The sequence below is a fragment of the Urtica dioica genome, chromosome 9 (assembly GCF_054948205.1).
Source record: "Urtica dioica subsp. dioica isolate 48M chromosome 9, U.dioica_male_clone48M_v1_H2, whole genome shotgun sequence".
Lineage (NCBI taxonomy): Eukaryota > Viridiplantae > Streptophyta > Magnoliopsida > Rosales > Urticaceae > Urtica > Urtica dioica.
In genome coordinates this window covers 12,246,076-12,387,883 of record NC_142764.1, presented here as the reverse complement: position 1 = coordinate 12,387,883, position 141,808 = coordinate 12,246,076, and the positions used below count along the sequence as shown (strand labels likewise).

General features: G+C 37.8%; 12 protein-coding genes and 2 pseudogenes across 19 annotated transcripts; 4 read left to right on the top strand and 10 right to left on the bottom strand.

Moving 5' to 3' along the window:
- Positions 1–41,770: 41,770 nt before the first annotated feature.
- LOC149385003 (polygalacturonase-like) lies at positions 41,771–44,408 on the bottom strand. The gene is made up of 9 exons (XM_089625552.1): positions 44,059–44,408; positions 43,616–43,747; positions 43,359–43,520; positions 43,246–43,266; positions 42,911–43,118; positions 42,711–42,792; positions 42,496–42,601; positions 42,261–42,377; positions 41,771–42,173 (listed from the first exon to the last, which is right to left on the bottom strand). The coding sequence occupies exons 1-9, from the start codon at positions 44,371–44,373 to the stop codon at positions 41,952–41,954; spliced, it is 1,365 nt and encodes a 454-aa protein (XP_089481678.1). The 5' UTR covers positions 44,374–44,408; the 3' UTR covers positions 41,771–41,951.
- Positions 44,409–46,128: 1,720 nt separating this feature from the next.
- Positions 46,129–47,421, bottom strand: LOC149385002 (uncharacterized). The gene is made up of 4 exons (XM_089626218.1): positions 47,152–47,421; positions 46,989–47,081; positions 46,815–46,916; positions 46,129–46,740 (listed from the first exon to the last, which is right to left on the bottom strand). The coding sequence occupies exons 1-4, from the start codon at positions 47,419–47,421 to the stop codon at positions 46,129–46,131; spliced, it is 1,077 nt and encodes a 358-aa protein (XP_089482344.1).
- Positions 47,422–57,411: 9,990 nt separating this feature from the next.
- On the top strand, positions 57,412–62,352 carry LOC149385001 (RNA-binding (RRM/RBD/RNP motifs) family protein). Of its 2 annotated transcripts, XR_016301498.1 has the most exons (9): positions 57,412–57,606; positions 57,693–57,790; positions 58,194–58,245; positions 58,977–59,047; positions 59,781–59,871; positions 59,953–60,028; positions 60,726–60,804; positions 61,384–61,995; positions 62,121–62,349. XR_016301498.1 is itself a non-coding variant. In XM_089627445.1 (8 exons), exons 1-8 carry the CDS (start codon positions 57,474–57,476, stop codon positions 61,849–61,851), a joined length of 1,068 nt encoding a protein of 355 aa, XP_089483571.1. In that variant the 5' UTR covers positions 57,412–57,473; the 3' UTR covers positions 61,852–62,352. The 2 variants fall into 2 exon arrangements, 1 of the variants encoding a protein (XP_089483571.1); XM_089627445.1 differs by having other exon boundaries at positions 61,384–62,352.
- A 9,050-nt stretch (positions 62,353–71,402) lies between these two features.
- LOC149385000 (cytochrome P450 81Q32-like) lies at positions 71,403–73,258 on the bottom strand (annotated as a pseudogene). The gene is made up of 2 exons (XR_016301274.1): positions 72,393–73,258; positions 71,403–72,149 (listed from the first exon to the last, which is right to left on the bottom strand). The product of XR_016301274.1 is annotated as a cytochrome P450 81Q32-like (transcript).
- Positions 73,259–76,436: 3,178 nt separating this feature from the next.
- G1 (transmembrane protein G1P-related 1) lies at positions 76,437–77,546 on the bottom strand. The gene has a single exon (XM_089626688.1). The coding sequence runs from the start codon at positions 77,493–77,495 to the stop codon at positions 76,764–76,766; it is 732 nt and encodes a 243-aa protein (XP_089482814.1). The 5' UTR covers positions 77,496–77,546; the 3' UTR covers positions 76,437–76,763.
- Positions 77,547–80,795: 3,249 nt separating this feature from the next.
- On the top strand, positions 80,796–85,384 carry LOC149384998 (uncharacterized). Its single transcript, XM_089626217.1, has 3 exons — positions 80,796–81,136; positions 81,744–81,858; positions 85,325–85,384. Exons 1-3 carry the CDS (start codon positions 80,796–80,798, stop codon positions 85,382–85,384), a joined length of 516 nt encoding a protein of 171 aa, XP_089482343.1.
- Positions 85,385–87,874: 2,490 nt separating this feature from the next.
- LOC149384997 (uncharacterized) lies at positions 87,875–88,974 on the bottom strand (annotated as a pseudogene).
- A 3,208-nt stretch (positions 88,975–92,182) lies between these two features.
- On the top strand, positions 92,183–94,423 carry LOC149384996 (uncharacterized). The gene is made up of 2 exons (XM_089625621.1): positions 92,183–93,192; positions 94,218–94,423. The coding sequence occupies exon 1, from the start codon at positions 92,346–92,348 to the stop codon at positions 93,174–93,176; it is 831 nt and encodes a 276-aa protein (XP_089481747.1). The 5' UTR covers positions 92,183–92,345; the 3' UTR covers positions 93,177–93,192; positions 94,218–94,423.
- Positions 94,424–94,541: 118 nt separating this feature from the next.
- Positions 94,542–96,713, bottom strand: LOC149384995 (beta-amyrin 28-monooxygenase CYP716A378-like). The gene is made up of 4 exons (XM_089625620.1): positions 96,147–96,713; positions 95,382–95,788; positions 95,129–95,313; positions 94,542–95,027 (listed from the first exon to the last, which is right to left on the bottom strand). The coding sequence occupies exons 1-4, from the start codon at positions 96,632–96,634 to the stop codon at positions 94,707–94,709; spliced, it is 1,401 nt and encodes a 466-aa protein (XP_089481746.1). The 5' UTR covers positions 96,635–96,713; the 3' UTR covers positions 94,542–94,706.
- A 1,379-nt stretch (positions 96,714–98,092) lies between these two features.
- Positions 98,093–100,454, top strand: LOC149384994 (Coatomer epsilon subunit). The gene is made up of 6 exons (XM_089626909.1): positions 98,093–98,446; positions 98,512–98,663; positions 99,192–99,327; positions 99,444–99,599; positions 99,887–99,966; positions 100,180–100,454. Exons 1-6 carry the CDS (start codon positions 98,195–98,197, stop codon positions 100,271–100,273), a joined length of 870 nt encoding a protein of 289 aa, XP_089483035.1. The 5' UTR covers positions 98,093–98,194; the 3' UTR covers positions 100,274–100,454.
- Positions 100,455–101,528: 1,074 nt separating this feature from the next.
- On the bottom strand, positions 101,529–105,775 carry MUR4 (NAD(P)-binding Rossmann-fold superfamily protein). Of its 6 annotated transcripts, XM_089625783.1 has the most exons (13): positions 105,591–105,775; positions 105,381–105,470; positions 105,239–105,279; positions 104,412–104,577; positions 103,798–103,922; positions 103,597–103,725; positions 103,391–103,498; positions 103,201–103,292; positions 102,963–103,104; positions 102,698–102,792; positions 102,443–102,572; positions 101,965–102,109; positions 101,529–101,865 (listed from the first exon to the last, which is right to left on the bottom strand). In XM_089625783.1, the coding sequence occupies exons 4-13, from the start codon at positions 104,470–104,472 to the stop codon at positions 101,624–101,626; spliced, it is 1,269 nt and encodes a 422-aa protein (XP_089481909.1). In that variant the 5' UTR covers positions 104,473–104,577; positions 105,239–105,279; positions 105,381–105,470; positions 105,591–105,775; the 3' UTR covers positions 101,529–101,623. The 6 variants fall into 6 exon arrangements, with proteins under 6 accessions (XP_089481909.1, XP_089481908.1, XP_089481914.1 ...); XM_089625782.1 differs by having other exon boundaries at positions 105,239–105,470; XM_089625788.1 differs by having other exon boundaries at positions 103,597–103,710; positions 105,239–105,470.
- Positions 105,776–111,087: 5,312 nt separating this feature from the next.
- Positions 111,088–112,076, bottom strand: LOC149384992 (SSUH2-like protein). Its single transcript, XM_089627004.1, has 4 exons — positions 111,840–112,076; positions 111,682–111,741; positions 111,546–111,592; positions 111,088–111,441 (listed from the first exon to the last, which is right to left on the bottom strand). The coding sequence occupies exons 1-4, from the start codon at positions 111,990–111,992 to the stop codon at positions 111,354–111,356; spliced, it is 348 nt and encodes a 115-aa protein (XP_089483130.1). The 5' UTR covers positions 111,993–112,076; the 3' UTR covers positions 111,088–111,353.
- Positions 112,077–116,134: 4,058 nt separating this feature from the next.
- On the bottom strand, positions 116,135–121,899 carry LOC149384991 (uncharacterized). Its single transcript, XM_089627449.1, has 14 exons — positions 121,620–121,899; positions 121,264–121,361; positions 120,529–120,597; positions 120,024–120,072; positions 119,818–119,946; positions 119,470–119,709; positions 119,019–119,171; positions 118,714–118,941; positions 118,442–118,557; positions 118,218–118,326; positions 117,338–117,873; positions 117,082–117,121; positions 116,823–116,875; positions 116,135–116,490 (listed from the first exon to the last, which is right to left on the bottom strand). The coding sequence occupies exons 4-7, from the start codon at positions 120,051–120,053 to the stop codon at positions 119,127–119,129; spliced, it is 444 nt and encodes a 147-aa protein (XP_089483575.1). The 5' UTR covers positions 120,054–120,072; positions 120,529–120,597; positions 121,264–121,361; positions 121,620–121,899; the 3' UTR covers positions 116,135–116,490; positions 116,823–116,875; positions 117,082–117,121; positions 117,338–117,873; positions 118,218–118,326; positions 118,442–118,557; positions 118,714–118,941; positions 119,019–119,126.
- Positions 121,900–124,550: 2,651 nt separating this feature from the next.
- Positions 124,551–125,835, bottom strand: LOC149384990 (uncharacterized). Its single transcript, XM_089626216.1, has 3 exons — positions 124,891–125,835; positions 124,771–124,821; positions 124,551–124,685 (listed from the first exon to the last, which is right to left on the bottom strand). The coding sequence occupies exons 1-3, from the start codon at positions 125,833–125,835 to the stop codon at positions 124,551–124,553; spliced, it is 1,131 nt and encodes a 376-aa protein (XP_089482342.1).
- Between the last annotated feature and the right edge of the window lie 15,973 nt (positions 125,836–141,808).

The window sequence follows — 141,808 nt, the reverse complement described above, 5'->3', positions numbered from 1 at the left end:
TACGCGACAGTTTTAAAAAGTCGTCAAATTTTTGCAGGATTGAAAAAAACAGGATACGATATGATGGGATATACCCATTAATTGCAGGGGTAAATATTTTGAATGTAAAACAAGTCTCAAACTGACAAAGAAAATTACAATAAAACATAGTCAAATGAAACCAACACATGAAAAACCAACATGTAAAAAGAAAAAGAAACTAAAAAAAAATAAATGTAGTCAAATGAGCAACTAAAAAAAATGAAAAATGACCAAGGACAACGCCTCTTGTTGTGACCAACTTTTCCACATTTCCCACAACGTTGATGGTACGGATGATTCAATTCAACTTTAGAACGAAACCTTTTCATCTTGGGTCTTCCAGCTTGACGCTTCTGAACAGGAGGGTTGATAACTACAATATCTGGAGGCAAATTCCAATCACCGTCGTGAATTATCGGGTTAACATCTTGGGAATAAACAACTTCAAATCCATCTTTAGTGAAATAAGAAGGGATGAATTTAATTAGCTTTAAATTCACCCTATAGAGAGCTGCGAAAGCATGAGAATAAGGGAAATCTTCTAATTGCCATAAAAAACAAGAACATATTTTTACTGCAATATCAACGACCTTATGACACATGCCATCAATAACTTCAAATTGATGGCTATTGATAGGCTCAACCTGGTACAAATGAAACAAGTACATAATTAACCAATATTAACGACTATAAACGAACATATAACATATTAACCAACATTAACAGCAAAAAAAATACTTACATCATACTACGCGCATGACTCTCAACTTCCTCAAGCACTTTTAGAGCATGGACAATGATTCCGTTTAACATCTTGGGAATTAGGGCCCATTGATTATTGAACCATTTTTGCAACAAACAATGTCAACTCAAAACAAGAGCAGCTACTGGCTATCCGCTAGCTTCATTCAACACTACATTCATAGATTCAGAAATGTTGGTTGTCATCAAGTCATACCTTCTACCTTGAAAGTGAGACCGAGACCATAACTTCGGTCTAGCATCGAGCAAATACTTCTTTATGACCGGCTTATCAGTCGAAAGTGCATTCAACCAATAATTAAAGTCCTTAATCGTATATGCCTTGGCACATCTGTTAAACATCGGCTGAATAAAAGATTTTTTGAATTTGGCCTTGACGTTGGCCTACAAATGTTGCATGCATACGACGTACTTTGCTTCAGAAAAAACACAGTGTTAGCCTTGGGAATTGATGAATTCCTATCGGAAATAATGACCAAATCTTCCTTAACACCGTACACATTTCTAACTCGTTCCATAAACCATAACCATGATTTATCATTTTTAGAATTTACTATTCCAAACCCCAATGGAAAAAGGTGGTTATCTCCATCGTGTGCAGTGGCCAAAAACAATGTTCCATGGTACTTGCCTTTTAAAAAAGTATCATCAATAGATATAATTGGGTGACAAAACTTCCATCCATGAAATTAATGAATTGATATACATGTATCAACATAAACTAATTAATTAACAGAAATTCCCGTGAGCATCAATTCTCTGTCTCTGTAAAGCTCCCTGTTAGGTTTAAAATATACATGTATCAACATAAACTAATTAATTAACATAAATTAATTAATATACATGTACATTAACTTGAAGTAACAGAAATTAATTTGTTAACAGAAATGAATTGATATACACGTATATAAATCCGAGTTAACATAAATTAATTAGTATACACATATATTAACTTGTATTAATAACGACAATAAAACATAAATAAACAGATACCTGGATTTTTTTTTCTCTAATCGTGTCACCAATTATAGGAAGATGAGAATAAGACTATTCAAAACTCCCACGAATCTTTGTCAAATCTTCAGCCCGTCCTTTTCAAACCTTGACGTAGCTTACCTTGACTTTAAATCGAGTCCGCATTATCTTTGCCACACACTTGGGTGTTAAACTCTTTCCCAAAGAGCCTGAAAGGTCTTTTTTTACGCACTTGCTTACCAAAGAAGTGACACTTGACGATTTTGAACTTGGGTATCATGTCCACAACAGTTGTGAACATTGACATACGATCTAATAACCCACATGTTAGAATGATAACAAACAAATGCGATCATCTTCCATGGACTATCCGAATTCATACAAACAATAGAATAATGAGATTGGCTAGACTTTTGGACTTTAAACTGAAAATTATGTCTCGTGGCTACAACTTTCATGGTTATTATCAAACAACTTTTTCGAATGAAAAGGTCGTTGACATTAACATCTAAATTCATCTGAAAATTGGCCAAATCAAAGCCATCATATCAAATAGATTCGTCATCCTTTTTTTTATCATCAGATGATGGAAGAGCAGATGATGATCCAGCCGATTCAAGATATTGTCTCACAAAAACTTTAACTACAGAAAAGTGGACAAAAAACATTCAAACTGGTTAATCTTTGTTAATTCAGGTTAATGAACACAAAATTTACTGAGATTTAAAGGTCACACAGATTCAAAAATCAAAGACAAACACAAAATTTGTTCGTAATATTAACCGAAATTAACAAAAAAAACATAGATCCTTATAACAACATGAAATTCAATGAGAAAAAATGGGTGCTTACGTTATACAAGCAAAACAAACGTAAAATATACACGTAAATTCATCATTTCTTCGTCCCGAACCTGATTCAATAAGTGAAAAACCTTAACTCGCAACCGCTGAAAGGGAAAATCCTTGAGTCGTCATTGCTGAAATAGACCAGTCTTCGTTCGACATTGCTGGAACTGTTGGCTGGGAACGTTCAAAAAGTTTCATCGCTGAATTTTTTTTTGAATTATGAATAAAACGTATATGCATATACAGCTGCAACAAATTTGTAACAAAATCCTGAAAAATATGGAGAATTAAGAGCAAAATCATGGTTGACTTTTCAGATATTTCTTTCTTCACATAACACATATCAGCAAAAAAAAAAAACGCAAGAGAAAATGGGACGTTCAAGGACAAATTTGGCATAGAAATTTGGGTTGAAAACGCCACCTCTGCCTGAATGGCTATTTCACAAAAAAAAAAAAAAAAAAAAAAAAATCAAACGTTGGCTAGTATGCAATCTCAACGTTTGCGTGCGGCTAGTCCGTGTAATTTTTTTTTTTTTTTTTTTTTGTAAATTCTTATTATTAAATTAACTTCTAAAACTAAGCATTGCTTCTAAAACCTATTTTTGTAGTAATCGTAAGCTTGGACTACTTGAGAAATTAAACTTAATGTTACTCCACATTAGAAAATCAAGCTATATATTGAACATTTTAAGAAAGTCAAATTTGTGGCTAGGTAAAACATCTAAAATATCATTTAAAAATATCGAAATCACGAAAAAAAAAAAAAATTGAAGTAAAAACTTCGAAATCACTAGAAAAATGAAGGCAATACATTCAAAATGATAAAAAATATCAAGACAAAAAACTTCGAAATCACTAATGTTAAAATAATCTGTTATCAAAATATTTGTGGTCATTTTTATATCTTAGAAGGTTTTACTTTTTTTTTTTTTTTGCGAGTGATTTCGAATTGTTTGCCTTCATCTATGTGAACGTTTTTTTAGTTTTTTAACAGAGGATTTTGGACTGTCTTAACTTCCATAAAATTAATTTATTCTAAAGTGCTCGACATGAAATTCAAATGTGAGATAACATTAAATTTAATTTCTCAAATGGAAATATCAATCTTCTTCTATGAGAAGATATGCTGGCTCAATTGATATAAATATCACTCATATTGGAGATGAGTGATCACCGCAAAAGCAAATTAAAACGAACTAAGATACTTTAATATAATTTTACAACAACAATAAGTATTTAATATAAATTTTAATGAAGAGGTGAAAGAGGCAATCAACTATTTTAGTCACACTATATTAAACAAAGAATTAGTTCTAAGTAGTCAACTTTTTAAGTTCATTGAAACTTTTAGCTAAAGTTTTATTTTATTAATAAAATAGCTCATATAATCTAAATAAATTAAATTAATTAAAACAGTTACTTTAATTTATTTCGGTTTAATTGACTATTTTTTTATTAAAATGAACTCTGACTATTTTTTTTAAAAGAGAATGTGATACTGGACTTTTGACCTTATAGTTCCATATTAAAATAAGAAAAATAATAAGAGCTAATCTACTTAAGTTAATATTTCAAAGTAGCCTACGTTTTTAGATTTTATGTAAAATAGTTAATTTTAATGATGTAGCAATTAATTCAAATTTTGCATTCTAATTTTGTCATTTTCTTATTTTAAGCGGTTATGTTTTCTTAAAACAATTAAATATACTTTTGTGGGTGATGTTGCTTCAGAAAGTAATAGTTTTAAATCAAATAATATGATTCCATAATCAGGATTGTGTTTTATGAACTTTTATGTGAATGTGAGTAATAATTATGCAGATTTTCACAAAAAACAACTTATTTGAAGCTCTCCATAGATATTCTTTTTTTTTTAAAGAGAGTTTGAATAGTTTTATTCCAGATCTACACGCCTCGGCTACGAATGATGCCATTTTTCCATTCCCCGATGTACTCGTTGTTGTTCTGCTAGACATAGCCATAGTCGTCCTACAGGTTATTCCTTTACGAACCCTCGTAGAATTTGCCGTCGGCTTAATACTTTTGGTCGTGCTTTCGGGGAGATCTTTACGAAGCTCTATAGTCTTCCAGATTTGAACTCGTCCTCGTAGGTCGCTCCATTCTGCTAGGAAAATCTTCCCTTGTCGGAGGCTTTTCAACAGCCCCACTTGTTGATGTGGAAATCACCAAAATCAACAATCCCAAATATCCTGTAAACGATACTCGATTTATGAAACGAAATCGGCTAAAGGAAATTGGGGTAAATCCTTGTCTCGAGATTTCAAATTTCGGATCTCAAAATGATGAACAAGCACGAGGAGGATAAAAATACTTTTTGAAGCGCCAAAAGTTGCTTCTATATGCCAAAAAGTCACTTCTAATTGACCTTTAGAAGCGACAAAACCGCTTCTAATGCTTCGCTTTTAAAAGTTCATCGCTTATAATATTTAGAAGCGACGCTTGTAGAGCCGACAAGTAGCCGCTGATATCGCTTCAAAATTTCATAAATTTATTGTGGGAAATGAAATATGAATTGTTGGTGCAAATAAAATTTACATAGTATCCCCTAGCAGCAGGCATCGTCTAGTCCCGTCATTGTGTTGATGGAGTTTCTCCCACGCCTCGAGCGCTCCAAGCCTAGAACCATCTTCTTTCCTCTGCGAGTGTATAACAAATTCGTACTTTGTAACATTTTTGAACAAGTTAAATTTTACTTAAAACTTACGTTTTCCATCGATGGTTGGCAAACGACACTGTCCCTTTCCGGCTCACTATGGTCTAATTGGCTCATTCGGCCTTCTTCCGAGCGGAGGGAATGCAAGGAGGAATATCCGTGCCCCACAAACCGTTGGCCAATGTGCCAATCTCTCACCCTACTTCTTGGACATAAAAAACACCTCTAGCAGCGCGTCAAAGACGATGACCACATTTTTTTCCTTTATCTCCCTACACTAGGACAAAAAATACTTTTGGATGCGACGTTTGTCCCTCTATAATATTGACAAACTCAAAACCTGAAATTTTACATAAAACATATAAAAACCAACCAAAACTATCTTATTCATTAATTAAATCCTAAAACTTGAGCTTCAATGATTCAGTCACAACATTTTAACAATTAAAATCAATAAATCTAAAAAATTTTACATGACTTATAATTCTTATTAATTTTAAATTTCAATTTAACTAAATCATTTCAATTAAATCAATTTTACTTTCAATTACAACTTCAATTTCAATTTCAATTTCAATGGTAATTTCAATTTAAAAAAAACTACCTAGATTAAATAATTACAATTAACATACTAACAACTATAACTACAATTATCTAAACTAATTAAGTCATATTAACATTTAAAATTACAATAACCTAAAACAACACTATACAACTGTAAGCAAAACAAATTGTCATTTGTTACATTACCATTACCGTACTGGGACTTCAATTTTGGGTGTAAACCGTTTACCGGAGGAGAAACCCGTTGGAATTGATCTAGGGTTAAGATAAGATTTAACGCTTCGAGCAAGCGGCGAAAAATAAAAATTTTCTTTTAAACAAGTAAAACGATTTTACTAACCTAGACAAAGAGCAAGCACATGTTATTATTAAAACTATCTAAAAGCGATTACACGTTTACTAACCTTTATGAAGCTTGATCGTTGAGAAGCTTGTGGAGGTTGAATCGCTCGTTTCCCCCACGCAGCTCGTATTTCTTCGTTCTTCGGGAACTCGAGTAACCACGAAAGTTTCTATCACATAAATCACTCGAGATAAGAAGGAATTAGTGTGTGGGCACTTTTAAACACGACGACTCAAGTACAAGTTTAAGAGTCGAAGAGCTAAAACACTAGGTCAAATGTGGACTAGGTGCCAAAACAAAAACGAAAAGAACTAGAGAGAGAGAGAGGGAGTTGGACGGCCACAAGGTCTAGAGAGAGAAGCTCTCAATCTCTAAAATTTTGGAATGAACAAAATGAGGGGAATGAGGGGTCTATTTATAGGAGATGAATTACCTTCAACAAGGTAGTTTCCTTTTCTATAGAATATCACATATTCATGAGCAAATATTGCCCTTATTCCCTTTAAGTCACACGACCAAGGAGAGCTTCTAGAAGCCATTGGATTTGTTTCCTCTTTTGTTTTGCTTCTCCCTTGCCTCTTGTTGGCCGAAATCCCTCTTGCGTTGTAGAGAAAATTTGTTTCCTCTTTTTCTTTTGGCAAGTATCTTCATATATCAATGCACAAAATAATCTCTCTTTTTCTAGCTATGTTGGACGACCAAGGCATTTAGAAGGAGCTTCTAGATGTTTCTTCATTTGTTCATGACAACATTAGAAAAGCTCATTAAGAATTTTCAAGTAAAATTCCATGAAATGAAATTAATCCTCAAGGCTCAAAAATCTCATCATGGCCGAGTATTTCATTTGTCATCATATGACAATGTCAACAAATTTATTGACATTCATTTCGTCCTATGTCCAAAAATACAAAAATACCATTTAGACAATTTTCGTAAAACTTGTCTCGTTCTTGTTTTGACTTAGCTTCTAGTTTAACTAATCCTACTCGATATGACTTGTGATAGTGACCTCATGGATCCAAATGAACAAAGCTTAAGCTAACATACTTGGACTCAAAAGTTCACAAACCTTTTCCAAGTTTAGCTTAATGTCAACTGACTCCACTAAAGAGTTGACACTGAGAATCTCTCGGTTCAAATGAATTTATTTTCTACTCAAGAATTCAACTTAATTGTGATGAGTGGATCCACTGAATATTATCTATGTTTACCCTTCATGAATATCATCAGCTAGCCGGGATTTACAAAATTACCATTTTACCCTTCTAGCTGTTATTTCCTCAACTCCTTTGTCGCTTGTGAATAAGTTAGAAACAATATATTGACGAGGAGCTAACAAGTCACATTGATTCATTCAAAAGATTCATGACTCAATTTGGATACTGGCCAGTTCATTTATTCACGTTCCAAGGAACAAAGCATGAAGTGATATACATTGCATTTCATCAATCTTGTACATGAATTTCATATCTTCACAAAGTTACTCATGACATCTTCATAACTTAGTACTTCACCAATAGGTTCTGTTCAGAATCACATAGTGAATCCGAACTCTGACTTTCTCAAATGAGACTACGTAAGCTATGAAACGATATGTCTCATTTAAGGATTGAGGTAAGCATGATGCAATTCATACGTAGTGACTTCGAGACATAAGAGGTTAAATGGTTTGTTCTTATTCTGTTTCTAAAAGTGCACTGGTCAATTCAGTACCTTCAGAAGATACCTAGAAGAACTATAGAGTCTCCAACTCTCAATGTCCCTAACCAGACATCATAGATTCTCCTAACAATCGTACAGAGATCAATAGTCTTTTGATCCTTAGATTGCGAATATATTGTTTTAAGCAAACCATGAAGAGTTTATTCATGCAAATCTACATTTGTCTCTTCATATGTTGTTAGGTTTGTTTAAGGACTAAAGACTATAGATTATCATAAAGCTTCAAACAGACAAGGAAGAATGAATGAACGTTTCAACTTTTATTAATTATTCAGCAGTTACAAGCAAGAGTCTTCGTGAGACTATATTACATTAAATGTACATAAATAGACACTACTACTCTTCTTGTGGGCACCATTGACAACAAAACCGAGGGGTATTCAGACTAAAAAGGAAACCGGTATCGGTAGGAAATCGCTTAGCGTAGAGGAAACCGACAAAAAATGTAGGAAACCGAGGGATATTCAGACAAATATTTTGCAATGATAAACAAACTTTTCATAGTTTAAACTTCAAACGTGAAATGTTCATGCCGAACATAAATTGAGTTCTTAAACAAAAAGTACTATAAGTATAGTGTAAATTTATTACAACACGTACGACAAAATACACAAATTATAAGTGGAGAGTCTCGGGGGTTGAGATCTGTTTGGCCTAGATCTGCGGCGTGGTTGATCATCCACCATCATGTTATACTGGTACCACGTCATGGAACTAGAACATGTGTTCATCCACGTACGTAAGTAATAATCGTAGGACTCCTGGCTAAGACTAATGGGCCGCGAGTGCGGACAATATCCGCCCTCCCAACGTGGGAAAGAGGTTTGACTGTAGAAATTTTACGACTCATGTGTGTCCACCACTGCGATTATGGATATTACAGGGACGGGGACGGGGATGGAGACGTAAGGGTAGGACGAGTAAGACTGGATCTCGTAAGGGTTGTATGATGCCGTTGGCAGTGGAGAACAATCCAAATTCTGAAATCAACATATCAACGTCATTACTATCCGACATTGAGATCGCATCGTTCATACCTCTTTGGTTTCCGCCTTGATTCCCTCCACTTCCCAGAGCAACAAGGAACAAATTGAATGGCTCATCCCCGTATTGTTTCCCGCCGCCCCCGTATTGAGATCCTCCGGCCCTGGATTGCTCCTCGCCGCTGCCGCCCGCGTATTGAAACTCGCTGCCCCCGTGTGGTGACCCGCTACCCACGTGTGACGACTCACCACTTCTATATTGATGGCCTCCACGACCACCTGCCCCTGCCATACACGATCATTCGAACCATAAGTATTGAAACAATAAAGTCGAGAGTAAATGGAGTCATTACCGCTATCGCCGGAATCATGATCACAGGTACCAACTTCAACCTCTTCACTCAAAACTTGTTCAACGTTTATTCCTTCTGCCCGAGCATGAGATTCTGTGAAAGGATCGGACAAGTTTTCAGCACCATCCATGTAGATCGGATCGATCCAACGGTAAAGCTCATCGTCGCGATCATTATCCGCGTCTGACCTATCGAAAGCCTTTTCAATGATATCTAGAGGATCGACAGGTTCCATTTCGTCCGCATACCTCCCTCTTTTTTCTCTCAAGCTCAACTTCATGTTGTAGCTAGCAAAGACAAGCTTGTCGAGCGTTGAGTGCGCCAAACGGTTCTTTTGCTTCATGTGGATCAAAGCAAACGTACTCCAGTTCCTCTCACAGGCAGATGAGGACGCCGTTTGCGATAGGATTCGCCTTGCCGGCTTCTGCAGCATAGGTGTATGATTCCCGTATAGTTCCCACCACGTAGCTGCAGTCAATACGAATGTAGTTAATAAGTGAATAGAACTTGAATAACATCTTCATAAAATTGTACCTGGGTTCACGGTCCCCTTAGTAGATATTGCACTTTTCTGTCCAAAAGTCACCTCGCATATCTCGAAATGCTAACAACTCACTTGCCAATGTCGTTGAATCTTCATCGGGGTGTAGAGTGACAAACACCTTGGTCACCGAGGCCATATGGGTACTATCCTTATAGATCTCCCTGTTGTACTGCAAGTTTGGGTTAAGAAAAAAAGCTGCACATAATTTAAAATAATGTTATGGACATAATTATAATATTAAAATTTAAAAAATGAGGCTACTTGCTTCATGTAACCGGTGGCCTAATTGGTTGTTCTACTTGTTGTCGATGATGTCTACGACCCAGTGACGTCCGTGAAGTGATTCAAACCGCTTCCGCATCTCATTGAACACATTGTACAACAACTCCATGGTGGGATGCACCTCTGAGTCCACTAGTTGTAAACAGTGTACATGGGATCGAATATGGCACACACGTCGTCGACTCATTGCCAAAAACGGGTTTGTAAAGTGTTCTTGGTAACCCATTTCCCTTCTCGAGAGGACGACAACCTCCCACCATCGAGAGGTGAAGAGGTTCTTGAGAGGTGATCTTTTGGCTCGGAGACTTCTCAGAGCCAAGTAGCTGGTAGCGAACTTTGTCGTCCCGGGTCTTACAATTTCACCCGTACTAGTCTCTCTCAACTTGGACAACACGGAGCCGTGATTGTAGATGAATTTGATCGTCTGCCGAGCGGCTTTCTGTAGGTGAAACAGAGGTGGTATCAAACAAGAACAATTGCTCTGATATCACTTGTTGGAGAAACAGAGGTAGTATCAGACACGAACAATCGCTCTGATACCACTTGTTGGTGATTATTGCATCTTGATAACCATATTAAGTGCGAAAAAATTAATTACACTAACAAGAGCTAATTAATATTATAGTTATCTAACAAGATCTAGATTTACTTATTAATTATTCACGAAAGCAATATCAAGTAACCAATAAGAGCTAGGTTCAGAGATTCAGTAATACTTACACGTTTTGGATTAGCTACTGAATCTTCAAGCTTTGACTCCTCTGTCTTCAGTCTTAAAAGACTATCTTCAAGCTTTTAGCTCATTCTTCAAGATTTAGCTCGTCGATACTCTGAACTCGTCTGTGATGACACCGTAATATTCCGAAACGTAATCTCTGAGACGAATAAGAAAGATGAGTGGGCATAATCTTTATCTCATTACGATCTACAATGAGGTGTTTAGATCGCACCGTGTTTATGGGATTGGAATCACGGAGTTCCGAAGGGGAATAGGGGCGTCGGCCAAGAGAGAGATGGAGAGCTCTCTTGGTCGAATTTTCTAATGCACAGAACTGTGTTTTTCTCTTCTCATGAACCCCTTATTTATAGTAGTCGAAATGATATATTCTTGGTAGTTTCCAAAATATATTATTTCATTTTATTTCCTGAATCCTATTTTCTCTCTTAGCCATCAGATCAATATCTATGAGATTTTATTTCCTCTTTAAATAGAGAATATTTATTAATGAGAGAATAAAGGAAATATCTTATTTCTTTTTAAATATTATTCTCTCATGAAAGAGAATAAAAGACAATATCTTATTTCATTTTAAATATTATTCTCATTAATATTCATGAGAGAGAATAAATGACAATATCTTATTTCCTTTTAAATATTATTCTCTCATCAAAGAGAATAAATGACAATATCTTATTTCATTTTAAATATTATGCTCATTAATATTCATGAAAGATAATAAAGGACAATATTTTATTTCATTTTAAATATTTTTCTCTCTCCTTTATTTAAACAACTAAAGAGAAAATATTGGTAAGTACCAATAAATGGCATGGACGAATTTTACCTCTCGGCCAAGGAGGATTTGCGCAAATCCTGTGCCGGAATTCTCCAAAAAATCTTCCACCTCATTTGTGCTAGGCCCAATTACTTAAAACTCAATTAATTATTTATTTACTTGGTCCAACAATAAACAAATAAGTAATTGATTAATTATTTACTTGATCAAGCAATAAATAATTAATACTTATTTAATTATGCAAATACTCATATTCCAGAATTGATGTTGTCAATCACAATTACAGCTAGTGAGATTATAATAATGAAAACATTATTATTCGAAAGTTCTTATCCGCCTTTATTAGAGCTGAATCGGGGACTATGGACCTAGTACTAGAAGCTTAACAAATCCGATGAAAAGACAAAAAAAGTCATTATCTTTTCTACATTGTTTTGTCTAATCTTGGTCAGACTCCACCTTGCAAGCCAAGACTGAAACCTCCTTGGTACTAGAATTATATTTACTCATCGTGACGAGTGTCTGCTGATATAGCCAGTTCTTGATCAAGATCCTTTAGGTTCAACTCATGTCGAGAAAAGTCAATTATTCTGTTACACTTTTCTTGACACCTATAAGCCTTAAGCATTGCTGCTTCCCCAACGAAGGATTCTTCCGAATGTACAAACTTCGGAAGTGCGCGCAATCTATCGGTTTTGGAATCAACCATTAGGTGAGAGAACATTTACCTTCTTTCAGGAAGGCTGGATTCCATATATGTAAACCACTTCCCACTCGAACCATGTTCCGCAATGCTCCCAAGACATAAGCTGTGATTAACATGATAGTGGACTATTAGCGAATGAGTAAAAGAGTTTGATAACATAATCCAGTGACCATCATTTGTGATCTCGGTTAGTGTGTTGTAACGGTCCTTAAACGACACATCTACAAGCAAGATCTATCCGGGTCGTACACTTACGACAAGTATAGAATGCTCCCACTAAGTGATCAACTTTTACTTGTGTTCCACATATATGATTTCAGATTCTGTTATCAAGACATGAACCAATCATCGATCAATTTTAGTTCACCGCCCGAGCTCAGATATCGTGCACGTGACTCAGTTCGATACGGAGACTATGGGTTGATGAATGTTTGATAAATCTTAATATATAAGAAATAACGCTTTAGATTCGAATAACTTATAAATGTCAAAAAAAAATTATTAATATTTCAGCAAGAATTTACAAAAGTATCTTCTCGTGGGCAAGAATTCTAACACATTCACCACGTTGTCGACGCTGTTGTCAATGGTGCCCACCAAAAGAGTTGTACTCACTATTTATATACATTTGATGTAATATAGTCTCACGAAGACTCTTGCTTGTAACTGCTTATTTATTAATAAAAGTTGAAACGTTCATTCATTCTTCCTTGTCTGAAGCTTTATGATAAAACCTTAGTCTTTAGTCCATAAACCAACCTAACAACATAAGAAGAGACAAATGTAGATTTGCATGAACAAACTCTTCATGGTTTGCTTAAAACAATATATTCGCAATCTAAGGATCAAAGGACTATTGATCTCAGTACGATTGTTAGGAGAATCTATGATGCCTGGTTATGGGACATTGAGAGTTAGAGACTCTATAGTTCTTCTAGGTATCTTCTGAAGGTACTGAATTGACAAGGTGCTCTTCTAGAGACAAGATAAGAACAAACCATTTAATCTCTTATGTCTCGAAGTCACTACGTATTAATTGCATCATGCTTACCTCAATCCTGAAATGAGACCTGCCATTTCATAGCTTACGTATTCTCATTTGAGAAAGTCAGAGTTCGGATTCACTATGTGATTCTGAACATGACCTATTGGTGAAGTACTAAGTTATGAAGATGTCATGAGTAACTTTGTGAAGTTCTCATAGATATGGAATTCATGTACAAGATTGTTGAAATGCAATGTATATCACCTCATGCTTTGTTCCTTGGAATGTGAATAAATGAACTGGCCAATGTCCAAATTGAGTCATGACACTTTTGGATGAAACAATGTGACTTGTTAGCTCCTCGTCAATACATTATTTATAACTTATTCACAAGCGACAAAGGAGTTGAGGAAATAACAGCTGGAAGGGTAAAATGGTAATTTTGTAAATCCCGACTAGCTGATGATATTCATGAAGGGTAAACATAGATAATATTCCGTGGATCCACTCATCACAATTTAGTTGAATTCTTGAGTAGAAAATAAATTCATTTGAACCGAGAGATTCTCAGTGTCAACTCTTTAGTGGAGTCAGTTGACATTAAGCTAAACTTGGAAAAGGTTTGTGAACTTTTGAGTCCAAGTATGTTAGCTCAAGCTTTGTTCATTTGGATCCATGAGGTCACTATCACAATTCATATCGAGTAGGATTAGTTAAACTAGAAGCTAAGTCAAAACAAGAACGAGACAAGTTTTACGAAAATTGTCTAAAGGGTATTTTTGTCTTTTTGGACGTAGGATGAAATGAATGTCAATAAATTTTTTGACATTGTCATATGATGACATATAAACACTCGGCCAAGTTAAATAAATTAGGCCTTGTGGATTAATTTCATTTCATCGAATTTTACTTGAAAATTCTTAATGGGCTTTTCTTATGTTGTTCTGAATAAGTGAAGAAAAAATCTAGAAACACCTTCTAGAAGCCCTATATGGCCATCCAACATAGCTAGAAAAGAGAGATTATTTTTTGCATTGATGTATGAAGATACTTGCCAGAAGAAACAGAGGAAACAAATTTCCTCTATGAGGAAAGTTGGATGGGCAGCATACACAAGTCAAGGAGAAGTAAAATAAAAGAGGTAACAAATCCAAAGAGTCATGAAGACTCTATTGGCCATGTGACTCTAAGGAAATAAGGGGAATATTTGCTCATGAATATGTGATATTCTATAGAAGAGGAAACTACCTTGTTGAAGGTTATTCCTCTCCTATAAATAGACCCCTCATTCCCCTCATTTTATTCATTCCAAAGTTTTAGAGATCGAGAGTTTCTCTCTCTAGACTTGGCCAACCCCCCCCCCCCCCCCCCCCCCACTTCTCTCTCTCTCTCACTCTCTAAGTTCTTTTCATTTTTGCTTTGGTACCTAGGTCCACATTTGACCTAGTGTTTAGCTCTTCGACTCTTAGACTTGTTCTTGAGTCTCGAGTGATTCTTGCGATAGAAACTTTCGTGGTTGCACGAGTTTCCCAAAGAAAGAAGAAGGACGAGCTGCGTGGGGAGACGAACGTTTCAATCTTCCTATGGCTTCTCAACGTTCAAGCTTCACAAAGGTTAGTAAATGAGTAATGATTTTAATAGTTTTTAATTAACATGTACTTGCTCTTTGTCTAGATTAGTAAAAACGTTTTACTTCTTTAAAAGAAAAATATTAAATTCCGCCGCTTGCTCGAAGCGTTAAATCTTTTCTTAACCCTACATCAATTCCAACAAATGGTATCAGAGCTATGGTCAAAGATATGCATGTACATGTAATTAAAACTATGTTCTTGAAAATCGTTTTCAAAAGTTTACTAATTTTGTGACAAGTTAGAATTGTTTTCTTAGATTTTTTTCTAATTTATTGCTCATGCCTTTAAATTAAAAATCATGTTGATTTTCTATGACTTTGGGATGTTATTAAAACACATTAGAATCAGTTCTAAAAGTTTTTAATTTTTTACAATGAAAAACGCGTTTTTAAAGTTTGAGAAAATTTCGAGTAATTTTGTGACTAGTTATATTATCTTGGTAGCTTCGTTTATTTACTCGTTTCGTTTTATGATTGTTGTTATTTTCTTTTATACCATGTTAATAAAACACATATAAAAGCTTTAACAACTTCCTAAAACGTTCCGTTACACTCGATTTTTTTTCACACTCAAATCCGAACTTTAATTATTTACAGTTTTCTTCGAGCTCGAGAAAACCCACAGTAAAAGTAGCATAACTCTCAGTTCAGAATTTGAAATTTAATGATTCTTAAATCAAATTAAAGGTCTGTTTGTTCTCTTTTCAATGAAATTAGGTTTAGGTCAAAAGGACATCGGAGCCGCCAGTTATAGCAATTTTACTCCGAGGTGCGCGGCTGTTCTGAAAGTCCAGTTTTTTAGAATTCCGGATTTTCAACCCCACTAACATGAGTTATAGAACCCTAATGAGAAAATTTCCTTGAGAAAAATTGTTTTTTATAAGATAATAAACATAATGTGAAATATTAAAATGTTTTTATTTTTGAAAGTTTAATTGAAATTGAATTTTTACAAAACTAGTTTGAATTTTGAAAAACCGTTTTCGCTTTCAAACTTGAAAATATTTTGTCATCCAAATCAAATAAGTTTTCAAAACCATATCTATATCACATATGTTCAAAATCTATATGCTCTTGAAAATTTGAGTGGGAGGTCTCCTCGTAGACGAGCCGAAAAATAAAAGATGTGTAATCTCAAACTTTCAAGTGTTTGAGTGAGTTGAAGTTCACACTTCCCTCATGCACTTTCCCGAATAAAAAATAGGAAAATGTCCGAGTATGTACCTTGTGCCTTTATGCACTAACACTGCTCTTCCTTGAACATGAAGATCTAGGATTCCTTTCTAGAAGTCTACTCTATCGCTCTATAACTAGGAAATTTGTTTCCGAACTTATAAGAGACGATGTGCCAACTCCAAAAACTAATTGGGAGGGTTATACTTGTTGTTTGTAACCCACGATCCTCAACACTAATGAAAGAAGCAATTAACATGAGACTAACAGTCACTCTTGTGGTCCTCTCTTCAATGAGAGTACTCTATGGCGTTTTTGCTTCGATCATTGCTCAATGAGCTACGTCCGAGAGTGATACGATGAAGACAAGGCCTCCTCTTGGGGGATTGTTTTTTCAAAATTGACCTTTTGGACAAAGTGGTTGGTTGCACACTTAGACTCAATCCCAAGTAATCTTCCCTTGAGGCTTTGCGAAAGGATGTGAGTGATCAAACCAATTTAAAAGGTTGTTAGTCAAAATTGGTGTATTGACATCTTGGCTAAGCATTAATGATGTGTCATTTACTTATAAAATGAGATGTTTTGCGGCCTTCTCTTGAGAGAGTAGATAATCATTTTGTTTATAACACCTTTGGATTTTATCAAATGTTAAAAACTTAAATCCTAAACCAAAGACTATTCATAAACTTGTTTCAACTCTTATAGGCAAAATGTCTCTCAACCATTCTTTCCTCAAATAAACTCGAAGGCGAAAATTACGTCGACTTGAAATGTAACCTAGACATAGTCCTTACTGTCGACAAGCACAAATGGGTTCTCACCATCCCATGTCCTCCTCAAACGAATGAAGATTCGACAGAAGAGGAGAAAGACGCCTTGGCGGTCTGGCTTCGATCCGATGAGATTGCGAGGTGCTATATTTTGGCATCTATGAACAATGTGTTGCAACAACAACATCCTGACATCGAGACTGCCGTCGATATGCTCTATAATCACCATGAGATGTTTGGAGGGGAAGGACGTCAAGCAAGGCAACAAGGGGTCCGACAGTTTATGAACTGTCGCATGAAGGCTGGAACCCCCGTTAGAGATCATATGATGTTGATCATTAGCTATCTAAACAAAATGGAGATCTTTGGATCTGAGATTGATGGGGAGACTAAAATAGACATGATCTTGGAAACCCTCCCCGAGTCTTTTGATACCGTCAAGCTGAACTACTCCATGAACAAGCTAGAGTACACTGTTACCGAGCTTATGAAAGAGCTTCACACCACTGAGGGACTCACTAAGAAAAAGAGGACTCAAGGAGAGGTACATGCTACTGCCTCCAACTCTGGATCTAAGAAGAGACCTTGCAAGACCGAGAAGAAGAACCAACCTAAGGTTCAAAAGAAGAAGAAGACACCAAAGGTTCCTAAGGTGGACAAGTCTAACGACAAGTGCCACCACTACAATGAGCCTGGTCACTGGTGTAGGAACTGTCCTGCCTACCTCAAAACTAAGGAAAAATGTATTGTACTTGTTACCGAAGCTTGCTTAGTAGCTGATAATGTATCATCGTGGATTATTGACTTCGCTGCTACTAACCATATTTGCTGCTCCTTGACTGGTTTTAGGAAAAGCAAAAGCTTAGAGGATGGCGACTTCTGCTTCAAGTGGGGTGATGGGAGCGTAGTGTCTGCGAAGGTTGTGGGATCCGTGATGCTGTCTTTTGAAGACCGCACTTTAAATTTGAATAATGTTTATCATGTTCCTTCCTTTGGGAAAAACCTAATATCTGTTGCTCAACTTTTCGAGCAAGATTATTGTTTAAAGTTTATAAAGAATGGAATTCGTATTTCTTTTTCAAATTCTTTTGTCACTGATGCATGTATGAAGAAATGGCCTTTTTTACATTTATCCCACTCAACCTTCTCTTTTAGACACTGAATTAGATATAGATCTAGTTAGGGAGCCAAAAAGGATCAACCATTCTGATCCTTCCGATCTAACAAACTCAACATATCTCTGACACTTAAGACTTTGTCATATCAGTCTAGACATGATTAAAAGACTTGTGAGGAACGCTCCACTCCAAGCCTCTGCAATAGGTTCACTACCTACTTGTGAATCTTGCATAGAATGAAAAATGACTAAGCGACCTTTCTTCGATAAGGGTCGAAGAGCCACAGAGTTGCTGGAACTAGTACATTTTGATGTATGTGGTCCGCTCAGTCAACATGCACGTGGAGGATACGAATACTTCGTTACCTTCAATGATGATTACTCAAGATACTGTTTTGTCTATTTGCTCAAACATAAATTCGAGACGTTTAATGTATTTAAGGTCTGTAGGGCTTTAGTGGAAAAACAAACTAGCAAAGTGATCAAAACCCTTTGATCTGATCGAGGAGGTGAGTATATGTCTGGAGAGTTCGATGACTTTCTTAAAGAAGAAGGTATCGCTTCTCAGCTTACCGCACCTGATACACCTCAATAAACGGAGTGTCAGAGAGAAGAAACCGAACTCTTATAGAGATGGTTAGATCAATGATGAGTTACTCATCACTCCCTCTTTCCTTTTGGGGATATGCCCTCGAAACAGTCAATTACATTCTAAACCAAGTTCCGTCTAAAACGGGTCTTGGTACTCATTATGAACGATGGACTGGCTGTAAAGTAAATCTAGGCAGCATCAAAATTTGGGGTTGCCATGCACACGTGCTGAGGCAAAAGACTAGCAAGTTGGCTAGTAGGTCAGAATTGTGTCTGTTCGTTGGATATCCAAAGGAAACCAAATGTTTCAAATTATATAGTCCCGAGGACGATAAGACTTTCGTTAGCACGAATGCTCGTTTCCTTGAGGAGGACTTTATGAAAGATGTAAAACGTAGAAGCAAAATTGTACTTGAAGAAAAGATTATGTGAGGAAGCTTCTACCTCATCCGTAAGAACTGTTCTTACCCCAACTGAAACACAACCTAACTCATCAGAATCTCGTCAAGTATTACTTCGACGTAGTGGGAGGGCTACTCAAAAGCCTGACAGGCAATGTCTTATTGAGACACTCTCGTAGCCGTCTCTGACATGGATGATCCTGTTTCCTATAGCCAAGCGATGGCTTGTTCTGAATAACAAATTTTGCTTGACGCCATGAAAGTTGAAATGCACTCGATGTATGTCAACAAAGTCTGGAAACTTGTAGACCTTACTGAAGGGATTAAACCCGTAGGGTGTAAGTGGATATACAAGAAAAAAAGAGGTCCGGATGGGAATGTCGAGAGGTTCAAAGCACGACTTGTGGCTAAGGGTTATACAAAAAAAGAAGGGATTGTCTATGAAAAAACATTCTCGCCAGTCGCGATGCTTAAATCCATCCGCATACTTCTATCCATAGCTGCAACTCTCGATTATGAGATCTGGCAAATGGATGTCAAGACTGCCTTCCTGATTGGCAATCTGGATGAACACATTTATATGGCTCAACCAGACGGTTTCATGAAAAAGGTCAAGAAACCAAGGTTTGTGAGTTGCTTAAGTCCATTTATGGATTAAAGCAAGCATCTAGGTCATGGAATATTAGATTCGATGAAACTGTGAAGAGCTTTGGCTTTGAGCAGTCAATAGATGAGCCGTGTGTTTACAAATTAATACACGAAGGTAAAGTTATGTTTCTGGTGCTATATGTCGATGATATATTACTCATAGGTAATGATGTGGGTAAGTTATCTGAGGTTAAGGTCTGGCTAGCAAAGAAATTCGATATGAAGGATCTAGGAGAAGCCGCGTACATTCTGGGGATCCAAATTTTTCGAGATTGGAAAAACCGGACTTTGTCGCTCTCTCAAGCATCTTATATTGATAAGGTGATCGATCGCTTCTCGATGCAAGCCTCCAAGAATGGGTCAAACACCCTTTAGGCATGGAGTCTCACTCTCTAAGGACCAGTCTCCCAAGACTGCACAAGAGATTGAGGACATGAGAAAAATCCCTTACGCCTCAGCTGTAGGAAGTCTCATGTATGCTATGCTTTGCACTCGGCCAGATATCTGCTTCGCAGTTGGTGTAGTTAGCCGTTTTCAATCCAACCCTAGACCCGAGCACTGGATTGTTGTTAAGCATGTTCTTAAGTATCTTCGAAGAACTAGGAACTTGATCCTTACATATTCAGGTACTGACCTGACTATGACGGGATATACCGACTCCGATTTTCAAGCGGATAAGGATTCCAAGAAATCCACTTCGGGATTTGTGTTCATCCTTAATGGTGGAGCTGTTGTGTTGATGAGTATTAAGCAATCTTGCATTGCTAACTCCACAATGGAAGCAGAATATGTGGCTGCTTGTGACGAATCCAATGAGGTTGTATGGCTTAAAAAATTCCTTAAGTATTTGGAAGTCATTCCAAACGTCAACGTGCCCATGATCCTTTATTGTGATAACAGTGAGGCTGTCGCTAACTCAAAGGAACCTCGAAGCCATAAGCGCTCTAAACATATTGAGAGGAAATACCATTTGATTCGAGAGATCGTGCAGTGCGGAGACGTGGAGATGAAGAAGATCTCAACGGTGGACAACCTAGCAGATCCATTCACCAAGGCCCTAGCGAACAAGGTCTTCAACCAGCATCGGGAGGGATTAGGCATGAAGGACTACTCACATCTTCTTTGAGTCAAGTGGGAGTTTATTGTCAATGGTGCCCACAAGAAGAGTTGTAGTCTCTATTTATGTACACTTGATGTAATATAGTCTCACGAAGACTCTTGCTTGTAACTGCTTATTTATTAATAAAAATTGAAACGTTCATTCATTCTTCCTTGTCTGAAGCTTTATGATAAAACCTTAGTCTTTAGTCCATAAACAAACCTAACAACATATGAAGAGACAAATGTAGATTTGCATGAACAAACTCTTCATGGTTTGCTTAAAACAATATATTCGCAATCTAAGGATCAAAAGACTAATGATCTCAGTACGATTGTTAAGAGAATCTGTGATGTCTGGTTATGGGACATTGAGAGTTAGAGACTCTATAGTTCTTCTAGGTATCTTCTGAAGGTACTGGATTGACCAGTACACTTCTAGAGACAAGATAAGAACAAACCATTTAACCTCTTATGTCTCGAAGTCACTACGTATTAATTGCATCATGCTTACCTGAATCCTGAAATTAAACATGCCATTTCATAGCTTACGTATTCTCATTTGAGAAAATCAGAGTTCGGATTCACTATGTGATTCTGAACAGGACCTATTGGTGAAGTACTAAGTTACGAAGATGTCATGAGTAACTTTGTGAAGTTCTCATAGATATGGAATTCATGTACAAGATTGCTAAAATGCAATGTATATCACCTCATGCTTTGTTCCTTGTAATGTGAATAAATGAACTGGCCAGTGTCCAAATTGAGTCATGACTCTTTTGGATGAAACAATGTGACTTGTTAGCTCCTCGTCAATACATTATTTCTAACTTATTCACAAGCGACAAAGGAGTTGAGGAAATAACAGCTGGAAGGGTAAAATGGTAATTTTATAAATCCCGACTAGCTGATGCTATTCATGAAGGGTAAACATAGATAATATTCAGTGGATCCACTCATCACAATTTAGTTGAATTCTTGAGTAGAAAATAAATTCATTTGAACTGAGAGATTCTCAGTGTCAACTCTTTAGTGGAGTCAGTTGTGTTGGAATTGATCTAGGGTTTAAGAAAAAGATTAAACGCTTCGGGAAACGGCGGAATTTTAAAAAATTTCGTTTCAAGTAAAAACAGTTTTTACTAACCTAGACAAAGAAGCAAGTACATGTAATTAAAAATCAATATGAGCTAAGAGTTTACTAACCTTTCTTGAAGCTTGAACCTTGAAGCAGCTTTTGGAAAGTTTGCAACGCTCGTCTCCCCTTGCAGCACGTCTCTCTTCTTTCCTCGGCACCTCGAGCAACCACGATAGTTTCTATCACTAAATCACTCGAAATAAAAGGAATCAGTGAGTGGGCACTTTTAAACACTACGACTTAAGAACAAGTCTTGAAGTCGCAGAGCTAAACACTAGGTCGAGTGAGGACCAAGGTGCCAAGACAAGAAAAATAAAAAATAAATTAGAGAGAGAGAGAGAGGATTTTCGGCCACAAGTTCTAGAGAGAGAGTCTCTCAAATCTCTTAAACTTGGATGAATTAATTGTGAGGAAATGAGGCTCATATTTATAGGAGAGGTCTCACCTTCAATAAGGTAGTTTCATCTTCTATAGAATATCACATATTCATGAGCCAATTTCCTCTTTTTCCCTTTGAGACACTCGGCCAACACAAGGCTTCTAGAAGCCTTGATTTGTTTCCAATTTTGTTCATGGCTTGCCTTTTCTCTCAACATGGCCGATTCCCTTATACATGCATATGCAAATTTGTTTCCTCTTTTTCTTTTGGCAAGTATCTAAATACATTTATGCACAAAATAAACTCTCTTTCCTTAGGTATGTTGGGCGCCCAACATGTCTCTAGAAGGAGCTTCTAGAAGCTTCTTCATTTATTCATGAGAACATGAAAAAGGCCCATTAAGAATTTTCAATAAAATTCTTATGAAATGAAATTAATTCACAAGGCCCAATGATCAAGTCATGGCCGAGTGACATTAAGTCATCAAATGAACTTGTCAAAAAATTTATTGACATTCATTTCATCCTATGTCTCAAAAGACAAAAATACCCTTTTGACAATTTTCGTTCTTGTTTTGACTTAGCTTCCAGTTTAACTACTCATATCGATGTGATTCGTGACAGTGACCTCATGGACCCAAATGAACAAAGCTTGAGCTAAACACTTGGACTCAAAAGTTCACAAACCTTTTCCAAGTTTAGCTTAATGCCAACTGACTCCACTAAAGAGTTGACACTGAAAATCTCTCGGTTTCAAATGAATTTGTTTTCTACTCAAGAATTCGACCTAATTATAATGAGCGGATCCACTGAATATTATCTATGCTACCCTTCATGAATGTCATCAGCTAGTCGGGATTTACTAAATTACCATTTTACCCTTCTAGCTGTTATTTCCTCAACTCCTTTGTCGCATGTGAATAAGTTAGAAACAATGTATTGACGAGGAGCTAACAAGTCACATTGTTTCATCCAAAAGAGTCAGGACTCAATTTGGACACTGGCCAGTTCATTTATTCACACTCCAAGGAACAAAGCATGAGGTGACATACATTGCATTTCAGCAATTTTGTACATGAATTCCATATCTATGAGAACTTCACAAAGTTACTCATGACATACTCACAACTTAGTACTTCACCAATAGGCCCTGTTCGGAATCACATAGTGAGTCCGAACTCTGACTTTCTCAAATGAGAATACTAAGGTGTGAAATGGCATGTCTCATTTCAGGATTAAGGTAAGCATGATGCAATTCATACATAGTGACTTCGAGACATAAGAGGTTAAATGGTTTGTTCTTATCTTGTCTCTAGAAGTGCACTGGTCAATTCAGTACCTTCGGAAGATACCTAGAAGAACTATAGAGTCTCCAACTCTCAATGCCTCATAACCAGACATCATAGATTCTTCTAACAATCGTACTGAGGTCAATAGTCCTTTGACCCTAAGATTGCGAATATATCGTTTTAAGCAAACTACGAAGAGTTTGTTCATGCAAATCTACATTTGTCTCTTCGTAAGTTGTTAAGTTTGTTTATGGACTAAAAGACTAAGGTTTTATCATAAAGCTTCAAACAAAGAAAGAATGAATGAACGTTTCAACTTTATTAATGAATGAATAGGCAATTACAAGCAAGAGTCTTCATGAGACTTTATTACATCAAATGTACAAAATAAAGATTACAACTCTTCTTATGGGCACCATTGACAACAAGTTGACATTAAGCTAAACTTGAAAAAGGTTTGTGAACTTTTGAGTCCAAGTATGTTAGCTCAAGCTTTGTTCATTTGAATCCATGAGGTCACTATCACAAATCATATCCAGTAGGAATAGTTAAACTAGAAGCTAAGTCAAAACAAGAACGAGACAAGTTTTACGAAAATTGTCTAAAGGGTAATTTTGTCTTTTTGGACGTAGGATGAAATGAATGTCAATAAATTTTTTGACATTGTCATATGATGACATATAAACACTCGGCCAAGTTAAATAAATTGGGCCTTGTGGATTAATTTTATTTCATGGAATTTAACTTGAAAATTCTTAATGGGCTTTTCTTATGTTGTTCTGAATAAGTGAAGAAAAAAATCTAGAAACACCTTCTAGAAGCCCTATATGGCCGTCCAACATAGCTAGAAAAAGAGAGATTATTTTGTGCATTGATGTATGAAGATACTTGCCAAAAGAAAAAGAGGAAAAAAATTTCATCTATGAGGAAAGTGGGATGGGCGGCATACACAAGTCAAGGAGAAGTAAAATAAAAGAGGAAACAAATCCAAGGAGTCATGAAGACTCTCTTGGTTGTGTGACTCTAAGGCTCCGTTTGGAACCCGGAAAATAAGAAGAAAAGTAAAAATAATAGAGAAAATGAAAATGTAAGAGAAAATAATAGAAAAAGTCAAAATTCTAATTGTGTTTGAAAGTCATAGAAAATATGAGAGAAAATTAACGGGAAAGTAACGATGAGACTAGGGACGGAGCTAACTCAAGTCTAGGGTGGACTCTAGCCCACTCCCCCTCAAATTTTTTTATTTACATTTTTTGCCCATTTTTAAAATATTTTACATTTTTTACCCTAAAATATTTACACTTTTGACCCATTTTTTTAAAAAAATTTCATTTTTACCATCAATTTTTTTTAATTATAGCCCCCTAAATTTTTTTTATTTACATTTTTTGCCCATTTTAAAAAAGTTTTACATTTTTACCCTAAAAAATTTACACTTTTGACCCATTTTTTATAAAAAATTTCATTTTTTACCATGATTTTTTTTAATTAGCCCCCTAAATTTTTTTATTTACATTTTTTTCCATTTTTAAAAATATTTACATTTTTACCCTAAAAAATTTACACTTTTGACCCATTTTTTTAAAAAAAAAAATTCATTTTTACCATGAATTTTTTTAATTAGCCCCCTTAAATTTTTTTATTTACATTTTTTGCCCATTTTAAAAAAGTTTTACATTTTTACCCTAAAAAATTTACACTTTAGACCCTTTTTTTAATTTTCAATTTTACCATGATTTTTTTTAATTAGCCCCCTTAAATTTTTTTATTTACATTTTTTGCCAATTTTTAAAAAGTTTTACATTTTTACCCTAGACAAATGTGATCCCCTCATAGACAAATGTGGAGAGATTCTCATTTTTCATTTGATTTTCGAAGAAAAATGAAATCCTCATTTTAGTTATACACTTTCCCTCGCATTTTCCATCATATTTTTTTCTACTATATTTTCCTCAATCCAAACGACCTAAGTAAAATAGGAGGGATTTCCATTTTCCTTTCCCTCATATTTTCCGGGTTCCAAACGGAGCCTAAGGAAATAAGGGGAATATTTGCTCATGAATATGTGATATTCTATAGAAGAGGAAACTACCTTGTTGAAGGTAATTCATCTCCTATAAATAGACCCCTCATTCCCATCATTTTATTCATTCCAAAGTTTTAGAGATTGAGAGCTTCTCTCTCTAGACTTGGCCGCCCCCTCTCTCTCCCCCCCCCCCCCCCCCCTCTCTCTCTCTCTCTCTCTCTCTCTCTCTCTCTCTCTCTCTCTCTCTCTAAGTTCTTTTCATTTTTGTTTTGGCACCTAGGTTCACATTTGACCTAGTCTTTAGCTATTCGAATCTTAGACTTGTTCTTGAGTCGTCGTGTTTAAAAATGCCCACACACTAATTCCTTCATATCTCCAGTGATTTATGTGATAGAAACTTTCGTGGTTACTCGAGTTCCCGAAGAACGAAGAAATAAGAGCTGCGTGGGGAGACGAGCGATTCAACCTCCAAAAGCTTCTCAACGATCAAGCTTCATAAAGGTTAGTAAACATGTAATCGCTTTTAGATAGTTTTAATAATAACATGTGCTTGCTCTTTGTCTAGGTTAGTAAAATCGTTTTACTTGTTTAAAAGAAAATTTTTATTTTCCGCCGCTTGCTCGAAGCGTTAAATCTTTTCTTAACCCTAGATCAATTCCAACAGACACTTGGCCTCTTCCCAATATCTTCGAACATCAGGCCTAGGTCCAGTACAAGTTGTACTTCCTTATCAGCTTCTTCTTCGTAGACTTGTAGTTGGACTTGTTATCGGTGACGATCTGTACGATGTTCTCGGGTCCCACTTTTTCAATCACCTCGAGAGTATCCCGATGAGGTACTCCGCACTCTTGATCTTGTCGGACGCATCAATTGACTTCAGGAAGACAACCAACCCACAACAATGAACCATAATGTTTATGATGCTTAATCTCGTGGGTCTCGTCCAACCATCGGCCATGATGGTGCATCCATACGTCTGCCACTTGACTTTTTGTTCTTCGACATAAGCTCCCATGTCTTGTACCTCCTCGTCGAGGATCCAGCGGTGAATGTCTTTCGGGCTGGGCATCGGGACATTCGGTCCTACAGTTAAACAAGATCAATATATCAAATATAGAGATTGCAATTTATACTTGTAAAAGCGATACAATTTTTTTTTACTTACTGACTTCACCAGAAACATGAATCATGTTCAGGAAGTGATGCTCAAGCGTCTTGTTTACGGAAACTTGCGAGTGAATGAAGAATCGGCCGATGGCTTTGGCCAACCTCTTCTTGATACTGGGATGCGATTCGTCCACCCTCCTGTGGCGTGCACTATTGCTTTGGTACAACGATGGTGCGGTCGTAGCAGATCTTCTTAGCTCGGGAGTCCCGAAAGATCCACCGGGACCTTCACGTTCTTTCCGTCATTGTTCAGCTGCTTGTGCTTCTCGGGACCTCCTCATTACCAGACGGAGCTCCTGCTCTTCGTCTACGTCTTCGTCAGAGTCTTGACTCCCCCCTAGATTTTTTTGGAGGTCTGCTCGTATCGACTCACCCAAACTCTTATGTTGCTTCTTCTTTTGAGAGTTCCCGTAGAGTAACTCCTGTATTTCCGCTTTTACTTCAGGAGGAACTTTGTCGCATAACCTCATGCTTTTTATCTTGTCAACGTTAGCCAGGTGGTTCTTCATACGAGTGATTCCACCACCGCTCATGATGTGCCGCAAAACTTGTATTTGCGTGCACTCGGTCGTCCTTCGACGGGGTCGCAATACTTTATTTTCGGGTCGGACGCCATACTTTATAATCATAATCATTTCAATTCCACATACTCACAAATCACCATAATAATCATCAAATTAATTTAAATTCAACATAATCATGACAATAATCATCAAATTAATTTTAATCAAGATTTTGATTCAACATAATCATGACAATAATCATCAAATTAATTTTAATTCAACATAACTATGATCACAATCATCAATTCATCATCAAATTAAGTTTAATATAACATAACCATGATCACAATCATCAATTCATCATCAAACTAAATATAATTTAACATTTCAACATAATCACCATCACAATAATCAAATCATCACCAATTGATTTAAATTCAACATAATCATGACAATAATCATCAATTCATCATCAAATTCTAGGATTAAGACACACTTTTTTGAAAAATTGAAAAATTCTCCAAATCTCCAAAACCCTAGACACGTACCTCTCGGAAACCTCGAAATCTTGACAAACGAAGGCAGCGACGAACGGGATCTGCCGGAAATCGCGAGACGAGAGCGGGATTTAGAGGTGTACAAAATTGACCGAAAAATCGATTAAACTGATAACCGAACCGATCCGGAACCAAAATTCGGTGCCACGTCATCAAACAGAAAATTCGGTGAGGTGAAGGGTATTGAGAGGGGTTTCAAAATTGACCACTTTTATGAAATTTTGTTGATCAAGTAAGAGTATGTGAGGATAGTATCCCCCAAAAATGTTTAGGAATTTGATTCTGAAACATAATGGTTCTAGCCAGTTTAAGGAAAAGCCTATTTTTCCTCTCTGCAATCCCTTGTGTTGGGGGCTATCAATACGCGAGCTTTAGTGAGTGATCCCATATTCTAGTAAATAGTTACCTAAAATGGTGGTAAAATATTCTCTCCCATTATCATACCTAAAAACTTGAATCGAGGTATTGAATTGATTTTTGACCATGACATGGAACTTTTGGAAGGTTTTTGTTGTGTCAGATTTTTCTTTTAATAGGTATACCCTACAACACCTAGAATGATCATCTATGAAAGAGAAACCATCTGGTACTGGAGATGTTGGTGAGAGGAGCGGGGCCCTAAACACCTATATGAATTAAGAAAAACGATTTAGAGGGCATATACGGCCTAGCCGGGAAAGTAGTACGATAGTGTTTGGCAAGTTCACACACTTCACATTTGAAATTAATAGAATTTTTATCCATGGATAAATTGGGAAACATTTTTCTAAGATAAGCAAAACTTGGGTAGCCTGATCTTAAGTGCCATAGCATTAAATCAGAGTTACTAGAAATTGTAAAAAAAAAACTCAAACTACTCGGTAGAATTTGTCAAGCTGAAGATTCCACTTTATTGAAAAAATATAAACCAGCATGCTCCTCAGCACTACCAATTTTCTTCCTCAATACCTGATCCTAAAAGAGACAATGAGATGGGAAAAAGGTAAGGACATTTGTGAACTCTAACCAATTTATTTACAGAGGAGAGATTGCAAGCTAATTTTGGAACACCTAGGACAAGTTTTAGGGTAATGGTGGGAGATAGTTGGACTGAACCTTTCCCAGCAACTGAAGATAAGGTGCCATCAGCAATTTTAACTTTTAAGTTACCTGGACTAGGGGTGTATGACATAAATGATAGAGAAGTTGAAGTCATATGGTCTGTTGCCCCCAGAATAAATGATCCATGGCTCAGTTGTAGTCATGAGGGTACTTAAGGCTTGAGAAATATTACCTTTTTGAAAATATGAGGTAGATGGAGTGGTGACTTGAGAAGAAGCAATATAGTTGTACGTTTCTCTAGTTGTTCTTAAGTGACCAACTGTTGATTTGGAGTACGAGACTTAAAGGAATCATTTTGGGAAGAGTGGAAAGCTTTGCCTTCCTTATTGTTCCTTAGGTTCTTCATGTCAGCGGGTTTTACGTGAATTTTCCAGCATTTGTCGTGAGTGTGTCTCGGGTGTTGACAATGATCACACCAGGGTCGACCAGGTATCTTTGATGAATGATCATTGTTCTTTAAAAACAAAAAGCAGATGATTCGAGAGGTGGTGTCGTGGGAGGCTGATCGTTATGCATAACGTGGCGGCTACTTTCTTCACACCTGACTTTAGAAAATACCTCTCTGATGCTTGGGAATGGGACTGACCGAGAACCTGACTGCAAACGCCATCAAGATATGGATTCAGACCAGCAAGGTGTCGGGGATGATTCCCCCATATAACCATATTAATGCGGAAAAGTAATTAATTACGCTAATCATGAGCTAATTAATTCAATGATTATATGACAAGATCTAGATTTACGTTAATTAAAAAATTATACGAGAGCATATATGTCAAGCAACCGAAATAAGAGTAAACGAGTACTTACATTGATTTTCGGTTCACGAACTGAAAGCTTTCACAATCCGTCTTCGTCTTGAACGTACAAGCCTCCACACGATCATATAAGGGACTCTACTTCAAGGACTCGATGTGATGACACCTTAGTCTTCCGAAACGTAATCTCCGATACAAATAAGAAAGATGAGTGGGCACAGTCTTTATCTCACTAGATCACGAAACTAGGTGTTTCGAGATCTTTCTCTTATTTTACTAAGAATGGAAACGAATTTCCGAGGGGAGGGAGAGGCAGATGCACGGCCAAGGGAGGCTAGTGATGCACGAAATTTTCACCAAAAGAATTGTTTATTTTTGCCTTCTCATGAACCCCTATTTATAGTAGTAAAAGGAGATATTCATGGAATCTTCCAGAATATTTTATTTCCTGTTATTGTGTTCACACTAGTGGATTAAATCTAGACCATTGGATCTCAACAAGTGAATCCTACTTTTTCTCTCATCCATCAGATCAATATCTATGGGATATTATTCTCTATTTAAATAGAGAATATTTTATTTAGTGAGAGAATAAAGGGGAATATATTATTTCCCTTTAAATATATTCTCATATATTCTCCAAAATAATTTCCTTTAAATAAGGAGAAAATATTGGACAATATCTTATATTATTCTCTCTCCTTTATTTAAACAACTAAAGAGAAAATATTGGTAAATACCAATATTGAAAAAGTCGAATTTTAGGCACACGGCCAAGGGGGATTTGCGCAACTCCTATGCCGAAATTCCCAAAATCCGATTTTCATATTTTGTGCAAGGCCCAATTGCTTAAAACTCAATTAATCATTTATTTACTTGGTCCAATAATAAACAAATAATTAATAATTGTTTATTTACTTGATCAAACAATAAATAAACAATTCTACCATAAATATTTATTTAATTCTGCAAATACCCGTTTTCCAGAATTAATGTTGTCAATCACAATTACAGCAAGTGAGATTAATAATGATAAACATTATTATACGAAAGTTCTTATCCGCCTTTATCAGAGCCGAATCGGGGACTATGGACCTAGTAATAGAAGCTTAACAAATCCGATGAAAAAGACGAAATAGTCATTTCTCTTTTTCCATCGATTCGTTTAATCTTGGTCAAATACTCCACCTTGTAAGCCAAGACTGAACTCTCCTTTATACTAGAATTATATTTACTCATTGTGACGAGTGTCCACTGATATAGTCAGTTCGTGATCAAGATCCTCCAAATTCAACCCGTGTCAAGCGAAGTCAATTTTTCCGTTATACTTCTCTTGATACATATCAGCCCTAAGCATTGTTGCTTCCCCAACGAAAGATTCTTTCGAACGTTACTTACTTCGAAAGTGCGCGCAATCTATCAGTTCTGGAATCAACCCTTAGGTGAGAGAACATTAACCTTCTTTCAGGAAGGTTGGATTCCGTATCTGTAAATCATTTCCCCCTCGAATTATGCTCTGAGAAAACTCCCAAGACATAAGCTGTGATTAGCATGAATAGCCTTTTAGCGAATGAGTCAAAGAGCTCAGTAACATAACCCAGTGTCCATGATCACTTCAGGATTTAGATCAAGTCTCACTGTGACCATCATAGTGGCCTCGGTTAGTGTGTCGTAACGGTCCTTAAACGACACATCTACACCAAGACTTGTCCGGGTCGTACACTTACCACAAGTGTAGAATGCTCACACATAGTGATCAGCCTTCACCCATGTGTTCCACATATATGACTTTAGATATAGTTTTCCAGGCGTATATCAGTCATCGACCATGTTTTAGCACACCGCCCGAACTCAGGTGCCCAACACGTGACTCAGTTAGATACGGAGGCTATGGAATAATGAATGTTTAATAAATCTCATTAAATAAGAAATAACGCTTTCAATTCAAATAGATAATAAATGTCAAACTTTATTTTATTAATAATTTCAACGAGAATTTATATAAGTATCTTCTCGTGGGCAAGAATTCCTAACACAAGCTCAAAGACCCGTTCGTTGTCGATCATCTTTTGTACCATCAGGCGATCTTCCGTGAACTTCCACGTAAAGCAATTGTACAAGTCGCACTCATGCCAAAAGCTAGTCAAGATGTTGTAGTACTAAGTGACCGAGTGGTTTCTTTGCTTTACGTCTCTGATGCAATTCTTGAGCTTGAATAATTGAGATGCGTTCCCAAGATCAGAGTATGTCTCAGCCATGGAATCCCATACATCCTTCGCCAAAGGAAGAAACATATATGTTTTTCTAATATCCTGCACCATTGAGTTGATAAGCCATGACATAATCATGGAATTTTCAATCTCCTAGAGAGGATAGGAAGGATCTTATGTTGTTGGAGTCCCGAAGAGATATCCGAACTTGCCTTTTCCTTGGATAAACAATTTCACATACTGTGGCCATTTAAGGTCATTTAGGCCATTTAGTTTGTGGGTTGTTATGAAAATGGAATGATTAGGCTCAGTTTGGCGAGTGGGAACAAAGTTTTTGCTCATTACTGAGCTGGTGACTTCACTGGACGTAGGAGTTGTCATCGAAAATGATGAGGGAGAAGAGAATGAGATGGGTCAGATGTGGCTCTGATACCATAAAATTATTTAAGGCAGAAGTCAATTTTTTTTCATTCAGAGACATGATTATATATATATATGTGTATATATATACAGCATATACACAGAAGGAATTAAAATTTAGTTGACGTATCTACAACATTAAAGAACCGAATAAATCTACTTAATTTCTTACAATATGGAATTAGTCACACTATATCATAAAATTCAAAATACACAAATTAGGAAATAAATCAGCATTAATTAAATGCATAATAAAGTAATTCGGGGCTATATTAAGAAATTAATCTCTAATTTTTGTTTTCTTCCGTTTTGAATGCTATAGGATTTTCGTGGATTTCAAGCTTGAATACCAAGAAGTCTGAAGTAACGGCCAATCAACCTACATCAAAACATCCATAGCTCCTAGACAACTCGGAGACACGGAATGCGGGTATTAGGTTTTAGCTTATATGTGTGATATTATTGGAAACGGTCTAGTGAAATTAATAGATAAGAAAATATGGATGGGTGTCTTGCATACGAACATCTATAGAATGCGATGATTAGTTAGGTTTTTGTGAATTTTGTATGCATGTTGATATTTAAAATGTAGAAACTGCTTTTGTCGAATGAAAATATGGAATGGTCATTTTCGGATGATATGAATTGGAAAACCCGAGGGCTTTTTTAGGCATCTATTTTTTAAAAAAAATTAAATACCCATTTCTATAACAGTTTTTTCGTTCATTTGTAGATAGGAACAAATCTCGCAGCAGTAAAAATTTTACCTTGCAACATTGAAAATTGCAACTCGCCGCAACAAAAAAAAAGCCATTGCGGTGAGATTTCAAAAAAAAAAAATTCTAAAATTTTCTACAGCGATACGCGTACCATTGTAGAAAGTCTCGCTACAGTGACATTTATACATTACCGCAGCGAAAATAAGGCGAGGTCCCTACCAGAACTCGTTGCAGCGAGGTATGATTCTCGCCACAAAGAGACTTTCTACATCACTATTTTTGTACCGTTGTAGAACGTCTCGCTGCATCGAGAATTATACCTCGCTGCACCGAGTTCTGGTAAGGTGTTAGCCTAATTCTCGATGCGCGATGTGTAATTCTCGCTGCAGCGAGACATTCTACAACAGTTCAAAATAGTGTTGTAGAAGCACTCGTTGTAGCAAGATTTATAGCTCGCGGAAGCGATTACACCAAATTTTGACTGATTTTCACAACATTACAACGTACTGTTGTAGAAATGTCGTTGTAGCGAGAAATATACCACGCCGCAGCGACCATTCTACAATGGTACATGTATCGTTGTAGAAATTCGGTTTTGTAGTATTGATATGGAAAACCCAAAAACCGGCAGCTACAAAAATTCTCATGTTCATGCCTTCCAAACTCACTCTGGCAGCGGCACCACCTCCTTTTGGTTCAACCCGAGCAGATTGACAACATTGCAAATTGCTCGAACAATCATCAATTTCTCCAACTAAACCTCCTAGTGGGTTTCCTCTCTAGCTCATTCTGGTAATACCTATTAGCGTATATATATAATATATTAGTCATTATTATTATTATTATTATTATTATTATTATTATTATTATTATTATTATTATTATTATTATATTTATGATTATTTCCCTTTTTTTCTTTATTTCCCTTTCTGTTGTATTAGGGTTATATATACTCAGACTATTCTATTCATTTACAATGCAATTCATACTTCCTCGGTTTCTCTGAATCCCTAAATCTTCATGGTATCAGAGTCATCTTCTCCAGTCATGGTTTTTGTTAATTGATCTTAAGAAAGTTAATATACCAAGCACGGTGTTCGCGGATCGAACTACGTTTTTCGTCCGTATCGTTGGTATTTTCGCCTCATTTTCTTGATTTCTGGATGTCATAATTGGTTGAGTGATTGTCCAGTTCGTCGGTTTCGTGTTGTTTGGATGCGTTGTTGATTTAATTTCCGGATTTCGATTTGGGGGTTTCTCTCTGTTTGTTTGGATTTTATTTTTTGGAGTATTTGGATTTGTGTTTTTCGATATGGCTGGTCGTAGAGATGATTCCCTTCAGGTAATTGGTGTTCAACTGGATGGCAAAAATTACTCATATTGGAGTTATGTTATTAGGAATTTTTTGCGTGGAAAATCGATGTGGAGTTATGTGACGGGTGTGCGTCGTAAGCCTACCGATGAGAAGGCTGAAGATTTTGCAACTTCGATTGATGTTTGGGAGGCTGACAATGTGAAAATTATCACGTGGATTAACAATTCTATTACCCACTCGATCGGTGCTTAGTTGGCGAAGTACGAGACTGCGAAGGAGGTCTAGGGACATCTGGAGAGACTTTATACTCAATCTAATTTTTCCAAACTGTATCAGTTGGAGATGGATATTCGTGCACTTCGGCAAAACGGTTTGAGTATTCAAGAGTTCTATTCTACCATGTCATCATTATGGGATCAGTTAGCATTGACTGAGTCGGCTGAATTGAAGGCAGTGGCGGTTTACATCTCTCGGCGTGAAGAGCAGCGATTGGTTCAGTTCCTGATGGCCCTTCGTGACGACTTTGAGGGATTGCGTGGTGCGATTCTTCACCGCAATCATCTTTCTTATGTTGATTCTGTGGTCAACGAGCTGCTGGCCGAAGAGGTTTGTCTCAAGTCCAAGATTGACAAGGAGAGTCCATCACCCGCGATGCCTGCTGTCCTTGCTGCCCCGTACCGTTCTCCTGCTAGTAATACGCCCAGGTCATCACTCCCTCTGGATAAATGTGCCTTTTGTAAAGAGAAGGGACATTGGAAGGCTCAGTGTCCGAAGTTAGGCAGGGACAAAGCACAGCCGCAGCAGCAGCAACAACAACGCCCAACCCAACCTCAGTCTCGCCCGACGGCTCCGTGGGCACCCCGTCCGACGGCTCCATGGGCACCTCGTGCACCAGCTCCATGGGCACCTCGTCCGACACCTCAATGGACACCTCCGCCCACCAACAACGTTGCTGCCCCATCTGTGGACCCGTACATGTTTGAGCAGTTCCAGCAGTTCCTTGCCTCTCAGCCTTATGCCATGTCAGCCCTCTTCCTCTAAAGGTTTATCCTCATCGTCAGTCCCAGGTATACCATCCTCCATTTGGATACTTGATTCTGGTGCTTCCAACCATATGTCCCTTCATTTTTCATCTTTTGTGACTTTGTCCCCTCACTCGTCCATACCCATTATGACCATTGATGGCACCCCTATGCCATCAAAGGGTTTTGGTTCTATTGTTACATCTCATATTTCCATTCCTGATGTATACTATATTCCTAGTCTGGCTTTAAATCTTGTGTCTGTTAGTCAATTGACCGATTCTGGTTTCGTAGTCACTTTTTCTTCTTCATCTTGTAGTGTTCAGGATCCGCGATCTCAGATGGTGATTAGGACATGCCGTAAGCAGGGGGGGACTCTATGTCTTGGATGAACTTAAAGTAACGGATGTGGCTGCCTCTAGTGTGGATTTATCTTCTTTTCGTGTGAGTCATTTGTCGTCTGACTTTTATTTGTGGCATTCTTGTTTGGGTCATGTTTCAGCGTCTCGTTTGCGTTTTTTTGGTTTCTACGGGAGTTTTAGGAAATTTGAACTTCCAGGATATTTCTGATTGTAGTGGTTGTAAACTTGCAAAATTTTCAGCTTTACCTTTTCATAAAAGTGATTCGTCTTCTCTTGCTCTGTTTGATCTTGTGCATTCTGATGTGTGGGGACCTGCTCCCGTGTCTACTAAGGGTGGTTCTAGATACTATGTTTCCTTTGTTGATGATTTCACTCGTTATACTTGGGTTTATTTAATGAAGCGTAGATCTGATTTTTTGAGCATTTATCGTGATTTTAGAGCCCTCGTAAAAACACAACATTCTGCTGTCATTAAATGTTTTCGTTGTGATTTAGGGGGTGAATATACTTCTAACGATTTTTGCCAATTACTTGCTTCCGATGGGACTATCCGTCAAACCTCATGTACTGACACAGCTCAACAAAACGGTGTAGCTGAAAGGAAACATTGTCACCTTGTTAAGACTGCTCGCTCATTCCTCCTGTCTGCCGAGGTTCCTAGTATTTTTTGGGTGGAAACTATCCATACCGCTGCCTATGTCATAAATAGAATCCCAACCTCTCATAATTCAGGTTTGTCCCTTTGGAAAAGTCTCTGATTATGCCTTTTTGCATGTTTTTTGTTCCACTTGTTTTGTGCTCCGACCTCACGTCGAGCGCGATAAATTGTCTCCTAAGTCTGCTGTGTGTGTCTTTTTGGGATATGGTGTTGGTCAAAAGAGATATCGTTGTTTTGATCCGGTCAGTCAGAAATTGTACGTCTCTCGTCATAATGTGTTTTTAGAGCATATTCTTTTTTTCTCTGTTCCCGCTAGTTCTCATAACATGACTCAGAATGATCTTATTCGCATTGATCCTTTTGATATTGACACTGATGAGGTTGTATGATGAGGTTGTACAGACTGATACTTTGGTTGCTGAGACATATACGCCTCTGACCCCTCCTGCTACGACTGCACAGCCATCACTTGAGATTGCGTATCATCCTCCTCTGCGTCAGTCCACCCATCCTCGTAAGTCCACTAAACTTCCCGATTTTGCATATTCTTCATACTCTACCTCTTTTGTTTCTTTTATCGTGTCCCTTCACTCTTTGTCTGAGCCTTTGTCCTATAGAGAGGCTATTGTTGACCCCCTTTGGCAGACTGCTATGGTTGAGGAACTTACTGCTGTACATCAAACCCACACTTGGGACTTCGTACGGTTGCCGTCAGGGAAGCGGGCCATTGATTCTCGTTGGGTCTATAAGATCAAGACCAAATCATATGGGTCCGTGGAGCGGTACAAGGCATGTCTTGTTGCTAAAGGCTATTCTCAGGAGTATGGTATGGATTACGAAGAGACTTTTGCACCAGTCGCAAAGACGACGACGATCCGCGCTCTGATCGCTGTGGCTTCCGTACATCGTTGGTAGATATCTCAGATGGATGTGAAGAATGCCTTCTTGTATGGTGATCTTCACGAGGAGGTCTACATGACACATCCTCCTGGTGTCGCGCATCAGCCCAGTCATGTGTGCAAGCTGCGCAAAGCTCTTTATGGTCTCAAACAAGCTCCCCGAGCTTGGTTTGAAAAGTTCTCCACTGTGATCACCTCTCTTGGTTTCATTCCTAGCCAGCATGATTCCGCTTTGTTAGTTAAGCATACAAGTACATGTCGTATCCTCTTGTCCTTGTATGTTGATGACATGATTATTACCGACGATGATTATGATGGGATTGAATCGTTGAAGTCTGACTTGGCTCGGTGCTTTGCTATGAAAGATCTGGGTTTGTTGCGTTACTTTCTGGGTATAGAGGTGACTTTTTCTCCGAAGGGCTACCTTTTATCTCAGTCAAAATATATATCAGATCTCTTTGAGCGCGCTCGTCTCACTGACAACAGGATCGTTGATACTCCTCTTGAAACCAATGCACGCTACTCTCCATCTGATGGGTCTCGTCTGCCCGATCCCAGTCTATACCGCACGATGGTTGGAAGCTTGGTTTATCTCATGGTTACTCGTCCTGATATTGCGCATGTTGTTCATATTGTCAGTCAGTTTGTCACTGCTCCTACCACAGTTCATTGGGCTGCCGTTCTGCGCATTCTCATGTATCTTCGTGGTACTCAGTTTCAAAGTCTATTATTTCCCTTCTCGTCTTCATTGGAGTTGCGCGCTTACTCTGACGCCGATTGGGCTGGTGATCTTACGGATCGCAAGTCCACCACTGGATTCTGTGTTTTCCTTGGAGATTCACTCATCTCTTGGAAGAGCAAGAAACAGGATGTTATTTCTCGCTCTTCCACTGAAGCTGAATATCGCGCTATGGCTACGACTACAGTGAGATTGTTTGGTTACGCTGGTTACTTGCTGATCTGGGTGTCACTCTTCATCATCCTACGCCGTTATACTGTGATAATCAGAGTTCCATTCAGATTGCTCGTAACTCGGTCTTTCATGAGCGAACCAAACATATTGAGATTGATTGTCATTACACCCGCAATCATCTACAGCTTGGTATAATCACATTGCCACATGTTCACTCTTCACTTCAGATTGCCGATGTATTCACGAAGGCCATTCCACTTCGCGCTTCCGCTTCTTAGTTGACAAACTCTCAATGCTTATTGATGTAGCATCGTGAGTTTGAAGGAGGATATTAGTGTATATATATAATATATTAGTCATTATTATTATTATTATTATTATTATTATTATTATTATTATTATTATTATTATTATTTCCTTTTTTCTTTATTTCTCTTTTTATATACCCAGACTATTTTATCCATTTACAATGCAATTCTGACTTCCTTTTTTTCTCAATCTTCAATACCGACTCTTATGTTCACTCATTTAATCATTTACATGCACCTTGAGTCATTGACTCTGGAGCTTCTGATCGTTGTGATGGGATTTTCATAAAAGAAAAAATCTCTTATGTTTCTTGCTCTGTCAAAATCGTTTATGGTGGTTTACTCACTCAGTCGCTGAATTTGGTAAAATAAAGTTGTCTCCACATCTAATATGTATGGCTTTCATGTCTCTTCCTTATAATGCAATCTTATCTGGCACCACTGCTTTCCAGCTCAGCATACGACGATACAGGGGCGGAGCCCCGTTGGCCATAGGAGTGGCCCAGGTCACCCCAACTTTTGGTAAAATTCACTAAATAATTTATTTTAATATAGTTAATTCTTAAATATCTTTAATTATATAAAATTCTATAACTACCTCATTTTTTTATATAAAATTTCATATCTACCTTTTTAATATATATAATTTCATATCCACCACATTTGTTTTTAAAATAATAACATTGTAAATTTTATCGATATTTTATCCACACATCTAATTTTTCCTTAAATTTTTTTCCTTCTAATTATGTATTTGTGGGGTTAAAAATTACTATTGTTCCTTCTCATATCTTTGTACTTTTTTGGTTGGCGTCCTAATTTTTTAGAATCCTTGGTTAGTGGTGCGTTTATTGTAGGGTTACTCTATCTCGTGTGTAATTCAAATTTGTTTCTTCACTTAAATGCCTTTTTTGAGTTGATTATATATCATATTGATATATATATATATATATATATATATATATATATATATATATATATGGGTGTAGTGCATTGTATATAGTGATAATAATATTTTCTCTTTTGATAAATGGGCAATTAGGTAAGTAGCTCAATTGTCCAACCTCCTTTTAAAAAATAGCCATAATTTCATTTTATTAAGAAAATAGTTCACCAAACCGAAATTAGTTAAATTAATTTAATTAACTGAACAATTGATTTAATTAACTTCGGCCTAGTGAGCTATTTCCCTAATAAAATTAAACTTGGGCTAGATCCTTAAAATGATGTAGATGATTGGTAAGTTGCAACAAATACTTGTTTGATTATAGTGACTTGTGTGGAAGAATTTGCTTACAAATTAATTTAATATTCATAGATAATTTAAATATTTATTCAGGGATATGGGTAGTATTACTTTATATGAAATCATGTCATTTTTATATCGTTTTAAAAATGATATATTTTTTTAGATATTTTTCATTTTTTGCTTAATTTAATTTAAAAATGTATAAAATATTTATACATTTTATTTATCTTCGGCCACCCTCGACATTAATTTCTGGTTCCGCCCCTGCGACGACATAAAGCAATTACAATATTATACAGCAACGTAAATACAACACACAATACAAATAACAAGAAAAATGGCACGCAATACAAACGACGCATCAATAGGATATACTGAAAGCTTCGAAAATTAGAGTATGTAAGACCATCTTCAATGCTAACACTGTATTTAGTGTGATTTTTACGCTCAATATAATGTAAATTTTACACCAAATTTTTATTTTTCTTCAATGGTATAACACCAAATTTTACACTAAAGATGTTTAAAAAAAATTACACTAAAGAGAATATTTTAAGAATATGCGTTTATATTAGGGTTTTTAATTTTATTAGTGAGTAATTATATGTCTAATTATATATAAGAATGTAATTATATTTTATTTATTACTTATATTTAAGATTTAATGTCAAATAATAATAAATTATTTAAAAATAAAAAATACAATCATAAAAAATGAAAAATTAATAGACTTCATTACATGGATGGTACAACATTTTTAGGAAAAAATAATACACTATTAAAAAACATAAATATATAAATTATATATTATTAATTAAACTAAAAAAACAAAAACAAAAACAAAAATTACTATAAAAATAAGCATACTAAATTATTTAAGTCATATTGAAGGAATTAATTTGGATTATGAATAAAGCTCTAAACATTAAAAAAAAAATATTAATTAGACTTAGATTAATTAAAAAAATGTATTTCTAATCACGGATTATAAATTAATTAGATTAAAATAATGCTTGTATATTTTGTGTAATTTTGACACCAAATGAACACCGGTATACCAAATTCGATGTAACGCTGTTCATTTAATGTCGAAATTACACCGAATATAGAGTTCTAGGGTTTTTAGAGTTCTCCATTGAAGATGCTCTAAGTGAAACAAACAGCGTAAGAGATGGAAGGTGAAGATGGTGGCGAGGAGCATGTAAGCCAGTCGAGCAAAAGAAACATTCGACGTGTGTGATTTTTTAAACAAATAATTAGCAAACTAACCAACTAATAAAACTAGAAAATTTTTTAATTAGCCACGTTTTGTAAACTTTAAGTGAATAGTCAATGTTTTGTAAGTTTTAGGTAAATAATCAAAGTTTTGGTAGAGTTTTTCAGTCAATTTATGCGTGTAAATATTTGGTCATGACTATTATAAAAAACTTATTGAAAAAGCTAAAATGGCGAACTAAAACTGTAAGTAAATAAGGCTATATATCCATTGGACCATTTTTAATTTATTTTGGTTCTAAAATTTGGCATGTGGTGGGAACGTTTTTCACAATCGCTAATTGTGAAATTTTGTAGTTTCGCACACGGGAAGGTTTTTCGCAATTGCTAATTGTGAAATTTTTAATTTCTGATTAATTAATGTTTTATGTTTTATAACTACGGGTTATTGAAAAATGTACTCTATGTATGTATATATATTCAGGGACGAAGCCAGGAATATAAATTAGGGGGGGCTAATTTGCAACAAAAAGTTCAGGGGGGCTGATTTGTAAATTTTGAGGGTAAAAAAATTTAAAAATAAATTAAAAACTGGGTAAAAAGTGCAAAAAAAAAAAATTTGAGGCCTGGCCACCACTTGGCTTCGTGCCTGTATATATTTGCTTATTTCTTAAATTGTGATGACTGTAGTCTATTATATAATACTATATCTTTTCGTTGAAATAGCCTTTTAATTAAAAACGACTAAGGTCTATTTATAATTTTTTTTAGCAGTGTATATAATCCAAAACTATTTAATTAAAGGTAGTAGAGTAGTGTAATTTTATATATGAAATCAATCAAACAAATATCAATCCGTTAATTACTATCAAGTCTATCGCTTGACATGCTAATAACGTATACACAAGTGAAACCACATAAAAAATTTATATGTCCATGAAAGAGTCATGAAACGAATTAATAAACTAAGGATTTCATAGTAGTGTTAAAATACGACTACAATATAAACTATAAAATTAATTGCATTTTTTTTATCGCTTAACACCGAGGAGAGACATCCCCGATAATGTCGAGCAATTTAATATTGCTGCACGACGCCTTAGCCTCATCTTTTACGCTATTCAGTGTGAGATCAATGTTGTGAAGCACAATTCCTTGACACTGATAGGTATTGCTACAGTCAATGCTTATGGCTACGTCTGAAGCACTCGTTCCTTTGATGGCCTTGTACAAAACGTTCTTCACTTGAACTGCTTTATCCTGAGAATAAACAATAAAATCAAATGATACTTAGACAAATATAACTATTCAATGAACATTAAGATCAAACTTTATCAGTTATCATACCTGTGTCTTGCATGGATTAATTTGATCACAATAATTCTGGTCTATTATTATAGGGTTTATCACATTTTCCATCACTATGTTTTGAAATGTTATGTTTGTGGCACTTCCTGAACCGCCCTGCCCAATACATAATTAACCGTCAAATTGAATATCGGTTTGTACGATCATTGTAGTTTAATTTAATATATAATAATAAAAAAAATGACTAACTCATCAATTTATTAAAATTTGTTACCTGCCATGTCTTGATTCTGACTCCATTTGTGGTTCCAACAATCTTAGCTCGGTCCACTATAATTCCCGAGACATGATCTTCTGAATTCTTACCTAAACTCCCAATGCTGGTATTCCGATTGAAAATATTATTAAAAACCCAGATATTATCAAATATATATATAGACAAATTGCTACGTATACATATCAAAATAATAGAATTTAGGTTTTTTTAACCTTATTCCATGGCCGGGTCCACAGGTTATATCTGTAGCTTGTACATTTTTGGATCCACTCACAATTGATATGCAATCATCACCTTCATGTGATTAATATTTGTCATCGTATTAAAACAGGATTGTATAGCACTTGAAAAGAAATAGAATTTATTCAATTTTTTAGAATAGATCGAGTTTAATGGGATTAATAATTAATACCTGTTCCAATAACACAGTTTGAGATATGGATGTTTTGGGTGTTTGCGACATGAATTCCATCGGTGTTTGGGCTTTCATCTGGTGCAGTCACTGTGATATAAGACGCTTTAATGTTCACACAATTCTCAAAGGACAATTGCATTTGCTGAGCGTCTTTGATCTTCAAATTTTTCACTACCAAATTCTTGTTCTTGTAGAAAGTAAGTGCCTACAAAAAGAAGAAAACAAAAATAAAATATATTAATTATTTTTCAAGAATATTTTTCACTTGTAAGGACTAAATTAATCAAGATTTGATCAAACAAGAGTTTTAAGAAAGAAAAAAAAAATTGTACCGTTGGAGCAGTCGTGCAAGCCTGTAAAATCAATTATAAAATAAACACGAAAAATCAGTGTTTGATAAATTAAGAAGAGTTGAAATGATGTGAAAGTATATAATAATACACACCAATTTTTTATTGATTTTACAAGAGTTTTGCCACCATATCTTCCCATTGCCATTGATGGTTCCTCCACCTTGGACCAACAAATTATTGACATTCTGAAAGAGGAGCCAATGCAAGTCCTTATAGTCTGATCTAACAACTGAAGCTTGAATGGTTCCCAAAATCTGAACAAGAAAATGGCAAGTTATAGCATAATTAATTTCACATCAAAATCAAAATAACCACGTGGATGATAATAATTTTGCGTCGATAGACTTGCCTGGAAATCGATACTAGATTTGCAAGGACCGGAAAAAGTCGTTGGCTTAAGTACATAATTTCGACCTCTAGGCACCAATATCACTGCTCCGCTTTTAGATGAACAAGCTGTTTCCCACGCCTTTTTGAATGCCTGATCCGGAAAATATTTCAAATCAAAGCTTATAGATTATAATTTCTTGAAGTAAATAATTTTAAGAACTTACAGCAAACGAAAAAAACCTTTTGTAAAATTTCATATGCATAAAACATAGATTATAATTTCATATGCATAAAATTGCATTTTTTTATGTAGTAAGGACGCTTAAACAAACGAAAAAAAAATGACTCCTGATAAAATATATTTTTGTAAAGAAAAACAATAGACGTTACTTCAAAATACTCATAAAAGTTAAAATTTAAATGCATGCGTGGACTTGTATATATATGTATATAATATAATACCACTGAATCATCGTGACTTCCGTCTCCTTTAGCTCCAAAACTGATGACATTCACCGTCACAATCGAATTCAATTGCATAGCGCCAAATCTCTCCAGAGCCACAATGTCGGTGTTCTTCTTGATAAATCCTTTGAGCTTGCCATCTAGAATCATGCTAAAGTGCGAAGAAGAGGCTCGATAAGAATCACGAGCTTGAAGGTCTTGATCGTGATTAAGGGATGGGACAAAGTCTATCAAGTTATTCCTCATGCTGCAACGAACAAAGCATAGCGATGCCGCCACAAAGAGTGCGAATATTTGGGTTCTAAGAGTCATTGGTCTATTTCTGGGTTTGCATATAGTTCAAAATGAATCAAATGCAAGTGTAGTGAAAAGTTGATGGGATCACTTGGATATGTATGTGGTTTTTGTGAGATATGGTTTTTGGCGTCGATGTATATTTATAGAGAGCTCAAAAAGAGAGATTTTTAATTAGACGTTCTATCTCGTGCTTCTTAGAGATTCGAACCCATACGTTTTACTTTTTAGAAAATGTTTGACTTTTGCCCATGCATTATGCATACGTGCTTGTTCTTGAATCTAAAAATCTACGCATGAATAGTTGATTTGTATTTTTACGAGTGTTGATCATGTGCATTCGGAACATGCATAATATCATACAAGTACGACATCTAAGGCAAATACATTTTTCACGTGCTTCGTTTTTTTACGTAGTCAATAGTTATTTGCAACTAAAAGAAGAACGCTGTGTACCCGTAGAACATTCAAAATCCAATCATTTATGTGTGCATGTATACATACAATTTATTACGTTTCATACAATATATCTTGACCGCACACGTGACACAACATAATAAAGTTATCATCCAACCATGGATCATTTCATTTATCTTTTAAACCGCGCACAATAAATATCTACATGTGTTAAACTCTTTTCACAGGAAAAATTACGGTAATAATTTTGTAGTTATATTTGTGATCATAACATATTCGAACAATACATTGATCGACATCTATATATCCGGACTGTAGCTCAAGTGTAATTCGATAAATAAAGGAGACAAGTACTACATCAGAGTATCAGAACATGCAAGAGAACACATCATCTCAAACACAGATCACCTGCAGAAGAACTAGAATCGGAGTATGAAGAACAGTACAGATACGATATCTGGCAATAATAATTCGGGTTGTAAAAAATCGGCTGTATATAGACTAAACTTTGATAATTGCAACTATGACCCAATAAGGCTAATATGCAATTTCAATGTTTCATTACGGCCACTTACAGTTACCGTGTAATTTTAATTGAAAAAATTAGGTTCGTATCAATTATTTATTATTTGCCTTATATACACACGGATATATCTAGTGATGGATCTAGATATTGAGTTCAAGGAGAAGATTACTTCTATATATAACTTATAAAAAAGCACTAGTACAATTGATAGCATCAGGTGCGACAAAAGTCGCACCTGAAAGCATAAATGTCGCACCTGAAAGTATCATCAGGTGCGACTTTAGATGCGACAAAGTCGAAAGTGCGCACCTGATGATACTAGGTGCGACTAGTCGCACCTGAAAGTCATCACTATCAGGTGCGACATTTTAGGTGCGACAAGTCGCACCAAACGTCGCACCTAAATATCCCTCAAAATAAGAAATTAAAGCGTGAATTATAGTATCAGATGCGACTAGTCGCATCTGATACTTTCGCGGGAAGAGTATCAGATGCGACTAGTCGCATCTGATAGTAATTCCTCGCGAAATATTTGGCGGGTGTGAGTACAATCCGATGCGACTAGTCGCATCCGATACTCTTCCCGCGAAAGTATCAGATGCGACTAGTCGCATCCGATTGTCTGTAGTTATTTTTTTTAAAATGCTGATTCTATTAGAATCAGCCATTTAAATATATAAAAATTATAATTTAAAAAATTAATTAAATAATTTTTTTTGTTATATTAAATAAATAATTTGAATAATATTAATTAGAATAAGTATATAAATAATAATATTAAATTCATAAAATTTGATAATTTACATTCAATAAATTAAAAAAATTACAATTTATTCTTTTTGTTTCCCTTTTTCATTCGAAGTCTGCCAATTCTGGAATGCACGGCCTCCTCTTCCGCCAGATCTTGCTCGTGCGCCTTGGCGGCCTGATGCGCTGCCGCTCGAACGATGTCGCTGAAATTCTACCGAACCTGGCGTCTGATCAGCATTTGGCATGGAAGCGGATGGCGGCGTCTGAACATTCGGCATTGAAGCGGATGCCGGCGTCTGAACATTCGGCATTGAAGCTGATGGCGGCGTCGTGGCAGGGTGCATCATCGCGGGGGATGTCTGCATGGGAGACGGATGCTGCTGTGTGTAGGCAAAGAACTGTCGCTGAAACGCCTCCATCTGAGCTTGTTGTGCGGCCAACGCTGCTTGTAGCTCGCTAATCACTGGATCTGGAACGCGCGTCGATGAAGAACCTGAGGACGAGCTGTCGTCCTGAGCCTGAGCCAAGAGATACGAGGATCTCGGGATCGAGGGACCTATCCCGACATACCAATCTCGACGTTGCCCGAGAACAGTATCCATCGCAAACTGCTCCGCCTGGTCTATGTCAAACATTTGGCCTGACTCCGCTGCTTGTCGCTGCATATCCTCGACTTGAGTCATAATTCGCGCCTTCAAACATATGTTAAAAAAATTATTAAGATTATCGAAACTTGATTATTAAGTAATTAACACAAGTAACTTACAAATGCTTGTTGCGCCCAAGCTGTCGTCCAATTGCCTTGATCGTCTTGATGTTTTTTCTCCCACGTGTTTAACGCCGAGGCCAAAGTCCCATCTTCCCTACTCTGCAGTTCTTATGAAAATATGAGTAATGTATTTATTGCAAAAAAAAAATTACAAAATTAGAATAAACTTACGTTCAAATGTCGATGAGCCAAAAAAGAAATCGACCCTTGTGTGGACTTCGTTTTCTTGTTCTTGGAATTGTCTCTGTTGCGAGTAGACTTTTTCTGCACATATTAAATTGCGTTATAATTCGATTTCATAGAAGATAACATAATTTTTAGAATTATACATTACCTTCCAATCGTCAGTTGCGAACTCCTCTATCACCTTCTCCCAATCGTCTTTTTGATATCCTTTTGGGATTTCTTTCTTGGCGACATTCATTTGCCCACAACATTTTCCTAAGAAAGTCCCTGATAATCTAGACTTTTGGTTGCGCCTCATACGCTTTGCATCGCGAATGATAGTCTGGTCAATCTGATGACGATAGCAATCCGCCGGAAGCAGCTCATCGGTCTCATCATCCTTGTACACGAAAGTGTACTTGGAATGAAGTGCGCTCATAATATTGCCCAACATCTGGGGCGTCACTTCGTTCCAATCACGAAGTGTGACCGGGATATGGACTTTCACCAAAGCGCCGACGCGGTTGTTGAATACTCCTACCTTTTTTATTGTTTTTCTTACGTCCTGGTAGAAAGTTTGGTTGATTGGGTCGTACCTAACAACTTTCGCACCGGGTACCCCATGCGCTGCTTTTGCCGAAGTAGACCCGGTTGTTGGTCCCCTTGTTTTCTTAGGACCTTGGGAACCCGGTGTCTCTAGCGGAGACTCATCTCCACCTGCTCCTGAACGGTGTAGCGGAGACTCATCTCCACCTGCTCCACCTGCATCTGACATCCTGTAAGATGTGAACAATATTAGTAAATAAATATTAGTTTTCTGTTTAAAAAAAACGTGGACGGCACCACGGATTTTATTATTAACAAACCTCACATATGGCGGAGGAAAACCGTGGTTACATTATATAGTAAATAAACATACAAAAAAGATATTAATCATTCATCATCATCTATGCCTATAATGTTAATATCATCTTCTATATCGACATCAACATCTTCTCCCTCAAAAACGACATGTCTCTCATTTTCATCATCGTCTTCTTCATCATCGTCAACGACAGTCACTAACTCAGCTTCATCGATTTCGTGTCGATGATTCAAACGCTCGATGTTTGACAACTCTATAGTCAATGGGATCGAGGCTGAGTTGGAGGGGTCAACTTCAGGAATGTCCCAAATCCCTCGATGATTGCATTCCTGGACGATTTCCCAGTCGCCGCCTTTAATAAGATCTTCGATGTAAAAAACTTGTTTCACTTGAGTCGCGAGTACGTACGGCTCCTCTTTAAACCACTGTTTCGCAGTATAAGCACTCGTTTCTCCAGTAGTCTTATCGGTGTGCACTAGTCGGTTTGCATGATACTTGTCACCGTACCAAATGCATTTGAACAATACAACACTACAGTTATGCCTATAGTTCACGACGATGACGTCTTCCATTCGACCATAGTAAGTGAAATCATCCACAAGTACACATACACCACTATTTTGAGTGACTCGTTGATTATCGCGACGACGAGTGATGAACTTCACGCCATTTACAAAGCAGCTCGGATATTGATAGGCGACTTGAAGGGAACCGATAGAAAGCGAATAGAGCTCGTCAGACACGTCAGAACCACTAGCTTTCATATCAAAAATCTGATTACGAAAGAAAGCATTGATTAGCACTTGTGCGTTTATCAAAAAATTGCATTGATATTGTGTTATTACCTTATTCTCAAACCAAATTTTGAACCTCTTTCTATGCTCCGCTTCAATATCGCGAACTCCGGATTCGCTCAAGAGATCCAAATGCTCGCTGTTATTAAAAACATTACTTCAATAGCAATATATAAAAAAGAATGAATTGAAACACATTCCCAACGATAACTTACGTCAAATATGGATCCACTTCAGGACAGTTGGTATAGATGTACCACTCCGCGTTCTCTTTATGTTCATCGTCTAATACTATCGGTTTCATCATCCCATAAGGCACACACATCTCGGATCGAAAAACAGAGAGCTCTTGCACTTGAACTTCATCTACACTTTTTTTATCTTCAAGATACCTTGCAACGAACGTCAGAGCTTCTTCTACAACATAAGCTTCCGCAATAGAGCCTTCTGGTCTAGCTCTATTTTTGACAAAATGTTTTAATGTCCCAAGGTATCTCTCAAATGGGTACATCCACCGCATATGCACCGGGCCGCCATACAACGCTTCATCTGGTAGATGAATCGCCACGTGAATCATGATCGTGAAAAAAGCTGGTGGAAATATCATCTCAAGCTTACACACGATCTCGATGATAGACTCTTGCGCATTTTCAAGATCTTCTACTCTCAAGGTTCTCGAACTTATCAGCTTGAAAAAGTTGCAAAGCTCGGAGATCGTCTGATGTATTTCTTTTGGCACAAAAGGACGAATACCAACAGCCAACAACCTCTGCAAGATCACGTGGCAATCATGCGACTTCAAACCTGTGAGTTTTCCATCAGCAGTCACATTTTTCTTCAAATTCCCAGCAACCCCATCTGGAAATTTGACAGATTGGAGGAACTCGGTAAATCGCTGCCTCTGAACAAGGGTTAAGGTGTAAGATGCTCGCGGTTTGTACCACGAATCCCCTTGTTTTTTCAAGTGGAGAGCGGTCTTGATGCCCAAGTCCATCAAATCAAACCTCGCCTTATCTGTGTCGTAGTTCTTCTTTTCTAAGCTGAGCAAGGTTCCGAGAAGATTCTCGCACACGTTCTTCTCTATGTGCATGAAGTCCATGTTATGCTTCAACTCCAAATCTGACCAGTACGGCAACTCGTAAAAGATGCTTTTCTTGGCCCAATTTAGTTCGCACTCGGCTCGCTTTCGTTTTCTGCCCACAGAGCCAGCATGTTTGCCAGTTGTCGTGCAAGAGACACTAGCCAACTGAGCGAGTATGTCTTGCGGAGTCAACTTCTCGGGTTTACTGCGTTTCTCGTGGCGATCCTTGTAGTGATCGGTGCTTTTTCTCAATCGGTGACGCATACGCAAGAATCGACGATGGTCGTAGTAGACGATCCTGTTTCTGACTTTCAAAGACGGCGTGTCAAGGTTACACGTCGGGCAAGCGAGATACCCTTGGCCACTCCATCCCGATAAATAGGATCGAGCTGGAAAATCGTTAATCGTCCAAAGTAGCGCGGCACGCAATCGAAACACTTCATCGTTGGCGCCATCTCGAACGCGGAATCCGGTCTCCCACAGTTCTTTCAACTCTTCGACAATTGGCTGCAAAAACACGTCCATGTCCTTTCCTGGTGAGTGAGGCCCCAGGATCAAAAGCGTCAGCATCAAGTACTCTTTCTTCATGCATAACCAAGGCGGCAAGTTGTACGCAGTTAGTACCACAGGCCACATGCTGTACGATAAACTCATTTCTCCGAACGGATTGAATCCATCCGCAGCTAGTCCAAGCCGCACGTTTCGAGGCTCTGCAGCAAAGCCTGGGTATCTCTCGTCCAGGTTTTTCCACGTCGTACCATCCGCAGGATGTCGTAGAACACCAACTTCCCTGACGCGATCTCTTTCGTGCCACTGCATCAAAAGCGACGTGTGTCGAGACGCGTACAACCGCTTCAATCGATCTTTCAGGGGAAAATATCGCAAAATCTTTTGTGGTATCATTTTCCCAGTTGGCTTCCATCTGCTCTCGTTGCATACTGGGCACACGTCGACTTCCGCGAGATCTTTTCGAAATAGGACACAATCGTTAATACACGCATCGATCATCTCGTATCCCATGCCAAAACGCTTCAGCTTCGCCTTTGCCTCGTAATGCTTCTCCGGAATTCGATTACCAGCTGGATGAGACTTCTTCAAGAGCTGCAAGAGTTCTGTAAAAGACTTGTTCGTCCAATGGTTCGTGACTTTGAGGTGCATCAACGAAACCAAGAACGACAAAGAAGAAAACTCTTTGCATCCAGGGTACAATTCTGCTTCCAACTCGGCGAAGAGGTCTTCCACTTGCTCCTCTGCACGCACCTCGCTCTGGGTCGGCTCCGTAGCATCGTCGAAATCCTCGTGATCCCTGATATCCTCCACAGCACCGTGCAATCCTCCTATTCCTCTCTGATCTGTTCCTCCGATGGAATCTTCTTCATGAGGAAGTACGACACGCTCGAGCTCGCCGTGATGATACCATTTTGTGTAGCCTGGGGTAAACCCCTTGTTCAGCAAATGATTCCTGACAACCCCGATGTCGTGCCATCTCACGTTGTTGCAAGGTTTGCAAGGACACCGATATTTGCCAATTTCGTTCGGGAATCTTCTTGCAGCGCGAATAAACTCGTTAACACCGGTTTTGTACTGCAATGTCACCCGATTATTCTCCGTGATCCAATCTCTACTTGGATTGGACATTTCGCTGAATGAGAGCGAGAAATGAAAGTTTGGAAGAGTTATTGATAAAGGACGACGGAGATCAAAATGAAAGAGAGATTATGAATTCTATGTTATTTTGAGCTCGGATTGAATAAGTTGGGAGGTTTTAAACTAATTAATTCGAAACTCTACCGAAATTTCGGCAGAGTTTCCCCTATTATACTGACAAACCAAAAACCTGCAAAATTATTTAAAAACATACACAAACCATCCAGAACTATCCTATAAATTAGCTCAGCCCTAAACCGAACCTCCGTGGTTCGATCACAACATTTATAAATGAAAAATCGAAATAAACAAAATATCACAAACTATCAAACATGTCACAAACTATCAAAGCATGTCACAAAACTATGTTTCTTATTTAAATTACAATTTAATTACATGTTAAATCAACTACGTAAACTTATCACAAATTAATTAACTAATTATAAACTAAGCAACATAAATGTAATTATTAAACTAATTACAATTTCTAGGTAATAATTTACTTACAATTAATCTAAATTAATTAAAAGCAAAAAATTTAAAAATGTCACAAACTATATTTCAAAACATGTCAAAAAACAACTAAAACTTAATTTTAACCTAATATAAACTAATCACATTATTAAACTTAATTATCAAAATCAAACTTATTTTAACCATATATCATATTAATACTAACTAATTTACAATAAATTATCAAAATTAATTATCAAATTACTAAACATGTTAAATTAATTATCAAATTAATACTAATTAAGTTACACATTATTATTAACTTACATAATTCACATTAATTAACTAACCTAACATATTATATATATACACTAACCTAACATATTATATATATACACTAACCTAACTAACTAATATATACACTAATATATATATACACTAACCTAGGACGGCCGGCCGGGGACTCGGGGACAGCGGCTCGGAGGCTGGGACTCGGGGACAGAGGCTCGGTGTGGCTGGGACTCGGAGGCAGCGGGGTCGGGGCTGAGCGCACGGTGAGGTCCGGAGGCACGAGACGACGGCTGTGAGTTTAAACCGAGTTAGAGAGAGCGAGGCAGAGAGGGAGCAAGGCAGAGAGGGAGTGAGAGAGAGAAATACCGAGTGAGAGAGAGAGTCGGTGGTGACTCGGAGGCAGCGGGGCCGGGGCTGAGCGCACGGCGAGGTCCGAAGGCACGAGACGACGTACGGCTGTGAGTTTAAACCGAGCTGTGAGAGAGCGAGGCAGAGAGGGAGTGAGAGAGAGAAATACCGAGTGAGAGAGAGAGAGGCAGTGGTGACTGGCGAGGTCCGGTGGCCGGATGAGGCGGAGGTCCGGTGGCCGGGTACGGGTACGTGGCGTGGTGGTCGGCGAAGGAAGAGGCCGAGAAGAGAGGGACGGAGGAGATGGAGCAGCGACAGCGGCAGAGCTCGGTGTGGCTGGGACTCGGAGGCAGCGGAACTTGAGACTCGGCGGCGCAGCTCGGTGTGGCTGGGACTCGGCAGAGCTCGGTGTGGTGGTCCGGTGGTGGTCGGCAAAGTGTTCTTAGCCGAAGGATTAGTCGGAGAAGAGAGGGACGGAGGAGATGGATGTGGGCTAATGAGTTTACAACCGGAGAACAAGAGAAGTTCGCAGGGAGAGAGAGCGTTTTTTTTTTTTTACAGAGTTTGTGCGGCTGGAGAAGAAAGGATCGCGACCTGGGTTTTTAAACAAAACCTTAATAATCAGGTGCGACATAATCGCACCTGATAATACTATCAGATGCGACTAGTCGCATCTGCTGAGTCATCAGGTGCGACTAGTCGCACCTGATTATAAAAATAAAAAATAAAAATTTCATTCGCCACGTCAGACTAATGAAATAAAAGAGGGGGAGATGAGGCCCGCTCAAAATTTTCAAACTATCTGATGCGACATAGTCGCACCTGAAAGTTTCAACATATTTTCAGGTGCGACTAGTCGCATCGGATTGTCAAAATCAAAAGACAATTTGAGCGAATTTTTTCGGCTTCTGAAAGACTATCAGATGCGACTAGTCGCACCTGAAAGTCATTTAGATGCGACTTTTAGGTGCGACTAGTCGCATCTGATAGTCTTGCGCATCAGAAAATCAATTTTGTAGTAGTGAAGATCAATTCTATAACTAGTTGTTTTAAATTTTTTTAATATTTTTAGAGTTTGTTTATGAAATACGTAGGAAATAAACAGTCATAATTATAACTAAATTTAAAAGCAAACCGATCAAATATACATATCTTTAGCACAATAGTACCACATGTATGAAATCATGTAATTTTGGCCGATAATGTCACATGTGCTTGCACCTCTATAACATATCATGTATACATATCTCATTTGTTTTTATTTTAAAATAGTTTTGCTGAAACTATAAACTACTAATAAAAATTAAAATGAAACCGTAAAAAAATTATTCCACATTTCTCTTCCACCATTTTATTAGGTGGTTTTTTCAAATCTTTGGGTTAATTGATACGGTGACCAAACTGTATGGATCTCATTTTTCTCAAAGTTCCAAACCACCTTGGCTGAGCCTTATCGCGTCGGCCAAGCGGTTTGCAAGATAGCTTCCACGTGATAATGAATAGATCTATCTCTTCAAAAAATTTCTTCTTCAGGTTTTTGTTCATGAGTAGTTTTGCCACTTCAGTTTTTCTCAACCACCCATGGCGCGATATATAGTTTGAAAGCTCTGGATCAAGGGATTGAAGGATCTCAGGTTTCCTGCTCGACTATCCATTGCACTTTCTCTTTCATCAACTCCAAAGTTTGGAAAAGACGGTTGCAAAATAACAAGTAGGTGAGACTTGCTCTGGAGATTAAAGATTGATGATCGATGTAAATAATACATTATTTAGAATTTGCGCCATTAGGTATTCCAGGTTTTGGATTCTACGCCATGGTTTTTGAGCTATCAACGTTATGTTGGACCTCTTGATGTCCATAAATCCCAAATCAGTTCCATTCTACTCATGGTAACTTATTCCCACCGTCACCATTGAATCTTCATATTTTTGTATCCCATCCCAACCAAAAATGTGTCATCATATCTTGAAGTTCCTTGATTAAGATCGATGCTCGAAATCTAGTACATACTCATCATGCATGTAGGAATAGCGTGTGTCACGACTTCGATGAGAATTTATATCCCAACCACTACGTACATGTTAGCTCTCTAAGACAAGAGTTGTTTTTTGCACCTTGGTCTTTATGTAGCTTAGGGTCTCTTTCTTCTTCTTCCCTTATGCACATCGGCAAGCCCAAATCACTCCAAATATTATGTTTTTTTACCAACTTTCCAAATTATAGGCACAATCTCAGCTTGTGTGGAGTCGATGTTGCGCAAGAAACACATTGTGAATTTTGTAAGGTCACCATTTGCCTCGAGCCTGTGTAATAAGTCTCCAAAATGTACTTCGATAGCCATATAGTTTGAAGTATTAGCTTGGAGAATCAACAAGCTATCTTCCGCAACAAGGAGATGAATTACATAGGTGTGCCTCGGCAACAAGTGAACCAATAAAAGCCAAAGTCGTTCTTGTTGACGTATCAACGTGGAAAACCCATTGGTAAATAAGGAACAAATATGGAGATATCGAGCATCTCTGGTGCATCCCACGAGACAACCCAATACGTCTACCATCTCTCATGTTGATGGCGATGTAGAGTGATCCCATACAAATGTAGTTCAACACGATATTGATGAGTATATCTCTAAACTAAACATGGGCATCACTTAGATGAAATCACATTCGACATGGTAGTATGCCTTGCTCGTATCCAACTTGTTGGTCATAACCCTGCCCTTCCTATGTACCTCATAACGAAGTCCTTCTAGAAGTAAAGAATGATCAAGTGCAACAACCTTTTAAATTTTTTGTCACCGTCTTTCTAAGGCTATTAGAAAAACATTACATCATTTAGGTGGTAGTCAGTCACACACGTCAGGAGAATTTATTTCTTTGGAGTTAAATTTTTTATAAAACGAGACGGCCCAAATAATTTTGTCATGGGAATATTTAAAATTTTGAGCTACAGAACAGATATCACGATGTAGCGCTCATATTTTAAACCCAAACAAATAATACTCGCGAAATCTCATAGTAAGTATCTATATGGGGAACTACACAAAACTCAATAAATATGTGTCATATGTTGAAAATATGAAAACTATATACATTTTTACATATTAAATAAAATTTATATTTTATATAAATACCATGAAAAGCACCTTAACATAAATAAAAATTGTTGTCGGTCGTTCTTAAAAAAAACCCGAAACATTAAATTTAATGCGACTTGTGTCGGATTTCGCATCCGAAAGTCCAACGAACCGGGTCACTAAAAAGTCCATCAAGTCCCAAAAAAGAGCCAAGGCCTACTCAAGACGGACCCAAAATCAAAGCTAAAGCTCATCCATGAAGAAGAGCGCACACGCGCACCGCGCAGACTAGCACCCGGCGCGCAAGGGGCTTGGCAAGCCGCGCCTTACCTTAGCACGTCGCGCCAGTACGTCAAGGAAGGCTCTTCGCGTGCCCTCCCGAAAGGTGACCGTGCGTGCCTCAAAATCAGGTGCGGGCTATGCGCCTTCGCCTAAGCGCGCCCGCACATGCCATTCCACGTCGTGCGCTCCACACAGAGAAATAAAGATTAGTTTCCCTTTTTCAGACAAAGGTTGACACGATCCCGCTCGATAACTTTTACGACTTGCGCTACTCTACCCAACACACCTAAAGAGGCGCACCTAAAGCACCCCGAGTGGCGCGCTTAAGATGTCTCACGAGGCTCACCAAAGACACCACACGAGGCGTACCGAAGATGTCCCGAGTGGCGCACCAAAGATGCCCCCACGAGGTGCACAAAAGATGCCCCACGAGGCGTAACTAAGACGTCCCACTAGTCGCACCAAAGACGCCTCACGAGACACACCTAATATGCCCCGAGTAGCGCACCAAAGACGCATCACGAGGCACACCTAAGACGCCTCACAAGGCGCACCCAAAGACGCCTCACGAGGTGCACCAAAGAAGCCCCTCGAGACACACCGAAGCCATCTTTCACGATGCACTAAATACACCCACAAGGTGGAATAAAGATTGTTTTCCAAGACACAATCAAAATAACAACTTTTGAACAAGCCAACACATGATTCACTGAGAAGGAAAATCGGTGCATCAAAGACATCCAAGTGATGCACTAAAGACGCCTACAAGGCGCAACAAAGTCGTCCACTTCTACGAGACGTAATGCGATACGCTCGCTATAGAACAAAGACTCACGAGAGCCAAGTTCCCTCAAACAACCGGGAAGACTCTAAAGTTCACCGCTTAAAATTCTCCAAATGACGAACTTCGGGGGCTAATATTGTAGGTCGTTTTTTAAAAATCATAAATAATAAATTCGTCGCGACTTTCGACGAATTCCGCATAAAAAAGCCCAACGAGCCGAGACTCAAAAAAGCCCATTATGAGACCTAAGGAATCAAAAGCCCATCCAAAGTAGCGCGCTGTGCCACGCCTTGGCGCGCAGCGCTGACACGGCGAAGAATGTCAGCCATGCTCGCCTTTCTTTGTCATCCGTGCGCGCCTCACATCACTAGGCGCGCGCGCCGCGGCAACCGTCTGTGCAACGCGCCTACGCCATGAAAGGACGCGCGCACGTTCGCTAAGAGGTTCGCCGTGTGCACCTTGCCTCCGCCTAGGAGGGCTTTTTTAGCCTTTTTCTCACTATAAATAATCATCCACGCAGAGGGAAAAATGTACACAAACACAATCAATTTTAAACTCTCTCTACTCGATTTTAGAGTTTTAAAACGCTATCGAAAACTCTCCACACTTGATTTCACTCTAATCGAGCATGAGTCTCAAATATTCTCAAAAGTATAACGGTTTTCACCTAACATTAGACTAATGTTGTGGTGGTGTTGAATTACTACTAGTAGACCAAACTAAATACCACCATATTTCCATATATTCAACGTAGAACTGAAATTTCAATATCACTCTTAACTACACGCATAGGGCAAATAAATATATGAATCTGATAATATAAGTTTGCTCGAGAGAATAGGTGGGATTGGAGGAAGTGGAAGGGGAAAATGAGCGGCATAAGTTCCGTGTTCTACGCCGAGTCTTACCACCCCATCCAAGCCGGAAGCATCGATGGCACCGATATCCTCCCACACGACAATGCTGTTCTCAGAGCCCACTTGTGCTCTTCTGCTTCGCTCTGTGAGTCTCTGTCTGTCTGTCTGTCTCTCTCTCTCTCTGCAACATTTTCATTTTTAGATTTGGATATCCTAATCACCATTCCACAGATGACCCATTTGGCGATCCCAACGCCCTCGGCGACCCTTGCTGCACGCTCTTCGTTGCTCGCCTCTCTCACCAGACCACCGAACGCACTCTTCACAAGGTTCGCCTCTCTCTGCCTCTTTACCGACTTTGTTGTGATTTGATGCAATTACGAACTTTCGTTTTTACTCTGCACTTGTCCACTATGGAAAAAAAATTTGAATCTTTGGTGTAGGGGATTAATCGTTTATCAAATTTACAACTGCCAATACCGATTTATATTGAATTTTCCCTCTTTTTCATTTTTCCATAACTAACGATATCGTGGCCCTAGGATTAATGCAGCTCATGTGAGTAAATGTCAAAGCTTTGATTAAAATAGCTTACAATCGAAACCACGTTTTGAAGCACGTATAGATAAGGTCTAAACTAGTTCTATCAACCAATGCTATATGTCAGAGCTAGTTCTCTAGTTGTTTACTTTGCCTCGCGTAACGAGATTTTTGTGGGTGTTGATGGTGCAGGCAATGAGTAAGTATGGCCGGGTGAAGAATTTGCGATTGGTTAGGCACATTGGTAATATTCTTTACTTGTTCGTTATTATTCTTGTTTACTTTGAAATATCGACTCTTCTATAAATAGTTGAAGGATATTTGTAGTATTAGTGACAGTCTGGAGACTAATAGATACTGATACAATGACGCAGTTAGAGAGGAGTGGTTTGGATATTAGGTTGCAACTTTGATTAAACGATAGAGCTGGGTGATTCAAGACGATTACAATATGTTGTCCAAAGTTTGATACCCCTCTCACACAATCCAGCTAGAGAATATGCTGACCTGATCGTGAAGCAGTCCCAACAAACTATGACATCCTCATTTTTAGTTAAGATAATAGTTTATTAACTGAGAAAAAGATAAAACTGATGGAAATCTTCAAGCCTTGATCACATGAGCTTTCTCCTGCAAATATGTACATTGACTATGCTATTTTCTTCTTTTGGTTTTTTTTTTTTTTTGGGATTCAGTATGCAATGTCGAGTTAATATAATTCATGTTGCCTCCTTGAACTTGGTGTAGTGGCACATTGGTTCCACCCAAAAATATGCAAATAAAAAAACAAATCATGACTATTGAGTGCTATTTGAATTGTAGTTAGACTACTGCTTTCTGATCTGTGCATCCGAAGGTATATAAATCAACTTAATTACACGCTAGGTTCAGTCATGTTTTTCGAAATCAATGTTATTCGTGCATTAGTTCCAAGTACATGCTTGGTATTAGTCTTATTTTGTGTCCTTGAATCAGTTACTGGTGCTTCCCGTGGTTACGCTTTTGTTGAGTTTGAAACAGAGCGAGAGATGAGACGCGCATACAAGGTACTCAAATTAATTCTTAGCTAAGAATTAGATCCTTAGATTTCTTTTAATATGCTCTTTACTTTAAACTGATGTTTGTTTTTAAACTATATTTAACTTCAGTTATAAGGTGGTCAATTAGTAAATTCTTTTTCGGAGTTAATGGCCAGGTTTAACAAACAAACACCATTTATAGTCGAGTTGATTCTTTCTCATTGCTGCATTGCCTCTTAAAACTAGATCATCTAGTTTCTGGGAATTTGCATAGATAATACCAGCCACCTTAGCTTTGTTGACGATAGGAAAGTAAAGCTGTCATTAATTAGGAGAAGGAAATTTTACTTATTTGATTGTTAACGTTCAGAATCTTATTCAAGCTTCTACTTGAGATTAACTAACAAATAATGTTGATTGTAGAAGCATACTTGATTTTAAGAAACTAAAAATAAGCGAATTTCGTGATCAATACAACTAAATCAGCTTTAAAAATTGGCACATGTGGAGATATATCAGAATTGAAGTACATTATTATCTACCAAGAGATCGAAGGCAAACAAATCGATTGTTATGAGTACAAAAAATCATGACTTAAAAGCAACATCGCAGTGCAAAATCATTAGGTAGCCACAGTTAGTTCACTTACATTTGGTTGGCACTTTGTTGAGAATGCATACCTTGGGACTTTAATATCTCAGTTTTTGTTGAGTGGAATACTCATTGTTCGAATAATGTTCTCATATTTGCTTACTTATAGGACTCTCACCATTCAGTTATCGATGATTGTGAAATTATGGTTGACTACAATAGACAGCAGCTGATGCCTGGCTGGATTCCACGACGATTAGGTCTTGCTTGATGCTCTCTTCCTCTTGTCATCAATTCTATGTGTGACAAAGTTCATGTTATATTATTTAATCCTCAAACAGGAGGGGGTTTTGGAGGTAAAAAGGAATCAGGTCAACTTCGTTTTGGAGGCCGAGAGAGACCATTTCGAGCTCCACTGTAAGATGATTTTATCCGCTCTTCAAATTTTCAAAATTAATTATATTACGTTTTCTACTGACCGCATGTGAGATACATGTGCATTCGGTTTTTTTTTAAAATTGTTATAGCAGAAGTTTCTTTCATTTATATTATTTTTCCTTTTTAAGCTTGCACTTGCGTCTATCGTTCAGTTTTGTCAATGCAACACTTAAGGAGGTGTTTCTGTGGGTTTGGAACTCACTTCTCTCAAAACTAATCAGAAAATTAAAGACTATGCTGATGATTTACTCAATTTTCGCGGCCTGGAACTTATGCATATGCATCAAACTTGCAAAACATGTTTTTGCTTTTATGGTCACGCATTTTCAGTCCAAGAAGAAACACTCTTGTGCTATTATTCACAAATGCACTACTGTGAATGGAGTTTCCTGATATATTCCCCACCATGAGGTTATCCGAACAAAGTTGATATATGTTAGATTCTGTTAATTGTATACCAATCCTCATGCTCTTTTGTGCAATTCAATAACTTCTGCTTATATTATGGAACTAGTTTTTTAGCTGCAGTGCTGCCTACTTTCTTTGTTTGGTGATGTTGAGTCAGTTATATAGCTCTGCCTGAATGAGTATGGAACCGAGTAAACAAAAATCTAATTAGTTCTGTCATATCCTAAAAGACATCGTCTGATTCTATATCTTCTTTTTATTGAACAAGGCGACCAATACCGTATGATGAATTGAAAAAGCTTGGTATTCCACCTCCACCTGAAGGAAAATACATGTCTCGGTATCAGGTATTTTTTCACTCTTTTCTCTGAAACGTATCCTCTTACAGGATATTACTTTTTTTTCGCTTACATTATTTACCTTGAATTGAGGGTGTTATTTTCGTAAATAATAGTGCTAATCTGTTGAATTACTTTATGATCTCATTAGTTTTTCATGAATATTGAAGTGGGCTATTAAGATGATGCTACTCATACGATTAAATATAATTATGCGTAACCAAAAGGGCTTATTGTCATATAATTGAGCATGACCTATGTCGTGATTGTCTAAGTAAAAAAAAGCGTGAGTTCGAGTTATATTAAGAGTTTAATGAGAATATATATATATATATATATATATATATATATATATATTTAAAATCGTAATTTATCAATAAAGCCCCGATGTTTCTTTTAATATATATATATATATATATATATATATATATATATATATATATATATATATATTTAAAACGTGGGAGAAATACCGTGGTTACATAAAAAAAATTAAATGAAATTAAATATTAATTGTTGTTGAAGTTAAACCTCCAAACATGAAGTGCATACCTTAGGGTTTTTTATTTGTTTTAATTACGTTAACAGGACCCATCCCCGCCTAGAAAAGAAAAGCGCTCAGAAGACAGAGAGGAAGAAGGCTGTAGCAGAACTGGGTCCGCAGAGAGTTATGGACAATATCGCAAAAGAAGTCCCGACTGTAGGGAAGACCATCGACATATGAAGAGCGCTATAAAGCGTGAAGAGAAGAGCAGTATAAAGCGTGAAGAGAAGAGCCCTATAAAGCATGAAGAGGAAAGGGCTATAAAGTATGAAGAGAAGAGCGCTTCAAAGCGTGAAGAGCACTCTAAAAGGGTCTCCATAGAAAGAGATCGCAGTTCTTCCGTTTCCATTGAGAGGTCTGAACATTACAAGTATAGGAGGTCTAGGGACAAGGATGAGCTCCCTCACAAAAGGGTTTATAAAGATGGGGATGAAAAACGTCCCTACAGGCGCCATAAGTCCCGACAGCATGACAAGTCTCATGGAACAGCCAGTGAGACGGAAGATAGGTGATGATGAGTGTAAAGCTGTCTATGATGCACAGTTTAGAATCGTGTTTCCATGATTTAGTTACAGAATGTGATGGTTTTTTTTTTTTTTTTTTTTTTTTTTAAATATCTGGCAACCAGCAAATCAAACTCAGAAGAGGAAGCCTAGGTAAAGCATCCCTTTATCATTGGTCAAAAGAATTGTTCTTACTTCCACCAGTAACTGAAGCTCTCTTTTTCGCCACGAAATGTATTGCTTTGTTGTCATATGGTTAGATTTTATTTGTAATGCAGGGATCTCGTAAGATGGAAGCTTACGAATTCAAGGACAACACTAGGAAAGAAGACTTGGCTTTCAGTGGGGAATTATTTACACATAGTGGATAATAATTGAAAATTATCGGATATCGTTAACGAAAGAAGATTGAGAGTGGGAGAGTGGGAGAAGAAGAGAGTGAACGAGAGAAATGAGAAAAACAATAAGGGTTTGTCCAAAAACGTGACAAAAATTCATATTTAGAAGTGGGCAAGTAACAAGTCTACTTAGAATGAATTGTCGAAAATTATCTTTTCATAAAATTATCTTTTCAAAAACAGCTCCCTTTTACTTAAGAAAAAGGCCCCCTGTGATATTATGAGCAATGAATTCATCCTTTTTGTTATTTGAGCAAAGAAAAAGACACCAGAAAAAAACAGGCACCACCATGTTGAATTTGGTCAAGATTTAGCCCCTCAACTTGCAAAATTATCTTGATTTAACTACTCAACTTGCAAAATTATCTGGTATAAATATATGGCATTCTCGGCGGCGTTGGATATCATTGTCAACATTATCTCGTAAGTTATAATCAGTACCCAATATATAATGTGGTTGACATATTTAGTTAGAGAAACTTGATAAAGGCTTACACCATATGGTCTTCAGTTATAAAACATACACTATGTAGCAACTATCTAAAAAGCCTTAACATACCTGTTATGGGTCGTTTTCCTTTCACAAGAAATGTGGCAGCCCAACCCAAAAACAGATGTACACAAGGCCCAACCCAAAGAGTATTAGGAAAAGTCAAAGAGCTAAGGAAGTCAAAAGGCCACGTCATCGGGTCCCATGACCTCCCATCAAGTCCCAAGACCCCCATCAGGTCCCATGACAAACCATCAAGACAAAATGCCATGTCATCGGGTCTCATGACCACTCATCAGGTCTCATGACCAACTATCAAGTCCCATGACAAACAACCAAGTCAAATGGCCACGTCAATGACCACCCCTCAGGTTCCATGACAACCATCAAGACAAAATGCACGTCATCGGGTCCCATGACCACCCATCAGATCCCATGACCAACCATCAGGTCCCATGACAAACCACCAAGTCAAATGGTGACGTCATCAGGTCCCATGACCACCCTTTAGGTCTCATGATCAACCTTTAGGTCTCGTGACTCATGGGTACGTCTCATGACCACCATTCAAGTCCCATGGCCACTCATCAGATCCCATGACTCCTCATCAGGTCTCATGACCCCTATCGGATCCTGTGACTTATGGGTTAAATGACGGAACTACTTCGACTCTCACTATACCACTATAAATACCTGAGACAAACAATTGTCAATGGTTGTTTTTTTCTCTCTCTAACTATGTGTCAAATCCTCTATTCAGCTATTTCTCTCACTAAAAACACATTTGAGACCGAAATCAAGAACAAAGAGAAACCGAAGCCACTTCACACAATTTCATACAATAAAAGAGGAACAATCTACTTTCATTCTCTATAGAGTGGGAGAAGAAAAGTTCACTCTCCCTCACAACCCAAGGCTCCCAAGCCAAATTATATTCCCTCTACAAGAGTGTCCAAAAACTTGAGAAATCGATTCTCATGTTCTTCACTTGATAAGAGGAATATTTCATCACTAATCTCACAGATTCGAAGACACATGGCCAAGTCCACTCACGTCACGTGTCCGTAAGTGTTAATCCGAAAACGGCTTAACAATACCAACTTGAAAAGTCTAAATTACCTTTCATCTTTATTTTATTTACAAGATATCAAAGTCAGAAAAAAAAAAAAAAAAAAAAAAAAAAAAAAAAAAAAAGTGTGTCTAAGTCATTGAGTTTTAAGATTTTCTCACTGTTATTTATCATACAAAGAAAAGATAAAAGAAAAAATGTCATTGTTAGAAGTGTGAAGAAGTGAAAGTCGATATCTGGAGGTAATGGGCTCGTTTCATTTGTTTTTCGACATTTAATTGTTCATTCGTGTATGCGGGTTCTTTCGTGTATGTGCGTTTTTCTTATTTTTTACTGATATCTAGAATTTTCGACCAATTTTAGGAATTTTCGATGGATGTTTAATTGTTTTTATGTTTTCATCTTATTCCATAGGTTTCGACTAATTAAATTAATATTTTGAAAAATTCTTATAATTTTCTATCAATTTTGGAATGTTTAGCTGTTGTGTCTTTTTAACTAATTCTTAAATTTTCAACCATTTCTATAATGGTGGCTTTCTTCGGTCTTCTTATGTGGTTTGAAGTTCTTGCACTACCAAAAGCGAGTGGAATGCTCTAGAATCGCTGATAAATATGGCGGTGAAGGTACTGGTTGACAGAATATCAGCTGGTCGTCCAAAGAAGAAGAGTAACAGAGGAAGACTGAAGATCAAACTAACATCTCGGGTGAAAAAGTTGTGATTTATTGCAAATGCAACAACTGCAGTGCTCGTGGCCATAATAAGAAGTCATGTACTGTTTGAGTACAGGTTTCATTTTTTTATTGGTATATATTATGTATGATGAAGTACTTGATTCTTTTGGAATTATCAAGACTATTTAAGAGAATCTAAAATGAAATACCAACACATTTACATTCAATTCAAGGCTAAGGTTTCAAAATGTGAAGTACTACAACCCGTCATAGCGAACAATAAAAAATAAAATAAAAATGACTACATTGATATGCAATTCAGGGACAAAAGTTTCAAATTGTGAAGTACTACAACTTGTGTTTTTTTTTTCAAGGTGTCACAAACTCGTTGAAAATGTCCACAACCTCTTCTTGTCTAAATTGTACCATTGTTTCATCTTTAATATTATCCAACTCTCTTTGCATCACCATTTGCTCAATATGCTTGATAGCATACATGCCACAATGCCCACTACAATAACATGAATTAACGCCTGAAAGCGATAACATGGCTTTAATTGGGATGCCTTTAACCCTCTCTAGAAGTCATTTGGACGTACACATTATAATAACGTCATGTAGTATGCATGAATTCATGTACGTAACATGACAATCGCAATGCTTTTTTTTTTTTTTTTGAATAACCAGCCTCCTTCGTCCTCACTCTCATTCCTGGTGTGGAAGAGGAGTTGAGGATGTAGAACCAAACACTTCATTAAACCAGGAAATATCTTTGTTCACGATACTCCGCACAAGGGGCGGAGCTTCCCCGACCTTACAAAAACCAAAAACTCTATCGTCCACAGCCCATTGACATAAACCATGCGACAGATTGTTGTGGACTCTAGGAATCCAGCTAAACTCGACAGAAATAAAACGATCACGAATACTCATAACCTCCTGATATAAAGGCAAAAGTTTCCACGATGGGCTCGCCTGAACCTTGCCGAGACTGTCCATAACAGACTTGCAGTCGTTGACCACTAGAACCTCCTTGAGATTTCTGAAAATCGCTAATCTCATAGCAATAAGCACCGCCATGAATTCTGCTTCCTCTGCTGACGCTGCTGAAAGTTGTCCTCTCCAAATCCACGCCACCTCGCCCTCTTTATCCCTCGCCGCCACCCCTGCCGCGGCTTTGCCCTCCCTGAAAGCCGCGTCAGCGGAAATAATCATCGTGTTAGCATTGAGTGACTTCTTAAAACCAGGACCAGCAGCTGGCCGTAGATTCTCTCGAAGAACCACTCCAGCACTCCTCTGCAGGTGTTCGCCAATGCCCCGCCGAACTCTGGTGATTGACCTCTGCATATCAATCCTTTTTTCATCGAAAACAAGACAGTTCCGGTTTGACCACAGCTCCTCCATAACAACCCAAGCTCGGATTGCAAACTCATCCCTTAAGCCTCCACTCTCCTGAACTTCCTGGTTCGTTTCCAAGATTGCCTCCAGGATCTCAAGACCCGAAGCTTGTCTCTGTCAGCTCCATGACTTGCCCATCCCCTCAACGCTCCAAAGAATCCTCGCTGGCGGGCATCTGAAGAACAGGTGCACCACAGTTTCCGATTCCTGACCACAGACTCTGCATAGGTCATCGTGACCCATACCGCGCCGAAGAAGCAGCTGACCTGTAGGGAAACATTCTTTGCCGATTCGCCACAAAAAAAACTTCGCCTTTTCGTGGATCCGAAGTTTCCAAATTAACCTCCACGCCGCCGCCGTCTGCTGATTACTACCTCCCTGCAATTTGGTAAGAGCAGATCTGACAGAGAAAGCTCCATTCCTGGTAGGCTCCCAGATTAATTTATCTGGGCCCGGGTCATGTAGAATCCGGATTTCTTTATCGGATCGACCCATTATTCCCCTAGCACATCCGTGATACTTCCAGGGTCCCAAGTTCTCAAACCCAAGTTGATAAGAAGCTCCACTCTAAGCTCAGTGATTTCTTCTTCCTCCAGGGCCGGTATCTCAATCCCATCCAGCTGCCACTTATCCTTAAAAATATTCACGTTCTCCCCATTGCCTATCAAAAAGCAGGAGTTTTCTTTGATAAAATCCCTCGAAGCACATATATCTTGCCAACATCTCGAATGATGGGACTTGGCTTTGACATCCAAAAACTTCTCCAGAGAGCAGTACTTGGCCGATAAAATTTCTACCCACTTAAGCTTCGACTTAGCCGCCATATGCCACCCGAGTTTTGCAAGGAGTGCCTTATTCATGTCTTCAAACTTTCTAAAACCCAGTCCTCCAAGTTTCTTCGGCTTGCAAAGCTCATTCCACCCCACCGAAGCCACATAGCGATTTCCTTCATTCACACATTTCCACCAAAACTTCCTCGTAATTTTGTCAAGAGTTTGACAAAACGATTTCGGGAGCTTAAAAGTAGACATAGTGTAGACCGGAATGCTTTGTATCACCGATTTAACAAGCGTTGATCTCCCGACTTTAGAAATCGTTCGGGCCATCCACCCCTCGAGTCTATCAAGCATTTTTTTTTTTAGGAAAGAGAAGCTTTTAGACTTATTTTTGCCCAAGAAAAGCGGGTTCCCCAAGTGAATGATATCTTCCTTACATTCTTTCATTCCTAGCATGGCGATCACTTCTTCCTTACTCTCTTTCGAGCAATTATTGGAAAATATAATCCCGGATTTGAGAATATTAACTTTTTGCCCGGACCACTCAAGGTACTTCTCCACACATTTCCACACCACTTCAACTTCCTTCTTCTCCGCATTGCAAAAGAGGATTGTGTCATCGGCAAACATAAGGTGGGAAATACTATGAGCCTTCCTCCCGAATTTAATCCCGTGATATAAGCCTTTCTTTTCTTCCCTATCCAAAATCCGGCTAAGAACCTCCGACGCAATAACAAACAAGAACGGGGATAGCGGATCTCCTTGACGTAGACCTCTCTCGAGCTTCAACTTCTCTAAAGGGCTTCCATTGAGGAGAATCGCACTCGACGCCGAGCACACACAAGCCTCAATGAGGCTTACCATCTTCTCCGACATCCCAAAATTCCTTAGGACTTTGAACAAGAAAGGCCACTCTAGTCTATCATAAGCTTTACTCATGTCGATTTTGATTCCCAAGAGCCCCTCCTTGCCTTTCTTCCTCTTCATCTTCTCCAAAACCTCTCTAGCCAAGATTGTATTCTCGGCGATCCATCTACCCGGAATGAAAGCCGATTGAAACGGCGAGATCATCTTGTCGAGGACAACTCGGAGCCTAGCCGTTATGATTCTCGTAATCACTTTGAAGCTGAAATTACAAAGGCTTATCGGCCTAAAATTATCCACCGTATCCGCCCCTTCCCCCTTTGGAATGAGAACTACATGGGCAAAACAAATATCCTTGTCGAGACCCTTTCCTTCAAAGAAATTCCTCACCAACAAACATAAGGAAGGGCCGACAATCCTCCAAAATTTTTTGTAAAAAATGCCTTGAAGACCATCGGGACCCGGCGCTTTGAGCCCGGGCATCTCCCAAACCGTCTCTCGAATCTCTTCATTCGTGGGAGTACGTTCAAGACCCCGGTTATCCACGTCATTCAAGACCGGCTCAATCAATCCCTCAAGATCATCTGGAGAAATAGGGTTTGAAGATTTAAAGAGATCAAGAAACTTACAATTCAAATGGGCTCCGATAAGCTTGCGCGTGTAAAGGCTCCTCCCATCTTCTCTCACCATCTTCCTGATGTAATTCCTCTTCCTCCGGATGACCGTGGCAGTGTGGAAAAAGCGAGTGTTCCCATCTCCGTGCTTGAGCCATGCTTCCCTCGATTTTTGCCTCCACACCCTCTCTTCTTTCTCTTTGAGGCCGGCAAGCTCTTCGAGCACGTCAACTTCCCTCATAAGGTTAGCCCCCGTTGGGGCCGAGTTTTGAATCCGGAGAAGCTCTTCTTTACGCTCCTTGATTCTCTCCTTCGCCTTTCCCCAAGTCTCCGCTTGCCATTTTTGAAGTTTTTTACCGATGTTGCGGCTTTTCTTAATAAACTCGTTGTGTGTTGGCCCAAGCTCCGGTTAGCTCCAACATTCTTCCACTATGGTTATACAACTCGGGTCATCCGCCCAAGCTTCGTAAAAGCGAAACGGTTTCCGCCCTTTATTATCATCCATGTAGCAATCCACCACCAGCGGGTTATGATCCGAGTCTATCGCCGGGAGAACCCGAGCTCCGGCTTTAGGAAAAGAACATAACCAATCCGATCCCACGATAGCTCTATCCAGCCTCTCTCGTATACGATGGCCCGCCTCACGACCGTTAGACCAAGTGAAGTGCCCCCCCCCCCGACCTCTCAAATCCAACCCCCTCGAAGATTCAAGAAATTTCCTCAATAAGCTTCCCTTCGCCCACGAAACCGGGACTCCTCCTTGCTTATCTCTTTGATCAAGAATTAGATTCAAGTCACCCATCAACAACCACGGCCTCCCCATTTTAGTCACCATCCCTCCAAGAGATTCCCAAAACTCTATCTTATCATTCTCATAGGGAGGCCCGTAGACCCCGAACAAATCCCAATCCCCTCGTCTAGTCTTCCCCCGAATAACGGCCCACACCAAGTTTTTAGAGATATTCCACACATCGATCACAATCCCTCTTCTCCACCACATAAAAAAACCACCGGCTAACCCATTAGCCGAAAAAGCTTCACCTCCCCAAAAATCGAAACTACTCCTTAATTTTTGCATACTCCCGTAACTCATCTTTGTCTCAAACAAAATTAAAATATCCGGGTTATTCCTTCTCACGAGCCCCCGGAGAGCGTTGCGAGCCGAGTCCCTATTAAGGCCTCGGCAATTCCATGAGATCACTAACATTAGGGGGGTGGGGACAAGGAATGACCCGTCTCCTCGGTCTTTGAAAGCGACAACTTCTTAGGCTTTTGTGATCCAACTCTTACAACGTTGGAAGCCTTCCTCCCCTTGGACTTAAAAACTCTGAGTGGAGCTTTCCCTGCTCCCATATTAAACTTGCCCGGGGCGAAGGCAAGTTCAAATGTTGATGCCAACTTCGAGATGTCATCACTTCCGCCTGGAGAAACCTGAATTATCTTGTCCTTCAAGTTTCCTCTTTTCTTGCTTTCATTGGACTCGGACAGAAATTCCAGCTCACTTTTTCTTTTCGTCCTTCCCATGTGCTGAACTGGGCTTGTCAAATGGTTCAGACCGGAAGAGTCTTCTTGAGATAATTCCACTGGCTCCATTGCCTCCTCAATTTGGCCCATGTTGCTGACTGCATCCCTTCGGCCCAGTTCCACAGGCCCAACAACTTTCAAACCTTCGATTAATTCATTTTCGCGCTTCATGCTTGGACTATGGGACTAACAACTCATAACTCTGAATATAAAAATAATAATAATAATAATAATAATAATAAAAATAAAAATTAAAGCAAATTGTTTCAAAAACCCAACATAGTGAATTGGTCAAAACCACGGAATATTGGTCGAAAACACAAGAAATTGGTCGAAACTTATAGCAGATTGGTAAAAAAAAATACTGGATACCATAAAATTGGTCGAAACTTATAGCAGATTGGTAAAAAAAAAAAATACTGGATACCATAAAATTGGTCGAAAGAACTGACATTTGGTCGCAAATCACATTGAATTGGTTGAAAAATTCTAAACATTGGTCGAAATTTACCAACTGAACAAACTCATCGAAAATACTAGAAATTGGACGAAAATCAACTTCAATTGGTTGAAAACTAAAACAATTGATTGAAAATTTCTCATATACGAAAACCTATAGAAATTGGGCGAAAATATAAAATAAAGATAAAGACCGAGGAAACAGATACCATGCTGACGCGATCGATGACAATGAAAACGTGAGCGGTCGATGACGATGCAGAAGTAATGGGAATTTTTTTTTCATTTAAGGATAATTTAGACTTTTAAAATGAGTATGCGTAGGGTTTTTTAGATAGTTGCTATATAGTGTAGTGTTTTGTGACTGAAGGTCATTCGATGTAGCACTTATCAAGTTTCTCTTTAGTTACAACAGGTACCCAGGGCCGGCCCTAATGGTAGGCCACTTAAGCAAAAGCTTAAGGCCCCAAATTTTTTGTGAAAAAGGTTTTAAAAAAAGGCCTCATTTTTTGAAAAAACAGGCCTCGAATTTTTTATAAAATAAACTATGTGAAATTTGTTGTCATTAGCCCATTTTACACTTATTGTTAGGGGAATAACCTAAGTTTCATTTAATTAAGAAAATAGCCCATTTTTTCTTAGCAGAAAATTATACCCTTCGCGAATCAGTTAATTAATTAACAGACTGAATTGAGTTACGCTAATTAATTAACTAAATGTTTGGATAAGAAATTCACAAAAAATTTACAAAAATCAGAACTTAAGTTAATTCATATTCAAAGCATTCAAATTCCTATTCAAAGCATTCAATTAATTAACCTAATCCCTAATTCAGTCAGTTAGTAAATTAACTTTACTCACAAAAAAAAATAAGAACCTAAGCTAATTCTTAATTCAATGAATCAGTTAATTAATTATTCTAACTCAATTTAGTTAGTTAATTAATTAACTGATTCGCGAATTAGCACTGATTCAACAAAATAGCTCAACAATTCAACAAACCGATCGATCGATGGTAGACAGAGCCGTAACGGACTCAACAGCCCATGGGTGGGAGATCAGAGACGACTTTCTCGGTATTGACGTTCCGGAAAGACAGGTACCGAAAATCACGAACCCAAAGACATTTTCTCTTTATTTTTTTTCCTTTAATTTAAGAAGACAATATTAAAAATTGCTGTTAAAAAAGTCATACTATTACTTTTGAATTTTATATTTATTTATTTTTGTAAGGCCTCATTTTAATGTTTCGCTTGAGGCCTCAACAATCATTGGGCCGGCCCTGCAGGTACCGTACATAGGTTTAGTCGTTCGGGAGGAAAAACCTATATGTTCTTTGGAAACGCCGCAATGCCTAAACTATTTCGTTTTAAATTTTAGAAGAATTAGTGTAAACTATATATGAGGAGAAGATTCAGAAGGTATTGCCTGGGCAAGAATGAATACGGGACGTGGCTTGCACAAAGCCTGCAACGGGACAGCCTTGGACAATGTGACCCCTGTGCCTTCGGTCATATCAACCAGAGGCTCACCAACTCTGTCCCAGTCGAAGCACTGAATCATGGACCCAAGAGCCAGTCCAACAACGCGCTGAGCCAGCCCAGCCCCGGGGCAAGCCCTCCGCCCCTGCCCGAACGGCATCAGCTTGCGCCCCAACTCGACCGCTGGCACCGCCTCGAACCTCTCCGGTCTAAACTCCTCTGCATCCTCGCCCCAGAGACCGGGGTCTCGGTGGATCGACCACGCGTTGACCAGCACGGTGGTGCCGCGCGGCATGTGGTACCCTCCCAACGTGAAGTCCTCCGACGAGAAGTGGGGCAACAGAAGCGGGGTCGCCGGATAGAGACGCAGCGTCTCCGAGATGATGCTCCGGAGGTACTCCAGTTTGGGGAGATCTGATTCCTCGATCAGACGGTTAGAGCCAATCTTTGTGTCTATCTCCACCCTCGCCTTCTTCAAGACGTTTGGGTGGTTGAGGAGGTTCGACATCGCCCATTCAAGCGTCACCAACGATGTGTCCGTCCCAGCCAGCAATTGAACCTTCAAATATCCACATACGTCAAAGAATCATTATTATTGCAATGAACATATACATAACTAGAACAACAGCTGAAACAAAAACTATAGACTCAGTAGTCAAATCCAAGCCCCCTGTCGAAAAATCATTCCCTCTATATATTTCTGTTTGAGAGAGAGAGAGAGTTTTAACAAAATAATTTATGATTCGTAATATAAACAAAAGTGATAAAATAAGTTGAAAGAAAAGAGTATATATAGATATACCAAGACAAGGCCTTTGATCACAGCATCAGTGTAGTAGTCAGGCTGAGACTCCTGAAGAGAAGACCCCGGAAACGGTCAAGCAGAGACTGCAAGAACCCGTCGGTCTCCTCAGCCAAGCTCCTGACCTTGCTCTCGTATCCCCCGCCGAACCATCTCAAGATCGGCAAGAAATCAGCAGGATTCACTGCCCCGGCAATGGACATGACCTCCTTGACGACCCACCTGAACCGCACCCCCTTGCCGCCGCCGCCGCCGCCGGCCACCATCGTCATGATCACATTGAAAACCGTCTCGGACAGGAGCGGCCGCATCTCGACGGGGCCGCCTCCGGCAGCTCCCAGGGCGAGAAGGAGGCGGCGGACCTCGGCGGCGCGGGAGGAGGAGAAGGCCCTGAGGCGCGCGTTGGAGAAGATCTCGAGGGCGGCGATGCGGCGCAGGTTGCGCCAGTGGTCGCCGTACGGGGCGGTGGTGACTGTGGTCTGGCCGTACCCGATGTGGCGGCTCGCCAGCACCGGGGGCCGGTTGGCGAGGACGACGTCGTTCCGGCCGGTGAAACATTCCTCCGCTGCGGCCGGGGATGACACCAGCACTGCCCGCCGCCACCCGAGGCGGAGCGCCACCACCGGGCCGTGGGCGTCCGCCAGCCGCCGGGCCGAGCGGTGGAGCGGGGCTCCCAACAGATGGAGGTGCCCGATTATCGGGAGTGACCTCGGGCCAGGAGGCTGCCTTTTGCGCGGCTTTCGAGTAAATTTGGAGGACGCCACGAATATGATGAAACTTAGTGTCACTACAATCACGCTCACACACACTATGGTGTACTGTGATGAAGACTCTTCCTCCATGATACATGACATTTCAATTTGATCTATCTATCTATATATGATCGTTTGTAGCAAAGCATACATCGGAAGTTTGGGATTTATTTATAGCATAACGCAGTTTAATCACCTACTGCGAAGTGCGAACTAGCAAGTCAAGGAAAAGTCCTCTAGCGTACGTTGTTCTATAATATTTTTCCTTTGAATTTTTAGTGGTAGTCTTTTTCACTGGGTTGTGCTGTTAATGACGTGGACTCATGTGCAAGTGAGATTTGTTTTTGGGTGGGGTAGTTAACGCCTTGTCATTAGCCTTTATACTAGCCAACTAATACATTAAATCATTTAATATTAAAATAACGTGGAGCACCGAAATAAAACTAACCAACTAATACATTGAACCATTTTATATTGCTAAAATAACCTCATTAACCTTAAATTTATAATCGACCATTTAAACCTCCTCTATTCTTTCCCAAGATCCAAGGACTTGGCGGTAAGACCAACTACCTGTGAGTTGATCTCTTCGAGATGGCAAAGGTTGAATCTCTAAAAATGGTAATATCGACGTTTGAAGATTATATCTTATATATAATATGTGCTTAAATATTCTATATATAACTGATGATATGATATATGATGTAAAAATTGAATTATTCAAAAAAAAAAAAAAAACTCGTCTATTCTTCTCTCACAAATCGGTAATTCAAATTTTCTTTTCAAAGCATGTTTTCCAGTTGAATGTGGAATATTAAATGATTCAGAAACGCTAACTTCAACAATAAAGAGCGTAGTGTATACTTTCTCTTGTTAGAATTGCAAAACACAATTTCTAATTAATTGTGGTTTAAAGAAGGGGAAACAATACTCGTTTCTTCATACCGACACCATGTTGCAGTGGAAAAGAAATGATTTTGGTGACTTGAAGCATGATGACGGGAGGTGCCTCGGCTCGAGAAATCATGCCAGTGAGTTCTTTCAACGTAAATTCAAGGAGCAATTTACGGCAAGAAATCCAGTATCCCCGAATAATTTTGAGGGATTGATTACCCAAGCCCTTGACAATAATGATAGTGCTGAACTGAAATCAATTCCTTCTCAGCTAGAGATTAAAATAACCTTCGGCACAGTGTAGATAGGATAATTCCTGTTTCAATCGGCATTTATGGCCACCATGAATAGAAAATGTAAAAAATAAATAGGAGTAGGCTTATTGGGGATTAAGACGCATGAATAAAGCTCATGATGTGATGGAATGGAGCTTATTCTCCAAATTCTCAGGTGTTTTTGGTTCTCAGAGAAGAGAAGATGATTGGTCTCATTGAGCAGTGTATTACTTATGTCTCTTATTCTGTACTCGGCTGGTTTAGAATATCAAACACCAGCCAGTAATTTGCTCAGCTAGTTTGCATTTTAAAGGTACTATGAGAAAGCGCAATGTCACAAAAAAAATACTAAAAAAATAGTATGGTCGACATAATAGCCAAACGCATATATATTGGTTTGACATACATATTGGTTTGACGTCGAACCAACAATTTAGCCGGAAAAGACGACAGAACCATAACAACCTACCATTTCCGAGTAGTGGCACCTAATCATTCCAACCAAATGCAACGACACATAACTAATCCTTTCACTTCTCTTAAAGTAAAATAACTATATTTTATCTCTCTCTCACAGCCAATGAATCAAAATCAGGCATCTTCTACAACATGCTGTCAATACCCTATGTAGCAACCAAACATTGACCGTCTAATACATGCAGATGAAAGTTAGCTCTTAAGAAATAATCAGTCAACAATGAAATAGAGAGAATCCATAGCCGCAACTTGTAAGGCAGGCAAACCAACCAGAATCCATTCAAACGAAGATGCAACATACGTTCAACAAATATTTTTTAGTTTTTATATTTTATTTTTCTACGCACTAAACACTAAAGAATAAAGCTCCAGTGGGTTTCGGGAGTCTTACCGAAAAAGATTATGGTCCTTTTTGCTAAGTGGTTGTGGAGATTTCCCAAGGAAGATGAGGCTCTCTTGTACAAACACTAAGGGTATTTATGGGATCCAGAGTAGTAGGTTGGACTGTACGCCCAATATGAATTTATAAGTCGGTGTAGCTAGAATGTTAGGGGGGGCTCGATAGTGAGATTTTGGGAGAAATCTTGGTGCGGTGATATCTGTCACCCTAAATGTCAACTTCCCGGCCTAGTTCGTTTATGACCACTTCAAAATCTACCCATTAACAGCTTTCTTTCCCTTCTACAGAGACCACCCATCAGTTAGGACGGGATCTCCGATTTCCCATAATCTTAACAAGCAGAGAGATGGAAGAGTCAATGACCTTTATGATCTGTTTCGGGAGGCAACCAAGACCGCCATGTTTGGCTCAACGACGATGAAGACTTCTTCACCAAATCTATGACGCTGGACCTTCCCACGTCCCTGCTTTTTTCGACACGTGGAATTTGTTGGCCCCCAAAAAAAAGGTGCACATTTTCCTTGTTCGGTGGGTCTGAAGAGAGTGAATGGCGTTGAAGAGGTTCAGAAACACAATCCCCATCATTCTCTTCTCCCAAGCTGTTTATCTATGTGAAACAGGGTTGGGGAAAATGTTGACCGCCTTTTTTGTGGGCTGTTGTACAGCATCAGAAGTGTGCCAGTGGCTCTCCTCCAAGCTTGCGATTGATCATTTTAAACCTGCCTCCATTGATGATCTGTTAAAGCTCAACATGACTCCTGGGAAAAACCCAAAATGGTATGCAACTACGAAGGCTATAGCTTATCGGGTTTGTGGTGTGTTTGAGGAAAACGAGCACATGGGGATCTTCAACACTGTGGAGTGGAACCTCAGTGGGCTGATTGACATTATCAACAACTGCATCGCATTATGGTTATTTTCTTCCGCTGATGAGTTCAAAATGTATTCTTTATCGGCTCTCTCAAGGGACTGGGCAAGCGCTCTTTAATAGAAAAAGTATATCACCTTGGTATGTGTATTGTACCCCCAGACCTTATGGAAGCAAAACATAGGCTTGACCAATGCCTTGAGTGAAGTTCAACATATAAATGGCTCACTAAAAATAAATTATTCTAAATCTGCAGTATGAACCCTAAAAAAATCATCTTAATCACCCCCATCTCATTAGATATTTGATCATTTCAGCAAAAGAAATCAAGTACTGTGACTATCAAATCAAGCCTTTTTCTTCTTAATTTATATGCGCAAACCAATAATAACAATGGAAAACAAAAACCGAAATTCGTAAGGTTGCACTGTTTCCAATTAACAGCGTTATTTTTGTTATTCAATTCTAAGGAAAAGTTCTACAAAACTTCACCATATAAATGGCATGAAAACTCCAAAACCGGAACCTTACAATTCCCCAATATGATCAAAATTAACTTATATCCATATCGCTATCAATGAGCATCCCTCACTCAAACACCAAACTTTTTTTCTTTCTTCAATGCTATACATAATCAATCTGTATAATTCTAAAAAGTAAACCAAAAGCGAAACTCGGAACTCATACCGGTCAATTGAATCCAATCTAGGCGGCGGCGGTCTCCGGTAAAGCAGCGGCGGCAGCATCGGCCTCGAGCTTCTTCTTGTTCTTCTCAATGGCGGCGGCGACTTCTTGCGGCATATACTTCTCGTCGTGCTTGGCCAGAACCTCGGTGGCGACAAAGTAGCAGTCGCCGGTCCTGGCCTTCTCGGAGACGCTCCGCGGAGCGGCGTCGGCTCGGATCTCATCGGGCATGGGCTTCACGAAGCCCTCGACCACGGCGGAGTGGCCCTCCCGGAAGAGATCGGGGACGTTACCGTCGAATCGGACGAGGATGTCGGTGATGAGGTCGGTGACGACGAACTCGATGTCCGTGGTGGACTCGGGGTTGGTGACGCTGCCCTCGAGGACGAGCCCGCCGAGGCGGAACTTGGACTTGGAGGGGTTTTTGAGGTACTGGTCTAGGGCTTCCGTGGGGGTCACGTAGAAGACCAGCTGATCCTGGAACGCGTTAAGGACCACCACCACGAAGCCGGCCACAGTCGCGAACGAGAGAGCGTACGTCCACAGGCGCCGCGTCTGCATCTGCCGGGCCCGGGCGCCGATGTCCACGGCGGGCTTTGCGGCGGCGCGTTTGGGGGGGCGGCGGACGGCGGTGGAGAGGAAGGCGGGGAGCGGGTGCCGGATCGGCGTTGGCGGAAGTTGGCGGAGGATGGAGGCGGCGGGGGGCCGGAGGAGTTGGGATCTGAGACGATGGGCGAGGATGCGAGCTGCCATGGGATTGAAATGAGGGTTAATTCTTTAGTGGGGTTTTTTCTCAACTTGATTTTGTTAATATACTTCCGGTTGATTCTAGAAGTTTTTAAAAATTGTGGAATTTGCTTCTACTAACTGATATTTGTAATTTATTGTAAAAATAGCGGGTGGAAACATTTTATATTTAAAAGCACGGTTTTTGAATGTGCATTGACATCTACATCCTTCATCTTGATTCTTTTCCTTTTTCTTAATTTTTCTACTGCAAGCGAAACTTCCAAAAGTTCCTTTGTTTTTACCGGCGAGAGAAGCATGATCCGGATGCAAGAGGACGACCGATTCTATAGCTTAATTAGTCAAAGATTAGTGGTCGGAAAAGACGACAAAGACAATCATTGGCAATTCACCAGAAATAGCAAATTCACGTCTAGTCAATCGAGCGAGGCTCGCCGCGTTTCGAATTTTTGAGCGACCAATATCGGAGAAATCTGTCAACAATGCCATCATAAGGAACGTTGTAACCCACCAATCTGGTTGCGTAAAACTTTAAAATTTAAAAGTTGTGAATATACAAACTTCTATTTGAATTTACATAGTTTGTAACCTCTCTCTTAAATCATAATAGCGATTTTTGGAGTTAATGCCTTGAATTTGTAAAAGAATATCCAAAAAATTAATAAATTATATTTTGCTCTCACAATAAAAATAATCGAGTGAGGCTCAATTTGAAACCCATAAAATAAGAGAAAAGTGAAAATACAAGGGAAAATGAAAATTTGAGGGAAAACAAGAGGGAAAATCAAAATTCTATATTGTGTTTGGAAATCATGGAAAATAGAAGGGAAAATTGAAGAAAAAGTAAGGAATATACACACAAACGTGGTCCCCACATAAACGAATTTGGAGGGACTATAATTATCTATTCAATTTTTTCGGGAAAATAGATTCTCCACTTTTTAATTTATTATCATGTACAACTCAATCTCTATTTTTCAAAAAGTTTTGAATGATCAATAACTTTTTCGACACTAATTTGGGACCGGACAGTTTATTACACTTTAGTATTGGCATGACAAGAGGCTCATGGAAAATATAGCCTCGGGTCACTGGATTAGGACTTTCACAAAAATTAACACAATTAATTTGTTAAAGTAAAAATTGTTTCCCTCATTATTATGATATATATATATATATATATATATATGTGTGTGTGTGTGTGTGTGTGTTATAGCTACGTAATCAATTGAAACTAATGAATTTTCAAAATAAATAACTTACTCAACGTAATTAAAACAAATAATTCCTAATGCAATAGTTAAATAGATCAGCCCAACCTAAGACTTTTAGCGGAGAGTTTTTGCCATGTGTCGATTCCTTCGATGGAAACTCTTACAATTGAAAGAATCTGTAACATTTGAGGCTATATCGAATTTCTACAATTCAGAAAACACTACAACGTTAATAACATTATGTGACTTCAACACCCACTAGTTTTGGTTGGTCAATAAATTTCGATCTATCCCCTGATATTTGAAGTGACATGAACAAGAAGCGCAGTTGATTGTGAATAAGAGTCATAGTTGTGAATAAGTCATACTGGTAAGGTCTAAGATCACAAAGAGTCGATGATTTGGTTGATTGAGAAGGAGTAGCAGCTGTCATACGGCTCCCGGATTCTAGGCCTTAAAATCCTACATTCTTGAAATGCTTAAATGGTCGTTACATTTTGTTCTTCGTTATGTCTATTCATAGGAGGTCAGATCTTAGAAGTGAAACTTGTTATGAACTCGAATTCTTCGCATGGCCTTTTGATTTATCCCGTCGACTGAACTGATTCTCATTGTGGACTATCATTTTTAACTGGATTCCAAATCAGCAAATGTATCTTTCATAAGAACTTTATTGTTTTTGCAAAGGTGATCATTATGCAAGCTCCAGCCTCTGGCCTTGGAATGCAGAATAATGGATAGGACTCTCCGCCCAAGATTAATTTTTAAGTTGGTGTTGCTAGATTGTTAGAGGTGGCTCGTGGCTTCAATTTTTATCCTCTTACCTTTTGCGCCACACCCGATCGTCAAGAGCGGACCTATAAATTCAATTGAGAGCGGCCAATATATATCAAAATAATTGATGTAACTTATCACAAGTTGGAAGAATTGATTTTTATAGATGATTTAAACGTCGTTATTTTTTTATTGTTATATATTTAAATTAAAATTATTGCAAATTTTCTTCGTATTTTCACAAATACTATTTAATTAATATTGCTAACAACAGCTACCCTTAAATTTGTACTATTAGATATTTGTATAATTTCATTATTATTATTCACATAAACAATAATGTATGTGTGTTTTCTAAGCTGTTTACATTGTTAGGTTTTTTTTTTTGGACATTTCCTTAACTAGGACTAAATTAAGGGACATTTCCATTTTTCTACTTTTTTCAAAAATTTACCAAACTAGGACTAGTAAAAAAAAAATTCTCGATGGGCTGAGCGGGAAAATAGAAAGAAAGAGAAAAATAAGAGATTTTATTGGGGAATATTGTAGGTTGGTAATTAGTATGATGGTATAATAGTTAGAATTTTATGTATCTCTCATTTGACTTTTTTTTACCGGTCCTAGTTTGGTAAATTTTTTAAAAAAGTAGGAAAATGGAAATTGGCCTTAATTTAGTCTTACTTTTGGTAATTTTCCTTTTTTTTTTTTAATGATTTACATTGTTAGGCTGTCAGGCAACAAGAAGCTAAAACCTATAAAATTTATATAATAATAATCAGGTAGTTATGAACTTTATAAAAAAAATGAGTGAGATATAGAAATATACAATAATAGGTATTTAAGAATGACTATATTAAAATGAGCGATTTATAAAAGTTTCTCAAAAGTTGGGGGTGGCCCAGGCACCCCGTGCTTGTCAGTCCGCCCCTGCCACCTGCCGGTCGTGCTGAGTACTCATTTTGGCTCAAAAAATTACTCGTCAAACTCAAAACCACAAAATAACATGTAAACATCTAAAAACAAGTCTCGATTATAGATTCTCTTCGGCAAAAAAAAAGTATCGATTTTGGATTGCACTGATCAGGATACTTGTCAAATATCAAAATATTATTTTATAATAATATTCTACAAAAACGTTTTATATGCATAGGATTAATATCTTAGTAAACTTCGGTAAACTTAAAAAAAAAACCTCGGGGAGCTAGTTGAAAACTCTTAGAAAAACAAAACAACGGGAGAAAGAGAAAAATAGCATAACCCTAAAAAGCTCCAAATTTTGAATTGCATGGAGGAGAAAAAATATCCGAGAGCGCCGACCATGTTGATGTCGAAGAACTCGAAGATGGTGCAATACATAAACCAGCGGATGAGAGTGACGATCCAGGACGGGCGTGAGCTCGTGGGTAAGTTCATGGCGTTCGACAGCCACATGAGCCTCGTCCTCGGCGACTGCGAGGAGTTCCGCAACCTCTCCCCCTCCAAAGGCGTCGGAGATCGCCGAACCCTCGGTCTCGTCCTCCTCCGCGGAGAGGAGGTCGTCTCCATGACCGTCGAAGGCCCACCATTTCTGGACGCCAAGGCCGCCGCAATCGCCGGCCTCGGAATCGGCCTCGCCGTCAGCCGAGGCATCTCCGGCCCAGCCCTGCCCATGCCTTTGCGGTGATTTGGTGTAGCATTTTAAATTCCAACGGTATTTCATTTTGTATTATAAGCAGTAACCTGCGCTATAACAAATGGTGAAGCATATGATCAATTTATTTACGCCGACTAACTGACTGACTAACGTATCACTGTTTGCTCTATGCAGTAGCAATGTCATTTATAATATAAGCATCTAACTCTCTGGTTTGGTGCAGGTAGAGAGGAGTATAATAAGTGATGATTTCATAGCATTTTCACATAAGCTGTATTGGCGCAAGATAGGCTCTGGTTCGGTTGACCTTTGTGGTGATTTGGTGTAGTAGGGTTGTTGATCATTGTGAACTAAGGGATTTTGTTTCTTTCTACAATAGTTTATCAGTTTCATGTAGTTTGAATCTCTTTGTTATCAGTACATGAAGCTTTAGATCATTTGCCAATTCAAGTTGCCTAGTACTTTGCCATCCACTTGCTCAATAGTTTTTTATTCCTCATGATCACGGAAAGAGAGTGAAAAGGGCATGAAAGAAACCGGGGAAAAATTAAACCTGCATCAAAGTAAATGAATAAGAGCCAACCACACCACACGATTATACAGGTGTTATATTGTGAATTTTTCATTTCGTAGTGACATTGACATGTGGATGGGGCAAATGGGAAGCCCAAACCCACACTTACCTGAGATTTTCACATCCGGAGATAATATATCCCACGTATTGTTTGTCACAAGGTCGTGGAATAAGGTAAGAATGGTCAACCAAATATATTCCTTCCCTGCGCACATCCTTGTCCCTCCTCAACGTGAAGGGCGAGTGTTCCTTCTCCATGAACATCAAAGGCTCAAACTTTCCTAGGTCATGAAAATAGTAAAATCTGCATTTTTTTTTTATTTGTTATCGAGCACCATGAATATCATTTAACTTGAAGAAACCTAAAAGTGATCAGGGATTGGTAGTACAAATGAGTTACCTTCCTGTCTTCAGTATATTTGGAATATGTTGGAGCTTCTCTGAAGTGCCCAAGAATTGGGGTGATTCACACAACAACCCATGTATACTTCGTTTTGTTCATGTGATTCCAATTTAGTACATCACTTCCCTTCAGTGCCAAGATGCTTATTTGCTCTGCAATTTCTTAAATTAGGATTGAAGTTCAACAAGGGGTACTACTCTACCACCACCATCACTAGTCCTGTACATCGGATTGAGTTATACGGGTTTCCATGTTTCATGAACCCAATCCGAAGCCTTCCGTTTTTTTATATTCAAAAATCGGGTTGGATTGGTTTGGTTTAGTTGGGACGGTTTGTGTCGGTTTGTTCGGATTAATTCATCACAATCAAAACAGAGTTTCATGTCTACCACATCTAACATCATATATAGTATAGGTGTTTAGTTGCAAAATATATATATATATATATATATATATATATATATTCTAGTCTGAAACACGTGCTTCGCACGTGGTGTTTGTAGTTATAATCAGTAAATAATTAAAATATGTATGATTTAATTTACCAAGTTTTTCTTCAAAGCATGAAGTTATAAATGAATATTAAGATATCAAATATTTCAACCATACATAATACTTAGAGAGTTTAATTTTTGAGAGACTCTCATAATAAGTGCAAACATTTCAAGGAAATATATAGTCAATGACATACTTAAAAAAAAAATTGACATAAGTAAATAAAAACCAAAAGTTTGGTGTCTTGATAGACAAATTGAAGGAAAGAAAAATTAACAAACCAAAATGTTTAAAAGTAACTTAAGAAGACATGTTTTACTCGAAGTAATAGAAACGCACTACGCGCGTATGATTTTTGACATCATAAATAATAATTTTACGTACAATTTATCTCTTGAAATATATAAATTTGGCACGAGTCTTTAAAAGATATAAAATATATATATATATATATATATATATATATATATAATTGATGAGGTAAAAAATTAATTATCAATGAAATATTGAGAGACATAAAAAAAGAAATAAAAGATAATCAAAACATAAATGCATAGTTCTCATTGTCGATCTAAAATATACTTAAAATACAAACTATTACATTTTTTTTACATTGTCTAAACTCCAAATACCTGCATAATCTAGCTTACTAAACTTAGTTTTCATCCTTCAAAAACTTCAAAAATAAAAATTATATAGTTTAGGGTAAAAACTACACTCTATTGGAGGAATCTATTATAACATTAAAGAGAAAATGCAAAATCTTCAATGAAAGTAATTTATATTGTTTTCTACTCTACATACCACTACTAAGCAATTGTATAGTTTTTTTTTTTTAATGTACCAGAAGACAAGTTCAACAAACAAACAGAAAGAAAAATATAAAATTGAAATTAGAAAGACTACCATGAAATCAATAGAAAATAATCCTTGATCTTCATCTCTTCAATATGACATTTCGAGAGATAGTACCATTGCTCGGTGAATCCAAATCAATCTGTACGAATTTCATTAGTTTCGGCGTTGAAGTGTCGTATCTTCGATTGAGTATTTAGTACTTTTGAGTCTATTTCACATGAAGCTTTATAAAAGTGGAAACATACCTTATATTATATGACTATATTAGGCATTTTGTTTGTTATAAAATAAAGAACAAAAGAAAAAAAAATACTTGCAAAGAAGCAACTACGTACGGAAAAGAACTATCCTTGTTCTTGTCAATGTCTCTTCAATTGTTGAAATAGGAATCATAGCACAAGGCATATTTTCCTCACTTGTTTTTCACTCCATTTCTTTGTCCCCAAAAGAGTTTTACTATAATAAGTAAGAAAAAAATATAATTAGACCAAAAAAAAAACTATTAATAAATGAGAAGAACCCAATAAAGTTTGATCCAAGAGGACTTGTGGGAAAAAAAATACGAACCAAAAAGAGGACTTGTAACCGCTTTGCCTACCTCTGACCACAAATAATAACAAATAGACGTAACCCTTTCGGAGAGGACTCGGATGAATTTATAGGAAAGAGGCCTATTATTTTGAAGTTACAACTTCCAAATCTTTAACCAGCGAACAATGCCCACATTGAACGTCAATGAAGAGAGTGGGTTAAAAGGAAATAAAATAACCTGTAATGAAAATAACAGTACCAAGGCAATTCAGAGAAAATTTTCATATTACCTTTGGTATATACATAAATTAAGGTGAAATTATTAAGAAAATCACTACACAAGAGTAAATAAATACGATGCGATGCAATATTACGAACCTCATGTATTAGAAGAAGATGTGTACGCAAAATCAGAACCTAAATTCATCGAGCACTCTAAATCAAAAGACATAAAAAAAAATCACATATTCAATTATATCTACAGCATCAAACCAGAATATTTTTTTTTTTTTAAAGAAATTGAGATCTATCTCAGCAAAATACACACCAACAAACACATTCTTGGGCTATTTCATAAACCCGAGCCCTATATATAAAAACCCCATATATGAGTCGCCTAATCCGAAAATCAGCAACAACAATACCATCAATACATACACAAATAACACACAAGAATCAATAAAAAAAAAACTTTGACTTAATTTCAGAAACAACATCCGAGCCCATCTCAAATTTAAAACACGAACAACATTACGAATCAAAAGGGTCTAAAAAATCAAAACTTTCAGATTAATATATAAGAAAACAATTTTTTAGTCTAAACACACACCCGAAACACATACGTAATATAATAATAAAAAAAAACCCTATGTATTCGGCAACAAATAGAAGAAATCGAGGTTCCCATTACCTTAATATGAAGGTGAACATCGACGAGCCTTCTTCTCCACTTCTCATTCCCGAAGTCGCACTGAAATCCTCAAAAATCAACAAACCCAAGCAAAAAAAACTCAAAACTTTAGCAGTTCGTAATTCAAATTCGAGCAAGGAAGGAGAAAGAAACCATGAGTCCTTACGTAGGACGAGAATGAGTGTGTGGGCTTTTATCTGAACTTTTTGTTAAAAAAGAATTGTTTTTCTTAGAAAATTTAAACGGCAGAAGTGGGAAGGTCACAAGCAGGATATAAGGAAAAAAAATTCAGTGTAGCCACGGTGTCGTACGCTGGAGAAGAGTTGAGAGAAGATAAGATAATGACGAGTCACATTACGATTGGCTAAAAACGATTAGGAATAGTCTATGAATAGTAATCACTCATTGTGGCTTATTATATTATATAGATATATGTATTGTAGAATTTGCAAAGAGAAGAGGAAGATGACTTTGGGAGAGATGGAGAGACAAAAGGAGGCTAGGTTTTCATATGTACAAAAGTATCTGAAGTATTACAAGAGAAGTAAATAAATAGTGTAAGCAAAAGAGACTAAGACTAAAAGATTCTTATTATTCTAAGATCGAGAGACAACCGTCTGCTTCTTGCTCTTCCAAGAGATAAGGGAGTCACCCAAGAATATACAAAATCCAGTGGTAGACTTACGATCAGATGGATTTCCACCCCGATTGGCGTCCGAGTAAGCATATAACTCAAGAGAAGAAGTAGACGAAAAGAGTAAACTCTGAAACTGAGTTCCCCAACGATATCGAAGAATGCGAAGCAGGGCTGCCCAGTGAATTGTAGTCGGAGAGGCAACAAACTGACTAACAATATGGATGACATAAGCAATGTCTGGCCTTGTGATGGTGAGGTAAACTAAGCAATCAACCAAAGTGCAATACAAAGTGGGGTCTGAAAAGAGCAACACCATCCGAGGGAGAATACGAGCATTATCCTCGAGAGGCTTATCAACAATGCGAGAGTTAGAGACGAGCTTGATCGAGAATATCGACAATGTACTTAGATTAAAAAAGAAGATATCCACGATGAGAGTATGCTACTTCTATTCCCAAAAAGTACCGTAGGGAACCCAAATCTTTCATCTCAAACTCACGAGCTAAGTGCCTCTTCAACTCTGCAATCCCATCAACATCATCCCCTGTGATTATCATATCATCAACATACAACGAGAGTAACATGCGACTAGAAGAAGTGCACCTGACAAAGAGGGCCGAGTCATGTGGACTAGGATAAAATCCAAGAGATGATATCCCAACGGAGAATTTTTCAAACCATGCTTGGGGAGCTTGTTTAAGCCCATAACGGGCTTTCTTCAATCGACAAACTTCACTAGAACTCTGAGGAACACCGGGAGGATGAACCATGTAAACTTCCTCATGAAGATCCCCGTTCAAAAAAGCATTCTTAACATCCATTTGAGAGATGTCCCACTGATGAACAGATGCCACTGCAATGAGGGTACGAAATAGTGATATGCTTGGAAACGGGAGCAAATTTTTAGTCCATGCCATACTGCTGAGAAAACCCTTTAGCAACCAAGCGAGCTTTGTATCGCTCGATAGTTCCATCTCACTTAGTTTTGATCTTGTAGACCCAATGAGAACCAATAGTACATTTCCCCTTGGGAAGAGGAACAATATCTCAAGTACTTGTCTTGTACAACACAGAGAGTTCTTCAGCCATTGTCTGCTGCCAAAGAGGGTCAAGAACAAACTCTTCATAGGAAGAGGGCTCAGAGAGTTGGTGTATAGAAGTCAAGAAGGAAGCAAAAGAGGTGGAATATGTGGAGTAAACAAAATCAGGTAATTGAATGGACTTACAGGTTCGTTGAGGGAAACGAGGTGGATGAGGAGGCGCTAAATCCACACTCGTTGAAGCTTCATCTTGGGAGGCAATAGGAGAAGGGGGAGTATCGATAAGATGAGTGTGATTATCTCAGTACAAGACTCAAATGTATCAATGCGAATGCGATCAGACTTATGCAAATTTGGAGTATCCGAGGAAATAGAGTAAAAGGGAATATGTTTAAGAAACACAACATGACGAGAGACATAAAGCTTTTGACTAACTGGATCATAACAACGATATTCCTTTTGACCTTCACCATAACCAAAAAATGCACAAAGAGCAGATCGAGAGGTAAGTTTACTACATTCAACATGAAGCCGGGGAACAAAACAAGAAGAACCAAAAACTCTCAAGAAAGTATAATCAGGAGCATGGCCATGAAGTTTTTCGAAGGGAGACAAACATGAAATGATGCATGACAGAATTCTGTTTATGGAATGAACATAAGTAAGAACAGCTTCCCCCCAAAATTCACTAGGAACATGCGCAGACAAGGGGAGAGAGCGGGCTGTTTCAATGATATGTCTATGTTTCCTTTCAGCCACACCATTTTGTTGTGGTGTATCAGTACAAGAGGTTTGATGGAAAGTACCATCAGAAGCTAGCAAATCAGAGAAATGAATAGACATATATTCACTACCCAAATCACACCGAAAACACTTAATGACAACATTATGTTGAGTTTTAACGAAAGCACAAAACATATGATAAATGCCAAGAAAATCATAACGATGTTTCATAAGATAAACCCAACAAAAAATAGTAGAATCATCAATAAAAGAGACACACTACCGAGACCCACCCTTTGTAGGAACAGGCGGGGGTCCCCAAGCATCATAATCTACTAAATCAAAAGGTGCGGGAGAAACATAGACACTTTTAGGAAAGGGTTAAGCATAAAACTTGGCTAATTTACAACCACAACAATCCGAAATATCATGAGTCTGTAAATTTCTTAATGCTCCTGTGGATGCTAAGTACTTTAAACGAGAACCAGAAACATGTCCAAGACGAGAATGCCATAAATAAAAAATAGAAGATGAAGGACTCAAAGAAAAGAGGACAAGTTAACACTAGAAGCTGCAACATCGGGAACTCTCAGCTAATCTAAGATGTAAAGTCCCCCATTCCTATGGTCTGTCCCAATCAGCTTCTCGGAATAAAGAACCTGCATATAACAACCAGAACGAGAAAATGAAACTAAGAAGCAAGAATATCACACAATTGACCAACTGAGGCAAGATTCAATGTAAGTTTTGGAATATGGTAAACATCGAAAAAGACACATTTTAGAGGTAAAAATGGAACCAATCCCTATTAATGGCATAAGAGTACCATCAACAGTCATGAAGATATAGATGGAGTAGGTTGTATGGACGAAAAAGATTTAGAGTTGGGTGACATGTGATGTGAGGCTCTAGAGTCAAGAACCAATACGGATCGTACCTGCTGCGTTACTAGGGGCAAACCTATGTGGGAAAGGGCTGACATGGCACGTGGCTACGATGCAAGAAACTTCTAAAACTGCTCTGTGAGTGTAGCAATCTCGGTTTCAGGAGAGCTTCTGGAGTCTTCAGGTGGAACAACAACTGCCATGTTCGGAAACATAACATGAGTGGGTCGCGGAGCGTGATAGCCAGATTTCCACTGCGAAGGTGCTTGCAGCCTGTTCAACAGTTTTGAACACTGTGCCTTCCAATGTCCCTTTTTCTTGAAAAAGTTGCATTCGTCGTAGCTAGGAATGGCTTGAGTCTTGTGTTGCTTGTAGGGTCGGTGAGAGACTGCAAGAACAGAGGGATCAGGAGACGACAAAATTCCTTTGTTGATGCATTTCCTATCAACACAAGACTTCAAGCGCATCTCTTTGGCTAGCATTTCATTAACCATGGAATCAACTGAGGGTAGAGGAGTTCGATGCAGAATAGTACCATGAAGACCTTCAAACTCATCCCGAAGAGTCATCAGAAACTGAACAAGGCGTTGTTCCTCCCGTCAAGCAATGTAGGATGTAAATGCTCGTAGTTCAGCTGATTCGGTCAAAGCAAGTTGGTCCCAAAGGCTAGACATAGCAGAGTAAAACTCTTGAATACTCATACTGTTTTATTGAAGAGTATGAATGTCTATTTCCAACTCGTATTGCTTTGCAAAGTTAGACTGTGTCTACAGCCTTTCCAAGTGCTCCCAAACCTCCTTAGCCATCTCGTATTTTTCCAACTGAGCATCAATCGCTTGTTGGTCAGAGTTTTTGACCCAATTGATGATTTAAGAATTAGAAGCATCCCAAATATTCAACTATTCAACAAAACCCTCATCTTTCTCATTCGTCGGTTTCGTGTAGGTTCCAGAGACATAACCCCACATGCGTTTCCCTTTCAAGAAATTTCGCATAACATAGCTCCAATACGAATATTTCTGCTCGGTTAGTTGTACATTAATCGCCTGAAGCGAATCATCCTTGACACCGGCCACGTCGAAGAAGCAACAAACAAATCCCCAAATCTAGAATCGATAAAAGACACTGAAGAGAGCGAACTAGAGTACGTACCACGACTCCCTCGTTATATAATTCTCCCAGTGCGAGGCAACCAAGAGTTGACGAGATGGTGGACCCGAAGAAGAAGACGTGGCTCGAAAGAGCTATCACCAAATTCATCGTTCACCAGCACGTGTAAGATCAACAGTAGTGAATTCAAAAACATGATCGTGACTGCTCAAGATCTCAGTAATTCTCATCAGTTGTTGTACTTGTATTACTATATTTTCATTTGCATTTTTTTAATGTGATGTTCATCTGTATAGTAGGTCCTAAGGTTCCTCTTCCATCAGCGTACGCAATTGACAACAAGTACTTCGAGATGGAGGTTGTAGATGCGGAGAACTTTGCGGAAGAACAAAAGAAGTGGTTGAAGTTGTATGGATGCACCATATATGCTGATGGTTGGACCGAACTGACGAAGTTGAGTATCATCAACATCATGGTGTATTGCGCTAGTGCGACGGTGTTCTTGAAGCCCATTGACGCGTCGAAAAATATGAAGAGTTCGGACTACATCTATTCAATACTGATGGATGTGCTTACAGATCTCAATTAAACTTTAGAGTTCCAATGAGCCAAACAGATCTTAATTATCTTTTATTTCATTTATGCTTACATTTGAATTAGTTTTTTTCGGGATAAGATCTCTCTCCACGTTCCTTGACAGGATTGGGTTTTGGCCAAGGGATTGGAATTTTTTTTTACGAGATTGGGTTTTTGTGTGAGGGTGACGCTTCAAGGCTGCTACCGCTGTGGCGACCAGAGATTCCGATAAGATTCAGTAGTTATGGATCGAAGACTTGCAGTCACAGATGAACGAGGACCACAAGCTCATGAATTCCAGCTTCGTTAACTAACATTAATTGGCGCTGGTTTTGTGTGGGATTCATGTTTTATACTTTTGAAATATTAGTAAATTTGGTATGGATTCAAGTGTTTACTTTTGAGTTATCAGTAATTTTTGTTAATTAATTTTAATAGACGTTGTTTTTGTTTGGTGTTCATGTATTTTACTTCTAAATTATTAGTTAATTTTTCATAAATATCATTAATAATTTTATGTGTTTTCATATTTTAATGCAGTAACACTTTTAGGTTTTTTTTTTTTTTTTTTTTTTTTTTTTTTTTTTTTTTTTAATGAAAAAGAAACTGAACTATAATGATCTATTTTTTTTTTTAAATATTGAGGAATAATTAATCGTGTGTATTTAGGGAAGCAGTTACTTAATTTTTAATTACTTTTTTTTTATTTTTGAAATAAATAATTAAGGGCATTTGAGCAAAAGATTAATATGGCACGAGTAGTTAATTAAAACTTTCAAAACGTTTGCTATATTGAAATTCTAGGGTTTCAAAATTGCTAGTTGGCTAAAATGCCCATAAAAAAACTTCCATTGAAAACGTTTGATCGATGTTGGTGTGCATGATAGAGACAATATCGTAGTTGCGGAAATGACGATGACTTTAAGCTTTAGACGACGAGCGCGAAAAGTCAAGAAGCTCTACATGACGATAAATTTAACGGAAATCGACGAAATCACAAAGAAGGAAAAAGAAAAATTCCTCTCCCCAAGACGAGAGTCCTTTGATAGGTAAGACTACCCGAATCTCAAACCCCAAGAAAAAATGATGGTACTAAATTTTTTAAACCCTAGTTAGTTTTCTTTAGGAGGAGAAGAAAAAGCGGGTAGAAGTTTTTTAGAAGGAGGATGGTTTGTTTTTCGTCTGCATATTTTTCATAAGTATTTTCCATCTATATTGTGCTTACATATTAAAGTTGGCCATATGAAACATGGAAAATGAGATCCCATGATCTCGTCCATATATTGAGGAAAATGGGACTCCCATGATCGTAAAAAAAAGATACCGGAAAATTATGAAACTATTTTTACGGGATTGATATTTTTCCTAGTATCATATTTTATTATTCCGGGAGCCCCGTATTTTATTTTCTTTTAATTCTTTATTAATTATTTCATTTTAAAAATAACTTACATGAGAAAAAAAAATATAAATTAAAAAAACTGATATGATACAAAATGGGTCTAAACAAAGATTTAAGTTGCGTCCCATTTTTCGGATAATAACGGGACAAAAATCTCATTACTATATTGTAAAATATGTATTTTTTTTCTCATTTTTCACGTGGGACCAATGATACATGAAATGAGATTATGCGGGATCTCATATATATATATATATATATGAGCAATTAAGTCAGTAGTCAAATAGTGCACCATCCTTTTAAAAGTAGTCGAAGTTTCATTTAATTAAGAAAATAGTATACCCGATCAAAGTTAATTAATTAAGTGATTAGATTAATTTAATTTAATTTGAAAAATAGCCCATTAGACTTAAGTAAATTAAATTAAGGAAAATTGTAGAAAATAGCCATTTGAAACTTATTATTAGCAAAATGGCAAAAGTTTCAACTTTTCAGCAAAGTAGCCAAATTTACGTTTTCAAAAAAAATTTGACAGCTAATATTAAATTTTTGACGATTATTATAAGCAATTTATCACTTAAAAAAAATTAATCTTTGGGTCAAAATTTTTTTTGAAACCAGATTGCTGTACATTTTGGCTATTTCACTAAATTAAGACAAATTTTGGCTATTTTGAAAATTCATAACTTTATATTGATTATTTAGCTACATCGCTTTTAAATTAATTGATTTAGTTAATTAATTAAATTTGATTTGGTGAACTAAATTCGTAATAAAATAAAATTTTGACTAAAATAAGTTTAGACAAATGGCCAGTTACACCAAATTATTCGTGTGTGTACATGTATTGGGCTTGGGGATGCATCGGGGCTGAACAATATTTTACAAAGGATTTAAATGGATAGGGATAAGAAGCCATGGCCATTTCGGTAAACTTAAAAAAACTCGGGGAACTCGTTGAAAACCCTTAAAAAAACACAATAAAGAGGGAGCATAAACCCCGCTCAGTCGCTTGAAGAGAAAGAGCAAACCCTAAAAAGCTCTCAAATTTTGAATTGCATCGAGGAGAAAAAATATCCGAGACGCCCGAAAATGTCGATGTCTAAGAGCTCGAAGATGCTGCAGTACATAAACTACCGGATGAGAGTGACGATCCAGGACGGGCGTCAGCTAGTGGGCAAGTTCATGGCGTTCGACCGCCACATGAACCTCGTCCTCGGCGACTGCGAGGAGTTCCGCAAGCTCCCCCCCTCCAAGGGATCCAAGGGCGCCGGAGACCGCGAGGACCGCCGCACCCTCGGCCTCGTCCTCCTCCGCGGCGAGGAGGTCGTCTCCATGACCGTCGAGGGCCCGCCTCCCCAGGACGACTCCCGCGCCAAGGCCGCCAACGCCGCCGCCCTCGCCGGCCCCGGATTCGGCCGCGCCGCCGGCCGAGGCATCCCCGCCGCCGCCCCCCTCTCCCAGGCCCAGCCGGGGCTCTCCGGCCCCGTCCGCGGCGTCGGCGGCCCGGCCCCGTCCATGATGCAGCCCCAGATCTCGCGGCCCCCGATGCCGAACCTCTCCGCCCCGCCCATGCCGTACCCGGGCGCCCCCGTCATCCGCCCTCCGCCGCAGATGCCTGGCTTCCCCGGCGGCGGCCCCCCTCCCCAGCAGATGGGCCGCGGCGGCCCCCCTCCGCCTCCGCAGTTCGGCGCCAGGCCGCCGCCGCAGTTTCCGCCCCAGTTCGCCCAGCGGCCCATGGGCCCGCCTCCCCCTGGCCAGATGATGCGGGGCCCGCCCGCTCCGCCCAGGCCCGGGATGGCCGCTCCGCCCCCGCCCCGGCCCGGGATGCCCCCGCCGCCTGGAAGCGGGATCCCCGTCTTCGGACCCCCCCGCCCCGGAATGCCCCCGCCCCCCCCTAACCCTCAAAATCCGCAGCAATAGGGACCCCTGTGGTGTGGTCTGTGCTCTCTTCTTCCCTTTGCTTTCCTATTATGATATCTTCTCTCTTTTGCTTGGACTTTCTAGACTTGTTTTCAGTATTATACTCGTTTCTTTATATGAATAGCTAATTGGAAACAATAAGAGGCATGTTTGTTTATTGATGTGTCTAGGGTGGTTGATAGAAAGTCTATAAACATTGATCTAGAAGTAGAATCTTGCTGTCAATACTTGAATGGCAGGTATGTCTGATAAGAGGGAGAGTGAAAGTAAAAGATAGGGGAGTGACATCAATGTGCCTCAGTTTGCCTCTATATCGATCAACTTATTATTCAGTTCTGAAGCTGTGGCATTACTCAGCTATGCTTATTATGGTAGTGTTATATGAGTATTTAGAACCCCAGTTTCTGTTTTTGTTCCACCTGAATGAAAAGTTATCATAACAACTCCATAGAATATTGAAATTTTATAAATTGGGCCACTCCTAGGACTGGTAGGTGCTAGTTTTTCATGTAGTAAATCAAAGTGAAATCTGCGAGTAATTGAAACCTGCAGTGGTCTTGGTATCATTTCACAACACCGCTTCTTTTGTTTACCATATGACAATGAAAGTTTCAAGTATTTAACATATATCAAATTACTTAACAGCACATTTTTTTGTCTGACCTGTCTAGAACTAGTCAATTGTGTTGGATTCCTGATGCTTCGTTTCTATACTTTTTTATTATTATGATATAAGCAGTCTCTTTGAAAAAAAATTAAATTAGCTACACAGAACAAAACTCGTAGCAAAGAAAAGTGAGGGCCAAGTTGTTTTATTCCAAACAAAGTAGTGTAAGGAATTCTTCATGTCATAAGAATAAATCAGTTACTTTTTAAATGCCAACGGTATTTCATTTGTATTAAAAGCAGTAACCTGTGCTAGAACAGATGGTTAAGCATATGGTTCTTTACACCGACTGACTGACTGACGTGTGACTGTTTGCTCTATGCAGTAGCAATGTCATTTATAATATAAGCATCTCATTCTCTGGTTTGGTGCAGGTAAAGGAGTATAGCAATTGGTGATTTGAGAGAAGCTTCATTGGCGCAAGATCGTCTCTGATTCGGTTGACCTTTGTGGTGATTTCTTGTAGTAGTGTTGACCATTGTGAACTGAGGGATTTTGTTTCTTTTAACGCTAGCGGCTTGGTTTTATGTAGTGTGAATCTCTTTGTTATTAATACATGAAGCTTTAGATGTTTTGACAATTCAAGTTGCCTAATGCCTAGTACTTGACTCTGCATAAGAAGTAACTTTTGTACGCCTGACTTGCTCATGTTTTTTGAGTCCCTCTGATCATTAAAACCAGTGGAAAAGCAACCTTAATATCAAAGTAAACGGACGCAGAGCCAACCACACCACACTATTTTACAGGCTTTATACTCTGCATATTGTTATTTTATAGAGAAAAGAGCTTAAAAAGACATAAAAGAAACCGGAGGAAAAGCAACCACACCACACTATTTTACAGGTGTTATATTGTGCATTTTGTCATTTTGTCGTGACATTGACATGTGGACGGAGGCGAATGGGAAGGCCGTCCGTCAAAACCGGCAAACCCAAACCCATACCGCTTGAGATTTTCTCATCAGGAGATAATATGTCCCACTTGTAGTTTATCACAAGGTTGTGGAAGAAGGTAAGAATGGCCAGCCGAGCATATTCCTTCCCAGCGCACATCCTTGGCCCTCCTCCGAAGGGAACGAAAGTGAAGGGCAATTTCTCGTTCTCCAAGAACCTCGAAGGCTCGAACTTTTCCGGGTCAGGAAAATAGTCCGGGTTCTTGTTTGTCACATTAAAAGCCCAGAGAATCTGCATTATTATTTTTTTTTGTTAGTTATAAGCACCACGAGAATCATTTAGCTTTGAAGAAACCCAAAAGTGAACAGGCATTGGCAGTTCAACCGAGTTACCTTCCAGCCTTTAGGAATGGTGAAACCTGCATATTCGAAATCTGTTAGAGCTTCTCTGAAAGTCCCCAAGAATGGGGGTTGGATTCTCATGGTCTCGCATGCCACGGCCCACGTGTACTTCATTTTGTTTATGTGATTCCAATTTAGTGCATCACTTCCCTTCAACGCCAAGATGCCCATTTGCTCTGCAATTTCCATAATTATGATTCAAGTTCAACAAGGGTGTGATTATAATAATATGTGTGATAATTACCAGAGTAAATCTTGTCATACACGTCAGGCCTTTCTCCAACGAGCTTCGCCATGAAAGTAATAGTAGCGAGCACCGACCCATAACTGGCCGCCATAATCCCCATCACTAGGTTCGCTGTGGCAATCCGCGCCTTAACCTTACTCGCCGTCAAAACCGAAACCAGATTATCTCCGCCCTCGCCAACCTCTTCAGCCATAAACGCCTCCACCTTCTTCCTAACGTCCTCGGCAGCCCTCCTCGCCCTCCAAAACACCGTCCCCGGAAAGTCAACGTGCATCCATTGTATCCCTTTGACCACCTCATCAAGTCTCCATGCCTCAGCCGCCTCTGCGGCCCTCTCGGGCCCCATCCCCAGTAAGTGGGCACACGACACGGCCAGGACAAAGCCCTTCGCCAGCTCGTAAGCTCTACACGTAAAAATGAACATATCAGCCGGTTAGCTTAACTTCAAAAATTCCATTTTCACCTAAGAAAAAAAAACACTTTCACACTGCAATTTCCAAACATGGATTTGGCTAAAAATTAAAATTGACCAACGGGTTAATTTTAAGGGTTCATTAGAAAAATAACCAATTTAAACGTTTGATATTGCTAAATAGCCGATGTTTGGTAAATCTCAGGTAAATAGCCACTTTCATATATTTACAAACGTATTTAAATTGGCTATTTTCCTAATTTTTTGTCATTTTAACCGGTTATACCCCGATTAACTAGATTTTATAAAAATTTTTTTTTTTTTATGGTTAGATAGAAGGTCATGTTTACCTGCACGAGAGCGGCTGTTTTTTGAGGTGCTCTTTCGCAATGGAGTCAAACTTCTCGACGCCGTTTGAGTCGGGCCTCAGAACAGAGAAGAGGCGAGAGAGTCCCGCGGAGTGGGGTTTTTCGGCGTTGGGCTTTTCGGCAACGTCAAGGCCGAAGAGGAGCTGCTGGGAGCGAGGCAGCCAGACACGGACGAGGCTTCCCTCGTTGGTGCTCACGAACTTGTTGGCCTCCGGGCCGCACAAGACCACGGTGTTCTCTCCCAAGATGTTGGTCTTGAAGACCTCCGTGGTCGAGTGTTTCGCGAGCCTCTTTAGAATGAAAGCTTCCGGGTTTTTATAGGACATCAAGAGTTCGAGGGTCTCGCCGATTACCGGCCACCCGAGGCTGCCCGGCGGCAGATTGGTGTTTGAGGCACTGTTTCTTTTGCGGGTCACAAGGTAAAAGGATGAAGCAATGAAAACAAGGGAAAGGAAGATGAAATATTCCATAGTAGACAAGCTAATGGAGGTAACGATTATAAAAGCTGTGTAATGAAACACCACTCTTTCTCACACAGGTATATATATACAAATCACTGTATATATATATATATACGAGATTTATTATTCTCTTTGTATTTACGCTCAATCTTGCGGCAGTTTATATGAATGTGATATGAAATATCGCTAATGTCTCATGATATGTGGGGTTTTTTTTTTTTTTTTTTGAAGTAATTTATTCAAATCTTGTACTGCGCTTCTATTTAGTCGTCATACCAATATCGTTCGTCATTATACGTTCTTCTAATTTGTTTCTCATTTTTTCTGTACGTAAGTTTGAATGGTTCGCTCGCGACAACAAATAATTTGTATACAATATTAATAAAATATGAGGGGTTTCATCATCAATCTCGTCACTTTCATTCGTACAAATAATTGTTTGAGAAATTTATATGTTAATCTACAATTGTTACTTGAGAAAGGTATTCATTTTCTTATTAAAATGTTAGGAAATATTGTCCATGCTTAATTTTTTTAATAAATTGAAACATCCATTCTTATCTATTAAATAAGTACTTAAGATTAATATTTTATCCTAAACCAACTCATAACATGTGAAACATCAAGTATAGGCTTACATAACATATATTCTTAAGTCGTTTAAACCAATGATTCGAATACCTTAACGATGTCGTACTGAGACTCAAATTTTACTGGATTACCGGGAGATATTGATAAAATAATATACAATGTCGAGGAAACCAATAAACGGTTAGTAAATATCATTTACGTTCTCTCGGGAACTACATATGCCAAGAATAATTAGCGGAACGTGTGAATTTGTAGGTAGCAAAGTAGATTTGCGATTTCTCCATAAAAATTAACAAAAAAATTAGGTAACTAGCCAACTAAAACGTTTGAGATTGCTATATAGTCAACGTTTCGTAAATCTTAGGTAAATAGTCATAAAGATGACGTGGCATTCCTGGTTTGCCATTTCATTGAAATAAAAGGGTGGGGTATTTACGTCAATTTACGTGTGTAAATACATGAACGTGACTATTTATCTAAGATTTATGAAATGTTGGTTATATAACAATGTGAAACTATAAATATGACTATATACCTAATAGACCAAAAAATTAATACAAGAATACAACATTGAAAATATTTAAGTTTTTATATTATCTGAAAAGTCGTATAACAAAAAAAAAAATTAATTTTTTTTTTTGGGTACAATTTATTAGTCATATTTGTATACTGTTTCATTTACCTTATTTTTACTGTTTTTAATTTTACTAGAATAAGAATTGTTTACTGTTAGGTAGTATAAATTATAAAATGAGAGTATAAAGCGGTAAACGGGGAAATTTCTGAATTTAAATCAGCAGGATCATTAATAATGGGCCAAGAGGAGCCAATAACAAATCACAGCCCAAGAAGTAAATAAACTGAAAACAAAAATAAAATTCGTTTTTCTCTTGTTCACTGTCAAATATTTTCTGTACATTGTCATTATTATCGATCGGGGTGAGATCTGCAAAGAAGAAGAGGAAGAAGAAGAAGAAGATGGCAACCCCGGATCACCTGTTCAACCTGAGGAACAGCTTCTACCTCGGAGCATTCCAGGCGGCTATAAACGGCAGCGACGTCCCTAACCTCTCGCCGGAGGACGCCGTGGAGCGCGACTGCCTCGTCTACCGCTCCTACATCGCTCTCTCCACTTTCCACCTTGTCATCGCCGAGATCGACTCTTCCGCCGCCACTCCTCTCCAGGCCGTCAAGCTCCTCGCTCAATACCTTTCTGACCCCGCCAACAAGGTTCGCTCTTTCTCTCTCTTGATCCATCCATTTTTAGTCCGTCGCTGATTCTCTCGACTGGTTAGGAATCGGTGATTGCGAGCCTTAAGGAATGGCTGGCCGATCCCGCCACCGGGACTAATTTGACGCTGAGGCTGATCGCCGGGATCGTCTTCATGCACGAGAAGGACTACAATGAGGCTCTCAAGCACACTAACTCCGGTGGCTCTATGGAACTGTAAGTTTGGGGTTTCTGTTTTCTTTCTAATTTAAAGAGGTTGGTGAAGGGAATTGAACACTGGACATGATGAATTTTATTCGTTGGCGTGTGTTCTTTTGTGCTTGAATTTGAGATCGAGAGATTGGCTTGTTCTTGTGTTTGAAGTCTTGAGCTAGCTAGGAATTTTGAGGCTGTTGAAAAGTTCATTTGATGCGTTGGATACTCGGCTTCATCTTTGCCTAACTACATTACATAATTGTCAAAATTCAGAAGCTCTTAGTACTGTTGTTAATAGTTGGTTGTTGGGAATATCTGCTAAATGTCAGATCTGATAACTAGGCAAAATCTAGTTGGATCCTTTGTCTGTGCCATCACGAAGATGCTTTCACGCTTTACAACATTAGATTTCTCTAGATATCTAGTAGACTAGTGTAATAGCCTAGCTATGTGTTTCCGAGTTAACAAACAGGGTGTTTATATTGATTAACAAATAGAAGCTGTCAGTTTATTCAAACCAGATTCTGTTTTTGGCCTCATATTTTGTAGGAACGCATTGAATGTCCAAATCTTTCTCAAGATGCATAGGTCTGATTATGCGGAGAGACAGCTGAGAATAATGCAGCAGGCTGATGAGGATCATACGCTGACTCAGCTTGCAAGTGCATGGTTCAATCTTGCAGTGGTTTGTGCTTATATATATTTATTCTTTGTTTGTCTCTCTTTTTTTTTCTCCCTCTCTTTGTCTTAGTGAGTAATCCTTTATCCATTATAAATTGTTATATTTATGTCTTTCTTCAGGGCGGATCCAAGATTCAGGAGGCGTACCTCATCTTCCAAGATTTCTCCGAGAAATATCCAATGACAAGCTTGGTCCTGAACGGAAAGGCTGTTTGCTGTATGCATATGGGAAACTTTGACGAAGCTGAGTCGCTGCTTCTCGATGCACTAAACAAGGCAAGCCCCTAGTAGCTTACTAGTGCTTAAAAGAAAAAAGTTCTCGAATGCTAGTTAGATATAGTTACAAAGCACATAATTGTGCACGATGTCTTGTGATAATAGTCGTGAATTAGATAACTGTTTTCGTAGACCGTCTGCTTTTGCTCTGCAAGCTATGACATATACCATCAAGTTAACTTCCGATATAAAAATAAATTAAAAGCTTGTTGGAATGGCTAAATGAACCACCATAAGTTGTATGTATTGGTTTTTCAGAGGTCATATTTTGTAATTTCTTTTGACAGGATGCTAAGGATCCAGAAACTCTAGCCAATCTCGTGGTCTGTTGTCTTCACCTTGGGAAACCGCCCTCCCGTTTCATCAGGTGATAATCAGCAACATCTCACAAATATATCAAAACAAACTCAATATTTATGCTCCAACTAATTGCAGAAAGGAATTTGGCTTATAACGTATTGTAGTTCCATTTCAGTCTGCATTTCATATGCTCTTAATATTACTTTATTATCATTTATTTAAATTAAATGAGGTGAATAACTTAATTACTGTGATATTGCAATGTCAATTTGTCTTTCAGCCAATTGAAACTTTCACATCCAGACCACATGCTCGTGAAACAGGCCGCTGATGCTGAAGAGAGCTTTGATAGAGCGATCCAGTCGGTTGCTTGAGATATTAGAGGCGTTACTGGGGAAGAACACGGCTGTGTTTGTGCATTGCCCTTTTAAAAAGCTTGTGATTCTTTTGTCTTTGTTTTTGTTAAGCATAGATATACATAAATTGACGGAAAACTAAACCTGTTTGTGACATTCAAAATCTATATCTTTTTGCTCATTGTTGGAAGAAGGCACTGACACATACCCTATGCGAATTAAATTTATTCAATCCAGCTTTGTTAAGTTTTTGTCCCTCCAATGCACGTTAATAACACCCGTGTTCCCTCTTTTAGAAGTATCTACTAACTTCCTCATTGATAAATAAATACATTAGAACAGTAGTCTAAAAACTTCTCTACTCCTTGGTTACATCGAGGCTCGGTTGGAAAAAAAGTCACTAAAACACGTCAGAGGATTTCAACAATTTTCCTTTGTCTGAGTTGATTAAGGAGGCCAAGTTCTTTCCTAGTTTTTTTCCTTCACTTTTTGGTCCCCAAAGGATTCAAAGGCATCGTGATGCAAAAAGACGAAAATGGAGCAAAATTATGTTTGACTTTGTTTTGCGTTTCATCACGAGTCTTCCAATTCCAGCACTTGCTCAGACCATAAGCGCTCTTAACATTAGGGCTCTGGGTCTGGGGTATTAAATCAGCTAGTATTCTTCAAAATCTATGCGTTGCTGATGTTCAATTTTTGAATAATATACATATGTTAGGCTCATAATGAACAACAAATTAATTGCATTTTGAATTCCCGACAGATGCAATACCTTTGAGAGGCCAGGGGTTCTATTTGCTCGTGTAAAATCTTTCGAGCTAAAAATTTATCTATTATAATTTGTGCTAAAATATGTAATATAATCGAGTTTAGGCTATACATAATTGTTAGAATAAATTATTAGACACATATTACGGCTCTGCTGGTAAAGAAAGCACGAGTTATCGACCACTTTTCATCTTTCAGCTTACTATATATTCTAGTCATTTTAAAAAAGGAATATCTGCTTTTATTCTCTTTTGAGCTTGAAAAATTAAAAAAACAAAAAACATTTTCAGTTCACATTAACGTACTCCCTCGGGAAAGAAGGCAAGTTATAAAGCGCTCTAAGATTACTATTATGCTGTAATATTTTACACGACCGCCAAAAGTGTGTTATTCGACTGCTTGTTTCCTACAAATCTCGAATCAGGAAAGACAAGTAATAGAATATAAGCTGTACTATACCCGAAGCCGAATTATTTTTGAAAGCATGTAACAAGTGAGACTCTCTACAATAATTTAACAAATATAGGAATTCAAAAAATGAAACCCCCCCTAATCGAACCAAAGAATGTGTCAGCATATCTTTGTGGACTGGTCGGACTCTCAAGAAAAGAGCGGGGACGAGCTGGCGTATCCGTGGCGGTGAGCCTTTTGCCATTTCCAAGCTGTCCTCAGACTCTGTTGAAGGTCCGTGTGCTTCGCCGTCCAGTTGAGCTCTTTCTGAATCTTGGCCGGGTCGCTGTACACCTCAGCATAATCCCCCGGCCGCCGACTCAGGTACTCGACCTCGATTTTCACCCCCGTCGCTTTCTTACACGCTTCAACAAACTCCTTTACCGACCGACCTGAATCAAAAAGAATAAAACAAACCACCAAACTTAAACTCACTTTCTTACTACCACTCGAACACACACATGCAATCATACATTACACGATCTCTTTACCTGTACCGGTGCCAACGTTGTAGATTCCGACTTTGCGAGCCTCTGCCTTCTGAAGAGCTTTCACGTGAGCGTCGACAAGGTCGGTGACATCAATATAATCACGCACACATGTCCCGTCGGCTGTAGTGTAGTCTACTCCTTTTACCTACAATTTTATTTCAAGAATTATTATACCATCTCGAAAGTGTTCAAAAGTCAGCAGAATATTTTTAGTTGGAATCTAGTTAAAAAAAAAAAGTCAGCGAATATCTTAATGACTTGAACTTCTGGGATGGGTTGTTTCTAGCTGGTTAAGTAATCATTTGACCAACTCCCCATTTCATGGCATTTTTTTTAATACTGATCCCAATGATTTATTTCCAGACTCACACATGGGAAGAGAATAAGCCATGTGCTCAGATTTAAACGGCTTAGGGGATTGGGACAGGTGGTATTTTTAATACAAGATTAGAATTTTAATTTCTAGAAACCAACATACCTTCAGCCCAGGAATAATACCCCGAGCAGCATCGAAACAAGCGCCCGATATACGCCCATGCTCACGAAGTTCAGGCCTGGGAGCTTCGCCTAATCTTCCCTCTGGATCTGAACCAATCACATTGAAGTATCTGCGCAGAGGATGATTAAAAAAAAATATTAATGACAATTATAAAAATAAATACTATGATGTTCCTAGTTCTCATGAGAACACAAGGGAACAATTTGATTGATAAGTTTACAACAATATGCAAACCTCAGGATCATCACGGCCATGTCTGAATTTTTTGAAAAATCGAGGATGATATCTTCAGCCATTTTCTTAGCTTTTCCATATGGATTGATTGGGACCTGAAGAAATCATGTAACCTTGAGCATAAATTCACCAATACATTTCAGCGAGAGAACCAGAGATGTCAATATATCATTTTTAAAATGTTGTTGAGGAAGAGCACTAAAGACGCTAGGTTCGGGAGATAGCAAGGAATAAAGATTTTGAGCAGTAATATGGAAAAAACTACCTGTGGAGTATCTTCAGTAATGGGCATCTTTGCAGGTTCACCATATGTTGCACAAGTACTGGAATATATTAATGTCTTAACACCATGAGCCACCATTCGCTCTAGCACTACCAACGTGTTTGATGTGATATTATGATAATACCTGCCAGAACATCATCGAAAGGTATCGGAACCATACCAACACTAATTGTATAGAGAGAACAGAATTTATTTTTCGACAATTTTCATAGGAACTTACTTAAGTGGGTCGAGGGTGCTTTCCCCAACATATGCAACAGCAGCAAAATGCATAACGGCATCAAATGCATTTTCTGAGAATATTTTATCAACCTAGAATAATAGGTCACGGAAAAACAGGCGTTTACTTTGATCACCTTTTTTATTTTTTGAAAAAGAAACAAATAAAATATAAAACACAACAAGGATACAGCTTTGGCATCTCCCAAGTCAGCATAAATAAACTGAAGCCTCCCCGGTTCAGGAAATAAATCTTGAAGAACCTTGACAGCGCCGATGTTTCCACGGGAAAGGTTATCCTATCAGAGAAAAGAACATAAATTCGCTGAACATCGAATGTGATCAACTACGACATTCGAGGGAGAAAAAAAAGGGGGAGAAAGAAAGGCGTACGTACCACGATAGTTACACGATATGATTCTTTCAGGAGTCGCAAAGCAGCGTGTGAGCCAATGAAGCCGGCGCCACCGGTGACGAGGACATGAGTCACGCCCGGTTCATGGACCGCAAACTGGAATGAAATGGGCTAAAACTAGCATGTCAGCCAACAAATTTTCACTATAAGATTCTCTGTCAACTGGAAGGAATTTGGTCTTACCGGTCTCGGGGCATTAAACTTCGGGGATTGCTTTAGCATGAAAATGCACAACGCCGTAAGACTTACTACCAAAATAATTTTCCCTACAAAATTGTTCTTCTTCTTTGGGTCTGAGTACTCCATGCCTATAGACATTAATGAAAAAGATCACTCAATGATAAGAGAAAACTCCATACACGTCCCCGTTGCTGATAGAGAGCGATCAAACAAATTATTTATATTTCTCATATCACAAATGGGTTAGGGATAAACAGAACAAAATTTAACTAGTCCAAATTTGATCACGAGATAATCGAGCAAGTACAAAGAACACTAAGCTTATCCAGTTTTCTAAATCAACTTATGAGACCACTTTCGTTGTAAGTTTTCATCTTCATTTTCTCGTGTAATTCGTTTCATTTAACTCATAGCATCCAATTTCAGTGTAACTCCAATTAAGGTCGTGAGTAACTTGTAAGAACTGTTTGTATGTGGTAAAGCCGATAGATCTTTGTCAAAAAGTAAACATCAAATGACTACCGATGGTCTGTGATCAAAGCCAAAAGTTAAATTCAAACATACATTCATGTCCATTTTTTTATATATATTTTATTCGTACATAAAAAGTTACATACCTCCAAGGGACATAGATCTCCCATTCCTTTGCGGAGTTCTGTTCCTTCCAAAATTTAGCATTTTGGAAATTTCACTACAATGCTAATGCGAAGAATCAAGTATTCCACCTCAGTGTGAAATCATGAAAGAAAAGAGAAATCCGTTCAACGCTAAGCTTTTAATGAACTGCAACTATAAACGAGAAACAATTATTAGATAAATGAAGCTATGATTGCAACATGGGCAGATATAAAGAAAAATTAAGACGGGCCCAAATGAGAAAAGCAAATCTATAAGCAATATTGTCAACACAACAACCTATGAATAATAGACAACAAGATCAGCAATACAGAAGATCAAGGGAGACCATGAGGAGAAGAGAAGAGAAATTAGAAATCTAATCTTTTGAATTGTATAAGAAGAATGGGAAAAAAAAAATTAACATGCTAAAACATTCCTAAATATATAAAGGGAAAAAGACACCTACGTTGCTGTCAGAGCATGTCTGCCCAATAAAAATAATTGGGTAAGAGTAGACCAACTCATAGGTCCACTAATCAAAGATTCAAAATTGAAAACAACGTTCTATTGAAACTTGAAAATGGCCCGATAATAAATGTTTTCAGAGAAAGATCACCAAAAAGAAATGAAAGAGTCAAGACTTCAAGATCCATAAAGACTACCCATTAATACCCATTAGAAAATGGGGTTTGCAAGAGAAGTTTATCATATTTTCTTTCGGCAGCACAGAAAACGATAGCATGCAAAATTGTCGAAGCGGATACGAAAATTACGAAAAAAAATTGAAAGAAAGACCCAACTCGAATCGAAAAGAAAAAGGAACAACCTGAATTCTTGTTGATGCTCAGAAGGAGTAGAATCAAAGCGCTGGCGAGGAAAAGAGAGATATTATTGATGAATTAATAAAATAAAAAACGGAGCTTTTAGACAAATAAAAAGGTAATCAAAGTTTCCGTGTTTTGTTTCACCTTTTATTTCCCTGAAACCAGCAAAGGTTTTTGAGTTTGATCAAGAGAAGAGCGTGAAGGATATTTTATAAAGAGACGTTTCGACCCTCGCTAGACAACAAAATCATATTTATAAAATTTGCCAAAAAGTTAAAAAAAAAGTTGACCAAATTTTAAGTGGAGAACAAGGAAAATTGTTGACAAGGCGTGAGAGAGAGAAAGAAAACGTACATTAGCAGTGTGGTGATTTATTTATATTTGGCCGAACGACTGTCCTTCTTCTTCTTCGTTGTCGTCTTCTTCTCCTCTGCTTTTGTTTATTTTTCTTTGGCTTGGAATTGTAGAGTGAATAAAGGCTCTTTCTAATAGGCGACATCTCTCTGCGTTCATATTTCTGTTGTTTAGTTTTTTTTTTTTTTTTTTTTTTTTTTTTTTTTTTTTGAGATATGGGAAATGGAAAATTCACAGAAAAGTAACAGAAGCGCGTAAGACTCTCTTCAAACTAAAATTATATGTTTTAAATTTAATTTTTATTTTGGAGGATTTTTTTTTTTTTTTTTTTTTTTATAGAAAAGTTTAGGAATTTAGGTTCAAAATTCATAAAAATCAAAAATAAAAATAAAAAAGAAAACAAATAAAGGGCTGCGTTTTTGGGCGGACTCAATTACATGCCACCATGTCACGCTTTTGGCCTTTACTTTATGACAACTTTTTTATTTTTTATTTTTTTATTTTTTATTTTTTTTTAGAATTGTTTTTTCTTCCAACATTTTTTTTAAAGCAGCTTTTGCTGCAGTGAGGATTGAACCTACGACCTCCACACAGGAAGTGGTGTGAAATTACCACTAGACTATCCTAGGTACCACGTAATTGCGGCTTAGGTGATTATCTACGGAATTTTACCATTTGTTTTTACCAAAATTCAATAAATTTATTTTAATTCAAAAGTAAGACCCATTTTATATACTTACATTTTTAACTTCTTTTTTTCCTTCTCTTTTTCTCATTCATTTCACTTTTTTTTTCTCTCTTTTGCTACGCTTAGAAAAAAAATTTCAATCTCGGCCAAATAAAAAATGCATTCATCGACAATTCTTCGTTTGAAGATTTATTGACATCTTTGTCGATAAATCTTCAAAGATTTGGAGAATTCGTATGACCAAATTAATTCTTTTTTAAATTACTGAATTTTCACGACGTTCACTTTCATTTATTTGGCCGACAACTGCAATTTTTATTTGGCCAAGACAAACAAGAAATCACAGACGTGGCAAATGAAAGAGAGGAAGGAAGTAAAATAAATGAGAAAAAAAAAAGAACGAAAAGGAAAGATTAACAACGTAAATACTCAAAATGGGTAGTCATACTTTTATATTAAAATAGACTTATTGGATTTTGGTTCAAAATTATTAGAAAAACTGTACTTGTGGTACCCTTATCTATAGCCATCGCAATTCAGCTTGATTGTCGATTGTGGACAAATAAATTATCCCCCCTACACACAATTAAATGTGAAATTTTTGGTTTAGAGGGTTAATTTCCGACATAATTTTTTTGTTAAGAGTTAATCATTCACCTAACTAAATTTTTCGTTCTTATCTTTATATAAAAAAAAAAATTGTATTCGTTGTATTTAGTAAATTTTGATTAAATTTGTTCACATTCATGCTATTAAATTAAAAATAGAGTTAAGTGTATGGCTTATTTAAATTTCGTAATTTAAAATTTTAGTTAAAAAATAGTCAAAATAAAGATAATATGTATGCTTCATATTATAAAAAGCCCATGTCCGAGTACCAAGGTATTACTGCGCTGAAGTAACTAATGCCTACAGTACTCTCAGGAAATATTCGAACGATCTTCAACAAAAGAATCATCAGTGATTGTTAATGACTGATTTTTCTCAATCTTTTCGACCTTGGTTTTGGTTCCGTAGGAGCAAGCAAGTCAGAAAGATTGAGAAATAGAATCATGAGTATCTTTACCCAAAGCTGACACGAGACAACTCTCTCTACATAACTCAGCAAAATAGCCCCGTAACTTCGGAAGTAGGGCCCCCTTCACAAATTGGTCCTCCTCGGTGACTGAAGTCCCAGTGATAGTGGCTGTAACGATAAAAATTCTAAGGTAGCGAAATTCGGGTAAGTACCCATTTTCATTAAGCGAGACGTAAAAGGGCTGAGCAAAATAAGAGGTTTAATAAAAATATTGTTGACTAACTTTTGTATTTTATAATGAAAATAATTTAAATGAATAGATGTAGATTCACCCTAGTCAAACTACAAACAAAGGGTTTCGAGATGAAAAAAAAAAAAAAAAAAAAAAAAAAGAAGCAAGACTTGTAATAACAATACTACGTGAATATTTATAGAAGTAAAAACAGTGCATTTGTTACCCTGTATTATTAATATTTTAATACTTTGGCTACAATTGATGATACTAAATACAATAGTTTTAGCAATATTAAATCTTTTTAATGTTGTTTAATTCACTTGTATTAATTTTTTTGATGAAATAACTTGATTGAAAGTTAAAGATTCCGAATAATACAAAGACCAATTTTTATTGAATTTACATAATAAAGAAAAACATTACGAAATTATTTTAAAATAATTAATGACATATTTATAAAAATGAAACTACTAATTAAATAGGATACTGAAGTATAATAATGTTATTAAGTTCAATCTATGAAGATAATCATAATTTAATAGATTTTAAAAATAAGTATTTGTTGCAACTAGTCAATCATCTACATTTCTATAAGGATCTAATCCAAGTTTTATTTTATCAGGGAAATAGCCCTACAAGTCGAAATCAATTAAATTAATTGTTCAGTTAATTAAATTAAATGAACAATAAATTTAATTAACTAAACTATTAATTTAATTAACTTCGATCTGATGGGCTATTTTTTTAATAAAATGAAACTTGAGCTATTTTTTTTAAAAGGAGTGTGATCTATTGAGCTACTGGTCTAATTGCTCTTTTTAAAAACTAGCCATTTGTTTATTTTGCTAAAATATTATAGTCTAATTAATTAACTTGTGTGTTCGATCCTATTTCTATGGCTCGAATTTTCCCTGTAAGTGGGCTCTTGCTCATCATTATACTCTAGTTTGATTTTTTTTTTTTTTAATATTGCAGAACGACACACATTGGTGAGTTGTAAGGACTACAACTTTCAGGTGGATAAGGATTCTAAGATGTCTACTCCAGGATTACTTTTCATCAAGAATGTTGGATCATTGATAAGTATGAGTATTAAGCAATCTTGCATTGTCGGGTTGTTGATGTTGGTTTCGCCTCTTGAAAATCAAGAACTATATATTCAAAATATGGTATAGTTTTACTTATATTTGTAGATCTAAAAAATGTTAGGAATTCTTGCCCACGAAAAGATATTATTTGTAACTTCTCGTTTTAATGTTTAATAAAATAAAGTTTTGACATTTATTATCTTTTGAGTTGAAAGCGATAATATCTTAATCCAAAGATTTATCAAACATTTATCATTTCATAGTCTCCGTATTAAGTTGAGTCGCATGCTGGACATCCGAGTTCGGGCGGTGAACTAAAACATAGTCGATGACCGATATGCGCCTGGAAAGCCATATCTAAAGTCATATATGTGGAACATGAGTGAAGGTTGATCACTCAGCGGGAGCATTCTACACTTGAAGAAGGTGTACGACCTGGACAGACTTTTGTTTAGATAGATGCGTCATTTAAAGACCGTTACGATGCACTAGCCGACGTCGCTTATGATGATCACATTGACGCTTGATCTAAATCCTGACGTAATCATGGATTTCTAGATCATGTTACTGGGTTCTTTGATTCACCACGTTAAAGGCTAATGAAACGCTGACTAAATAGGTGTTTTGGGAGGTCGGGACATGGTCGTAAGAGGAAGTGATTTACAGATACGGAATCCAGTATTCCTGAAAGAAGGTAAATGTTCTCTCACCTAAGGGTTGATTCCAGAACCGATTGATTGCGCGCACTTCTGAAGTTGACTTACGTTTGTAAGAATCTTTCGCTGGGGAAGCAACTGTGCTTAGGGTATATATGTAACGAGAAAGGAATAACGGAACAAATTGACTTATCTTGATACGGGTTGAACCTGGAGGATTATGATCACGTACTGACTAAATCAGCGGACACTCGTCACGATGAGTAAATATAATTCTAGTAGTAAAGGAGAGTGCAGTCTTGGCTTACACGGTGGAGTACTGACCAAGATTAAACATATCGATACGTAAAAGAGAAATGGCTATTTCGTCTTTTGATTGAGATTGTTAAGCTTCAAATACTAGGTCCATCGGTCCCGATTCGACTTCAATAAAGGTGAATAAGATCTTTCTAATAATATTGATTTCATTAGTATTATCTCACAAAGCTATAATGGTGATTGACAACATTAATTCTGAAAAACGGGTATTTGTGAAATTAAACAACTATTTATAGTAGAATTGTTTATTTATTGTGGGATCAAGTAAATAATCAATTAATAATTTGTTTATTTATTGTTTGACTAAGTAAATAAATAATTTTGGATTTTTGGGCTGGGCCTTGCACTACAGAAAAAATCGCCACCTCTCTACCCTAAATGGGCGATTTTTGTACTAGTTGTAAACCAGTATTTTTTTCTCTTTGTTGTTCCTAAAATAAAGTAGAGATATAATAATATATATGAAAATAAGATTGTCCTATACTCTCTCCTTATAGTTGTCAACAATATCCGTTAATTGTTGACATATGTGAGTAAATAGTTCTCTGTTTGTTGACAATAGTTGTCAACAATTGATGTCAATTATTGACATCTAAAGTCAACAAATAATGAACTTCATTAAAAAAACCTTTAAACATACCCAGACCCAACCGAACCTTTAACCAACCTATAAAAATGACAAAGAACTTTTTAAACCACATAAAATTTTGAAAAGGAATAAAACAACGAACCTTGAGCTTTAATTTCGGCGAGGATCTAGCGTCGGACCTTGTTCGCGGAGCTTGGGCGAGGGTTTTAGAGTTTGGGGATTTGGAGCAAAGAAAGAGACAGAGTGAGAGAAAGTGTTTCCGAGTTAAATGCCCAGCTCACGTCATTTTTCTATTAAATGTTAATATTAAATGCTCATTAAAAGAGTTGGCATGAAATTGTAAAAAAAAAATGTGGTTGAGGGTAATAATGATTATACAATAGTCTCTCTCCAAGATTTACTAGTATATTTGACCAATTTATGTTTTTGGTGAGAAATGAGAAAAAAAAATTATGATATGATAATACTTGAGGCAATTTCTCATACTCATTTAAAGCCTACGAAAGACATTTGACAGGCTGCGATATTTATTATTCTTTTGTTTTTTTTTTTTTATAAATATCATGCCTAGCAAATGTGATATATTTTCCATATTTTTCCATACCTTGAATATATTAGTCTTGACGGCCTCAAAGCTACAACCATTTTGAAATAATCTTTAATTTGTTAGGCCTCAAAATTCATAAGATCTCTAATTTTAATTATATTTAAACCAAATTTTGTTATTATTTTTTTTCAAGTTCTAACTTTTAGGAAAAAAAAGCCATATTAATAATAATAAAAAAAATACAATGCCTAATTATCATATTTTGCCTAAGGCCTCCAAATGTATAGGGCCAACCCTGTGTGAGCCCCAACTATTTTCTCTATAATAATTTCCCTACGCCGCTGATTCAGACTATTATCATTTTTCCACTTTCAACTTTCATCTTTCATTTTTATACATTTTTGATCAATTTTACTTTAAAATACTGTCACACGTCCAAAACGCGTGTTGAATTTTCTAGTGTCTATATATTCCGATTTTGTATTGCACGTGTACATAAAAAATCAGAAAATTATTGAAATAGAGAACATAATCGTAAGAATGGACCAATTCTTTGATATATGTTCTGAGTTCGTATTATGAACATAATCCCATGGCACATGGATATTAACAATCAGAAAATTCTCATCTTTCTCCTCTTTGCTCCGGAGTTAGACCGCCTTTCCCGCAACTAGGGCAGCTCCTCAAACCAAATCCTTGGCAATCAAAACATCTAAAAATATGTGAAAAATTCAACGTCATTTAGTTTGAATTGATAGAGACTAGAGTGATAATCAAACTAAACCAAGAGGAAAGAAAAAGGAAAAGGAATCTCACTTCCAGCGCTCAAATATGTTACCATTCTTCTTATTTTTCCCTGTTCCCTGAGGAATATGATTACAAATAAGAAAAAGAAGATATCATTTTATAGCGAGTAAGGAATAAGAAAATGGAGAGTATATATGTATGTTACCTTGCACCCAGGACATTCAATCGAGCCTTTGCCCTTACATTTTTGGCATCCTTTCAGTATCTGATCGAATAATATATATGGGAGAGTATGACTTTTAATTTCATGGTTCTTACAAACGGATATTAATATTTTATTTAAAAATAGAATAATGAGCAAACCGAGTTGAGTGAGACTCCTCTTGAATTGGAAGCTGAACCCGTGGGCTGTGTCCGACGTTTTCGCGAGCTCAAAATGAGGTCATTGGATGAACGAAGAAATAAAAAGGAATGACTAGAAATGAAGGGGTTGCAGCTGATCGAGTGATTGTTCATTATGCTTCAGAAAACTCAAATCCACTTGGGACGACAATGCTTCTTTGTTGTTTTGAAGTGAGATGAGGAAACAAATATGTGGCTGACAGCTTTCTGTAATGTCTTCCACAAAAGATATGCATGTTGCTGCTATGGACCTATTTGTTCAGGCCCAAGTTGAAGAGTTGGAGCTGCCTTCGTTCCCAAATGAGGCCCAAAGTGCTATTTTCTTTGTTGTTTCTATAAGTTGTTTTGTGAGAACAATTACTAGGAACTGGCCTCAACTAGCAGTAACTTTGACACTTTGGACCAAAATAAGTAAAATCATATTTTTGAACACTTCTATTAGTAACTATAGATCTATATATCTATAACTATTATTTGTAGACTTATAAATCTACATATTATAGCAACTGTATATTTTCATGTCTATAACTACTAGTAAAAGTGTCCAAAAACATAATTTGGTTCATTTTGGTCTAAAGTATCAAAATCGCTACTACTTGTAACCATTTCCTGAACTACTACCCTTTCATAACATTTTTCCTATTTCCTACCAAAACCATAATTTGGACAAAAAATACTAATGAACCTAATGTGCAAATACGTTTTTACATTTTCTTTATTTCTCTCATTTTCCCTCTTGACTTTCACTCTTTCTTTCTTCTTCTATGTTCACTCCCAGACTACGCTTCTTTCCCAATCCTTAATTCCTCTTCTCATTCTTCTTCTCAAGCCATAAACTCTAGTTCCTCAATCTCCGGCCTCAGAAGCATCGTTAACAAGTGGTTGGTGCTCCGTCTACTGGAGATCATCTCCGGCAACTGCACCACCACGGAATCCTCACCGCTGCTCCCCAATCTCGTCGCCGTTGTCGGAGCGAAGGAGAGTTCAGAATCGTGGCGGCGGAAAAGGGTGGGACCGGTGGGCGGTGTTTCCCGCGTGGGCCCCGCTGGCCGGATTCGTAGACGGCGTCGCGGTGGCGTTCGGGGACGCGAGGGCTTTCCCGTGGACGTCAAATCGGTGGTATAAAAAGAGGAGCCGATTTTGGAGGTGGCTGATCGGGAAAGGATCGCCGCGAAAGGAGACGACGGGTTCTATTTGATTGAGAAGGTGGTTTGAGGGTCGATAGAGGGTCGGTTCTCAGGGCCTCCAGAGTTGGAGAAGCTCTCGGAGCGATGGTTCCAATGGTGAGGCCGCCCAGGGACGAGGGCGATGATGACACCATAAACGACAAGGATTGGGACTGAGTCGAGGTTTTTTAGAGTGAGTTCATACACACACCACCATCAATAGGTGATTTTGTTGTTTAGAGCTTGTATTAAAATGTTGTTGTTGTAGTATGAGGTTTTATATTTGCAAGGCTATGTGATTTATTATGTATATGCCATAATTTTTTGTGTATCATTGGAACAACTGTATTGTTTTAAATTGTATTGTATTTGTAGGGAATAAGATAAATATAATATTTCCATTTCAATCCAGTACAAAAATGATACAAGAGAAATTGTAGGAGTAGAAATTAAAACTGGATTTTTTTTCTTCATATGTTACAGCCTAAGGTGTGGATGGCTCCAAGATAGATTCTCCAACTCTTTTCATTAGTTGAAGATTAGAGCTAGATTTTCCGACTTTGTTTCATAAAAAAAAAAAAAAATTGAGTTCATTCTCTAATGGCGTTTTAATTCTAGCTAATTCGAGTTTGAATTTGGTTGAGTGCAAGCGAAAACATGAGAAACTTGCCAATTACATCAAAGTCGATTTAAGTCTAAAAACTAGGTTAAAGTATAGTTAATGATTAGTTGATTACTAGAGAAAAGTGTCAATTGTTGATAATTATGTCAACAAATCATGTCGATTGTTGACATATTTGTGTCAATTGTTGACATCTATGAATTATGTCAATTGTTGACATTTGTGTCAACCAATTTTTCAGTGTTGTCATTTGTTGACATATATTTGTCAATTGTTAACATATATATGTCAATAAATCGTCAAACAAACTCATATATTTTTTTAAAAAAATAATAATAAATAATTAAATTTCTCGACAGAAACGAGACGTAAAGGAAAAAATATTAGGGAAAAAGTAAAAGAAAAAAAAAGAGGAAGTAAGCATCAAAGGACTTGTATATTAGATCAAAAGAAGAAAAAAAAAACCAAATCCACAAGTATTAGTTTAATAATGATGTACATGTGTATATATGCAAGTATTAGTGATATGACAAATTATCTTTCTTGCATGAATACAAGGTTTGAAATGCCGGGAGAACCGGTCGAAATCTGTTCGAAATTCGGGTTTTGGGCTCTTTCCGGCAAAGGTTCTAACAAAACCGCTAAGTTCCGGGGAAATCGGGGTTTTCCGGTCGGGAACCAGTTTTATTTCCGATTATCGCGAATATTGAACAAATACTGTCGTTTACACATCTATTTTCTCCAACAAGTTACCGTGAGAAATCACAAATAAGCTTCAAAAAAATTTAGAGCTTCGTCAACGGTGGTATGATGAAGTTTGAAGAGTTTTGTTGTAGAAGATGAAGAGAAAGAGGAGAGAGAGGGGCGATGACGAAAAAAATGTTGTAATATTGAATTCTTACTCTACTCTAGAACGCGTCCTTTTTGCAAAGAGGAATAATGATTGTACCATTTCTTTGTATGTAAACCTCCTAGTTCTACACATGTCACTAACTCATTAATTACTTATTTAAATGATTTTTTTTTATCCGAATCTAGCATAAAGCTCATATAAGTTGTACTCTACCATAAATATTTATTATACTACAATTACTTTATTTCTTTTTATTCTTTATATTTTTATTCTTTATTTATTTTTCTTAGTGGTATTAACCTTTCAACACTATTAAACATAAATGATAATCCTTTATTATTGTAAATTCAACACTATTAATAATTCTTAAATTCTGTCATCTAATTAATTAACAATTTGATAATTTTTCATCAAACATATATACAACCACATGTGTTATCATTAAATTTTATAAGATGATAATATTGATAATAGTTATGTAAATATTTTTAATTTACATTAATATTGATAATAATTATATATGTATATATATTTGTAATGGTAAGTTCACCGGTACAGTTTATCCTTACCCTCACTAAATACCCCGCGATAAACCAAGGGTATCTCCCGGTAACCCAGTAAAATCTGAGTCTCGGTACGACATCGGTAACGGTATTCGAATCCTTGTGAGTAACTACTTACACGCCACCTGTCTTTCTTGTGTAACATCAACTCATTAAAATCTTTAACGTAGGCCTACACATATATAGCTATGAAGTAGTGATAACGAGTTGTCGCGGGTTAATCGAAAGAAAAAAAATCATATTATTTAAAAATGTTTCAAAGTTTAAATAAAATAATAATGAGTTTAATGATATATAATGTACATAAATAAAATTAATTATATTTATTATTGAGTTGATACATATAGACATAAAATATGGTGATATATTCTTATACTTCGTTCATACACTATAATCCAATCAACCTATAATGGCATCGTTTGACATAGTTTTGTTTTTTAACTGTTTTTATTTTTAAACTGACAGGTGTTTGGTAAACTGTTTATAAAACAGTTGTTACTAGTAACAAAAGCTGATTTAGCGTTTGGTAAAACAAATATATTATAGTAAAAAGACTAAAATAAACATGTTCTAAAAAAAAAAACTCTCTCATGTCTCCTATATGAGGATATTACAGTAATTTGTACAATTAACTTAAAACACTTTTTTCAAAAGCTAGGAATCATAGTTTTTTCAACTCCTGTACAAAATCTAAAATTGTTTTTGAAGTTTTTTTGTAAAAACAGTTTTGTCAAACACTAGATAAAACAGTTTAGTTTATTCTAAAAATAAAAATAGGGATTTTTAATCTCAACCAAACGCAGCCAATATTAAAACAATAATAACTCATAACTTGTATTTTCATCGTAATAATAATAAATACTATTTGTGTCATATCAAAAATGTTAATAATGTTTCATGAAAATATTAATAATAATTTTTTTTATTATTTGACGTGATATGTAGAGAGAAATAAAATTTTGATCAATATATATATATATATATATATATATATATATATATATATATATACTAGGATGTAGAACGTGCTTCGCACGTGGTGACTACAGATATTAATTGATAACTTTATTTTAAAATAGTGGTATGACCTCTTAATACATCTTGTTAAAGAGTTTTACCAATATTCGTCAAAGTAAAATTCAATTGAAAAATAATATGAAATTGTAATATCCATGATCGTGGGAGTAAAATATTCCATAATAGAACTATAAAAGAAAAAAAAAATCAAATTAAGTAAGAGTAATAGATTTTGATTCTTCGTCTCTAGAATTTTCGATCTTGATAAACCTCCTTTTCCGCAAAGCCATACACAATGAGCTCGACGGTCCAATATGGTGCAGGAGCTAATTGTTTCTTAGCGCAATCTAAAAGCATCATTGTAATGTAGAAGAAGCATTAGTACCATGATCTTCGAAATATTTATGAACTTTCGGTTATTTTGCACCATTGCTTTACATAAGAAGAGGAAATGATTACTATTCAAACAGACTTATTTTACTATTACAGCATCTTTATATAGAATATATCAAGATGTACATTTGTTATTAAAATAACCTAGTTTCGAGTAGTATGCTTTAGATTGGAATGATGTACATTTGTTATTAAAATAACCTAGTTTCTAGTAATATGCTTCTGGGGCAAGCAACAAAGGACATCCGAGAAACTGTGAATTCAATTGATAAAAAAAAATGTGAATTCAAAATAAAATTGAGAGAGAGAGAGAGAGAGAGAGAGATAGACTTGATGTCAGTTGGTATCGAGCACAGTCGCACCAGAGCCCAGCAAAGGCAGCGCTGCATAAGGAATAAGATAAAATACATGAGGTTGAGTAAAAGAAATTGTGTAATTAAAGTAAACTTTATTTTGAAAGAAAAAAGCTAACTTCAAACTGTAAAATATGCAAGTGAGCGCATCTTAACAAAAACAAAATAAGATTTAATCCCAATGAACCTGATTTTTTATTATGGAATTTTAGTCTTTGTACAAGAAAGTAACACACCTATAAACTCAACCATGACAATATTTGCCAATGTAAGATTCTGCAAAATAAGAAATACCGTTGTGGTTTACCAATAAAATTTTAGGAAAAAAATCAGACCTTTAGCTCAACGATCAACAGATTCAATTCAGCCCAAACTTTTTATGAGTCAATGAAAAAATATGACCTTCAAAGCAGTCGACAATGAGTCAATGGTAAAATGTAATCGGACAAACCAAAACATTAGCTTCGAAAAGAAAGAAAAAAAGCTACCTACTTCAATGATATGTGGCTCTGCTTTGTTTAGAATATGTGTGAAAGCCTTCTCACCAGTCTCCAATTTCTTCTCGCCCACCTTTATACAATGATTTCACTCGCACAATAATCTTGTCGCGAAATCGGCTTGGAAGTTTGAATCTTGACAGCGTTTTTCCGTAAGTTCCGTTCTGATGCACTTTTTTTGGCTCCAACCAAATGATGTTACATGATGTTACTGATACATAAGAGTAAATGGACCCTTAAAGAGAAGAGAAAATGTAAGCTTAATGTGAGATTATTCGTAAGCTAATCAACTATATCAGCGAGAATACAAAAACACTCACAAGGACAGAGATGTCATTCTCTATCAGCGCGAGTGATCACCATTCCGCAAGAGAAACAATTTCAAAAATCTCAATTACCAAGTCCAATTAAAAAATAAGTCTTAATAGAAGAAACCCAAGTAAAAGCACAATGGTCATAGCAGTAAACCCAGTTCTTAGCTCTCAAACCTAACGTTTTACTATCCCAGTCCTTCAATCCCTAGATCAAGCACTTCAAATTCAAGAATCACAATTCAAATTGATTCTACACTTAGTAAGTTTATCAGCTTTATATAGTTATGGATCTTCAAAACCAAAATCAATCAATTCAACAAAAGAAACACTGAAGTAAAACCCCAACCCATACTTGATTCCAAAAACGTCAATTGACGAGTCCAGTTTTAAAAAAATCACTGTATACAGAATATACCCAATTAATAATAAAAATCAGAGTAACCGTAATAATAAATCCAGTTCTTAAGTTCTCAAACCTAGCATTTTATCATTCCCGTCCTTCGATTCCCAGACCAAGCACGTCAAATTTAATAATAACAATTCAAAATCGATTCCACAAACCTTATCGTTAATCATGAGAATCATCGACACCACGTGCTGGAACGTTCTCCAAGTACTGGTTGACCTCAAGAACCATAACACTATGCAAAGGCACGGGCTTCCTTTGTCCCTTTACGAACAAATAAACCAGCATTAGAGTCTAATAAAATTTAAATGGTAAGGGAGAGTCATAGCATGTATATAACTTATCAGACAAATTGAAAAATAATAAATGAATAATTTACCTTTAATAAGAATCAGATGTTGCTTTACTGGAACATGATTTCAGGGATGTGGGTAATCTTATGCCAATCTTGCCCTTTATCTTTCTCACACCGTTGCTTCAACAAAAGAGTGACATCTGTGGATTGATGAAACAGAGAGAGAAGCGGGTTCAACAACCACATGATCATCACCAAAGATAAAGAGTGATTAACAGAATTAAAGACTGGAAAAATATATTTTACATTAAGATCAAATCATTAAATTGTTGAGAAATTTGATTGCTTTTCCCCACCTATGAATAGCATTACAAGACCGTTCTTGCTCCAGATGATACAATGATATTGCTGCTCTGAATGGCTTGGGAATATACAGAGTGAACTCCTTGGCTACAAATTACGGCCTAAAATCTGTCTGAAGAGAGATCGAATCGGGGATGATTGAAGATGAGCCAGATAGTACGAAGAAAAAAAAACGCTTTGTTTTGCAACAATGGTGGGAAAGCATACCCATTCTTGCGAAACTGTTTGTTCACAAAGAAAAAAACATCAGCACTTTCGTTATGAATAAAGAACAAAGCGAAACATTTAGTTAACCCACCTCTAGAAGAACAAAATCGCAGCAAGAAGAGATGGCGTATTTTTTCTTTCTTTTTTTATTCAACAATGGTCTCTGGAAAGAAGCGATTCCAGAAAAAAAGACGACGTTTCAACCAAGAAAAAAACGCTTCAGAGGTGGTAACTCCTCGTTCGCCTGTAGATTATTCAAAGCAGTTAAGCCAAGATAAAAAAAATAAAAAATAAAAATAAAAATAAAAACAAAAAACGCCCAACGTGGTTACTGAGCGTGCAAAATACAAAACAAAAAAGAAAAAAATAAAGCTTACGTGTTGTATTATAATTGGATAAAAACCTTATGAATAGTGATTTCGGATTCTGACTTATAATATTTAAAAAAAAAAAAAATCAGAATACAAGCTGCTGCATGAAAAAAATTTGCAAGGGAATGTACAGGGAAAGCCCCTTCAATAGAACAATCTAGCATATCCAACCCGAGACATCAAATGATTATGACCAGCAGAATTCGATGAAGGAGCAACCTCAAGTGGTAACTCAACTTGATTTAGCGGAGCCATTATCCCTGTTTTAACTTCAGATACCATCGGTGATTGAGATGCCCCAACATCTTTATTAGAAAAATCAGGATTCCCTTCAACCTCTCTCTTGCAATCCTTAAGAAGAGAAGTTGGCGCTATCTCTTTCATGTCCACCCCAAGGTTCTTGAACAAAACCTGAGACAAATCAATTGGGTTGAGTAAAAAGAGACGGATAAAATTATGAGCACCAATATTATGTAGGTGGGGAATGACATGCGAAAATTCCAACAACAAAAACTGTACCTCAATGTCAAACTTCAGGTTCATTTTCAGGTTAGGCATAGAATATATCTCAGCAAGCAATCCGAGAATGCCCATCGTCCAAGGATTGGGTGGTTGATATGCTAGACTGCTTTGGCATGGTTCTAGAATCTGCAATTTATAGAGCGTAAATCCCAACACCTAAATTCAGAACCAAAGTTTGCATTCTAGATCATATATAATTATACCTTTGAAGTAAATGGTATGACTGCAATCATTTAGTCCCTTGACATAAGCCTGCAAAAAGAAAGTCAAGGTACAAAGATTTAAACCACGGTGTAGGGGATTGTTATATCATTATACTACTGCATGATCACATAAGAGACAACTGTACAAATTTTCTCCTTATATAATGGGAAAAGAAACACACCACAATAATCAAAGATTTGGGATCAATTTCACGAGCAAGCAAGACTTGATTCCTTCCGATTGATCAATTTCATGTAAGATGATGAAATTCGATGATGGAAAAAAGGTAAGAAATCTGTTCAAAATCTTGTAATATAATTTTTCTTTGTTGATCGAATCTTGTAATATAAAGTTATTCACATAAAAATTAGGGTATTCTCATTCTTTGACATATTGAAGAGATTCTATTGATAAAAAGGCCACTCTTGGCACTGAACTGACAAAAGACCCGTGTTAATTACTTAGTTCAGAACCCATTAAAAAAAAAATTAGAACCAAACTCACCACTTCTGAATACAAGGATTTTAGCGAGCGAATTACGGCTTCAGCGGTGCCAAGAAAGTCCTTCAAAACCTACAAGAACAACATCCACTTTCTCAATGGTTTGAGGCCCTTGAATACACAAACACAAACTAATTCACTTTTTGCAGTGTTCAAAATTTTGACCACCCACAAACCTTTGAATTCTCTGTGATTTAATCACTGATAACTTGTCACAATGACAACGGACACATTAGAAACAGAGCAGTCCTAAGTTAAAACTGATGTTCTTTTATATTTCAGAATTACTGCTAGGAAATTAAAAAATTCAGTCAGTAACCTAACATCCCAACATAGGAATATGTATAAACATCAAAACTAAGACCACTAAAAAGTCATACATGTTAGCATTTAAAATCACCAACAGCTTCTGATTCCTACCTAAATCATCAACACAAAACAAAACATAAACACCTCTTATTTTGGCACTGAACTGACAAAAAGCCCAAGGTAATTTCTGCCAGCCAAGAATGCAAAGCCAATCCTACACATCTTCCATTGTTACAGGCATACAGCTCTATTTACTTAGTTCCAAACCCAGTATAAAGCTTATTTATTTTAAAAAAAAACAACAGCAATTAAACACGAATGAACAAGAATGAAAGCCCCAAATTAAAAGAAAATTCGAGCAAAACCTATATAAAATTAATAACCTATTTCTAAGTTTATATTATGGTTGGATATGAAGCTTTACAGTACCTGATCAAGCGGTCCAGATTTAGCCTTCTTGTTCGGAGTGACCACATGAATGCCTTTACGCAACCAATCTTGGTAATAGCCAGCCACAACAGTGTCGGCTGTGCAGTCAACAAAAACAGTGTTAGGAATGAAATGATTCCCCTGCACATGTCGGGTAAATTTCTCTCCATATCTGCAACTTTAAATTTCAACTTAAATTCGAGCAAAACCCATATGAGATCTGAAAACCCGAATTTATAAACCACTTCGAAAGCCCCAATTTAAAAGTAAATTCGAGGAAAACCTATATAAAATCTGAAAACCCGAGCAAAAACCATATCAAATCTGAAAACCCCAAGTTATAAAGCACTTCTTACTAATCAGCGCGAGCCAATAATGGCGAGTGTTTCACTGGCGGCGAAGAGCAACGAAGAAGAAAGAGATATAGAAGAAAGAGACGACGAGAGAAAATGGTGAAGCCAATGAAACCGTACAAACCCCAAACGAAAGGTGACAAAGTAAAAATAAAATAAAACGGTTTGTATTCAAAGGGAGGTGTGAACAGTCATTTCGGAATTGGCTTACATGTCGTAATATAATTGGTAGATCGCTTGTGAACAGTGTTTTCGGATTTGCGCTTATTATATTTTAATAGATATATATATATATATATACTCCTTTTGATTTAAATATACAATTTTGATTGATGATTCTGTTATATTGATTAGTTTTAGTTATCTCTAAATGGGGCAAAATTATGGTGTCATTTTGTGTGAATGAAATTAGTAGATTTGTCTGATAGAATAAAAATGTGGTTTACTGACCTTTTTGTAACCGGAGTGAACTTAGTTGCTGTCTTAGTCTAAATATGTTAATAATGGTGATCAAGCAAGAAAATTTTTGTTGATATATTCCACGATTTAGAGCAAACATACACACGCAGGTGAAAAAAAAGCAAATAAAACACACAAAAAAAAAAAAAAAGAAAAGAAAAAAAAAGAAAGGTAAGTGGGAGAGAGTTTTAAAATGGGAAATTGCCACAACTACTACAAAATCACTAACTTTTTCCAATTTCCCACCAAAATCATAATTTGGCCAAAAATGCCACTAACTCAAATGTACAACTACCCTTTTACCCCCCACTTAAATTTTTCTTACAACCCACACCAACTCTCCATATCCCGCTCATATCTCATTAATACATGAGACTTAATACATTTAATCCCTGACTCTCTCTCTCTCTCTCTCTCTCTCTCTCTCTCTCTCTCTAAAACCCTCGGCGTCTCTACCCCCACGGTCACGCAGAGCCAAACGCCTACGAGACCCAAACGCCCACGAGACCCAAACGCCCACGAGACCAGCCCGCGCCTACGAGACCCAAACGCCCACGAGTTCCTAGTCCAAGACCAGCTTGCCCACAAGGTTTGTCTCGCATTCCCTTTCTTCATTTCCCATAAATTTCGTGGTTCAAAAAGTTCAAGTTCTATGTCATTTTGATAGTTTAAAGAGATTCAAATGTTCTGTTTAGTCTCTTTCTCGCACCAGCTCTCTAAAACCCGAGGACCCAAACGCCGACGAGATCCAAACAAACTCAAAACTCCAGATTTAGTCCAAGATCAGGTCGCGCACAAGGTTTGTTTCGCTTTTTAGGATATTGTTTGGGTATGTTGAATCTTCAGAGTACATCAGTTGTTTAGGATATTGTTTGGGATATTGTTTGGATGAACTTTGTGGTTAAGATTTTAGGATATTGTTTGGGTATGTTAAGAATCTACAGAGTTCATCAGTTGTTGACATTAGATGTCAACAATGGACGTCCATTGTTGACATCTAATGTCAACAACTGATGAGAGAAATTGACATCTAAACTCTACAGAGTTCACCAGTTGTTGACATTAGATGTCAACAATGGACGTCCATTGTTGACATCTAATGTCAACAACTGATGAACTCTGTAGAGTTTAGATGTCAATTTTTCTCATCAGTTGTTGACATTAGATGTCAACAATTGACGTCCATTGTTGACATCTAATGTCAACAACTGATGAACTCTGTAGAGTTTAGATGCCAATTTCTCTCATCAGTTGTTGACATTAGATGTCAACAATTGACGTCAGCTGTTGACATCTGAAATCAACAAATAATGAACGTTGTTGATACTAATATGCAGAAATGTCAGAAAAACACTCCATTGAATCTCTGGTGACAACCTATGACGACTTCGAGCCCCGAAAGAGAAAATGTTCTAAAAATGAGGTACATTTTGATGCCAAGCAAAGCTGATTTTCGGTTATTATTTTTTATGATTGTAGACATTCATACCTATAATTGTAGACAATTACTAAAATTGTAGTCAATTGATGTTAATAAGGCAAGCGGATCGGAACTCGGTGATGCACAACTCACAGAGTTTCAAATGAGCCAAGCTGAGTACATATGGTACTTGGATACTTTTTGTAGTGAGACTGAATCGGGTCCGATCATGTGTCTCGAAAGGGTTATGAAAGAAATCATCGGAGACGACTGGGGGACTCAGTTGAAGGAAAAATGAGATTTTATGGAAGTCGTGCCCAAGGGGACACGACTGTTTATGCTGAAAACTCATAGAGAGGAACTTCTCTATTATAGGAGGATGAAGATCAACAAGAAATGACTCTGACGATGAATTCCCACATCATTGGTCTAAACTTCGTAATATTTAATAAATCTGTGTATGGGTTTTTGTATGACTTGAATGCTTGAAACTGCTTAATATGTCTATTTACACTATGTCCCTTTTATATATGTGTAATGTTGTGAATTGCATGCCTAAGTGAAGAACTAAATTTAAATTCATCCACTAGATGTCAACAGTTGACATCAATTGTTGACATCTAATGTCAACAATTGACATCAATTGTTTAGTTCCCTCACAACTAATGGAGAACAATAAGAAATCACAAACAATTGTTGACATCGGATGTCAACAATAGACGTCAACTGTTGACATCTAGATGTCAACAGTTCACGTCTATTGTTGACTTTAGATGTCTAAAATCTGCATACAAGTCGGAGATTACAAATAAATTTCTCAATAAACTAAGAAATCAACAAGAGTCACTACTGAAATGGTGGAAATCACAAAGAAGTCTGAAATTATTGCGTGGACAAAGGAGTAGCACTATTGCATGTTTGACGATTGTGGCCAATTTGTCCGCAACGCGTACACTTGCGCCTAATAATGTCCTCACCTTGAGAGGGTATTCTTCTCTTTTTGGGCCTATCGGCGGCACGTGCTTTGTGTTGAGGCGGAAGAACTTTGATATTCTCTACCTCGGGGGGAATATTCCAACTCGAAATGTCGTCATGAGGATGATGTACACCTGCGTAGGTTGCCCGCAAATACTCCGTAGAGTAGAACTCGGAAATGTAGTTCTCAACTTGACGGTTACGTACTCGACATGCTGCGATTGCGTGTGGACAAATAAAATTATGAGCCTGCCATCGCCGACATGAGCATGTCCTCTCTTCTAAATTAACATCATATACAATCCCCTCTCTGTCTACGACCTCAAACTCGTCGACTGAAGATGGCCTCACCTAGTAGAAAACATAACTTCATCAAAATCATGTACAAAACATGAAACATACAACAATTGTAGACTTTACCTCCATTCGAACAGCGTATGCAATGTACTTGTCTGCTTTGGCTTGGTATAATTTTGTCAGGAGCGTGTTTGTTTTTGCCGCAGCGTCTCGACGTTCATAAAACCATTTCATACTTCTCTCTCTCAGCCAATCCATCAACTTCGAAACTGGAAATTGTCCGACTTTTACATTTAATGCATTCAATGCTTCCGCGTTGTTGTTCGTCATGATACCGTACCTCTTTCTCATGAACATGCATCGTGCCCACCTTTGATACCCGACATCATTAGCTAAGTATCGTCGTATTTCGGGATTTTCAGCGTCCAACATGACCATGAAACTTTCAAATTCCCGATGAGTGTATGCCTTCGAGGCACCGTAAAATTTCCACTTCACCTCCTTCGTAATCCCCTTGAAAGTAGTCTTCAAATTACCGTGAAGATGGTACATGCAAAAACCATGATCACAGTTCGGAAATACAGTCTTGATGCCGTTGATTATGCCAGCGTGCCTATCAGATACAAATACTTGCTCTTCCCGTTCCCCAATTGCATCTTTCATATTGGCGAAGAAGTAAATCCAAGTTTCGTTAGACTCTGAAGGACCAATACAGTAGGCTAGTGGAAAAATTTGTTTGTTTCCGTCCATCCCACACGCCGTATACAACGTTCCTTTGTAATAGTTCTTCAAATGAGTACCATCGACGATAATCACGGGTCTTACATACTTCCACCCCGTTCTCCATGGGCCGAGTGACATGAAAAAATTAATAAATACGCCGCCCTCACCAGTGACGAGGTCAAATAAAGAACCTAGATTCTTAGTCTCGATCATGTACCTTAGCTTAGGTAAGAATGCGTACGACTCCATGAAATTGCCGTAGAGGGACTTTAGAGCCTGCTCTCTGGAACGCCAAGCTTTTTTGTAAGACATAGACACCCCGTAATCCATTTGCATGTAGTTCATTATCTCTTTCGGTTTGCACATACCCACACTTGGATCAATACACTTATGCTTCACAACCTCTCCTATTAAAGTACTCGTTGCTTGCGGGTGACGTCATTGTCTTACATTCAGGGCACAACTGTGGTCGTTGTCGAACCTAAAACATGAAAATTACAACAAACTTAGTTTCAACATTAATGTCAATTGTTGACATCAGATGTCAACAATTGACACCAGATGTCAACAATTGACACCAGATGTCAACAATTGACACCAGATGTCAACAATTGACACCAGATGTCAACAATTGACACCAGATGTCAACAAATGACAGTAGATGTCAAAAAACAGAGATCTAATTACAGTATTTCAATTTCATACATAATTCAACAAAGAGAGTTTACCTTCTAATTTGGAAAATGGGCGTGTTAGCCTTTCTCACGGCCCGGACAGCCCAATTACAATGCTCTCCCAGACAAACAACATGCAATGTGTTTTTGTCCGAGTTCTTTGTCTTATACGTGAAGTTTTTGTTTATAGCGAACAACATCAAGTGTTTCTGTAAAGTCTTTTTATCCTTGTACAATGCATGTCGCTCAATAAATACGGGGGAATGACCATCTAAAATAATAGTATCATCCATGTTTGCGTCTTTCCTAGTAGATGAACTTGGGACGCTCTGTGAATTCGGCGTAGACGGTGATGAAGGACGGGAGTTTTGTGAGGGTGTAGGAGGGGAATTGCATGGTGGAGGAGGGGATCGTGGTGGAGGAGGGGAGTTGCGTGGTGGATGAGGGGAGTTGCGTGGTGGATGAGGGGAGTTGCGTGGTGGAGGAGGAGAGTTTCGTGGTGGAGGAGGGGATCGGGAATTTATAGGTGGAGGCGAGTTTCGTGGTGGAGAGCATTGTCTATTTTGTTGTTGTTGTCGTTGTGTCTCATAGTCTGACAACCTTAAGTCATCCAATCCGAACGTACCACGAATTACCGAATCAGGAGTTGGAACCGAACCACACCCCTCCTCGGGTATGGATGGCATGTCGGAAACTCTTCTAGGCGGGTTTCCAACGCAACCACTATCACGGCTGTTGCGAGTGGATCCAACCCCTGGAGAATCGAGCCCGGATGAAATTTCATTTATTTCAAATATCAATTGTAATTTCTCCGTGTCATCTTCTCTCATCTTCCTCAAATATAAATAACCTTCTAACGTAGCATCGTTGGTTATCTCAACAGGTTTCATGGCACCAGCCATCGCGTATGCAACACCAATGGTATGAGTGGATGGTGATTTTCCCAAATTCGCGTAAATGATTTGCATCAAACTAGCGAAGTTAACTTCATACGGCACCATGATTCCGAAAGATCCATTATCATGATAACAACCAGGTTCAACCCAAGTTCCACTGTGCTTGAATAATAAATAAATAGCCGCCATCACTGCGTACAAAAAGCATAGGCAGAGTTATTAATTATTTGTTGACTTCAGATGTCAACAGTTGACGTCCACTGTTGACATCTGAAGTCAACAATTGATGAACTCTGTTTTCATACTAACTGGTGAACATACCCAGACCAAACAGAACATTTGAATCTCTTTAAACTATCAAAATGACATAGAACTTGAACTTTTTGAACCACGAAATTTATGGGAAATGAAGAAATGCGAGACAAACCTTGTGGGCAAGCTGGTCTTGGACTACGAACTCGTGGGCGTTTGGGTCTCGTAGGCGCGGGCTGGTCTTGGACTACGAACTCGTGGACGTTTGGGTCTCGTGGGCGTTTGGGTCTCGTAAGCGTTTGGGTCTCATAGGCGTTTGGCTCTGCGTGACCGTGGGGGTAGAGACGCCGAGGGTTTTAGAGACCGACGGAGAGAGAGAGAGAGAGAGAGAGAGAGAGAGATAGAGAGAGAGAGAGAGAGAGAGAGTCAAGTAATGTATTAAGTCTCATGTATTAATGAGATATGAGCGGGATATGAGGGAGAGTTGGTGTAGTTGTAAGAAAAATTTAAGTGGTGGGTAAAAGGGTAGTTGCACATTTGAGTTAGTGGCATTTTTGTCCAAATTATGATTTTGGTGGGAAATTGGAAAAAGTTATGGATTTAGTAGTAGATGTGACAATTTCCCTTTTAAAATATGTAAATTGTGGGACCCATCAATTCAGACAAATTTTTGCAAAAGTAGTAACAAATAATTGCAATTAATAGCTAATGTAAAGTAACCAATATATATATATATATATATATATATATATATATATATATATATATATATATATATAAAAATAAAATAATAATAAAAAATAAATAAAATAAAGGCAGGGAACTATCAGCTACTCATCTACAATGCTACACGTATTTTACTTTCATGTAGTGGATCACTTTGATACTTCTGTAGTGGACATTCACGTAATTTCTTTCATAAAACATATTACCCAAAAAAACGTGACATAATAAAAAGTTAACAAAGAGTAGCTATTGGTTGGAGGAAAAAGTATTGCGGCAACCAAAGTTCGAAATGCCGTTTTCGGCGCCGTTTCGAACCTCCTATCATTTTACACGTCTTTTTCATAAAAAATCGACGTGTCGATGAAAAACCGAACGAAAATAATGTTGCAAAATTATATACATATGTACATACATATATTTTACAATTTATAAACTTAAATATATATCTCAAAATATGTCTACCCAATACACATAATCAGGGGCGGAGTTGCCCTATGCCGAGAGTGGGCTTCAGCCCACACTGAAATTTCAATGTAATGTAATGTGGGCTTTATATTTTATTTCAAATAATTAAATACTAACCAAAAGCTCACACTAAAAAACTTTTGGATACTAATATTAGCCCACTACACTAATACGCCCACACTGACTTTGATCTCTGGCTCCGCCCCTACACATAATATATAAAAGTATATAAATTTATTTCAACTCAATATGCATATTTATAGTTTTTTGTAATTTTATTTATTTGTATAACTTGTTTATTTTTTATGGTTAAAAAACGTTTAGTACCAAGGATTAAAAAAAACGTTTAGTATCAAAGATTATTTTGTAATTTTATCCCTAAATTTGTTCCAAAAAACATTTCTTTAACAAGTTCAATAATAATGCTATATGTATATAAGTCCCTATTTTTATTTATTAGAATAGTACATATTAAAATAGGCATGAAAATTGCCACATGTAGGAGTAAATTATTAGATTTGGACACATTACTATCTTTCTTGAAAAATGGCACATCTAGGAGTAGGTATTTGAATTTGATGTGTTCAATTACAAATATGCCCTTCTCCCCAATTTTTTCCCTCTTTTCATATATAAACGTTTCTTATATAAGAAAACCGTTCCCGCGACTGTTCATTTTCTTCTCCACCTCTTCATTTCCTTCTCCACCACTTCAATGTAACCAACGAAACCGCCGCCGAGTCCTTCACGTTCATCGTCACCTCCCTCTCCTTTTTCCTGTTTCTCCCACGATCTCTGGTTTTTTGGGTGCATTGATACCTAACCCTATATTTATCCCCAAATCGCAAACCCCCAAATCGCGAAATCCCCAAATCGCAAACCCCCAAATCGCAAATCGCGAACCTAAGTTCAACCAGTCGCGAACCCGAAATCCCAAATCGCAAATCGCGAACCTAAGTTCAACCAGTCGCGAACCCAAAATCCCAAATCCCAAATCGCGAACCTAAGTTCAACCAGTAGCGAACCCGAAATCCCAAACCGCCCTCTCCAAATCCCAAATCGCGAACCTAAGTTCAACCAGTCGCGAACCCAAATCGCGAACAAAGTTCAACCACCATTGTCCTTGTCCGAACCCCATACCATTTACAGAATACCCAAAATGACGAAAAGAGATTACCCAAAAATGAAGAAAAGAAAACTGGTAAAAGGCGATGGAAACTAAAAAAAAAACCAAAAATCCAAACTTCCCGATCAAACGCCACCGCGGCGGAGTGTTAGGGTCGGTTCGTCGCCGATGAAGAAAACGACGGAGAAGAAAACTGAGGCGGAGTCATCTAGGTCAAAGAAAAAGAGTCCAGCAAATAGAACCCCAAATTCAAAGTGTCGGAGAACGAGCGACAGTGAGGAGTCCGATTCCTACTGTGACGTTAATCAGAGGCAAGAAAACCTGATTCAGGTGAGTTGAGGTCATTTTTGCAAAACTTGTATGGGTGCATGTTTGGATCGGTTGTACTGATGTTGAAATTTGTTGGTATAGGATAATTTACTCCTAATTCCGGTGAGTGAGTTTAGGTAGTTTTTGCAAAACTTGTTTGGGTGCATGTTTGGATCGGTTGTAATGATGTTGGAATTTGGTTGTGACTAGAAGTTTGATTTCGAAGACCCATGGTTGAAGACCATTTTTTGTGACGTTACTGTTTTTTTTGTTAATGTTACTGTTTTTTATTTATATATTTATAGGGTTGGACTAGATACGCGACGGATGATTCTGTGGGGCAGTTCAACTTCAACTTCCACGGGAATGTCATGTCTTTCGTTGAAGAAGCTGCCATGTCGAAACATGAATCAGACCTGTTTAGAGAGTCCTGCTTTGGCCATTTTTTGGAGATGCCCTCGATAACCCGCTCGTCTAAGATCCTCAGTAACCTTATGATGAGGACGGGTTACTTTGACGGACTTGTAGAAGATAGATTACATATAGAGATTGGTGGCGTCCCTAGGGAGTTCACCAGGGAAGATTTCAGTCTTATCACAGGTCTGCGAGTAGATGACTCGTACAAGGCGACGCAGTACGACGAGGTTGCACCAGGGGGTCTATATGTTGAAACCTTCAAGCAAGGGCCACTTGCCACATGGGGCAACATTGCAGCACTCATCAAGGACAACAGGACTGGAATGACGTTGAGAAGCGAGTCCGGTTTCTTCTTCTCCACTTCCTCTACAATGTGCTTCTCCCGGACCAACGAACAGTTGCCATGAAGAACAAATCATACATAAAGATGGTTGATGATCCGGCCACATTCAACGGATTCCCCTAGAGAAATATTGTATGGGATCACTTCATGTTGACCGTGAGGAGTTTTGTGAAGAAAGCTGCCCGCCCAAGTAGCCCATCCAAAACCAAAAAGGTTCATTTCGAAGCCTTCCTGCTACCTTTGCAGGTATGGGCGTACGAGTGTATACCCAAATTGGAGTCTTTGAGTTTATGCACAGTATTTAAAGACGATGCTAGACCGTTGATCCTGCGATGGTCTTCTTCCGCCAGAGTATCCGAATCTGCATTGCAGTCCATTCGGTTACAAGAGGTACCATAATTTACATTTCAAAGTAATTAGTTTGACACACAGATCCTAAGAAGTGTTTATAATGTTTCCCAGGTTGAGTTTAGAGCCATTGGGAGTGACATCGTACAACCCCCCTCTCAGCCTGACTCAACCATTAGTCGCAGTCGAAAGAAATTGAAAGCATTTGCGGAGAATGAAAACTCATGTGCTGATCATGAGGTAATTTACAGATTGTAGTGACGTGTATGTAACTAATTTATAATATTAGTGACTTGTATGTATCTTAGTTACAGATTTTAGTGACGTGTATGTAACTAATTTATAATATTAGTGACTTGTATGTATCTTAGTTACAGATTTTAGTGACGTGTATGTAACTAATTTATAGATTTTAGTGAGTTGTATGTATCTAATTTACAGATTGTAGTGACGTGTATGTAACTAATTCACATAGTTAATGACGTTGTTTCAGGATAGATTAGCCAATCTGGAGAAAGAGTTCAGTAACATGCATACTGATTTCATTGATCTTCATCGAGAGATCAAAAGGATATCAGAGGACATGAAGTTTGTCCTGGATACGCTGACCACCTTCTCGGCACAAAAGGCTGCGAAGGAAAAGCTTATGGAGGACCAGGCAGAGAAGGTGTCGGAGGAGAGAAGGAAACGTGACCATGAGGAAGAGAAAGAGAAAGAAGAGCAACAACAACAACAAGCGAGAGAAGAGAAAGAAGAGCAAGAAGAAAATGAACAACCAAAAGAGAAAGATGGGAAAGAAGAGATAGCATTAGAGAAAGAGAAAGGAGAAGAAGAAACAGAGAAAGAGAACCAAAATGGAAAGAGGGAAGAAGATGATAATGAGGAGGAGTTGGTTACGAAGTGCAAAGAAGATTCAGTACAAAAAAAGACAACGACGAAGAGGACAAAAAAGGAGGGAACCACCAAGACACCCGCAAGACACACAACGATGAGGGATTGTGCAAGACAGAAGAAGATAAAACAACTGATAATGAGTGTCCTGGTGGTGGTGGGGAAGGTAAAGGTGGCGTTGAAGCGTCGGACTCAGACGACAAAGATAGTGATGGCATATTGGCCACACTAGGACCTCTTCGCTCTCCTCGGCCATATTCTTATGGAGGGGTTGAGTCTTATGCCATGTCGGGATCTGAATGTAATTTCACTGTACCCGAAAGATCTCAAACAGTGGATGGAGAGGCATCTGAGGTGACCACTGACCAAGTGATTTCCCTTTGTGAATCACCGGAAAGACAATCACGTGTAAGGCGGGTGCCAATACATTTTACGCCAACAGTAGAGCCGAAGATCTACTCAAAGTTCACAAGAGGGCGGCCCAAACCTTTAAAGCATCCACTGGCGGACCCATTCGCGCCCCCGAACGATGGCGATGTGCCAGTAATGCAGGACTGGGTGTTGAAGGGATTAAAGAAGTTAGTCCCCTTTTTTTAATTTGTTGTTTGAGGATGATTGAATGGTGGTTATTAATTTTTGTTTTGATGAACAGGGTTATTGACGTTGACGATGAGCTTATGTACACCAAATTCGAAGAAGAACTATGGCCAAGGGTGTTTGATTTTCGTGTAGAGGTCATTTCATAGAAGACCTGGTTCTACAAGATTTGGACACCGGCAGCTTGGCTCAGTGGTTCCGTAAGTTTCATGTGGATAACTAATGAATGTAATTTAGTGACATGTTTATAACTAAGTACTCATAATTTAGTTACGTCCGAATAACTAATTACGATAATTTAGTTACATGTTGATAACTAATAACTGTAATTTAGTAACTATGGAGAACTTATTAGTTATATGTTGATAACTAATAACTATAATTTAGTTACTATGGATAACTTATTAGTTATATGTTGATAACTAATAACTATAATTTAGTTACTATGGATAACTAGTTACTCTAATTTAGTTACGTCCGAATAACTAATGACTATAATTTAGTTACATGTTGATAAATAATGACTATAATTTAGTTACTATGGATAAATAATTAGTTATATGTTGATAACTAATGACTATAATTTAGTAACTATGGATAGCTAATTAGTTATATGTTGATAACTAATAACTATAATTTAGTTACTATGGATAACTAATTACTCTAATTTAGATACGTATGAATAATTAATTACATTGTTTTTGTTACTTATGTTAATTTGCAGCACTTAAATGTGGCTTTCTACTACCTGAGGAAAAAAGCAAAACTGGTGACGCATAGGTACACTACTGCGGACAGTCACTTTTGTCAGCTAGTGGAAAAAACATACAAAGAGTGGGATGAATTGAAAGATAAAGATGATTACGATTGGACTGGATGACACGCCTTGGTTGAGCAAATTCTGGCTGAGAGACCCCGGAATAGAGCAGAAAGGCCGTGGGTGAAAGCCGGGACTATATATGTTCTTGCGGTGATTTCCATCCCTGAGAGGTCTGTCACTGTTTACGACTCGTTGTTGACCGGAAGATATGTTGTTATCGATCACATGGCAGAGCTAATTCCAATCATACTCTGTAAACGAGTTTGGGATGTTCGCACAGATGAATATCACAGTTCACTGCCTTTCGACGTAGTGTACGCGTCTTTCATGCCACAACAACGTAACGGGTAATGAAAGAGACATATTATACCATTTCAATTGATGTGATCATGAGTTACTTGAATCTAACAACACTACTTTGGCGACTTTTTTGTAGTGGTGATTGCGGCATGTTCACCATCAAAGCTGCAGAATTTCTTGTACATTACTCTCCATTGGCCAATGTGAAACAAGACGACATGATAATGTTTAGACAGAAGCTGTGTATCGAATTGTATAAGCACGAGGCACTTAAAAATGCAAGTCCGAATGTTAATTCGGACTCGGAAAATTATATATAGGGTTCATATTTGGAGACAAGTATGTATGTGTTATTTAACATTAGACGTTGTATTTTGGGACAAGTATGTATGTGTTATTTAACATTAGACGTTGTATTTTGGGACAAGTATTTTGTAATTATGCAACCACGAAAAGTATGTGATAGTTCAGAATATTATCGTGATAATATACTAAGACGGAACTAAAATCTATACAATAGTTACTCATATGTAACTAAAACATAATATTAGTTATATATACGCAACTACAATCTATTAATTAGTTACGCACATGCAACTAAAATCTATATTGTAGTTACTCATTTGTAACTAAATCATAACATTAGTTATGTATAAGTAACTACAATCTATAAATTAGTGTTTAGTAGTTTCTTATATATTCATAAAATTAGTTACATATACGCAACTACAATCTATAAATTAGTTACATATACTGTCGAAGCAATTCATAACAGTAGTCATATGTAACTATGAAATAACATGGCCTCTCCCAGGCCCAAGACGTTTATAGTCTCTCTCAGACAGGCCCAAGAAGCCCCAAAAAAGCCCCCAAAAAACCTCAAGCCCCAAAAAACGTTATATATACATATGTTATGATCATTATATACACAAAAAACCCTAGGAATAAGTACTTTTAGAATTCAGAATGGAAGGAAAGCCTGACACGACCAAAGCGACTCCGAAGGTAATCATAATACGCGATGAAGCGTCTTCATCGGGTTCTACAAATAGAAGGCTCAAGTATGGGGCTGACCTAACAGAAGCTGAATACAATGAATATTTGGAGAATAGAGGGTGTGAGGATAATAGAAGTCCCATATTGGTTGCTCCGTCCGTGATGGAAGAACTGTTCGGCGAGAATTGGGAGGCTTTTTTTGAAAGCCAATGGAGCTATGGCGGAAGTCCCAAACACTAGAGGCAAGGTTTCTGCGCCAACCTCGGAAGCGGAGAAGAAGCCCTGAAACGGATGATTCAAGTTCTTTTGCTATTCTAGTTCTTCGAATTTCTAATTGTAGCTCTTACTTTTCCTAATAATAGTTCCTTGTTTGTAACGAAATGATCGATTATAGTTATATGTTCGTAATGTTCCTTGTTTGTAACTAAATGATCGATTGTAGTTACCGGTTTGTAACAAAATGATCGATTGTAGTTACCTGTTTGTAACAAACTGATCGATTATAGTTACCTGTTTGTAACTAAATTATCGATTATAGTTATATGTACGTAACTAAATGATCGATTTGAGTCCATTTTTCGCAACTGATATGGAAAACCATTCCCAATCGGATAATTAAAGGTTGACGACGGCAATAAATGCAGATTTAAGAATTATGGTTGAGGGCATTTAATAACGATAAATGCAGCTTTCAAATTTGATACCTTTATATTGTTGACTATATTAAATAGCATTCAATGCTTCTTAGAATTATGGTTGAGGGCATTTAATAACGATAATGGAAGCTTTCAAACCTGATACATTTATATTGTTGACTATATTAAATAGCATTCAATGCTTCTTAGAATTATGGTTGAGGGAATTTATCGTTATTTAATGCCCTACACCATAATGTTTACATTTGTATTTATTGCCGTCAATAACCTTTAGTTACCTGTTTGTAACTAAATTATCGATAATAGTTACCTGTTTGTAACGAATTATCGATGTTAGTTACCTGTTTGTAACTAAATTATCGATTATAGTTATATGTACGTAACTAAATGATCGATTTTAGTTACCTGTTTGTAACTAAATTATCGAGTATAGTTATATGTTCGTAACTAAATGATCGATTTAAGTTACCTGTTTGTAACTAAATGATCGATTTAAAATAGCATTCACTGCTTCATATAGTAATGGTGGATGACATTTAATTTTATGCTACATTTATTGATAAATGTAGCATTATGGTCATTCAAATTCAAAGTCACATACACCATAAAACTGAAATTAAAAGTTCATAACAAATTTATTATTGCATTTCGTTCAACGGAATTGGACTACGACAAGTTGCTCGATTGTGTCCTACTCCTCCGCATCGAGAATATTTTCGACAACCATTGGTATTACCTTCGCCTTGAGATGGTATTCTTCTCTTTTTCGGTCTGCCAGCCTGACGTGCGTACGTTGAGGGTGGTTTGACTATGATCTGTTTCACGTTGTCGGGAATCAACCATGATTCAACGTTGCCGTGTGGATGGATTACACCTGTATAAGAAGATTTCCAATAGTCTGTAGTGTAAAACAAAGAAATGTAGTCCTCAACAACATAGTTCCGAAAGCGGCAACATGCGATCCCGTGAGGACATATAAAGTTGTCTATTTGAAACATTCGACACGTGCATGTCTTATTCGTCAAATTTACAGCCCATGACTGACCATCCCTGTCAATGACCTCGAACTCGTACACCGACGACGGTCGTACCTTCACAATCACAATTAATCTATTTTAGTTCCATATGACTATTATATTTTAGTTCCCTTTAAGAAACTAAAAAACATATATAAGTTACGTATTGGTAACTAAATACCAACGTCTCATGACACATACGCAACTTATATATGTTTTTTAGTTTCTTAAAGGGAACTAATTACCAAAAATTAGTTACGAGTACCTAACATATATATGTCTATTAATTACTTATAAGGAACTAATTACCAAATTTTAGTTACGAAAGCGTAACTTATATTTAGTTACTTATAAAGAACTAATTACTTGCATTCCACAAGCTTGGCCGATGTACCCGATAAGCTTTGCATTCGAATCCACAGAGAGAGCAGCCATGGTACCAAGAGCTTTCTCTCTTCTTTCGTAAAACCATTTTGTCATCCTCTCCCTAAAAAAATCAAAGATCTTCGCGATCGGGAACTCCCGAGCTTTGAGAAGCACGGAGTTCAAAGATTCGGCATTATTGGAGGTCATGATGGAGTACCTTTTTTCGGTGAAATGTGCCTGAGCCCACTTCTCATGGCCTACCTCCTTCTCAAGGTAGGTTCGGATTCCCGCATCTTCTTCATCAAGCATACCCATAAACCTTTCCCACTCGACGTGAGTGTACGCCTTGGCGGCACCGGAAAATTTCCATGCCGCTTCTTTCGTCAAACCTTTGAATTTATTCCTCACATTTTTCAGTAGATGGTACATGCAATACCCGTGATCAGATTCTCTGAATACCTTTCCAACAGCCTGAAGTATTCCTTTGATCTTATCTGACACAATCACTTGATGTTGTCTCTCCCCAATTGCTTTTTTTAACTGTGTTAAGAAGTAAACCCACGACTCCATAGACTCTGAATCACCAACACCAAAGGCGAGTGGAAAAATCTGTTCGTTTGCATCCATCCCACAGGCGGAAAACAGCGTGCCTTTGTAGTAATTCGTCAGAAAATTTCCGTCGATGATAATTACGGGACGAAGGTATTTCCATCCTCTTTTCCACGCGCTACGGGACATAAAGAAGTATCTAAAACGACGGGAGCGTACAGTAGTCACAAGGTCGAATGAAGAACCTGGATTGGCCATCTCCATCACGTACCTCAATGTAGGCAACCTTGCGAACGATCCATCCTCAGTCCCATATAACGATTCTAAAGCTTTCTCTCTAGCCCTCCATGCTTTTTTATAATTCAATTGTACTCCGTAATCCTGCTCCATGTGCGCCATGATGTCTTTAGGCCTACATGGTGATAATGTTGGATCTACGAGTCTGTGTTTCACAACCTCCCCAACCAAATACATGGTCGCCTGAGGATGTTGTCCTTGCCTGTATTGTGCAGCACAAGTGTGCTCAGAGTCGAAGCTACAAACATCAGGCACAATAACAAGTTATATGCATGTAAACTGACGACAGCTTGGACATATTTACACTACTCTAATTGTTTTTGTAGTATTACCTCCTTATATGGAATAATAGTGTTTTCCTCAGTCTAACTGCACGCACGGTCCACTTACAAGAGTCATCACGACAAACCACGTAGAGATACTGTGTAGTAGACGTTCTAACCTTGAACGTAAAATGATTGTTGATTGCATACATGCTCAAATGTTTTTGCAACGCGGCTTTGTTAGCATACAATCCTCATTTACATACCTTTACGGGAGAATGTATGTCTATCACATCCAAGAGCGTGGAATCCGATGATGGAACTGTTGTCGCTCCTTGAGAAGGCGAATGATTGCTCGGTTTGCCGGGGACTGGAGAAGGGGGCTGGCTCGGTGCACCAACGGCTGGAGGAGGGGGCTGGCTCGGTTCACCGGCGGCAGGAGGAGGGGGCTGGCTCGGTTCACCGGCGGCTGGAGGAGGGGGCTGGCTCGTTTCACCGGCAGCTGGAGGGGGATCACTCTCACTACTGTCAGATATGTTTCCGTTGATGTGGACATCAGATGGTTCACCGGCTGGCAGATGAGACTCTTCAAAGATGTTGTCGGGGATATAAGATTCACGTTTCATCACAGGCGGTAAGAGAGCTGCTCCTGGATATGCAGTTCCCGGAAAACCACTTTCTCCGGTATTCGGAGTCGAACCAACATGCGCAGAAGAAGTCTTCAATGACTCAAGCTCCAAAACCAGAGACATTATTGATGTATTCGGTTTCTCTTTCCGAATATGTAAATAACATGCCAAACTAATGTCGGAGTCAATTACTATTGGTTTTACCGCCCCTTCTGTTTTGTATTTCACACTAATAACCTTATGACTGTTTTGATTTAACTTTCCCCCGGAACACGTGAACAGAACTTTTGTCAAATCTTCATACTTGGTCGTCGGCGGTATGAGAGCTACATACAAAACACCGGCCTGGTAATAATCATCTCTTAGCCACTCACCGCTATGCTTGACGTACGTGAATATATCTCCTTTCATAGCCGCTGCAAAATTATTAATTACATAGAATTACACTGCTTGCATAACAGTGTGGCGTGTTAGTTACGTGTACGTAACTACACAAGAAAACTACCGGAATTAGTTACGGAAACATAACTAAACAAAAAAAAAACAGACATTTTCAGTAACGTTTAATCTGGGTTTTGGCATGTCAATCTGGGTTTCGGATTTTTTTTAATCAACAATATCTGAGACTAACCTGTATTGAATTGATTGATGCAGATCTGGGCCCGAAATTTACTGGGATCCGGTGAAGATCTTTGGTATGAACACCAGCCCGGTCATCGGATGGACTTGACGATGATCGGCCCCGGCGACAGAGGTGGGACAACCGAAGATGATGACGTGGGACACACCTCGGCGACAGAGTTGGGACAACCGAAGATGATGACGAGGCGAAAACTGGAATGGGAAATGACAGTTTTTTTGGGTTAGCAGAAGAGAGCCGAAGATGGCTGGATTCGGTGGGTTCAATGGAAGGCAGAAGGGGTTAGGGATATGGGTTAGGTATATAGGGTGGTAGTGAAGTAATTACGGATTTAAATGGAGGTTAAATGGGTAATTTTTTCTCCTCTCTCAATTGACTTCTCCTAGATGTGCCATTTTTCAAAAAAAGTAGTTATGTGTCCAACCACCATAATTTACTCCTAGATATGTCAATCCCCCAAAATAGTTCTTATTGGACCAATACTCTACATTGGGGTGTGGGGCAAAAATAAATTTTTTATCAGTCATTAAAAATAGGCTCACGTGGGCTTTCCTTTGCATCATTTATCTTTTGACCCACTAGGGTATCTTCTACACCATTGCCGCATAAAACCAAGAGAACGAAAATGAACACAAAAAAAAGAAAAAAAAAAAGAGAAATTTGTTGTCAATACCTCATTTTACACTTCTTATTAAGAGAATAACCCAAGTTTCATTTAATTAAGGAAATATCCCATTTTTTCTAAGCAGACAATTATACCCTTCGCGAATCAGTTAATTAATTAACAGACTGAATTGAGTTAGGTTAATTAATTAACTGAATGTTTGAATTGGAAATTCACAAAAAATTCACAAAAATCAGAACTTAAGTCAATTCCTATTCAAAGCATTCAATTAATTAATCTAATTCCTAATTCAGTCAGTTAGTAAATTAACTTTACTCACAAAAAAATTCAGAATCTAAGCTAATTCTTAATTCAACCAGTCCGTTAATTAATCAACCTAATAAATTTTAATCAGTTAATTAATTAACTTATTCGCGAATTAGAACTGAATCAACAAACAAAGGAAAAATCCATCAAATCAACAAACAAAAAGAAATTGTAGAACGAATCAAAAACACGAACAAGCAGAGGTATGTATAAGTTGATCGAAACTGCAAAGAGCGAGAAGAAGAACGCGCATGTGTTCAACACCACAAATCCCTCGAACGCACGCTTATTCCACAACACCGTCGTCCTCGTCTACTCCGTCGCCAATCCATCGTCGGAGACCCCGATCCGCACCGCCGCGAACCTTGTCTACTCCGAGAACCCCTCCGACACCGTCGCCGAGAAGCTCGAAGGCTCGCTCCTCAACGCCGCCGTGTTCGTCGTCCTCGTCGCCGCCATGACGTTCCTGATCTTCTGAGTGTTGTGGGTTATGGGGGTAATTTTGGAATGAAATTTCATTTGAGTTATTCTCTTAATTAATTCAAACTTGGGCTATTCCATTAATAAAGATGGGTTGATTGGGTTAGTAGGCTAATTCACAAAAAAAAAAAAACGCAGGATAAAAAAATTGCAGTTATAGGTGACTTCGATTTAAGACAAACGACCAAATGCAACGAACGACGGGAGTTACACGAGAGTCGAAGATAAACAACGAGATTTAAACGAGTTTTAGAGATCGTCGGTGCGAGGCGGCTGAAAGTTATGGAAACTCGCTCGACGGAAAATTTATTCTCCCCATTTTCTTCGATTTCTTTACAGATTTATTCGTCGTGGAGGAAATGATGGCCGTTTCTCCAATTTTCGAACGAAAAATAACGACAAAACGAAAAAATACGCGTTCGTCGGCCGCTAGACCACCGGCAACGGCGGCGACGACTTTCGCCGGTAATTAAATCACTAGTGGCAACTACACTAGAGCAACTCCAATGCTAAGTGATGCTCACCAATGACACATCATCATAAATAATATATATTATTATGTACAATTTTTATGTTATTAATGGACAATTTTTAGATAAAATACTCTAAAAATGGTCAACTACAATATTATTTTAATATATATTATTTATTAATTTTATATCAACTTAAAATTATTTATTTATAAAAATAATAATGAACATTCACATAATGATTATGTTATTTTATAATGCATGCGCAACTTATCTCAGCTCCACCTAAACATGACAATCCCATTGGAATTGGAGTTGCGCATCCCCAATAATTAGTTAAGCATAATGAGTGGATTATCACACTTATCCTTGTGTTTTTCTTCCCTAGGCACTAGGCAGAAACCACGTTCAATTTCATTTTCTACACCTAATAGTAATCAATATATCATGTTTAGACCCACTACTTAAAAAATATCCAAAATTGAACTTTTATCACATTTTGGACGAAAATAGCCTTAAGTTTAAAATAAACCCTTCATCTCTCCGACAAGTTCCTCCGACAAGTTCCGACACTCTCCGACAAGTTCTAAAATTTTCCAATAAATCCTTCATCGGATTTTCCAAAAATTCCGACAAGTTCCAACACTCTCCAACAAGTTCCGACACTCTCCGATAGTCTCCGACAAGTTCCGATTAAACATACCGAGAAATTAATGATTTATTTTAAACTTAAGGGTATTTTTGTCCAAAAGTGTGACAAAAGTCAAATTTTAGATATTTTTTAAACAGTGGGTCTAATTAAGATATTGTGATAACTATTAGGTCTAGAAAAATGAAATTCATACTTATCTTTGGTGAATA

Excerpts from the sequence above, each read along its gene's own strand:
- LOC149385001 (XM_089627445.1), top strand. The coding sequence starts at position 57,474 with ATGAGCGGCATAAGTTCCGTGTTCTACGCCGAGTCTTACCACCCCATC. Across the intron at positions 59,872-59,952 it reads CTGGATTCCACGACGATTAG|GAGGGGGTTTTGGAGGTAAA; the intron begins GTCTTGCTTGAT and ends ATCCTCAAACAG. Across the intron at positions 60,805-61,383 it reads AATACATGTCTCGGTATCAG|GACCCATCCCCGCCTAGAAA; the intron begins GTATTTTTTCAC and ends TTACGTTAACAG.
- LOC149384998 (XM_089626217.1), top strand. The coding sequence starts at position 80,796 with ATGTTGATGTCGAAGAACTCGAAGATGGTGCAATACATAAACCAGCGG. Across the intron at positions 81,137-81,743 it reads GCCCTGCCCATGCCTTTGCG|TGACATTGACATGTGGATGG; the intron begins GTGATTTGGTGT and ends TTCATTTCGTAG. Across the intron at positions 81,859-85,324 it reads TCACAAGGTCGTGGAATAAG|AATTTGCAAAGAGAAGAGGA; the intron begins GTAAGAATGGTC and ends TATGTATTGTAG.
- LOC149385002 (XM_089626218.1), bottom strand. The coding sequence starts at position 47,421 with ATGAGCGCACTTCATTCCAAGTACACTTTCGTGTACAAGGATGATGAG. Across the intron at positions 47,082-47,151 it reads TCGCAACTGACGATTGGAAG|AAAAAGTCTACTCGCAACAG; the intron begins GTAATGTATAAT and ends TAATATGTGCAG. Across the intron at positions 46,917-46,988 it reads TGGCTCATCGACATTTGAAC|AGTAGGGAAGATGGGACTTT; the intron begins GTAAGTTTATTC and ends TAAGAACTGCAG.
- MUR4 (XM_089625782.1), bottom strand. The coding sequence starts at position 104,472 with ATGCTAAATTTTGGAAGGAACAGAACTCCGCAAAGGAATGGGAGATCT. Across the intron at positions 103,923-104,411 it reads GAGATCTATGTCCCTTGGAG|GCATGGAGTACTCAGACCCA; the intron begins GTATGTAACTTT and ends TAATGTCTATAG. Across the intron at positions 102,110-102,442 it reads GTATTATTCCTGGGCTGAAG|GTAAAAGGAGTAGACTACAC; the intron begins GTATGTTGGTTT and ends ATAAAATTGTAG.
- G1 (XM_089626688.1), bottom strand. The coding sequence starts at position 77,495 with ATGGCAGCTCGCATCCTCGCCCATCGTCTCAGATCCCAACTCCTCCGG.
- LOC149384991 (XM_089627449.1), bottom strand. The coding sequence starts at position 120,053 with ATGATTGCAGTCATACCATTTACTTCAAAG. Across the intron at positions 119,947-120,023 it reads TCATACCATTTACTTCAAAG|ATTCTAGAACCATGCCAAAG; the intron begins GTATAATTATAT and ends TATAAATTGCAG. Across the intron at positions 119,172-119,469 it reads ATAATCATTTGATGTCTCGG|GCGAACGAGGAGTTACCACC; the intron begins GTTGGATATGCT and ends AATAATCTACAG.
- LOC149384990 (XM_089626216.1), bottom strand. The coding sequence starts at position 125,835 with ATGAACTACATGCAAATGGATTACGGGGTGTCTATGTCTTACAAAAAA. Across the intron at positions 124,822-124,890 it reads CATACGCTGTTCGAATGGAG|GTGAGGCCATCTTCAGTCGA; the intron begins GTAAAGTCTACA and ends GTTTTCTACTAG. Across the intron at positions 124,686-124,770 it reads TCGTAGACAGAGAGGGGATT|CATGTCGAGTACGTAACCGT; the intron begins GTATATGATGTT and ends ACGCAATCGCAG.
- LOC149384994 (XM_089626909.1), top strand. The coding sequence starts at position 98,195 with ATGGCAACCCCGGATCACCTGTTCAACCTGAGGAACAGCTTCTACCTC. Across the intron at positions 99,600-99,886 it reads TTCTCGATGCACTAAACAAG|GATGCTAAGGATCCAGAAAC; the intron begins GCAAGCCCCTAG and ends TTCTTTTGACAG. Across the intron at positions 99,967-100,179 it reads CCGCCCTCCCGTTTCATCAG|CCAATTGAAACTTTCACATC; the intron begins GTGATAATCAGC and ends TTTGTCTTTCAG.
- LOC149384992 (XM_089627004.1), bottom strand. The coding sequence starts at position 111,992 with ATGAACAATCACTCGATCAGCTGCAACCCCTTCATTTCTAGTCATTCC. Across the intron at positions 111,742-111,839 it reads GAGGAGTCTCACTCAACTCG|ATACTGAAAGGATGCCAAAA; the intron begins GTTTGCTCATTA and ends TTATTCGATCAG. Across the intron at positions 111,593-111,681 it reads TTGAATGTCCTGGGTGCAAG|GGAACAGGGAAAAATAAGAA; the intron begins GTAACATACATA and ends CATATTCCTCAG.
- LOC149384995 (XM_089625620.1), bottom strand. The coding sequence starts at position 96,634 with ATGGAATATTTCATCTTCCTTTCCCTTGTTTTCATTGCTTCATCCTTT. Across the intron at positions 95,314-95,381 it reads GTATGACAAGATTTACTCTG|AGCAAATGGGCATCTTGGCG; the intron begins GTAATTATCACA and ends TGGAAATTGCAG. Across the intron at positions 95,028-95,128 it reads CCATTCCTAAAGGCTGGAAG|ATTCTCTGGGCTTTTAATGT; the intron begins GTAACTCGGTTG and ends ATAATAATGCAG.
- LOC149384996 (XM_089625621.1), top strand. The coding sequence starts at position 92,346 with ATGTCGATGTCTAAGAGCTCGAAGATGCTGCAGTACATAAACTACCGG.
- LOC149385003 (XM_089625552.1), bottom strand. The coding sequence starts at position 44,373 with ATGACTCTTAGAACCCAAATATTCGCACTCTTTGTGGCGGCATCGCTA. Across the intron at positions 43,267-43,358 it reads GTAAAATCAATAAAAAATTG|GCTTGCACGACTGCTCCAAC; the intron begins GTGTGTATTATT and ends TTGATTTTACAG. Across the intron at positions 42,793-42,910 it reads AAACTGTGTTATTGGAACAG|GTGATGATTGCATATCAATT; the intron begins GTATTAATTATT and ends AATCACATGAAG.